General features: G+C 44.3%; 2 protein-coding genes across 3 annotated transcripts; both read right to left on the bottom strand.

Annotated features, from left to right (window-relative positions):
* Window positions 1-12,862: 12,862 nt before the first annotated feature.
* INHA (inhibin subunit alpha) lies at window positions 12,863-16,553 on the bottom strand. Its single transcript, XM_066577365.1, has 2 exons — window positions 16,334-16,553; window positions 12,863-14,080 (listed from the first exon to the last, which is right to left on the bottom strand). Exons 1-2 carry the CDS (start codon window positions 16,551-16,553, stop codon window positions 13,182-13,184), a joined length of 1,119 nt encoding a protein of 372 aa, XP_066433462.1. The 3' UTR covers window positions 12,863-13,181.
* A 12,525-nt stretch (window positions 16,554-29,078) lies between these two features.
* On the bottom strand, window positions 29,079-127,849 carry OBSL1 (obscurin like cytoskeletal adaptor 1). 2 transcript variants are annotated; one of them, XM_066575529.1, is made up of 28 exons: window positions 127,706-127,849; window positions 123,885-124,993; window positions 114,902-115,168; window positions 112,662-112,922; window positions 103,090-103,365; window positions 102,464-102,736; window positions 87,232-87,504; window positions 84,319-84,591; window positions 81,312-81,584; window positions 79,295-79,561; window positions 78,738-79,010; window positions 77,646-77,918; window positions 67,348-67,620; window positions 66,875-67,147; window positions 65,213-65,485; window positions 57,173-57,448; window positions 53,547-53,822; window positions 50,783-51,058; window positions 42,990-43,265; window positions 42,594-42,863; window positions 39,662-39,928; window positions 39,200-39,579; window positions 38,861-39,014; window positions 38,274-38,435; window positions 37,601-37,705; window positions 32,839-33,105; window positions 32,207-32,476; window positions 29,079-31,147 (listed from the first exon to the last, which is right to left on the bottom strand). In XM_066575529.1, the coding sequence occupies exons 2-28, from the start codon at window positions 124,987-124,989 to the stop codon at window positions 31,137-31,139; spliced, it is 7,623 nt and encodes a 2,540-aa protein (XP_066431626.1). In that variant the 5' UTR covers window positions 124,990-124,993; window positions 127,706-127,849; the 3' UTR covers window positions 29,079-31,136. The 2 variants fall into 2 exon arrangements, with proteins under 2 accessions (XP_066431626.1, XP_066431628.1); XM_066575531.1 differs by lacking the exon at window positions 50,783-51,058 and having other exon boundaries at window positions 127,706-127,848.
* Window positions 127,850-144,179: the final 16,330 nt, after the last annotated feature.

The following is a 144,179-nucleotide window of genomic DNA, read 5'->3' as shown; positions in this document are numbered from 1 at the left end:
ACAAGAATATAACTACTATAATACTGCCCCCTATGTACAAGAATATAACTACTATAATACTGCCCCCTATGTACAAGAATATAACTACTATAATACTGCCCCCTATGTACAAGAATATAACTACTATAATAGTGCCTCCTATGTACAAGAATATAACTACTATAATACTGCCCCCTATGTACAAGTACATAACTACTATAATACTGCCCCCTATGTACAAGTACATAACTACTATAATACTGCCCCCTATGTACAAGTACATAACTACTATAATACTGCCCCCTATGTACAAGTACATAACTACTATACTACTGCCCCATATGTACAAGTACATAACTACTATAATACTGCCCCCTATGTAGAAGTACATAACTACTATAATACTGCCCCCTATGTACAAGAATATAACTACTATAATACAGCCTCCTATGTACAAGAATATAACTACTATAATACTGCCCCCTATGTACAAGAATATAACTACTATAATACTGCTCATATGTACAAGAATATAACTACTATAATACTGCCTCTTATGTACAAAAATGTAACTACTATAATACTGCCCCTAGGTACAAGAATATAACTACTATAATACTGCCCCCTATAAACAAGAATATAACTACTATAATACTGCTCATATGTACAAGAATATAACTACTATAATACTGCCCTATGTACAAGAATAGAACTACTATAATACTGCCCCCTATGTACTAAAATATAACTACTATCGTACTGCTCCCTATCTAGAAGAATATATCTACTATAATACTGCCCTCTTTGTACAAGAATATAACTTATATAATACTTACCCCTATGTAAAAGAATAGAACTACTATAATACTGCCCCCTATGTACAAGAATATAACTACTATAATACTGCCTCCTATATAGAAGAATATAACTACTATAATACTGCCCTATGTACAAGAATATAACTGCTATAATACTGCCTCCTATGTACAGGAATATAACTACTATAATACTGCTCCTATGTACAAGAATATAACTACTATAATACTGCTTCCTATGTACAGGAATATAACTACTATAATACTGCACCCTATGTACAAGAATATAACTACTATAATACTGCCCTATGTACAAGAATATAACTACTATAATACTGCTCATATGTACAAGAATATAACTACTATAATACTGCCCCTTATGTACAAAAATGTAACTACTATAATACTGCCCCATAGGTACAAGAATATAACTACTATAATACTGCCCCCTATGTACAAGAATATAACTACTATAATACTGCTCATATGTACAAGAATATAACTACTATAATACTGCCCTATGTGCAAGAATAGAACTACTATAATACTGCCCCCTATGTACAAAAATATAACTACTATCGTACTGCTCCCTATCTAGAAGAATATATCTACTATAATACTGCCCTCTTTGTACAAGAATATAACTAATATAATACTTACCCCTATGTAAAAGAATAGAACTACTATAATACTGCCCCCTATGTACAAGAATATAACTACTATAATACTGCCCCCTATGTGCAAGAATATAACTACTATCATACTGCCTCCTATGTACAAGAATATAACTACTATAATACTGAACCCTATGTACAAGAATATAAGTACTATAATACGGCCCCTATGTACAAGAATATAACTACTATAATACTGCCTTCTATGTACAAGAATATAACTACTATAATACTGCCCCCTATGTACAAGAATATAACTACTATAATACTGCCCCCTATGTGCAAGAATATAACTACTATAATACTGCTCCCTATGTACAAGAGTATAACTACTGTAATACTGCCTCCTATGTACAAGAATATAACTTCTATAATACTACCTCCTATATACAAGAATATAACTACTATAATACTACCCCTATGTACAAAAATATAACTACTATAATACTGCCCCTATGTACAAGAATATAACTACTATAATACTGCTCCCTGTGTACAAAAATATGACTACTATAATACTGCCCCCTATGTAAAAGAATATAACTACTATAATAATGCCCCCTATGTACAAGAATATAACTACTATAATACTGCCTCCTATGTACAAGAATATAACTACTATAATACTGCCTCCTATGTACAACAATATAACTACTTTAATACTGCCCCCTATGTACAAGAGTATAACTACTATAATACTGCCCCCTATTTACAAGAATATAACTACTATAATACTACCCCTATGTACAAAAATATAACTACTATAATACTGCCCCTATGTACAAGAATATAACTACTATAATACTACCCCTATGTACAAAAATATAACTACTATAATACTGCCCCTATGTACAAGAATATAACTACTATAATACTGCTCCCTATGTACAAAAATATAACTACTATAATACTGCCCCCTATGTACAAGAATATAACTACTATAATACTGCCCCCTATGTACAAGAATATAACTACTATAATACTGCCCCCTATGTACAAGAATATAACTACTATAATACAGCCTCCTATGTACAAGAATATAACTACTATAATACTGCCCCCTATGTACAAGAATATAACTACTATAATACTGCTCATATGTACAAGAATATAACTACTATAATACTGCCCCTTATGTACAAAAATGTAACTACTATAATACTGCCCCTAGGTACAAGAATATAACTACTATAATACTGCCCCCTATGTACAAGAATATAACTACTATAATACTGCTCATATGTACAAGAATATAACTACTGTAATAATGCCCCCTATGTACAAGAATATAACTACTATAATACTGCCTCCTATGTACAAGAATATAACTACTATAATACTGCCTCCTATGAACAACAATATAACTACTTTAATACTGCCCCCTATGTACAAGAGTATAACTACTATAATACTGCCCCCTATTTACAAGAATATAACTACTATAATACTACCCCTATGTACAAAAATATAACTACTATAATACTGCCCCTATGTACAAGAATATAACTACTATAATACTACCCCTATGTACAAAAATATAACTACTATAATACTGCCCCTATGTACAAGAATATAACTACTATAATACTGCTCCCTATGTACAAAAATATAACTACTATAATACTGCCCCCTATGTACAAGAATATAACTACTATAATACTGCCCCCTAAGTACAAGAATATAACTACTATAATACTGCCCCCTATGTACAAGAATATAACTACTATAATACAGCCTCCTATGTATAAGAATATAACTACTATAATACTGCCCCCTATGTACAAGAATATAACTACTATAATACTGCTCATATGTACAAGAATATAACTACTATAATACTGCCCCTTATGTACAAAAATGTAACTACTATAATACTGCCCCTAGGTACAAGAATATAACTACTATAATACTGCCCCCTATGTACAAGAATATAACTACTATAATACTGCTCATATGTACAAGAATATAACTACTATAATACTGCCCTATGTACAAGAATAGAACTACTATAATACTGCCCCCTATGTACAAAAATATAACTACTATCGTACTGCTCCCTATCTAGAAGAATATATCTACTATAATACTGCCCTCTTTGTACAAGAATATAACTAATATAATACTTACCCCTATGTAAAAGAATAGAACTACTATAATACTGCCCCCTATGTACAAGAATATAACTACTATAATACTGCCCCCTATGTGCAAGAATATAACTACTATCATACTGCCTCCTATGTACAAGAATATAACTACTATAATACTGACCCCTATGTACAAGAATATAAGTACTATAATACGGCCCCCTATGTACAAGAATATAACTACTATAATACTGCTCCTATGTACAAGAATATAACTACTATAATACTGCCTTCTATGTACAAGAATATAACTACTATAATACTGCCCCCTATGTACAAGAATATAACTACTATAATACTGCCCCCTATGTACAAGAATATAACTACTATAATACTGCTCCCTATGTACAAGAGTATAACTACTGTAATACTGCCTCCTATGTACAAGAATATAACTTCTATAATACTACCTCCTATATAGAAGAATATAACTACTATAATACTACCCCTATGTACAAAAATATAACTACTATAATACTGCCCCTATGTACAAGAATATAACTACTATAATACTGCTCCCTGTGTACAAAAATATGACTACTATAATACTGCCCCCTATGTACAAGAATATAACTACTATAATAATGCCCCCTATGTACAAGAATATAACTACTATAATACTGCCTCCTATGTACAAGAATATAACTACTATAATACTGCCTCCTATGTACAACAATATAACTACTTTAATACTGCCCCCTATGTACAAGAGTATAACTACTATAATACTGCCCCCTATTTACAAGAATATAACTACTATAATACTACCCCTATGTACAAAAATATAACTACTATAATACTGCCCCTATGTACAAGAATATAACTACTATAATACTACCCCTATGTACAAAAATATAACTACTATAATACTGCCCCTATGTACAAGAATATAACTACTATAATACTGCTCCCTATGTACAAAAATATAACTACTATAATACTGCCCCCTATGTACAAGAATATAACTACTATAATACTGCCCCCTATGTACAAGAATATAACAACTATAATACTGCCCCCTATGTACAAGAATATAACTACTATAATACTGCCCCCTATGTACAAGCATATAGTAGTAATAATCTTGTACACAGGAACAGTATTCTAACTAATACAATGCTAGTCATATATACAGTTGCTTGTTACTCTATTCATCTTGTTATCTGCCGTCCATGCCTTTCATTGTATCTTGATGATGACACTGCCAAAACATGGAGCGGCGACCCTCTGCCCAGCATGCCCCTCACTTTAGCTGCCAACCTTTGAATGCTTGAGGGGTCCAAGGAGTGGAGAAGTGAGGCAACACATGTGAAATACTTTAGTAAGGGTCACTGGTACAGTTAGGGTGTCATTAAGGGGCACGATTTCCTTAAGAGAGTCAGTAATGGGCACTATTATTGTGAAGTGTACAATGGGATTGGTTTAATGTTTCTGTCCACATGCTGGGGAGCAGCATAAATGTGGAGAAATAGACAGAAAGCGTGATAATCAGGGCCAAAGAGAGATTGCAAGGGCCCTTATGACCAGGGGGCCAAAGGTGTACTGCGATAGAGCCCTGATGACTGAGGGCTGAAGGAAAGATGAGGATCGCTGTGGCCCTGATGATAGGATGTTTGTCCGGACTTTTGTGGGACAGTGGGAGGCGTCCCCTGTGCCGCAAGGACACGAGTGCCGCCCAGCCTCGTTAGATACTGGTTTGTACACCTAGATGGACGGTGGCAGGCCTGCTGGTGGGGATGGTGATAATGCCACAGACAGTGGGTTAGGAGCGCTCACGGTATTTTATTAGTTATTACAGTAGGATAGGTTCCCAAATGATGTTTATGTGATATTTACCAAAGTTATGTTGCAGGAAGACGCTGGATATGAAAAGAGAACTAAAATACAGTTGTGAGACCTCGAGCAGTAGTGTTAGGTCTCTGATGTTGTGTAGTGAAATGATGGGGCTGCTACGGGACATAAGAGGTTGGTATATGGTAAGAGGTTAGGGGCTGGGAATGGTAATGATAACGGGCGCAAGTTTGTAAAGGCCCAAAGTATGGATTTCTTGCTGCCACTGTAAGTGAACCGTAAATGTGATGCACCAAAGGTTAATTGCGATATGTCGTATGTTGTACGTGCGGTCGCAACAAGCACCCAGTGAGGTAGTGTGATGTAGCAGGGATAGACCGTAAGTAAACCGGTAATGTGATATCTACAATGTTAGGGGTCTTTCGTGAAAAGACGCATCTTAGAGGCGTAGTTAACCCCTTTTAGCAATGAACGATTGTTCTATCTTTATCGATTGTTCTATCTTAATCCATTTAGTTGGGACCGACTCCCAGACAGTTTATGGATTGGCCCTCCCCACGTGGTTCTGTTTTGTGCTGCTTCTTTCAGTTTGATCATCTGCATCTTGGTTTTGGCTTTGGTAATCTCAAGCCAACGGGTTGTTTGGCAGCTGCAGTCTTCTTTTGCCATTGACCATTCCAAGCATTATCGATGTTTCTAATAAGTTAGCTCACATTACAATGGCTGAAGTATGAAGAGTCTCTGTTTCGTAATTTTGCCCTTCAATGAAAACTTTGGCCTGATGCGGTCTAGGACTGTTTTCTTCGTGATCTTGGTGGTCCAAGCAATTTTGTTGGAATTTCCTCTAGAGTGATTGTTATCAAAATACTAATGACCACCTGTCTGTGAGTGATGAGTGAGTTATATGTGAGGATGTCACCATCATGTGATCAGTCAGGGGGACTCTGAACTCCGCCCCTGATCACATGACAGTGACGTCATCAAAGGTCCTTCATCCCTGTGTACTGAATGAGGGATTATGGGTGGACTATATTCCCCACAAACCCCTGTGGCTTCAGTTGCTATGGCTGGAGATGCATATTCAGCAACAACATTGCATCATAGTCCTTCCTCACTATCTTCACATCTCCTGAACGAGATATTATGTCATCTCAAGTGCTAATGCAGATATACAAAGTTTATCTTAACGTCTAACTCACTGTGTTAATAATGTAGTGTATTGCCGTCCAGTACTGGCGTCATATGTCTCCACCAGAATAATAAACCATATATAAGGGACAGTGCTCCAGTACCATAAACAATCAATCGGGTTTTTTCCTACAAGAGTGCCGAGCCTTTTTCTCTTTTCTCCACCAGAATAATGGGTGGAGACATGCTTTGGCGGTCCTAAGTATAAGGAAATACCCCAGCGCCTGATTGGCTGCTGCAGACATGCCCTCCTGAGTTGGCCTCCTGCCTCATCCTCCCGTCCCCCACAAACACATGCTGCTGGAAGCAGCGCCGGCACTGAAGCTGCGGCCGCTACTGCTGCTGGATGCCCAGCTACTCCAGCAACCCCTCAAGCCTCCCGCCCGCCCCCCACGAACAGTGCTGAAAGCTGCATGTGTACTACTGCACAGCGGCAGCCAATCTATAGCTGGAGGCGTGACCTGGCCATTCTCTGTCACTGAGCCCGGCCAACCCATGTCTCCACCCATTGTTCCGATGGAGACATAATGCACCAGTACCTTGAGGTGCTTCATGCCATTTGTGTATCACAGTCATTTTAATAGTGTATATAAATGATACTCTATACAAATGGCGTAGGCCTGCTATGTTGTGATGTAGTGCACCACAGCGGTTAAACGTTTGTACTTTTGACGTGTATATTTTATACTTTTGCTAGTTTTGTTCATTTTCTGCTTATTCGCTGGTCTTAAACTCTCATTTTTCCATGTACAATATTTATCCGTTTCAGTGAGTCTTCCAGTCTTTCCACACTATTGGTTGCGATGTGACATTTCGCTGGTCACTGACTATTCCTAGATGGTTCTTTTCATGACGTCTTTATTCAGAATGACAGCATGGTATAAAATGACTGTATTCATTGTCTTTGCATGCATCAAAGCGATGCGAATGAACTTTTCACCCAGTTTACCCAAATCTCTTAATCTCATAATTCAGGCGAATTTGTTTCGCCTCAGGGTCATTTCATGGTGCAGAACCACCTGCAAACTTGTATTTATCACTTACGATACTGTAGATGCCATAACATCCAATGACAGTTCTTCAATAGTTTACTTCTCAGTCATCTCCTTCTTAAAGTACAACTAAACTTTTAAAAAAACTTCTGCAGTATCACACTAACATGTCTGAGACCTCCACTGGTTGCTAAAATGAATGGGCAGAAGCACTGATTTGAGTACTGCGCCGGTACAGCTGTCATCGTGAGTGGTGTACTGTCTCCACAGACTTTCTATTGCAGTCCATACATTGCTCTGAGCAGTAATGGAAACAGACGAACATCAGCAGCTCCGAGATCAACACTTCTGCCCATTTGTTTTAGCGATCGTTTGGGATCTCGGGGACCTGGACCCCAATTGATTAAAACTTCTGATGTGTCATTATGTTTCAGAAGTTTTTAAAAAGTTTAGTTACCCTTTAAACAACCACTTGGCACAAAACTGATACATTGGGCCCCTTTTATTTAATCAATATTGCATAAAACTAAAGCTAGCCTTGTTGCCCATGACAACTAATTCATTAGAGTTCTTTAATTTCATATTTTTCACTTTAAAAATGAGAGCTGCACTGTGATTGGTTGATATGGGCAACAAAAAAAGTTTATTGTTTAGATGATAAAACACCACAGAGAAGGGGTGAACAACACGCGGCCCACAATGCCATTCTGTGTGGCCTCAATCATCTGGGCTCAGAAATATCTATGTGTGGCTGCTCACATGTAACTTCCATGTCGGAGTGAAGAGGAGAAGCACATAGAAGGGCAGCAGGGACAGACAAATACTAAGGATGCACTGTGTAGCTTTGTCTGGGTCCCCTCTATATTAGGACAAGTACTAAGGGTGCCCTGTGTAGCCATGTGTGGTCCCCTATATATTAGGACAAGTACTAAGGGTGCACTGTGTAGCCATGTCTGGGTCCCCTATATATTAGGACAAGTAGTAAGGGTGCCCTGTGTAGCCATGTGTGGTCCCCTATATATTAGGACAAGTAGTATCGATGCACTGTGCAGTCATGTCTGGGTTCCCTATATATTAGGACAAGTACTAAGGGTGCCCTGTGTAGCCATGTGTGGTCCCCTATATATTAGGACAAGTAGTATCGATGCACTGTGCAGTCATGTCTGGGTTCCCTATATATTGGGACAAGTACTAAGGGTGCACTGTGTAGCCATGTCTGGATCCCCCTATATATTAGGACAAGTACTAAGGGTATACTGTGTAACCATGTGTGGTCCCCTATATATTAGGACAAGTACTAAGGGTGCACTGTGTAGCCATGTCTGGATCCCCCTATATATTAGGACAAGTACTAAGGGTATACTGTGTAACCATGTGTGGTCCCCTATATATTAGGACAAGTACTAAGGGTATACTGTGTAACCATGTGTGGTCCCCTATATATTAGGACAAGTACTAAGGGTGCACTGTGTAGCCATGTGTGGATCCCCCTATATATTAGGACAAGTACTAAGGGTATACTGTGTAACCATGTGTGGTCCCCTATATATTAGGACAAGTACTAAGGGTATACTGTGTAACCATGTGTGGTCCCCTATATATTAGGACAAGTACTAAGGGTGCACTGTGTAGCCATGTGTGGATCCCCCTATATATTAGGACAAGTACTAAGGGTATACTGTGTAACCATGTGTGGTCCCCTATATATTAGGACAAGTACTAAGGGTGCACTGTGTAGCCATGTGTTGATCCCTCTATATATTAGGACAAGTACTAAGGGTATACTGTGTAACCATGTGTGGTCCCCTATATATTAGGACAAGTACTAAGGGTGCACTGTGTAGCCATGTCTGGATCCCCCTATATATTAGGACAAGTACTAAGGGTATACTGTGTAACCATGTGTGGTCCCCTATATATTAGGACAAGTACTAAGGGTATACTGTGTAACCATGTGTGGTCCCCTATATATTAGGACAAGTACTAAGGGTGAACTGTGTAGCCATGTGTGGATCCCCCTATATATTAGGACAAGTACTAAGGGTATACTGTGTAACCATGTGTGGTCCCCTATATATTAGGACAAGTACTAAGGGTGCACTGTGTAGCCATGTGTTGATCCCTCTATATATTAGGACAAGTACTAAGGGTATACTGTGTAACCATGTGTGGTCCCCTATATATTAGGACAAGTACTGAGGGTGCATTGTGTAGCCATGTCTGGGTCCCCCTATATATTAGAATAAGTACTAAGGGTGCACTGTGTAACCATGTGTGGTCCCAGTAGTAATAGTGACTCCCACGGTGGCCTTAGTAATAATAGTGACCCCCTACAGTGGCCTCAGTATTAATAGAGTCCCCTATATCAGCCCCAGTAGTAATAGTGACCTGCACAGGGCACCAGTATTAATAAAGTGACTTATATCGACAGCAGTAGTGATAGTGACCCACACACTGGTCTCAGTAGTAATAGTTGCCCCCTATATTGGCCCAGGTAGTAATAGTGACCCCCACAGTGGCCTCGGTAGTAATAGTGTCCCCTATATTGGCCCTAGTAGTAATAGTGACCCCCACAGTGGCCTCAGTAGTAATAGTCACCCCAATAGTGGCCTTAGTAGTAATAGTGACCCCCACAATGGCCTCAGTAGTACGGTAATAGAGTCCCCTATATTGGCCTCAGTAGTAATAGTGACCCCCATAGTGGCCTCAGTAGTAATAGTGACCCCCAGAGTAGCTCCAATAGTAACAGCGGCCACCTGAAAATAACATACCTCCTCCTGGTCTTCAAAGCGCTGCTGCTCCTCTGTTCTGCGCTGCAGCAGGCAGAAGTGTATGCGCCTGGATGCCTCCTCGCTTCTTCTCTCCTCTTTTGAAAGCAGGATCTTAGGTGCATCCTGCAGCAGCACAACTGAATGATTACCAGCCAGAGAGACACGGCACGCCAGCTGGTAATCAATTTCATGGTGACCCGACATCCCGAAAGCGGGACACAGGGTCCCAAAGTGGGACTGTCCCGCCTAAATTGGGACGTCTGCTCACCTTACTTGTTGTTCAACTTCACAGTCGTTGAAGTGCACACCTACCTGCAAAGTTACTGGCTAGTCATTGAAAGACAAACGATTGCCTTCTACACCAGACGATAACTAACTAGTGACCACTCTTTAAATGAGCTGCAACACTGCGACAAGTGAAAGAATTATCACTCATCACCCTGTTGGTGGCCATGTTGTTTGCTCGGAACAACTCTTACATTTGCTTCCTTGAACGACAATTTGGACTATAGTTGTCCCGTGTCATGTTTAGGCATTTATGGCACATCCTGTGAATATGTCACAAATACTTCATACCCCGTAACGCTCCATAACATACAGTTATATCATGGAGGTTTGGTGTTTGTATGGAGGGGGCTCAGGAGCCGATCCTGCTGCATATAATGCGGGTGCTGGCTGTATCTCACAGCTGACACCCTACCGCAACAGCTGCACTCCTGCTGTTATGTCTTTAAATGCCCCAATTGGAGTTTGGGGGGTCTGAAATAGCCCCCTGCAATGAGATTGCATGGTGCTATTTAATTGCCATGGCAGCCAGAGGCCTTCTGAAAGTCCCCTGTGCTGCCATTGCTGATTGCCTATCACATTGCGGTGTAATGTTACGGTATTACATGATACTGCTGGAGTGATCAAATCATCAAAAACTGTACCATTAGAAACTACAGGACATCCCACAAAAAAACGAGTCGTCATACAACTACATTGACAGAAAAATAAAGTTATGGCGGTCAGAAGTTGGCGGCAGAAAGTAATTGTATTTTTTTCAAAATATATATTAAATTTTTTTAAAGTAGTACAGCAAAAAAAAAACAAAAAAACGCAAAACCTCTATAAACTTAGTATCGTAGTAATCGCGCCGGCCCCCAGAATAAAGTCATCATGTCATTTTTGCTGCAGTGGGTACGTCATTGAAAAAAAAATGCGCGAAGATGGCGAAATTTCCTTTTTTTCTCCATTTCACTCCACTTAGAATGTTTCAAAAGTTTTCCAGTACATTTTATGGTACGTTACATAGTAGCATTGAGAAATACAACCAGTCCAGCAAAAAACATCTATGTTGATGGATAAATAAAAGTTTTGCTTTTTAAAAAATTGGGGAAGAACCTCCCCCCGCCCCCCCCCCCAAAAAAAAAAAAATGGCCGCATCCTTGAGGGGTTAAAGGGCTATTCTATTGTAAACAAACGTTTCATTACACAGTAAAGTCTGTAAGATGGGCGGGCCCCTTTTACGTCTTATGGTCGTATTTTAAATAGTTAATCGCAGAAAATTAGACCGGGACAAAACTTTTATTCTAAATGTTTGCAAAAAGCCAGAAAGTAAAGAAACAGATGAGCCGACGCAGATTTTATGCAAATCAATCACAGGAAGAAACAATGACTTTCCGCATGCATCAGCAATTTTACTGCAGTCCATCCATTAGTAAAAGCCCCCTTGTATCGCGCCAGGGCTGCCTGCAGGCTTATTACATTGTAGTTGCAGCGTGTCTTTGGGGATTTAAAGGGAAACTCCAGCTAAAAGTGAATATCATCTTCCACGGTGTGTATATATGTTCCGTCACTTACATTGTAAAGGCTCTGTTCTCGCTGCATCTGCTGTTGCAGTATGGTTTCTACGCTGTAGTAGCTCCAGGCTATTATGTCTATGACACACATAGTCTCATGTCCACGGGGAAAATCAGGCCCGCTACGGATTCTCCATGGAGAATCTGTAGCGGGTCCCTCCTGCCCCGCGGACATGAGGGCTGAAAATAAGAATTAACTTACCTCTTGCCCGCTCCGGATCTTCCCTTCGCCGCGGCTTCATCTTCTCTCCGTCGCGGCCGGATCTTCTTTCTTCGGCCCGGCGGATGCGCAGGGCACGTCGGTTGCGTGCCCCGCGCATGCGCCGGCCCGAAGAAAAAAGGTCTGGCCGCGACGGAGAGAAGATGAAGCCGCGGCGAAGGGAACAGGTGAGTATATTCTTATTTTAGGTCTCCCGCGGATCCGGACGGCTTCCATAGGCTTCAATAGAAGCCCGCAAGAAAATGGAGCATGGTCCAGATTTTTTCATGCTCCATTTTTTTAAAAATCCCTTTTATTGACCATCCGCGGGTATTTATCTACCCCGCGGGTGGTCAATGCATCCCTATGGGATGCGGATCCGCAGGCAGGAGAAGAGTTAAAATCAGCTGCGGATTTTAATTCTTCTTTTGCCCGTGGACATGAGGCCTTAGGACTGTTCACATTATGTTTTTAATATATATAACTGCATTAGCAAACAAGGGGATTGGAATTGGCCAAAGGGTCATGGAGGGGAAGAAAAACACCATACCATTCTGTCTTGGGTTTATAGGTACCATAATGAGGGGCCATGGGGGCATTTTTGTATTTGCCATGTATCCGCCTTTTTTCTATGTACACCACTAACTACAATAAACATTGTATGATTAATACATTTTCATGCTCCAATTATTAAGTTCAATCATCAATGATGAGCTTGGGTTTCATCGGTAAAATATTATGTGAGCAGTGGGAGTTCTCTTTAAGCTATTTTCGAGATTCCGATTTAGCTACAGGCACAATCTTGGGTCAGCAGGTTTGGCACCGTTTCGTATCGGAAGGAGAACCCACCATCTGTGGTCGTGGTGACTCTCAAAGGCTTCATGGTGCTGGGTAGTGCAGCACAACAGTTCCCCCAGTGGAGTCTTAGGCCATGGTTTGGGGAACAGGTTCCATGGCAGTAGTGGAACTGGAAGCTTCCAGGGTGGACAATCCATTGGTTCCAACCCAGCTCTTCAAACGTTATGTTGAGGGAACCACGATGACATTGTGTACTTTCAGTACCGGGAGCTGGAGGCCTCTGCAGAAATTCTAGAACAGATGGAGACCATGGAATTCTTGACCTCCGACTACGTGGGCTAGGTTGGGTACTGTACATGAGGAAGGGTGTATGTTCAGGCTGCTCAGAGCAAGGACAGGTGGGACAATGCACCAACAGAACAAAGAGACCACTTGTAACATAATTCAAAAAAGCAGGAGCCAGGTGAAAGATGGTCCAGTCCTCCATTTTCTCCACTTTGGAAGTAGCCACAGTGACAGGTTTCTTCTGTGCTAGCACCTGTATGTCCACCGCGTGATGTAGAGTCTCCTCTTGAGTGATAATATTCCCAGTTGACATAGATTCGTCATTGATCTTGTCATCGCCTAGGGTCGGAGACTCATGCAGTGATAGTTCTGTCACAAGAGATTGAATAGGTGGCTCAGAACTCAGGGCACTTAGATTTTCAGTGGACAAATTCTGGTACCATGTAAAGTTTTCCATCGGAGACTCTCCAGTGAAAAACCAAAACTGAACGGATGTAACTCGACGACTCAGGATGTGAGGCGATGGACGGAATATGTAGGTGAAACTGTTGCCTTCTTCTGACTTGGGCTCATCAAGTGATGGAGTCTCACACAGGATATCTGCAAGAAAGTCATATGTGAGGTACCCAGACCAAGACAGTCATGAAATATACATAATGAAGTAGCCTAAGACCATCCGAAATCCCAGAGAGCAGGAAAATGAAGGGAATGAAAGTCAGCAAGTATAAAATCCAACACCTTCATGTTATAAAGGTGTGAATTCACCAGTGAGATCCACAACCTATGCTGTACCTCTGTGTACCTCCAATTGCATTTATGGCGGTTCCATATGAATCCATAAGAAAAGAAATTGTGGCATGTTCAGTCACATGTCGTATTATGGATGTATTCTCTCCATGAGGCATTGCTCTAAGGAGAAAATATGATATTGTATGGAGGCACAATATGGTGACACATACATGTCTATAGGTCTGCAGACATAAGGACTTTGTAGTTATACAGTTTCTGTGGCCTTGGCTTTGCTATGTATGAGACCTGCAACACTTCTTTGTAGTTTATGTACAGCACGTATGGTAGAGAAAAAGCGACATCTACCGACAATTGGGAAGAACTACACTCAAAACACACGTTCCACCACACTGAGACAATATTAGCTGTTGTGTCAGTGTCAGGTTGCAGCAAATTCCAAAATGTCCTATAAAACCTCGAGTTGACGTGGAAGGTCTAGATGTGCAGCTCCATCATCTTACAGACCATTACAGGCACACATATCAGAGAACTGCAATACCTGCAATTTGGTGATACACCCTATATATTAGCAGAAATACTCCTGCAACCATAGGGAGAAATCTGAAGCTGGGAAGCCATGGGGGTAAGCATATCCCTCTTAATGGCCTCAATAGCCCTCGGAGAAGTATATAGGTTAGCCATGGACCCGCCTAACCTGTAATCAACAGTTGGCTGACAGATTCCATGGCGACCACAATGAATTTGACTTGTCCATGACCAACCTTCTCTCACTTCATAAGAAGATACTAATAAGACACAATTGTAGCTAGACTTTCTTTCACCTGGGCCAAACATTCAGTTCACAGAGTGGCTTGCTGATGTCACCCTCTGGCACCCAGCATCCTTGGCCCATGTCCTATTAGCTACCCTCAGCTTCTCACATGAATAAGTGTATTAGGAAATTGAAGATGATCCCTAAAACTTACAGGGAACCTGTCATCACCTGTAAGCACCATAAACTAAGTTATGATGCTTATAGGCAGTGTTGAGTGAACCGAACCTATTTTGGGTCGAACTTTGCTGAAAGTTCAGTAGGGTACGAACCCAAACCGAGGTTTTAGCAGAGTTCTACTCAAAACAGGATTCTATTGGTTCGGTTCACTCAACACTAGTCCTGAACATTAGTGTATAGCACTGTCTACAGGCCATAAAAGCCTTGTATAACACTATCAGCGAGCCATACAGTGTGCATATGGCTTTTAGACAGTGCTATACTCCAGATTTATGGTTTTTGGTGAACTTACGGTTCAAACTGAACTTTTTGCAAAAGTTTGGCAAACCAGCCGAGCTGAACTTTTTAAGAGTTTGCTCATCACTACTCATAGGCTAGGTCCTGAAATGTCCAGGGATGAACTTTTTATACTCCCCCACTTTCATTGTTTCTATACTGTCACCCCTGAAAATTGCTGCAAGGACAGTGCAGTGAACTCATCTCTGCAGGCTATACGTGCACATACCCATAGAGAACAATGGGAGTGCTCACTTACAGCATGTAGAGATGAGTCCACTGCACTGCCCACATGCTTATTTTCAGGGTAACAGTGCAGGAAATGGGGACCTGGGAGAATATAAAAAGCACATCTCCGGACTCCTCGGGAGCCGGCCAATGAGCACCATAACTTATTTTATGGTGGTCATTGGCTGTGACAGGTTTCCTTTTAGCATTCAGGAGTGACACAATACATCCTTCTGCCAGAAGTTGAGGAAGCTGAGCTATAGTTGTCCCAATGCCTGTCACTCGGAGATTTCCTTACCTCAACAAGAAATCTACAGTTGACTACTTGACCATGAAGAACTTCTATTATGTTAGAAAATAGAACATAGCATTAGCAATAACCCTCAGAAAACTCAAGTATGCGCTACATTCATAGTTACGAAGGTGGTCTGGGCACCTGGACAATAATGGTCATGGGCATCTCGCCAGTAACCATGGTTATAAGACACTTGAGTTGCATTTGAGAAGGAAGGGTTGACTTGAAACTCAAATGTATCTGATTCATAGAGCCATAGGAATTCAGACACTTTTCCAATGTCCGAAAGGCCAATCCAACCCCATTTACTCACCTGATGATGGGAACAATATGACCTGAGACGTATCCTTCAGAGCATGTTCTCTCCTTTGGCTGTGCCTCTTACGCAGAATTCTCTCCTCAAACTTGATGGGTCTATTAAAGTTTGGGGATGGAGTTGGAGATGCAGCAGTGGATGGTGGTGGAGAGCCCAATGCCTCCACAATCCTTGTCTTCACCTTGTCTAGGATAAACTGGCGGTCCGCCTCGGGCATCTCACAGCATTGGCCTGTCTTGGTGAACATCACAGCAAAGAACACGAAAAACATGAGCGCAATTGATGACATTTTCAAGTCAACCGTGAAGCCAGTGTTATCAAGTAAGATGTTTTCTTAATGTTCACTCTTATATATCTCTTGTGTTATAGGAGACATCATTCGGACTGTCCCAGCTGTCCTTAGTAGCGTCTGTCTCTTCTATTTCAGTTCTGCCTCGGCATTGTGTATGGAGTCTCTCTCGACGTCTCGCAGATTTCCTTGCATGTACTTCTATTTCTTAGTCATATGAAAGACTGTATTCCATGGACTGTAGCTGTCTGTCTCATGACGTCTCTCTGCCCTGTGGATGTCTCAGAATGCTTTGTCCTTCTGCAGACTTTTTATGTTATCAAAGTTGGCACAGAGGACGTCCTGGGTACAGAGAAAACTGTAGCAGACGGCTGGAATGTATTGTTTGCCCCAGAGATAATCTCATCAGACCACCCTGACCAGCTGTTTTGCATGGGAACAGCCCCCGCCTCTTTAGAAAAGACCTTGAGCTCAGTAACAGATCGACAATTGCCTTTGTTTTTGTATTATTATTTTAGATTTATGTATTATGATGGGAAATCGTCTATATCCAATGAAAGATTGGCAATTTGTAGTGTGGCCCCCTCTATTGGTGAGGGTAATTATAACTCATATTAGGAAGTAGTCAAAGGCAGGCAAACAAAAGGGGGAAGCTTAAATTCTGAACTGCATTGTGTTTTCTGCTCAGGTATAAAATTAAATGGGGTATTTCCATCTGAGGCACTTATGGCGTATCAGCAGAAGGTGGAACCGGTGACACCCATTTGCTGATTACTAAACGCTGCATTCTCCATACGCTTTAATGGTTGCTGGAATCTTGTTCTCCCGACAGATGAAGGTCCTAGAAGTTGAACCTGCACCTGTCTGGCATTTATGGCATATTCTGTGGATACGGGGTGTAAATATCCTAAATACCTAGGATAGGAATACCCCTTTAATTGAAAACGTGATATCCACCCTAATATATGGTTAGTGGCTGTAGTTTAGATACAGTGCCTGCAAAGACAGTAAGGTAGTCTGAAATCAGCTACTTGTGTCATCCAAGACTCAGATTGCTGTTCTGCCCCATGCTTTACATTGCAGCTGTGCTTGTTAAGGCCTATTTACAAGCAAAGACAATCTTTCAAACGATTGAAAGATTGACAGTTTTAGCGATCACTTTGCATAAAGTGTTAATGGACACTAATGTCCATTAGCACTTTATAATCTTCATTTGCATGTAAAAGGGCCTCCAGCAGCTGTTTGCGGATCCCAGCATGTGGTCTGAGTTCTGCACACAGCTGCTTTGTTCTCGCAGGGGCTGTGGGAAGAATACAATGTAATCTCTGACCCCCATGCAGAACACAGTATGCGGTCCCTGTTATCTCACTCCGGCTGAGTGATGGATTTTAAGCTCACCGATAATCGTTTGCGTGTAAATGGGCCTTTAAGCTGGTGTATAAGTACAAGCTTAAAAAGAAATCGCTAAATATACAGTAGTTAATTATGATTGCAGCATATGATAATTACACTGTATAATACACACAACTAATATACCAGTGAAGTAGGATGATTATCAGGTAACTGCTACACACAGACTGAGGAGGTAAGTCTCAAATAAAGGTGTTTCTAGACGTTGTTCTTATATATTTTCACCATATTTGATATACATGTATACAGTATATACAATACCTTTGGAAAGTCTTCACAACCTTTTTTTTTACATTTTGTTATGTTTTGGCCTTGCGTAAATTTTTTAAAAATTTCAAGTTTTTTCCCATCGTTCTGCACTCAATACTCCATAATAACAAAGTGATAACAGAATGCTAAAAAAATCTTTGTAATTAAAAAAAAATGAAATCTAACATTTTGCATTGACATAAGTATTGACACCCTTTGATAAGACACTTGAAATTTAGCTCTGGCTGCCTCCCATTGCTCTTGATCATCTTTGAGATGATTTGGAGTCCACTTGGGGTAAATTCACTTGACTGGACATCATATAAGGTCTTACAGCTCACAATGCATATCAGAGCCAAAACCAAGCCATAAGGCGGAAAGAACTGCCTGTAGAGCTCTGAGACAGGATTGTGTGGAGGCACAGATCTGGAGAAGCCTACAAAAAAAATTCTGCTGCACTGAAAGTTTCCAAGAGCCCAGTGGTCTCCATATTTTTTTACATGGAAGACGTTTGGAACAACCAGGACTCTTCCTAGGGCCGCCGACCCACCAAACTAAGTAATCGTGGAAGAAGGGCCTTGGTAAGAGAGGAGACCAAAAACCCAATGATCACCCTGGCTGAGCTCCAAAGATCCTGTGCGTATGATCAACAACCGGAAACTGAAAGTTGAGCAGAGTAAACATGACCTCTAAGAGGTATGAATGTGGTCTTACACAGGGTAACTCCGCAAAGCAGTTTGCATGTACACTGCACGAGTAGCTCGAATACCTTCATGACATATACTCACAGTCTGAGATATACTGCTATGCTGAAGACCTATTTCCAAGAGATCAGTACCATGCCCAAGAAAGGCTCATTACCATCCCTACAATCCCTACAGTGAAGCATGGATGTGGCAGTATCATGCTGTGAGGCGGGGGGGGGGGGGGGGGCAGGGAGACCGGTCAGGGTTGATGGAAAGCTTAATGAGGCAAAGTACAGAGATATTCTTAATGAAAACATGATGCAGAGCACAAGGGACCTCAGACCAGGCAGAAGGTTCCCCTTCCAATAAGACATTGACCCTAAGACCCCAGCTAAGACAACACATGAGGACTTAGGGACAACTCTGTGAATGTCCTTGGGTGGCCCAAGCAGAGCCCTGACTTGTACCCAATTGAACATCTCTGGGAAGACCTGATAATGGCTCCACAGATGGCCCCCTTCCAACCTGATAGAGCTGGAAAGAATCTGCAGAGATGAATGGTGGAAAATCCCCAAATCCAGGTGTGCAAACCTTGTGGCATTATACCAAGAAGACTGGAGGCTGTGATCACTGCCAAAGGTGCTTCACCCAAGTGCTGGGTACCAGGTGTGAATACTTATGTCAGTGCACAATGGTAATTTTTCTTTTTTTTTTAATTTACAAAGATGTCTAACCTTTTGTTATCACTTTGTCATTATGGGGTATTGAGAGCAGAATGATGGGGAAAAACAAAGCCACAACATAACAAAATGTAAAAAATGTGAAAGGGTCTGAAGACCTTTCAAATGCACTGTATAGAGGACAGGGTGTCATAGCAAAGATGGAAAGTTAGAATTAGACCCCTTTCAGGAGCCTCCTAAAACCAGTGTTTTCCAAGCAATCCAAGAGGGGTTTCATGGGTCCCCTCTCTCTTTGGATGCTCTATGGTAAGCAGCGGTGTAGATAGAAAAGAGGGAACCCATACCAAAGATCAAAACTGACCCCGTAATATTGTGCTGCATTTTCCTCTCCACTTCTTTTGCATGATCCTTAAAGCATCCCCATGGACCTGGGCAAACAAAGATGGCCGTACAAGCTTCTCTGACTAGCTGATGCACACTGTGTATTAGTATGTATTATTAGTCTAAAGGCCCATTTACATGCAAAGATGATCACTCAAAATTTGATCAAAAGATAGGATGATTGACATTTTGAGCGATCATTTTGCATAAGCTGCTAAAAGGCACTAATGACGATTAGCAGCTTATTACCTTCATTTGCATGTAAATGAGCCACCGGAGCTGTATGCAAAGAACAGCAGAGAACATGCAGTTCCTTTGGTCTGCCACTGGGCTGCAAGCTGAATACAATGTAATCGGTGCTCCCCGGGGAGAACACAGCATGCGGTCTGTGTTATCTTTTCTCCAGCTGAATGATGGATTTTATGCTCACTTAAAAATCATCATTCAGCCAAAGAGTGAGAAAGATGGGAGCATTTACATACGATTATCACTCAAATGATAGCTTTTGAGCAAATTTTGAGTGATAATCATTGTGTTTAACCCCTTCATGACATGGCCTATTTTGGGCTTAAGGACGCAACAATTTTTGCCGGATTTTCTTCTCCGTTTATCAAAAGTCATAACTTTTTTAATTTTCCGTCGACGCGGCCGTATGAGGGCTTGTTTGTTTGCGTGGCGAACTGTAGTTTTTATCGGTGCCACTTTTGGGTACATAGACTATATTGCAAAACTTTTTTTTTTTTTTTTATGATAGCAGGGAGAGAAAACGCATCAATTCTGCCATAGATTTTTTTTTTACAGCGTTAATCATGCAGCATAAATGAGCCATTCCATTTTTTCTGCGGGTCGGTACGGTTACAACAATACCAAAATTCTTACATTTGTTTTTAGGTTTTCCCACTTTTCTGCAATAAAAACCCTTTTTTAAAAAAATCTTTTTTTTATTCTAAATTGCTGCATTCAAAGTCCTGTAACTTTTTTATTTTTCGATGTACGAAGCTCTATGAGGGCTTATTTTTTGTGAGACGAGCTGTAGTTTTTACTGGTACCATTTTGGGGTACATACGGCTTTTCTGATCACTTTTATTGTGTTTTAAGTGAGGCAAAATGCTAAAAATTAGCATTTTGCCTCAGTTTTTTAGCGGTTTTTTTTAGCGTTTTTTTCCGTGCACAGTCAAAAGCATGTGCAACTTATTGTACGTGTCGTTACGGACGCGACAATACCAAATATGTGGGGTTTTATTTTTTCTTTACCTTTTTTTATGCTAATCTGAGAAAAAACATAAAAAATGGCTTTTTTACTCTTTTTTAAAATTTTTTTAAGTTCATTTTTTTAATCTTTGTTTTTTTTACACTGTTTGTGTCCCTCTGAGGGACTTTAACCACTGCCCTGATGATCGCTCTCATAAGGCATGGCAGAGCTACTGCTCTGCCATGCCTTATCGCTTATACAGCGATTATAGGCATAGGCAATACAGGACGCCAGTGTCTGGCATCCTGTTGCCATGGTGACAGGCCGGGCTCTCGCGCTGACATCACGAGTTCCGGCCGGAGACACAGAGGGAGTCTGCTGGGAAGGGGTTAACAGCGGGGGGGGGGGGGGGGGCATCTCTGATGTGACTGACAGCCGGCTCCAACTGCGGGTTAGCACGGGATCATATGTTGCGGGAAGTACCAGGCTGCCAGGACGTAAACATACGCCCTGCAGCGGGAACGGGTTAAATGGGGCTTAAGATACTACACCTGCTTTGATTGACTAGTGGTGCCCACATGAGCAGTTCTGGTCAGTCAAAGCAGCATGTAGTGTCTTAGACTACTAATGCATGCTATGCACAATATGCAACAGGTAGTCGGAGAAGCGGTTTGGTCATCTTTGTTTGTCCAGGCCTGGAGGGTCACTTTAAGACTTTTCCCAACCCTCTTATTTTTGAACAATTCAGTTCCTCTGGAGAGGGAAGTCCTGCATTGGTTCCAACCAACCAGTAGAAAACAGGGTAGAACCAAACTTCAATGGGCCCCCTCTCTCCACGGACCCCATACCAATCACATGGTCTGCCTCTATTGTGCTCAAACGCTTGATGACAGCAATATAGTACCTAGTAAGTAACCAATATTTCTATGAGGTTTAAGGCGTCTGTTTGTGGCTTCTGTCTAGATAACATTGTGTTATACCCACGACCTTGATAATGTAGCTGAAAGAAAGTTTCCTGTGGGATTGTGCCGCTCAGAGATTTATTTATGAATTCTTCCTCTGGTAAATTGTGGCATGCTTTGTTTTAGTTCACTTTTTTATTAACAACAGTTTAGTAGAACTGCACATTTATTAAAACTTTCCCAAAATGAAGAATCATGAGTACAGCTCTGAAGAATAGCATAAGATGTAACTCAGGATCACTACAGGATAAGTAATGTATGTACACAATGACTCCATCAGTAGAATAATGAGTGCAGCTCTGGAGTATAATACAGGATGTAATTTAGGATCAGTACAGGATAAGTAATGTATGTACACAGTGACTCCACCAGCAGAATAGTGAGTGCAGCTCTGGAGTATAATACAGGATGTAACTCAGGATCAGTACAGGATAAGTAATGTATGTACACAGTGACTCCACCAGCAGAATAGTGAGTGCAGCTCTGGAGAATAATACAGGATGTAACTCAGGATCAGTACAGGATAAGTAATGTATGTACACAGTGACTCCACCAGCAGAATAGTGAGTGCAGCTCTGGAGTATAATACAGGATGTAACTCAGGATCAGTACAGGATAAGTAATGTATGTACACAGTGACTCCACCAGCAGAATAGTGAGTGCAGCTCTGGAGAATAATACAGGATGTAACTCAGGATCAGTACAGGATAAGTAATGTATGCACACAGTGACTCCATCAGCAGAATAGTGAGTGCAGCTCTGGAGTAACATAGTAACATAGTATGTAAGGCCGAATGAAGACAATGTCTATCTAGTCCAGCCTGTCTATCCTACTGTGTTGATCCAGAGGAAGGCAAAAAACCCCAAGGCCAGAAGCCAATTAGCCCTTTTGGGGGAAAAATTCCTTCCCGACTCCCTAATGGCAATCAGACTGTTCCCTGGATCAACCCCTAATAGTTCCTACCTGCCTATATACCAGGATTGACACTTAACCTAATATTTATATCCTGTAATATCCTTCTTATATCCTGTAATATCCTTCTTCTCCAGAAAGACATCAAGTCCCCTTTTAAACTCCTCTATGGATTTTGCCATCACCACTTCCTCCGGTAGAGAGTTCCACAGTCTAACTGCTCTTACAGTAAAGAACCCCTTTCTGTGTTGGTGATGAAACCTACTTTCCTCTAATCGTAGCGGATGCCCTCTTGTTACCGTTGCAGTCCTGGGTGTAAACAGATCCTGGGAGAGATCCTTGTATTGTCCCCTCATGTACTTATACATAGTTATTTGATCACCCCTTAGCCGTCTTTTTTCTAGAGTAAATAGTCCCAATTTTGATGCCTCTCTGGGTATTCCAGTCCTCCCATTCCATGTATTAGTTTAGTTGCCCTTCTTTGAATCCCCTCCAATACCGTAACATCTTTCCTGAGCACCAGTGACCAGAACTGTACGCAGTATTCCATGTGAGGCCTGACTAGTGCCTTATATAATGGAAGGATAATGTTCTCGTCCTTCGCCCCTATACCTCTTTTAATGCATCCCAAGACTTTATTTGCCTTTGCAGCAGCTGACTGGCATTGGTTACTCCAGTTTAGTCTACTATCCACTAATACCCCCAGATCCTTTTCCATATCACTTTTTCCTAGCGGTACCCCATTAATCGAATATTGGTGACATCCGTTCCTCCTGCCCATGTGCATAGTCTTACATTTTTCAGCATTGAACTTCATTTGCCATTTTTCTGCCCAAGCCCCCAGCTTATCCAGGTCTGTTTGTAGCCGTACATTGTCCTCCGTTTCATTAATTATATTGTATAATTTTGTGTCATCTGCAAATATTGATATTTTGCTGTGCAGCCCCTCTATCAGGTCATTGATAAATATGTTGAACAGAGTGGGGCCTAATACTGAACCCTGTGGCACCCCGCTAGCGACTGTGGTCCAATCAGAGTACGAACCATTTATTACCACCCTCTGCTTTCTATCATTGAGCCAATTTTTTACTCACTTACACACGTTTTCGCCCAGTCCGAGCTGTCTCATTTTGTATATTAGCCTATTATGTGGCACGGTGTCAAAGGCTTTAGAGAAGTCCAGATATACAAGATCAATAGATTCTCCCTGGTTCAGCTTAGAGCTTACTTCATCGTAGAAACTGATCAGATTTGTCTGACATGAGCGACCCTTCATGAATCCATGCTGGTGAGGAGTTATTCCCTTGTTCTCCTTGAGGTGCTCATCAATGGCGTCTCTCAGAATCCCCTCGAAAATTTTTCCCGTTACTGAAGTGAGACTTACTGGCCTGTAGTTACCAGGCTCACTTTTGCTCCCTTTTTTGTAAATTGGAACCACGTTGGCAATGCGCCAATCCAATGGTACTACTCCGGTCTTGATAATGTCTAGAAATATTAGATATAGCGGCCTAGCTATCTCGTCACTTAGTTCCCTTAGTATCCTTGGGTGTAATCCATCTGGGCCCGGCGATTTATCAATTTTAGTCTTCTTTAGTCGCTTCCGCACCTCCTCCTGCGTTAGGTATGAGATATTTTGTGATGGGTTCATTTTATTCCCCTGCATCTCATGTGGCATTTCCTTTTTGTTTGTGAATACACTTGAAAAGAAACTGTTTAGTAGATTTGCTTTCCCTTCGTCATCATCAATGATTTCTCCTGCATTGTTTTTTAAAGGGCCAGCGCTCTCGCTGCAAATCCTTTTGCTGTTAATGTAGTTGAAAAATAGCTTCGGGTTGTTTTTGCTCTCTTTTGCGATCCGTCTTTCTGCTTCCTCCTTGGCAGTTTTGATCGTATCTTTGCATATTTTGTTTTTTTCCCTGTATGATTTTAGCGCTTCTTCGCTGCCTTGTTGCTTTAGTAGTTTGAACGCTTTCTTCTTTTCGTTTATTGCCCCTCTTACCGTCTTGTCGAGCCACATTGGTTTCCTTTTAGTTGAGTTTCTTTTATTTTTAAAGGGAATGAACTGCTCACATGAGGCGATTAGAATCCTTTTGAACTTTTCCCATTTTTCCTCCGTACTGATATTTTTGAGGATGTTGTCCCAATTAATGTTACCGATAGTAGTTCTAAGCTCATCAAATTTTGCTTTACTAAAGTTTAGTTTCTTTGTCACTCCCTGATATGGCTTCCTATTGATTGACAGCTAGAAGTTGATTATATTGTGGTCACTGTTCCCCAAGTGCCCCTCAACCTGCACCCCCTTTATATGTTACGGTTTGTTGGTTAGTACTAGGTCCAGAATGGCCCTCCCTCTTGTTGGTTCCTGCACAAGTTGGTTCAGGTAATTGTCTTTAATTACTCTCAAGAACTTATCACCCCTGTGAGATTTGCAGGTTTCGTTCTCCCATGTTATATCTGGGTAATTAAAGTCCCCCATGATAATTACTTCGTTGCGGTTTGACACCTCTTCTATCTGCCTTAGTAGTAAGTTTTCAGTTTCTTCTGTTGCTTTTGGTGGTCTATAGAAGACCCCTATCAGGATTTTGTTATTTTTTCCTCCCTGTATTTCTACCCACAGAGATTCCACCTGTTCGTCTCCTACCCCTATATCCTCCCGTAGCCTCGGCTTCAAGTTCGATTTGACGTACAGACATACCCCTCCCCCTTTCTGGTTCCTTCGGTCTCTTCTGAAGAGATTGTACACCTGCAAATTCACCGCCCAATCGCACTTATCATCAAGCCATGTTTCAGTAATTCCGACTATATCATAGTTTTCATCAGTCATTCTCGCTTCAAGCTTGCCCACTTTACCGATCAGACTTCGTGCATTCGTGGTCATACAATTTATATCATTTTTTTTTTTTTATTTGTTTTGTTGCTATTCGTACTTATGGCTGATCTATCAGTTCTAACTGTACTAACCCCACCCCCTGCTCGACCCCCATTCCCTTTGCTTGGACCCGGATCGCTAGTTACACTGGCTACCCCACTATTTCTCATTTTACCCTCCCCCCCAGTCCCTAGTTTAAACACTCCTCCAGCCTTCTAGCCATCTTTTCCCCCAGCACAGCTGCACCCTCCCCATTAAGATGCAGCCCGTTCCTACGGTAGAGCCTGTAGCCGACAGCAAAGTCAGCCCAGTTCTCCAGGAACCCAAATCCCTCCTTCTTACACCAACTCCGGAGCCACTTGTTTACTTCCCTAAGATCCTGCTGCCTTTCTAGTGTGGCTTTAGGTACAGGTAGTATTTCCGAGAAAACTACCCTGGAGGTCCTTGCCCTGAGCTTGGACCCTAAGTCCCTGAAATCATTTTTGAGGGCCCTCCATTGACCTCTAACTTGTTCATTGGTGCCAACGTGCACCATGACCGCTGGATCCTCACCAGCCCCTCCCAGTAATCTGTCAATCCGATCCGCGATGTGTCGAACTCGAGCGCCAGGAAGACAACACACCGTTCGACGATCCCGGTCTTTATGGCAGATTGCCCTCTCTGTCCCCCTAATAATTGAGTCCCCCACCACTAGAACCTGTCTAGCCTGCCCTGTGCTCCCCGTCCCCATCTCACTGGAGCAGTCATCCCCCTGGCGTTCAGAGGGCATGTCGTGCTGCAGCGGTGCTGGCTCTGTAATGGCATTGCCCTCATCTGCCAACGTTGCAGACATGTTGGGTTGTGCCAGTTCAGGACCAGCCTCCCTGAATCTATTCCCTCTACGCCTCCTTCTATCTGTCACCCAGCTTCTTGCCTGCTCCCCCTGCTCTTCCGTACTACCATCCGCCCCTGCCTCTACCCCGGCGAGTGTCTGCTCAGTGAGCAGCAAACTCCTTTCCATGTTGTCAATGGCTCTCAGTGTTGCCAGTTGCTCATTTAGATCCAGAATTTGGGCTTCTAAATGTGCGACGTGCACGCATCTTGCGCAACAGTATGCACCCTCGATCGGCTGATTAAGGACCGCATACATTGCACAAGTAGCACACTGGATGACACATAATAATACAAGATGTAACTCAGGATCAGTACAAGTAATGTACGTACACAGTGACTTCACCAGCAGAATAGTGAGTGCAGTTCTGGAGTATAATACAGGATGTAACTCAGGATCAGTACAGGATAAGTAATGTTTGTACACAGTGACTCCACCAGCAGAATAGTGAGTGCAGCTCTAGAGTACAATACAAGATGTAACTCGGGATCCGTACAGGATAAGTAATGTCTGTACACAGTGACTCCACCAGCAGAGTAGTGAGTGCAGCTCTGGAGTACAATACAGGATGTAACTCGGGATGCATACAGGATAAGTAATGTATGTACACAGTGACTCCACCCGCAGAATAGTGAGTGCAGCTCTGGAGTATATAAAGGATATAACTAAGGTTCAATACAGGATACGCAATGTATATACACAATGACTCCACCAGCAGAATAGTGAGTGCAGCTCTGGAGTATAGTACAGGATGTAACTCAGGATCAGTACAGGATAAGTAATGTATGTACACAGTGACTCCACCAGCAGAATAGTGAGTGCAGCTCTGGAGTATATAAAGGATGTAACTAAGGTTCAATACAGGATAAGTAATGTATGTACACAATGACTCCACCAGCAGAATAGTGAGTGCAGCTCTGGAGTATATACAGGATGTAACTAAGGATCAGTACAGGATATGTAATGTATGTACACAATGACTCCACCAGCAGAATAGTGAGTGCAGCTCTGGAGTATATAAAGGATGTAACTAAGGTTCAATACAGGATAAGTAATGTATGTACACAATGACTCCACCAGCAGAATAGTGAGTGCAGCTCTGGAGTATATAAAGGATGTAACTAAGGATCAGTACAGGATAAGTAAGGTATGTACACAGTGACTCCACCAGCAGAATAGCGAGTGCAGCTCTGGAGTATAATTCAGGATGTAACTAAAGATCAATACACGATAAGTAATGTAATACAGAAATACTTGAGATAGCAGCTCACCAAACCAGTACTGCAGTCTCTCAGCCAGGAGTGCATTGACAGCTGTTGGCAATCAGCTTGAGGATTATAGTAAACGAGGAAATTCAGCACCTCCACGGTAAAAATTCATTTCTTCTTTATTCCACATTTAAAAGTAGTACAATAAAAAGTCCAAACAATAATATGTATTCCTACACGTTTCGAGGCGCCATGACTCTTGTTGTGAACAACAGCTATGGTGGCCTCGAAACAAGTAGCCATACACACTGTAGACGCACCTCAATAGTAAGTTGGCCATACAAAATAGTTGCCGATTGTCCAAACTTGCTAAACACCTAACGTGTATGGGGGCTTCCTGACTCTACCCTGACATCTTCCATCAGGCGGCATAAGGCTGGGGTAGTTAAGATCTTGTCAGTGACCCCCAAATACATGCATGCTAGGCCAAGAGAGCGGTCGGCCAAACGAGTGTTCAATCAACAGCTATTTAAAATGTATGGGCAGCTTTATATGGTGGATATAATGAGTAGACAGTTCAGCTGTCGCTGGTTTAATAACACAGACAACCTGCATCATCTCACTTATCAAGGCCATTTAACTGTAACCCGTCCTATATGGGCAAAAGCCAATGGCAGATTCCCAAACCCTCACCCAAATATTCGGAAGGAACATTTCAGCCACATTTTATACAAACAGATGACAGCTTGCCAACAAAGAGCTGATAATATTTCCACTCTCCACATGCATTGAATGATCGCTTTAGACGGCATACACTGCGAAATGTTGTGTGCTGAGACTCTACGAAGCAACATATGAGTAATTTAGCAGACTAAGAATGCAGAGCTAATTGTGTATTGACTTGTATGGACTTTAGGTAGGTACTATGACCGTGTAGGACATTTTAGTAAACCCCCGTAACCCATGGCAGCTATCTCTATGGCAAGTATGCCACTAAACTAACTGTAAAATTCAGAGAAAAAAAAGACAAGGTCAGACGGAGAGATTTATTAGCAAAAGCCAAAAATGGAGAGTAAACAGGTGGAGTGACATGTAGAGACAGTCACACGTCTTCTGGAGAACAAAAGTCCCAAGAGCGTGGTAATAAATCAACTCACAACAATCAGTCCACAAAATACACAGTACATAACTCGATCCTACGTCTGTTTTCACTTCCCTGTCCATGAGTGCAATATTGCTTTTCAGTTTTCAAAATTTTTGGAATTTCTGTAAAACAATCATTATAACCCTCCGTTAAAGGGATTCTCCAATTGTAAACTACTTATGGCCTATCCTTAGAATAGGCCATCAATAGTAGACCTGTGAATAGCTGATCGTCAGGGATCCTCGGCAGTAGACCCCTGCTGATCTAGCTATTGATGGCCTATTCTGCACATAGGCCATCAACGGTTTACAGCTGGACAACCCCTTTAAAGAGGATCCGTCACATATTCATGTTAGTGGCGCTGGCTGCAAAATTTTGTAGCCATGCTCTCACTGACACTATCTCCGCTCTTCTTTTTTCCCTACTCGCCCCCTTTAAACGTATCAGGTGGGCGGTCCCCACTACTCGCTGTCAATCGGTGACGCAAGATAATAATTGACACATGACATATTTACAGCTCTAAGGGACAAATATAAAGATAGTCCATACAGGGCTGAGTAGGAAGAATAGTGGTGATAGAGCCTGTAGGGCCATGATTTCAAACCTGCACAGTCAGGCCCCACCGGCATGAGGACGTGATACCTAGGTCTTCTTTAAGGAACACGTCTTAATGTAATATTCTGGTGTTATAGTTTCTGAGGGTTTTTTTCAAATGGGAAGTCCAGCCAAATGTATCTGCTGGTAGGCCATACATACATGTAAGATTGAATTAGTGAAGCCTGTGGTCTCAGCCCCCATTGATAGTTTTATAAAGCATTCAAACTATTAGGGCGCAGCTCAGAGGTTTCTCTTATTGGAACTCTATCACAACGTTCTAAGTCAAGAGCCATGCCTGAGGGGCTGGAGTGCCCTTTAGGATCCTATCATCCAGTGGTGGTCTCATGTCACAGACTTTACCATTTTGACTTTCACAACTACAAGCATTCTAAAGATCATTGTGACTTGGGGTTCTCCTTTTAAGAAGAGATTCTCGAAAATCCAAAAATAAGCCATAAATGAGACCAACACCAGTGAATGTGTCCAGGTCATTATGATGCAGTTTGTATAGGTCTGTTTTCCTAAAACCTAAAACAAATCTTGGGATCTGTGCCCTCAAACCTAAATGCTAGCCATCATTCTATCAATTTGAAGGTCTTCCACAGTGGAATGTGACTACAAAGTCTTGCAGTGGACCCTTTACCTATAAACCATAGATGTGACTGATAGGCCTTGGTGGCACTAGCTCTTCTAAGGACAATGGTTGGCTTGTGAGATTTATACATTTGTGACCAAACTCTAGTTCTACAGTTATTAAATATGCCAGCTACAACGTAGACCTTCTTAGATCCATCTCCAACCTGTGGCTCTCCAGCCGTTATGACATAGCCGAAGAGCCACAGGTTGGAGAGCACTGATCTCAAAGAAGAACCTTGAATTACTTCTGAGTTTCAGTTTTGGTAAAACACACCTATATTCAATGAGCACATCGTACAAAAAAATGCATTGGTTGACTACTTCTCCTCTTTATCATCCATGCTCCTGTATTCCTGTGTCTTCTTGCGGCATTCTCATAGCCCCATCTTGTGCATGTCGTCCCTTCTCTCCATGCAATCAGTCACTCTGCTGGTCTATATATACCCTTCCACTTATCTCACTGTCTTCCGGATGGGAGGGATGGGTGGAAAGGTTTAGAATTTAAATAAATTAAGAAGTGCTAGGAACACAAGGGTCTACAACCCATTCTTAACGACTTTAGAAAAGCTTGGCTTCAGCTAAGCCTTGGCACTCGGCATTGGTATGAGCACTGCTCTACCTAATCAGGGGCTGGGAAGAGAGGAACACAGGCTCGGAAATAGTGCTAGCACTTATGCAAGAGACAATGTAGGCTGATATACAGGCACATCTTCCTATTGTTTTGCTGAAAGACAAAAGCAAAAAAGATAGTTTAACTTTGGAGATATTGGTAAATGAAATGGGGAAGAGGTTTGGGGAGCATTCATGGAGCTAGAGGGGTGATGTTCCCTTCTATTGTTGCATTTATAACCAGAAGGGAAATGTCCATAATGGTGAACTTCAAAAATTCAGCATGGCAGACCACCCCTTTAACAGGGTCGGACTGAACCATGAGAGTACCAGAGGATCCTCTAGTGGGCCCATGCTCTGACAATAATGAGGCCCAAAGTTAAAGCAGCAGACAGCCACATTTTGAGCAATCATTTACCATTAGGGTTCTATATAGCTAAGACTATGTTTACACCTACGTCAGGGGATTCTGTTTTCCTGCTTCAATATGATAGCAGGAAAGGGGAATTCCCTGGCCAAACATATTTGTTTTATGATGGAATCGAACATCGCCGAATGGACTCCACTGATTATAATGGGGCCCGTTCGGTTTGTGTTCAACCGTCCGGCATTTAAGCAGATGAAAGAGTCTTTTTCTTCTGGCATTTCATGCAGGATCTACGATGGAGCCCTTGGACATAGCCTGGATGCACAAGGGTGGATCGCAGAATGAAGATGGGCCCAAGGAACCTTATTATTTAATTACCTCTAAACCCAAGTAAAATTCACCTTCGATCGGGAAACAAGCCATGGAAGGGAATATGGTATGAGGATCCATTAAGCCACTATGGGTAAAAGCATGTCAAAGAAGAGTGCAAGTAACTACGGAAGATGTGGTGCCTCCTAGCCATCGATGGGAAGTTCACATTGACTCTTCCCATTATATGTAACCTTTTTTCTATTTTCTTTTCTTTCAAGTCATGGGCTTTGACTATATCACTAATATTGTACTGACTATGACTGACTGATTGTATGTTGTGCACAAGGGCTGTACATGGAGCTCATGTTACTGTATATGACTTCTAATAGAATGTGTACAGTGAGGCTTATGTAATCTGGCTGATATTCAGGATATATACTCAGATATTGATGGATTGTATTGACTGGCTGGGTGGTGTGAGCTGTATACTGTTACCTTGTATAATCAGCTGTGCTTCCGCACGTGTTTTCCCAGCCGCAAACCTCACGGTTCCTGACATCGTGGGATATGTGTTCTGCAGGGTAAGCTTGTGCCGATTCCCTCTAGCCTCGATAACAATGTCACCTCCATTGTACAGCATAACCCCATTTAGACTCCACTGTGGAGGTCTGGACAGAGGAAGGGACACCTCGCAGTCAAAACAGGCATTATCGGGGGCGGTCACCGTTACATCTCTCAGGTTTTTATAGAGTTGGATGGACAGACCTGAAACAGACCAGTTTAAAGATTTAGAGACAATAAGCTTCTTTTTTCTGGCTTTTGTTCTTTATCAACGCTTGAAGGCCAATAACTGAAACTCTCCAACTACTATGTCCCGTGACAGGACTTCCTGTTCTCTGCCCTGTCAAACCACAGTGTCATCATAGGGACATTGTGTAAATCCAAATCACCATCAATATCCAAATACATACACAAATGTCGATACACATTAGATAAATGTTGGCCAAACCTGCCGATTTGGACTATCAAATGTGTAAGCAGGGTGTCTCGACCCTCCATTGACAGTAGATGTCGGGTGATAGTAGAATTGGCATATGTTGGAATTCAAATGTTCTTTTAGGACTCACCCTCCACTAGTAACCGGGCAGAGGTCTGGCCTCCTGTGGTCTTCATAGTATAGACATCTTCATCTACCGGGCTCACATCATTGATGAACAGTGTACGATAAGCATCCTCACTGGTGATCTGGTACTTGTCAGAAGGAAGTATGACTTGATTGCCTTTCAACCAAGTGACTGGAGCTCGGGCCGGACTGACTTTGCATTCAAATATCACACGGTGACCTTGTAGAGCCGTCTTGTCCCTCAGTGATTTTACAATGCGGACAGGTAACTCTAGAGACAAGAAGAGAGGAACCGATATCAAAGCTCAATGGAAAGTAAAGACAGTACAGAGGATCCTATATGAGCACCAAAGTGATGTCACCTCTATGCTGGTAAATAGTGTTAAAAGAAATCTGTGCCAACCATAGGGAGATAAATTAATTAACACCCGCTTTAAGTGTTCTGTCTTTATCAGCATGCTAAGTGCCAATTCCAAAAGGCCTCTAGTGCAAGAGTTTACTTTACAATACTACATAGCGGTTATATTTTATTTACATGCGGGGGGGGGGGGGGGGGGGGGGCAGTATTATAGTAGTTATATTCTTGTACATAGGGTGCAGTATTATAGTAGTTATATTCTTGTACATAGGAGGCAGTATTATAGTAGTTATATTCTTGTACATAGGGGGCAGTATTATAGTAGTTATATTCTTGTACATAGGGGGCAGTATTATAGTAGTTATATTCTTGTACATGGGGGGCAGTATTATGGTAATTATATTCTTGTACATAGGGGGCAGTATTATAGTAGTTATATTCTTGTACATAGGGGGCAGTATTATAGTAGTGATATTCTTGTACATAGGAGCAGTATTATAGTAGTTATATTATTGTACAGAGGGGGCAGTATTATAGTAGTTATATTCTTGTACATAGGAGGCAGTATTATAGTAGTTATATTCTTGTACACAGCGGGCAGTATTATAGTAGTTATATTCTTGTACATAGGGGGCAGTATTATAGTAGTTATATTCTTGTACATAGGAGGCAGTATTATAGTAGTTATATTCTTGTACATAGGGGGCAGTATTATAGTAGTTATATTCTTGTACATGGGGGGCAGTATTATGGTAATTATATTCTTGTACATAGGGGGCAGTATTATAGTAGTTATATTCTTGTACATAGGGGGCAGTATTATAGTAGTGATATTCTTGTACATAGGAGCAGTATTATAGTAGTTATATTATTGTACAGAGGGGGCAGTATTATAGTAGTTATATTCTTGTACATAGGAGGCAGTATTATAGTAGTTATATTCTTGTACACAGCGGGCAGTATTATAGTAGTTATATTCTTGTACATAGGGGGCAGTATTATAGTAGTTATATTCTTGTACATAGGAGGCAGTATTATAGTAGTTATATTCTTGTACATAGGGGGCAGTATTATAGTAGTTATATTCTTGTACATAGGGAGCAGTATTATAGTAGTTATATTCTTGTACATAGGGAGCAGTATTATAGTAATTATATTCTTGTACATAGGGAGCAGTATTATAGTAATTATAGTCTTGTACACATAGAAGCAGTATTATAGTAGTTATATTCTTGTACATAACAGGCATTATTATAGTAGTTATGTTCTTGTACATAGGGGGCGGTATTATAGTAGTTATGTTCTTGTACATAGGGGGCGGTATTATAGTAGTTATATTCTTGTACATAGGAGGCATTATTATAGTAGTTATGTTCTTGTACATAGGGGGCAGTATTATGGTCGTTATATTCTTGTACATAGGGGACAATATTACAGTAGTTATGTTCTTGTACATAGGGGCACTAATAAAATAGTTATATTCTTGTACATAGGGGGCAGTATTATAGTAGTTATATTCTTGTACATAGCAGGACAGTATTATAGTAGTTATATTTTTGTACATAGAGAGCAGTATTATAGTAGTTGTATTCTTGTGCATAGGGGGCAGTATTATAGTAGTTATATTCTTGTACATAGGATGCACTATTATAGTAGTTATATTCTTGTACATAGGGGGCAGTATTATAGTAGTTATATTCTTGTACATAGGGGGCAGTATTATAGTAGTTATATTCTTGTACACAGAGGGCAGTATTATAGTAGTTATATTCTTGTACATAGGGGGCAGTATTATAGTAGTTATATTCTTGTACATAGGGGGCAGTATTATAGTAGTTATATTCTTATACATAGAGGGCAGTATTATAGTAGTTATATTCTTGTACATAGGGGGCAGTATTATAGTAGTTATATTCTTGTACATAGGAGGCAGTATTATAGTAGTTATATTCTTGTACATAAGGGGCAGTATTATAGTAGTTATATTCTTGTACATAGAAGGCAGTATTATAGCAGTTATATTCTTGTACATAGGAGGCAGTATTATAGTAGTTATATTCTTGTACATAGGAGGCAGTATTATAGTAGTTATATTCTTGTACATAGGGGGCAGTATTATAGTAGTTATATTCTTATACATAGAGGGCAGTATTATAGTAGTTATATTCTTGTACATAAGGGGCAGTATTATAGTAGTTATATTCTTGTACATAGGAGGCAGTATTATAGTAGTTATATTCTTGTACATAAGGGGCAGTATTATAGCAGTTATATTCTTGTACATACGGGGCAGTATTATAGTAATTATATTCTTGTACATAGGGGGCAGTATTATAGTAATTATATTCTTGTACAAAGTGGGCAGTATTATAGTAGTTATATTCTTGTACATAGGAGGCAGTATTATAGTAGTTATATTCTTGTACATAGGAGGCAGTATTATAGTAGTTATATTCTTGTACATAGCGGGCAGTATTATAGTAGTTATATTCTTGTACATAGGGGGCAGTATTATAGTAATTATATGCTTGTACATAGTGGGCAGTATTATAGTAGTTATATTCTTGTACATAGGGGGCAGTAATATAGTAGTTATATTCTTGTACATAAGGGGCAGTATTATAGCAGTTATAGTCTTGTACATAGGTGGCAGTATTACAGTAGTTATATTCTTGTACATAGGAGGCATTATTATAGTAGTTATGTTCTTGTACATAGGGGGCAGTATTATGGTAGTTATATTCTTGTACATAGGGGACAGTATTATAGTAGTTATGTTCTTGTACATAAGGGCACTAATAAAACAGTTATATTCTTGTACATAGGGGGCAGTATTATAGTAGTTATATTCTTGTACATAGCAGAACAGTATTATAGTAGTTCTATTTTTGTACATAGAGAGCAGTATTATAGTAGTTGTATTCTTGTGCATAGGGGGCAGTATTATAGTAGTTATATTCTTGTACATAGGAGGCACTATTATAGTAGTTATATTCTCGTACATAGGGGGCAGTATTATAGTAGTTATATTCTTGTACATAGGAGGCAGTATTATAGTAGTTATATTCTTGTACATAGGGGGCAGTATTATAGTAGTTATATTCTTGTACATAGGGGCAGTATTATAGTAGTTATATTCTTATACATAGAGGGCAGTGTTATAGTAGTTATATTCTTGTACATAAGGGGCAGTATTATAGTAGTTATATTCTTGTACATAGGAGGCAGTATTATAGTAGTTATATTCTTGTACATAAGGGGCAGTATTATAGTAGTTATATTCTTGTAAATAGAAGGCAGTATTATAGCAGTTATATTCCTGTACATAGGAGGCAGTATTATAGTAGTTATATTCTTATACATAGAGGGCAGTATTATAGTAGTTATATTCTTGTACATAAGGGGCAGTATTATAGTAGTTATATTCTTGTACATAGGAGGCAGTATTATAGTAGTTATATTCTTGTACATAAGGGCAGTATTATAGTAGTTATATTCTTGTACATAGGAGGCAGTATTATAGTAGTTATATTCTTGTACATAAGGGGCAGTATTATAGCAGTTATATTCTTGTACATAGGGGGCAGTATTATAGTAGTTATATTCTTGTACATAGGGGCAGTATTATAGTAGTTATATTCATGTACATAGGGGCAGTATTATAGTAGTTATATTCTTGTACATAGGAGGCAGTATTATAGTAGTTATATTCTTGTACATAGGGGCAGTATTATAGTAGTTATATTCTTGTACATAGGGGCAGTATTATAGTAGTTATATTCATGTACATAGGGGCAGTATTATAGTAGTTATATTCTTGTACATAGGTGGCAGTATTATAATAGTTATATTCTTGTACATAGCGGGCAGTATTATAGTAATTATATTTTTGTACATAGGGGCAGTATTATAGGAGTTATATTCTTGTACATAGGGGGCAGTATTATAGTAGTTATATTCTTGTACATAGGGGGCAGTATTATAGTAGTTATATTCTTGTACATAGGGGGCAGTATTATAGTAGTTATATTCTTGTACATAGGAGGCAGTATTATAGAAGTTATGTCCTTGTACATAGGAGGGAGTATTACAGAAGCTATTTTTTGTGCATAGGGAGGTAGTATTACAGTAGTTACACGTTTGTACTAGAAATTCACAGTAGTTGTCACTTCCCTTACTTCACTCTTTGTAGCAGTTCATAAGAAAATCATTACCAAACAAGCAAAAGCCCTTTATAAGAAAACTTTACTAAGTCACATGGTAAAGGGATTTAGAAATCTAGGTTCTAGTAAAGGTTAAAGCTCTTGTCGTGTTATTGTGCCCGCAGTTAGCTTTACAGATATTGCTGAATTATTTGATTTAGGAAACAAACTGACATACAGAAGAGAGAGAGGATTTTGTCTCTTACCTTTGACCGTGAGTTTTGCTCTTGACTCTACTCTTCTGGCTCTAAAGAGAATTTCTCCAGAGTCTTCACACTGAGCCCCACAAATAAGAAGAAAATGTCTCCTTCCTGGAGAAACATGAAATGAGTTGTAATTTTAGCATGAGGGGTAAATTTCTTGGGCTGTGAATGAGATCCGTTAGATTCTATTGTAGAAGTTCAGTCTTTTGAACAAGTTAGATAAAAGCTAAGTTAAAGCTCGGGGTTCTTTTGTATGTAAAAAATTGTCAGTTACAGTGGTGAAATGTGACACTGCAAGGCAAAAATATATCTAAATTGTAGTAAAAATAAATCCACTGTCAGATATAGTTGGGCAGATATAAAATAAACCATTCCCAATAGATGGCACACATGCCCTTTAATTCAGTAGTACATGGATAATAGTGATAATAGGGTCAGGAATTTTGCAATCACTCCTATATGCCATTGAAAAAAATCATAGTCGGCTTCCTTCTAGCCTGAACTAGCTGACAACAGAAAACAATAGATTACAGCAAACAGAGATATGATACACTTTAGGTGTAATGTCCCTACAAGTCATAACAAAAGACATATCCAGTAATGGCCCATATACTGTATAACAGTATAGTAAATAATTAAACACTGAGTAAATGGTTTTTCTGATAAGAATAAATACCTTCTTGGCGGATCTTTGTGGTGGTCGTTATTTTAATTTTCTCTCCATTTTTAAACCATTCTCCCTTGGCCTGGGCACAGGATAATTCACAAATGAATGCCGCATTGTCATTTTCAACTATGTCAACATCTTGTAGGTCCTTAAGCACTTGTGGTTCTTGCTCTGTGGAATACAAAATTAGGACTCTCCAAAGCCTCTAAACAAATACAGATCTCCTAGACTTTCCCCTTTAATGCAGACCCCCAGACCAGACCCCACACCACCGTGCCCATAAATACAGACCCAAGACCAGACTTCCCCATAATACACACCCCAGACCAGACTGCCTTTTAATACAGACCTCAATCTAGACCCCTTCTTACTATGGAACCCAGACCAGATGTGCTGATGCTCTCCCTGTTTCTGTTCTTCACTCCCAGGTGCTGCCACAGACAATATCCTGGTGCCAGGGCTGGCAGGACCCAGGAGTGACCAAGGGTGTAGGGACTGGGAGAGATGAGTATATTTGGCACTTGAGAAATTTTTTCTGCCGTCTCCAAGACACTGTGAGAGAGTTGGCAAGTATACTTAAAACTAAGACGACGTACCAAGAACACGCAATGTGGCGGAGGCACTCATGTCACCCACATGACATGTGTAAGTCCCAGCATCTTGAGGCCCACACTGGCTAATATGAAGTATTCTCCGTCGCCCTACAGAGAACACACGGCATAATGCATTCGGGACCAATTCTTCCCCGTCCTGTAAGAGAAGCAGAACATTTCTGAGAATCATAGCTTAAGGTGTGTAAAAGAATGTTAAGAACAAACCGCTCAGATTGAAAGCCCAAAGGAAATGTTCTCCTTTCCTAATATCTACATGTACAAATCTATATTCTTTTCCCTAGGGGGCGGTATTATAGTAGAGAGAGGAACTGTTTGACTTACCTTGCTCCACGTCACAACAGCATCTTGTTTGGAGACCTCGCACTGGAATGTCGCTAACCCGGCTTCATGGATGACAAAGTCCTGTGGTGGTTGGGTGATGGTAAGTGGATGCTCTGTGACAGTCATCTGACACATGGTACGCAATGTGTCGGTGGTAAACGCGATCACTGAAGTATCGGGAAGTGTTAGGTCTAAAAGGCGCAAGAAATGCTGGCGCCCACTCGATCTGATGATACAACGGTCATCCGAGGTTAGACGGACGCCTCCTTTCCACCATTCTCCCTTTAAATCATCATGGGTCAGTTCCACCAAAAACTCGATTTCACTTCCCTCTTTGCATTGCACATCCTTTAACCCGTTCTTTACAGCAATACTTAGGGCTGTGGTGAAGAACAACAAATGGTGAACCAAGAATCAGTTGGAAAGGGAATTATGGTTTCCCAGAAAAACGCTGAGACTTACGTAGCACGTTCAGGCGCCAATCGATTCGGTCATGGAGACTCTCACAGCTGTACCGTCCTCGGTCAGATACCTGGACACCATGGATGGTAAGTGTATGGTTGTGCCCACAATCCTTAAGGGTAAACCTATCACTAGGCTGAATAATAACGCCCTGCTTCACCCAATGAATTTCCGCCTTCTCAGTGGTGACCCGGACCTCAAAGGTGACATTCTGCTCTTCTTCCACCTCCATGTCTTCTAGCCCCTGAATAAACATCACATGTGCCTCTGCAGGAAAAAAAAATCAGTCTTGTTAAAGGACGCACCCAATCAAACCCAAATATTTCTGGACTGCCAAAAATGTACCCATCACACCGAATGTAAATATAAGCAGCATCAAGAGAAGACTGGGCAACCTATATCTATTGTGACTATGGATGTAGACTCTCCCAAATTGAAAATGATGTTAACATATTAACATAAACCGAAGCCCTTTGTGGGCTCAAAGAATGATCAGCTGCTAAGAACAGCCGGGGATATAACTAAGTAGGAAGGAAGAGGGGTGGAGCATACCCAATGGTATCAGAGGCCTGGATGCCAGATAAATTTCTAGAGACCAAAAGCCGGCTGTGAAAATGAGATGAATTGTGGAGGTGCTACCAACCAGAAGAACCCACCAATGGTGGGCTGGCCAGATACGTGATTTTCACATACCAGGTATTCTGCATACAGCATTACTGCTGCATGGACCATTGTGATACGATTGAATATGACATTAATGGGCAAGGAAATTCTTATTGCATCTACTGCACTACTATTACCGCACTGTTACTAGACTGTATCTTGGAGTGAAAGGTTGCAAAAGGAAACAGAGTGGTGCGGCTGTTGTCAGGGGGTTGTTTGAAGATGGGTGAACTCGATGATATAAATCAAAAGGATGAACACTTTATTTAGGACCAGCAGATAACACGCCCAATGTACATAAACAACAACGACCATTGGTGGCCAGCTGTTTTCCACCCTTGTCCATCTACACTATACCGCTGGCCACCAAAAGGTCAGGATTGTTTTTATGCATTGGACCATGAGAAAATGATGTATGATGTCATATGTTCTATCCAACTGTCTGGTGAAGAGGTCTACATACCTCCAAAAGCATTACCTGCTGGTCCTAAATAAAGTGTTCCTCCTTTGATTTATGCCATTGGTTTCGCTCATTTTTAAACCGCCACCAGACAACAGGCCACACTGGAGACTTTGTTTCTTTTTACAACCGTTTACTCCATTGTTTTTCACGCTAACATCACTTGATTGTCCAGCTTACTAGGCTAGCAGCTATTTGCACTTTTTTGGGGGGGTACTCTGCTGGGAACTGAATCTACTTTTTATCAATCCAGCTAGTATAGATAGACAAATTTCATTATCCTAGTAACCATAGTTAGGCAGCCTATATCACTAGCTAGCTAGCCAACTCTTTTCCAGCCCAATTAGCTGGCTGCTTCTGGCCAAATATCTTCTGACCAGAGAATGCCTCCAGGGGACTTTTTACGCTTGGATGTTTAACCTACGCCAAGCAATGCTGAATATCATTATTTAATTGCGCAATGTAGGTTAAACTCTGACCAGTGAGTTTGACAAGACTGGGCTAAAGCAGATATTTTTGAGCTATAACAGATGGCCTGGTATATTCGATATGTCCTCTTTAGCTAGAAGGGTTGGCTGTTTATGATAGCTCCCCACAGCCATTAATAGATGGAGTATATTTGTTAGTCACACAAGGATAACTATCTTAATCTAAAATCTGTACACAAATATTTCTCACACAACTATCCTCATTTGTGTGAGTTGGCGGTGACTAAAACTATCACACACGTGAAATACTCCATCAAAAGGGCTCATCTAACATCCTGATGATCAGCTCAATCCGCGGAGAAATGCGTTGAAGTTGTATGAACTAAGCATTCAACTCTGATAGGCCTAGGTGCTATACCATCCTAGTTGGCACTTGGCATACCAGAGTACCCAGTGTATTTGTGCTCTGGCACTTACAACTGCGAGCCTCATCGATGTCCGTCATGGACTGTTCTCATCCATGGAACATATAGAAAGTAGCCTCCGTCTTTGGCTACTACCAAGTGACATCAAATTATACACACTGGGCTTTCCTGGGTCAAGGCTCAGGGCCAATGTCCTGACGTATATCTTTATGTCTGTATGTACATATAGCGGGCACCCCCAATTTACATAGGAGGCCTATATCCACTATTCTTTCTGTTAATGGCCTTTTCTGTGTGCCCCTATTTGTGCTTTGATTTTTAATCGAATAAAATAAAATGTAGTTTTATTATTCTTAGTCTACTCTGTGAAGGGTTTCTTTATAAAGACCCTTTAAAGCCAATCCATAGTTGTGCATTACTTTTGGTTCGCACTTTTTTGGCCTCGATTGATGCTCCACCCAGTTTTTCTTCTTGTATTCATTTAGAATGTATCTTGGATAAGTGGATTTACACTCCAAGAACTTTTAGCTACACATCAAAACCATATCAAGTGCATGCTACTACATTTCCCGGGAACCCCTGTGTGACTTGAGTTAGTAGGGTGTTAGGTCAAGCTTCATTTTGCTACAAGTGTTCATGGAGGGATTCTTTTGGGGTAGAAATGGGCAACCCTTTGATTGGAAATGCAAATTCACCGAACTGGAATAAATTTTAGTAGTAGAGATGACCAGGTTTCGACTATGTGCGTGTAGACGGTGCAATGTTTTCCATTCATGTTTGCAAAATTTTTCAGGTTTTTATTACATTCTCTTGCTACCACAAGGACGTGCACATTTTTTTGTTCTTAGACATTTAGGAAAAAGTCCAAGGGTCGTGAATACTTTTTTTAAAAAGCCATTGCAAAGTTGTGTATCTGTATAGAAACAAACTGATTCACACTCAACACATCGTCTTACCTTGAACTCTTAGTCTTGCCCGTGAAATGATCCCCTCAGCATTAGCAGTGACAGTTCCAGAGTCAGACAAGCGACAGCCATACAAAGTTAGAGAGTGGCAGAGTCCATTACTTGCCATGCTGGCTCTATGGTCCGAATTCAAAGGGGAGCCATTGAGTTCCCAGTGGAGAATCACATCCTCTGGAGATACAACACATTTGAAGGTGGCAGTGTCTCCTTCCAGGACTGTCACATTCTGTAGCGAAGTAATAAATTCCACTTGCCTTGGTGCTGAAAAGAGACAGCCAGCAAAAATATAAGACATCGCTACACATATTGGGCAATGGCATCATGATGGCAACTAAGACAAAAGTGCATAAGAAGAGAAGCTTTTTGCATTACCTAAGGGTCCCTTACCTTCTACATGGACTTCTGTATGTAACTGGTCCGTGCCGGCATCACACGTGTATGTGCCAGAGTCTGAAGGTCGCAGACTTTGTATGGTAAGTTGCCGGTGAACTCCTCGAGAAGTGATCTTTACCCGTCCTCCAGGCACCAGCTCCTCGCCATTTCTCAGCCAGCGTACCTTGAAATTTGGCCGTGACAGCTCACAAGAAAGAACCAGGTCATCCCCGGTGATCAAAGTATGGTGCTCTGGAGTCCCTGTGTTGCCCACAATGGTGACCGGAGGAGCTAAGAAAGAGGAAAGCAAGTGAGGGCCAAAAAATAGAGTACTTGCTATCACTACAAATTGACTAGCAAGCAAATGGAAGTGCAGCCCTTCTCAGCCGAAACAGCAAACGAAACGTCACTACGGGCAATGTCATCTGAGAATAGGCACTGACAGGAGGCATTGCAAGCATGGGCATGGGAGTTACCAGGTTTTGCAGAGACATAGCACAGTATAATGGAGGCATGACAGGAGGAGGAAGGAGGCAGTGCAAGGACACAGAAGGGCGGAGGAGGCTAATTAAAGGGGGCCTGTGGAAATTTATGAAAAGTGATTAGCTTGACTACAAACAAGCAACGTGGATTAGACTAAGAAAATCTGTTAATATATTTGATTTATGAAAATGAGCACATCAGCCTTTGTAATGTGGGTGATAAATGTAATAGAAAGAGCGCAGGGTGTCATTATACATGGAAGGATGGAAACTGCACCCAACAACGTCTTTGGAATAATAGCCTTTAAATGATATAGAAAGTATTCTCCAATATGGTGACACCACCTCACCTATCCCTGCAAGTGTACAACACCAGAGTCATTCCAGTCTAATATGAACACTGTATTCTTGTATATAGGAGGGCAGTTATATACCGTGTTTCCCCGAAAATAAGACAGTGTCTTATATTAATTTCTATTGAAAAAGGTTTAACTTTTTTACATGTATAGCTGCCTGGACACTATTTAAATTGACTTTTTTAATTAACTGTTAGCAGGGCTTAATTTTGGAGTAGGGCTTATATTTCAAGCATCCTCAAAAAGCCTGAAAAATCATTTTACATCCTCAATAATTCTGGAAAATAATGCTATGTCTTATTTTCAGGTTATGTCTTATTTTCAAGGAAACAGGGTAATAGTTATATTCTTGTATATTAGGAGCAGTATTATAGTAGTTATATTCATGTATATACGGCCAGTATTATAGTAGTTATATTCTTGTACATAGGGGCAGAATTATAGTAGTTACATTCTTGTACATAGGGGACAGTATTATAGTAGTTATATTCATGTATATACGGGGCAGTATTATAGTAGTTATATTCTTGTACATAGGAGGCAGTATTATAGTAGTTATATTCTTGTACATAGGGGGCAGTATTATAGTAGTTATATTCTTGTACATAGGAGCAGTATTATAGTAGTTATATTCTTGTACATAGGAGGTAGTATTATAGTAGTTATATTCTTGTACATAGGAGCAGTATTGTAGTAGTTATATTCTTGTACATAGGGGAAAGTATTATAGTAGTTATATTCTTGTACATAGGGGCCCAGTATTATAGTAGTTATATTCTTGTACATAGGAGGCAGTATTATAGTAGTTATATTCTTGTACATGGAGGGCAGTATTATATTAGATATATTCTTGTACATAGGGAGCAGTATTATAGTAGTTATATTCTTGTACATAGGGAGCAGTATTATAGTAGTTATATTCTTGTACATAGGGAGCAGTATTATAGTAGTTATATTCTTGTACATAGGAGGTAGTATTATAGTAGTTATATTCTTGTACATAGGAGCAGTATTGTAGTAGTTATATTCTTGTACATAGGGGGCAGTATTATAGTAGTTATATTCTTGTACATAGGGAGCAGTATTATAGTAGTTATATTCTTGTACATAGGAGGTAGTATTATAGTAGTTATATTCTTGTACATAGGAGCAGTATTGCAGTAGTTATATTCTTGTACATAGGGGAAAGTATTATAGTAGTTATATTCTTGTACATAGGGGTCCAGTATTATAGTAGTTATATTCTTGTACATAGGAGGCAGTATTATTGTAGTTATATTCTTGTACATAGGGAGCAGTATTATAGTAGTTATATTCTTGTACATAGGGAGCAGTATTATAGTAGTTATATTCTTGTACATAGGGAGCAGTATTATAGTAGTTATATTCTTGTACATAGGAGGTAATATTATAGTAGTTATATTCTTGTACATAGGGAGCAGTATTATAGTAGTTATATTCTTGTACATAGGGAGCAGTATTATAGTAGTTATATTCTTGTACATAGGGAGCAGTATTATAGTAGTTATATTCTTGTACATAGGAGGTAGTATTATAGTAGTTATATTCTTGTACATAGGAGCAGTATTGTAGTAGTTATATTCTTGTACATAGGGGAAAGTATTATAGTAGTTATATTCTTGTACATAGGGGCCCAGTATTATAGTAGTTATATTCTTGTACATAGGAGGCAGTATTATTGTAGTTATATTCTTGTACATGGAGGGCAGTATTATATTAGTTATATTCTTGTACATAGGGGGCAGTATTATAGTAGTTATATTCTTGTACATAGGAGGCAGTATTATAGTAGTTATATTCTTGTACATGGAGGGCAGTGTTTTATTAGTTATATTATTGTACATGGAGGGCAGTATTATAGTAGTTATATTCTTGTACATGGAGGGCAGTATTACATTAGTTATATTCTTGTACATGGAGGGCAGTATTATAGTAGTTATATTCTTGTACATAGGAGGCAGTATTATAGTAGTTATATTTGTGTACATAGGGGGCAGTATTATAGTAGTTATATTCTTGTACATAGGAGGCAGTATTATAGTAGTTATATTCTTGTACATGGAGGGCAGTATTTTATTAGTTATATTCTTGTACATGGAGGGCATTATTATAGTAGTTATATTCTTGTACATGGAGGGCAGTATTACATTAGTTATATTCTTGTACATGGAGGGCAGTATTACATTAGTTATATTCTTGTACATAGGGGGCAGTATTATAGTAGTTATATTCTTGTACATAGGAGGCAGTATTATAGTAGTTATATTCTTGTACATAGGGGTAGTATTATAGTAGTTATATTCTTGTACATAGGAGCAGTATTATAGTATTTATATTCTTGTACATAGGAGGCAGTGTTATAGTAGTTATGTTCATGTACATAGGAGCAGTATTGTAGTAGGTATATTCTTGTACATAGGGGGCAGTGTTATAGTAGTTATATTCTTGTACATAGGAGCAGTATTATAGTAGATATATTCTTGTACATAGAAGGCAGTGTTATAGTAGTTGTATTCTTGTACATCAGAGCAGTATTATAGTAGTTATGTTCATGTACATAGGGGGCAGTATTATAGTAGGTATAGTCTTGTACATAGGGAGCAGTATTATAGTAGTTATATTTTTCTTCATAGGGGGCAGTATTATAGTAGTTATAATCTTGTACATAGGAGGCAGTATTATAGTAGTTATATTCTTGTACATAAGAGCCAGTATTATAGTAGTTATATTCTTGTACATAGGGGGCAGCATTATAGTAGTTATATTCTTGTACATGGAGGGCATTATTATAGTAGTTATATTCTTGTACATGGAGGGCAGTATTACATTAGTTATATTCTTGTACATGGAGGGCAGTATTATAGTAGTTATATTCTTGTACATAGGAGGCAGTATTATAGTAGTTATATTCTTATTCATAGGGGTAGTATTATAGTAGTTATATTCTTGTACATAGGAGCAGTATTATAGTAGTTATATTCTTGTACATAGGAGGCTGTGTTATAGTAGTTATGTTCATGTACATAGGAGCAGTATTGTAGTAGGCATTTTCTTGTACATAGGGGGCAGTGTTATAGTAGTTATATTCTTGTACATAGGAGCAGTATTATAGTAGATATATTCTTGTACATAGGAGGCAGTGTTATAGTAGTTGTATTCTTGTACATCGGAGCAGTATTATAGTAGTTATGTTCATGTACATAGGGGGCAGTATTATAGTAGGTATAGTCTTGTACATAGGGAGCAGTATTATAGTAGTTATATTTTTCTACATAGGGGGCAGTATTATAGTAGTTATAATCTTGTACATAGGAGGCAGTATTATAGTAGTTATATTCTTGTACATAAGAGCCAGTATTATAGTAGTTAGATTCTTGTACATAGGAGGCAGTATTATAGTAGTTATATTCTTGTACATAGGGGGCAGTATTATAGTAGTTATATTCCTGTACATAGGAGGCAGTATTATATTAGCTATATTCTTGTACATAGGGAGCAGTATTATAGTAGTTATATTTTTCTACATAGGGGGCAGTATTATAGTAGTTATAATCTTGTACATAGGAGGCAGTATTATAGTAGTTATATTCTTGTACATAAGAGCCAGTATTATAGTAGTTAGATTCTTGTACATAGGGGGCAGTATTATAGTAGTTATATTCTTGTACATGGAGGGCATTATTATAGTAGTTATATTCTTGTACATGGAGGGCAGTATTACATTAGTTATATTCTTGTACATGGAGGGCAGTATTATAGTAGTTATATTCTTGTACATAGGAGGCAGTATTATAGTAGTTATATTCTTGTACATAGGGGTAGTATTATAGTAGTTATATTCTTGTACATAGGAGCAGTATTATAGTAGTTATATTCTTGTACATAGGAGGCAGTGTTATAGTAGTCATATTCTTGTACATAGGGGTAGTATTATAGTAGTTATATTCTTGTACATAGGAGCAGTATTATAGTAGTTATATTCTTGTACATAGGAGGCAGTATTATAGTAGTTATAATCTTGTACATAGGAGGCAGTATTATAGTAGTTATATTCTTGTACATAAGAGCCAGTATTATAGTAGTTAGATTCTTGTACATAGGAGGCAGTATTATAGTAGTTATATTCTTGTACATAGGGGGCAGTATTATAGTAGTTATATTCCTGTACATAGGAGGCAGTATTATATTAGCTATATTCTTGTACATAGAGGGCAGTATTATAGTAGTTATATTTTTGTACATAGGGGGGCAGTATTACAGTAGTTATATTCTTCTACATAGGGGCAGTATTATAGTAGTTGTATTATTGTACATAGAGGGCAGTATTATAGTAGTTATATTCTTGTACATAGGGAGCAGTATTATAGTAGTTATATTCTTGTACATAGGGGCAGTATTATAGTAGTTATATTTTTGTACATAGGGGGCAGTATTATAGTAGTTACATTCTTGTACATAGGGGGCAGTATTATAGTAGTTATATTCTTGTACATAGGGGGCAGTATTATAGTAGTTACATTCTGGTACATAGGGGCAGTATTATAGTAGTTATATTCTTGTACATAGGGGCAGTATTATAGTAGTTATATTTTTGTACATGGGGGCAGTATTATAGTAGTTACATTCATGTACATAGGGGGCAGTATTATAATAGTTATATTCTTGTACATGGAGGGCAGTATTTTATTAGTTATATTCTTGTACATGGAGGGCATTATTATAGTAGTTATATTCTTGTACATGGAGGGCAGTATTACATTAGTTATATTCTTGTACATGGAGGGCAGTATTATAGTAGTTATATTCTTGTACATAGGAGGCAGTATTATAGTAGTTATATTCTTGTACATAGGGGTAGTATTATAGTAGTTATATTCTTGTACATAGGAGGCAGTGTTATAGTAGTTTTGTTCATGTACATAGGAGCAGTATTGTAGTAGGTATATTCTTGTACATAGGGGGCAGTGTTATATTAGTTATATTCTTGTACATAGGAGCAGTATTATAGTAGATATATTCTTGTACATAGAAGGCAGTGTTATAGTAGTTGTATTCTTGTACATCAGAGCAGTATTATAGTAGTTATGTTCATGTACATAGGGGGCAGTATTATAGTAGGTATAGTCTTGTACATAGGGGCAGTATTATAGTAGTTATATTTTTGTACATAGGGGGCAGTATTATAGTAGTTACATTCTTGTACATAGGGGGCAGTATTATAGTAGTTATATTCTTGTACATGGAGGGCATTATTATAGTAGTTATATTCTTGTACATGGAGGGCAGTATTACATTAGTTATATTCTTGTACATGGAGGGCAGTATTATAGTAGTTATATTCTTGTACATAGGAGGCAGTATTATAGTAGTTATATTCTTGTACATAGGGGTAGTATTATAGTAGTTATATTCTTGTACATAGGAGCAGTATTATAGTAGTTATATTCTTGTACATAGGAGGCAGTGTTATAGTAGTTATGTTCATGTACATAGGAGCAGTATTGTAGTAGGTATATTCTTGTACATAGGTGGCAGTGTTATAGTAGTTATATTCTTGTACATAGGAGCAGTATTATAGTAGATATATTCTTGTACATAGAAGGCAGTGTTATAGTAGTTGTATTCTTGTACATCAGAGCAGTATTATAGTAGTTATGTTCATGTACATAGGGGGCAGTATTATAGTAGGTATAGTCTTGTACATAGGGAGCAGTATTATAGTAGTTATATTTTTCTACATAGGGGGCAGTATTATAGTAGTTATAATCTTGTACATAGGAGGCAGTATTATAGTAGTTATATTCTTGTACATAAGAGCCAGTATTATAGTAGTTAGATTCTTGTACATAGGGGGCAGTATTATAGTAGTTATATTCTTGTACATGGAGGGCATTATTATAGTAGTTATATTCTTGTACATGGAGGGCAGTATTACATTAGTTATATTCTTGTACATGGAGGGCAGTATTATAGTAGTTATATTCTTGTACATAGGAGGCAGTATTATAGTAGTTATATTCTTGTACATAGGGGTAGTATTATAGTAGTTATATTCTTGTACATAGGAGCAGTATTATAGTAGTTATATTCTTGTACATAGGGGTAGTATTATAGTAGTTATATTCTTGTACATAGGAGCAGTATTATAGTAGTTACATTCTTGTACATAGGGAGCAGTATTATAGTAGTTATATTCTTGTACATAGGGGGGAGTACTGTAGTAGCTATATTCTTGTACATAGGGGTCAGATTATAGTAGTTATATTCTGGTACATAGGGGGCAGTATTATAGTACTTATATTCTTGCACATAGAGGGCAGTATTATAGTAGTTATATTCTTGTACATAGGAGGCAGTATTATAGTAGTTATATTCTTGTACATAGCTGTAGTATTAAGTAGTTGTATTCTTGTACATAGGAGGCAGTATTATAGTTGTTATATTCTTGCACACAGAGGGCAGTATTATAGTAGTTACTTTACTTTCTAGTACACAGGGGAAGCCCTTATAGTAGTTATGTTTCGTAGAGATTTTGGCAAATAGCAGAAAATTAGAAATTAGGGTGATGAAAGTCTGGTATCTATTTTTCATCATGAAGCCTGATATAATTTACATTTTGAATCATCCAGGCTATTTTTTAATGATTTTGGCATGTAACACGGGAATATTTCTTGCAGCGCTGTTGTTAATATGAACAGCGCCTGGAATTGCCTACTCTGACAGAAAGAAATTAATGGCTTTAATTTTTTTCCTGCCATTAATCTCTTTTAAAGGTAATTATAACCAATAGACTTTGTTGGGTGAAGCTGAAATGTTAAGATGTCAGAAGGATGCAATTTAGGGGTCTCACAGCATAGGCTCAGAGAAGGAGGGTTGCAGGGTCGTGGGTGTTAGGGGTACAGGATGCAGGAGGGTGTTGGTTGCAGTGCCTCTTCGTCACTCCTGTTACCTCCCACAGTGACATAAAAGCTGAAGCTGTCGTTTCGGGCATCGCACAGATATTCCCCTGCGTCATCACGCAGTGCTCCAAGGATGGTCAGTGAGCGTTCTGCTCCCCTCTCCTCCATTAGTATGTGCGGACTGTCCTGTAGTCGCTCGCCGTCCTTGTACCATCTCACTTCAGCATTAGATCGGGACAGAGAGAGTGCCAGCCTAAGGTCATCAGACACAGTGCACACCCTCCGCGGCATGATCTGGTCACTCTCTAAGACCACCACTACAGCCTCTTCCAAGAACCAAACACCGAAAGGAATTAAGAGTCCCAGTTGATAATGGAGGGAAGATAGAATCTAACTGCAGTTTTAATCCCTCTTTCAATTAGGTTGCAAACACAAATGCATTTACAAGAATAATAAAAGGCAATGATCAAACAACAGACGCAGCAGACAGTCACAGTAGACATTTACCATCAAGGTGGGCAATGCTGGTATAAAATAGACTCTCCTCCTGAACTTCAAGAAAAATCTGATTACTAATGCAAGTTGAGATGAGTCATGAGAAAGGCTGGTTGGTAAGGAACTACAGATTTACATGTGGCTCAGTGTAGTCTGGGCTTCAGCCAACAGAGGGCAGAAAAGATCCCGGGCTTAGATTCTCCTTTACTGGCTTTATTAATCAGATTTTTGTAAATATAAATTTAGGTAGAGAATCCTTTAAGAAAAAAATCTTCCACACAAATTTAATTTCTTTCTGCCTTTAATTTTTTTGGAGATGGTTTAATAGCAATTGTCAACTTTTCATCTTATATCTTTTGTCTATATCATTTTTTTAAAGGGCTTTTCCAGGGTTAGAAAATCATGGCTTCTTTCTTCCAGCGTCGCACTTATTCATTGGTTGTGTCTAGTATTGCAGCTCAGTTCCCATTCACTTCAATGGAGCGGAGCTGTAATATCACACACAACCTTATGGACAAAGGTGGCACTGTGTTTGGAAGAAAGCAGTCATGTTTTCTAACCCTGGACAACCCCTTTAGGTAGCAGGAACTTTGATGTTCCTTAGAGTATACTTAGTCTGGTTTAGGATGCTTAATGTGGAGGCAGACAGAGCAGTCAACATATCTGACCCAGAATATGACACCAGCGGAGAATTATAGAAGGCTTTGCCCTCCCTCACATTCACGTTCTTTGAGATAAGGTTAAGACTGACCTTAGTTGTGCAAGAGCTTAAATATTTTTAAGGGTGTTCTGCATCAGAGTTGGGAATCACCAGGGTAGGTCATTTAATGGTTTGACTACTCTAACAGTAAAAAATCCTTTCCTGCATAGTTGCCTAAATTGTGTTTCCTCACTACATAAATAATGTCTCCTTCTTTGGAAAGTGCTTGCAAAAAATAATTTATATGCCAGCTGCCTTTATTGCCCGCACATATATCTGAACATGTAAGGGCTCATTCACACTGATGTTCTGACACTCCATTGTTCGGCTGTGTCCTAGGAGCCTAACAATGGTAAGAGTGGAAGGGCCGGATGGGGCACATGCTGCATGGAACCCATTGGCTACAATGGGTACTGTCCAACTGCTGTTATGTACTCTGGCATTTTTCTGGCCAAACTAGCGCTATATGCAGCACTATTTTATTTGGCGTTCTTGTGGAAATCCGTCACGGAGGCTCTAAATTGGGCCTCTGATGCAGATGTGAGGAAGGGCAAAATTAGATCACCTCTGAAGCATCTCTTTTCCAAGCTGAACAAACAAAAATGAAAATAGTGCAGATATTCACTTTGAATGGGTTTTCTGGGCATTTACTATTGATAACCTACCTTCAGGATAGGTGATCAATGGTTGATCTGCAGGGGTCTGCCACTTGGAATCCCAGTCGATCAGCTGATCCACTGGCCCTCTTAGTGAAGTGGGGACCGGACGCTTGTATTGTTGGTCAGGGGAAGAAGTCCAATAGGCAGCTTCACTCCCATTGATATGAATGGGAGAAATGTCTTCCCTTACACTTCTGTCTCTGATTGCAATAAGGAAGTGTAATACATGGCATTGCTCCTATTGATTTCAATGGGAGTGAAACCACCTACTACACTTCCAGACATGACCTTTGATGTAGACGTTGAGCCCCACTGCACTGACAGTGAGTTGAAGGACCAGCTAATCAAAGGAGATCCCGAGTAGCAGATTCCTGCAGATCAACTATTGATGCCCTATCCTGAGGATGGTTCCTGTCTTCAGTGGACCTCAAAATGTAATGTATCTCACACTAGGGCTCATCACTCATATTGTAGGAAGCCAGTGGACCTAGTAGGATGTATTTGGATTGAGTACTGGACGAGCACCCATTGAGTGGCCAGCTTTTTAATGTACATGGTTGTCATATACTACTGATCCTGTGCTATGTATAAGAAGATTAAAAATCGGATTGTGAAATAAGTGGTGGAGTGAGAATTATCAGTGGAACTTGTTATTCTATCATTGCTCCAATTATACAGTGTATACTGCATCCATATGACATACAGACGGTACATACACATCCTGTCCAGTAAAGTGCACAAATTACACTATACTGCACAAACAACATACAGCTTGAATCCACCTAGTGGTAGCAACTGGTATTTACAAACATATTTGGTCATGCATTTATTTTTCACTGATCAGGCACATCCCAATATAATAAAAAATAAATTAAAAACTAAAACAGTGAAATACAATAAAAATGCTACTAGAGTGTTTGATCGATACACATCCACATGTCTTTATACACTCTTACTTACCATCAACCTGAACTTGGAAAGTTCGAGAATCGGTTCCAATGTTGCACTCATACTGTCCGGCGTGTTCTGGCTGTGTGCAGGCTACACTTAGAGCGCACTTTTCACCCTCATCGTCCATAGTCAGATTCCCATCTGGTGTCATTTCCGTCCCATTCTTAAACCAATGAATAACATCCGGCGTGCGCGACAGCTCACACTGTATGGACAGGGGGTCGCCCTCAGTCACGTGCAGTGCAGAAGGGGAGCAGCCACTGCTTACAAACCTGGCAGGAGGCTCTATGAAATATATAGATAAAGACATAATTACACCATTTGTGGGGGGTAAGATTGTTTCCGTGGTGTTCATGGTGCATTAAAAATGACGTTATCTTTATTCTGCGCGGCGTCAGTATGATTGCAGCATTACCAAATTTATATAGATTTTTATGTAGCACTACTTAAAAAAATAAAATAAAATAGCAATTTATAAAAACATTTTTTTTAAAAAAAGGTCTCTGTCGCCATCTTTTGACTCCCATGACCTCTAGTTTTTCCTTCAGTAGGGCTGCATGAGGACTCGTTTTCTTTGTGGGGCGACCTGTAGTTTATTTTTAGACACAACTATGACTTTTTAATCGCTTTTTATTACATTTTTTTCTTGGATTTGGAGTGACCAAAAAAACGCAATTCTGGCATTGTGCATTCTTTTCTTGCTGATGAAGTTTAACCTGCAGGATTCATAACATGATATTTTTAAAAATTGGACCTTTATGGATGTAGGGATACCGATTTTTCCTTCATTTTTTTTCTTTGGATGCAACAACTGGGAAAAGTTTTTTTTTTTACTTAAAATATTTATTTTTGTATTATTTAATTACAAAAGTCTTAATTTTACTTACGTTTACTTTTTAGCCCCCATTGTGAAGTTGAACTTGTATTCGCTGTACTATGTATGGTACAGTGCCGGACTGGAGTGTCTAGGGCCCACCAGTAAAATTCTTCTGGGGGCTTCACTGTACAGGTACAGTACATGCAAATATTATCTGATTCACGGCCCTGTCGCCACCTAATTCTATAGAGATTGCATTGGGCAGGAATTGGTGGACTCCTGTTCACATGATAGAAAAACTCCAGCATCAGCCCGGACTTCATTAAAACTTCTTTCTTTATTGATGCATGGTTAAAATCCCGATCATACACTTCTCAATAGAGTGAATTGCTTTCCTTCCTCATAGCATACCCTCCATGAGACCCACACTCTTCTTAAACATATTACTCCAATCACATGTTAAAAAACATCCAATCACAGATTAATAATGGCAAGGCACATTCATTAACCCTTACGGCACCATTTCTTAGTCCACATGTAGACTTAAATCTTGTATAATATTCAATCCATTCCGAACTCTACTTTGTTACTCAAAAATGCGTTTTGCTTCTCAGAAGCTTCTTGCGATGACCGCCTCCTCTAATTGGTTTCCTACCTTTTTCCTCTCCCTTGAGAAAAACATCCATTGGTACAATCTCCAAATGTTTAGAGACAGCCAATCTCCGCACCATCTCCCGATTAGTCGTGTCAGACAAATGCAAACCTTTAATGCTCCCGTTGTACAACCAGCATACTTTAAATTGCATAGAGGATCAAATATACCACAAAAGTGGAAGTGCCATTTATGTATGATCTGATATTACATTTCTTACCAGTAATAACGGAGCAAAAACTGTTTGATTTGTGGGCAAATTAACACGTTTTACAAATTTTGTGGCGACATTAGAAAAACCATACACTGTCAACCAATTTCTTTGTTCCTGAGCATCTTCAATAAAAAGACTCGGAGAATAGGACTGCTGGCAGAAGGAGGGCTGTGTCGGAAGGCATGGAGAGGTTTGGTGTAGTAAAAAAAAGTTGCTTGTGCAACCGTAAGTGGGTCCTGCATCTTCCAGGTCAGGTAGAGCTGGTGCGCGGGATTGGTGCGGCCAGGTTAGACAGCAGAGAGCACTAAGAACCCTTGCAGAATGACAGACTGAGGCACATTTAGTAATATTGTCTATAAGGGGCATTTAGAAACAAGCATGATCTCTCAAAAGATGGCTTTTGAACGATCATTTTGCATAATCTACTAATTGGTACTAATGCCTATTAGTACCAATTAGTAGCGTATGAGCCTCCAAGAGCTGAATTTATTCAGAGGACCACCCGCTGTTTGCTGAATAAATTCTCTATGTTCGATGAGCAATGGCATAAAGAAAACTGCACAATGTAAGTGCAGTTACGCCAACGATTATCACTCAAAAGACTGCTTTTGAGCGAATTTTGAGCGATAATCATTGTGTCTAAATGGACCTTTAGACAGTGCAAACTAAGACAGACAGCGAGCTAGATGCCTGGCAGCTGGATGGTAAATCTGTCAAATGTTCAAACTTTTTAGTCTAAGTTTATACCAACTACTAGTTGCCTTAGTTTACGTCAAAAATCACACCACAATTTTGGTGCAATTTTCCAAAATTTGGCACAATTTTTGGTTCAATTTAGGCCATGCCCCTTTTTCGAATGAGTTGGAAAAATATCTGAAAGTATCTAAAAACATAAACTGTTGTATTTTGAATAGTAAATCTGCCCGACTGTCTGGTTACTTATGCACAGTAGGTGCGAGGAGCCATGCCAGGCCTGAACTGTGTGCTGTAAAATACTGCTTCCTGATCCTCGTCAGCTGCAACATTGTATTACTATTCAGTTGTATAAGAATACCTGGTACTTGTCAGCAACACATATCCCATCTCTCCTTCCACGAATTGGGTAATACCCCCAGATTGGCTTGGCAGTATTTAGACTCCGCATTTCTAAATCTCTTACTGTCGTTATTAATCAGATTTTTGTAACAACCTCTTTTGAGCAAAATATAAAAGTGCAGTTAGTAGTGCTGCTCTCCCCAACAGGCTCTACTAACACCAGTAGAGATATGGGACCATCTTCTTCAATATGTGGCCTGGCTTAGCTCCCTTCTCCATGGCACCAGGGCAGGTCGCAGGCAATAGTCATCGGGCTCTGCTCATCTCTTGATACTGGAGAGTGAACTGCCAAGTCAGTCTGCATGAAGAGGATATATCTTCACAAAAGGGGCCCCATGACCAGTAAGGAGGGTAGGGTGGAAAGTGTAGTCCAAGAGACTTTCCAACTTGTTGGTAAGTATTAGAGATGAGCGAGCATACTCGTCCGAGCTTGATGCTCGTTCGAGTATTAGGGTGCTCGAGATGCTCGTTACTCGAGACGAGCACCACGCGGTGCTCGTCTCGATTAAACGAGCAGTGACCATTGAATTCAATGGAGCCGGCAATACAGCCGGCTCCATTGAAAGCAATGGGCTGCCGGCTAGCGTGGGATGAATTTTCGGGAAGGGTTAAAAATATAAGCCCTTACCTGAAAATCATCCTAAAATGTGTAAAAAGTAAAAAAAAATATATACTCACCTTGTCCCGGCAGAACGATGTTAGCCCATTGAATTCAATGGAGCCGGCAATACAGCCGGCTCCATTGAAAGCAATGGGCTGCCGGCGATCGCACAATGAAAGTTCGACTCGAGTAACAAGCACTCGAGCATTTTGGTGCTCGCTCATCTCTAGTAAGTATGTATTTTGAATTTCCTTACCAGATATCTTGACATCAAATGTGATAGAGTCGCTGTCTGTGTCACAAATATATTCCCCGGAGTCATCCACATTGGCTCTTGACAAGATTAGACAGCGACGAGTTCCCTTTGAGATCACCTGCAGATTCTCATCCTCATCTACTTCCAGTCCATCTTTAAACCACCGGACAATACCATTGCTTCGTGACACTTCCAGTGCCAGCTCCACCCTGGATCCTACAGTATACTCCAGTTCTTGTGAGCGGACGCCCAGAGACACAATCTTTGTAGGAGGCTCTATAAACACAACAATAATAATATAATCTGTCAATGATCATTACTAGAGATGAGCGAACACCAAAATGTTCGGGTGTTCGTTATTCGTAACGAACTTCCCGTGATGCTCGAGGGTTCGTTTCGAACAACGAACCCCATTGAAGTCAATGGGCGACCGGAACATTTTTGTATTTCGCCGATGCTCGCTAAGGTTTTCATGTGTGAAAATCTGGGCAATTCAGGAAAGTGATGGGAATGACACAGTGACGGATAGGGCAGGCGAGGGGCTACATGGTGGGCTGCATCTCAAGTTCACAGGTCCCACTATTAAGCCACAATAGCGGCAAGAGTGCCCCCCCCCCCCCCCCACTGTCAGCATAAAGATCGTCCTCCTCTGGCACAGCTGTAACAGCTGTAGCAGAGAAGAACGATGTTTGCCCATTGAATTCAATGGAACCGGCAATACAGCCGACTCCACTGAATGCAATGGGCTGCCGGCGATCGCAGGATGAATGGTCGGAAAGGGGTTAAATATATAACCCCTTTCCTGCAATTCATCCAGAAATGTGTTACACTAAAAATATATACCGGCGTATAAGGCGACCGGGCGTATAAGACGACCCCCCAACTGTCACCTTATACGCCGGTAATACAGTGGAGAAAAGAATAAAAAGCATTACTTACGTTTTTAGATGATCTGCGGCGCTCCTGCAGGCTGTCACTCCCTCCTGGTCCACGGCAGACAAGCTTTCTCCACGAAAGACTTTAAATCCCTGCCTCCAGAAGCACATGTGCCTTCAGCCAATCACAGCCAATGACAATGATGTCATTGAATGGCTGTGATTGGCTGTGTTTCTGGAGGCGGGGATTTCAAGCCTTGAAATCCCCGCCTCCAGAAACACAGCCAATCACAGCCATTCAATGACATCATTGTCATTGGCTGTGATTGGCTGAAGGCACGTGTCTTTCTGGAGGCAGGGATTTAAAGTCTTTCGTGGAGAAAGCAATACTCTGCCGTGGACCAGGAGGGAGTGACAGCCTGCAGGAGCGCCGCAGATCATCTAAAAACGTAAGTAATGCTTTTTATTCTTTTCTCCACTGTATTACCGGCGTATAAGGTGACAGTTGGGGGGTCGTCTTATACGCCCGGTCGCCTTATACGCCGGTATATATTTTTAGTGTAACACATTTCTGGATGAATTGCAGGAAAGGGGTTATATATTTAACCCCTTTCCGACCATTCATCCTGCGATCGCCGGCAGCCCATTGCATTCAGTGGAGTCGGCTGTATTGCCGGTTCCATTGAATTCAATGGGCAAACATCGTTCTTCTCTGCTACAGCTGTTACAGCTGTGCCAGAGAAGAAGGATTTGTCTTCTATATGTTCTCAATGGGGTCAGCGCTGCTGCCGCTGGCCCCATTGAGCGCATATAGAATGCATCCATAGCGAGCAGCGGGAGGGGCAGACTTTCATATCAGGCGGACACCTTATCTCCCCAGCCACTCACAGCAGGGGGGTGGTATAGGGCTTAAACGTTGCAGGGGGAAGTTGTAATGCCTTCCCTGTCTTTATATTGGCCAAAAAAAAGCGCTAACGTCTCAGGGAAGAAAGTTTAATTTACCAGAACACCGCATGGTGTTCGTTACGAATAACGAACATCCCGAACACCCTAATATTCGCACGAATAGCAAGCTCGGACGAACGCGTTCGCTCATCTCTAATCATTACGGCAAGTGGAAAGAAACACAAAGTATTCATGAGAGTAACTCAGAAAGCAAACTAGACATTGGGTCTCATAGTTTTATGATCAGGGAATCGTGGAGTAATAATGATCTTGAAGGAGACTGCAGTGATGATTGGAGGAGGGAGTTCTAATATGGAAGAATAGCTGAACGATGACCCAATGGAAAGAGGGCAGAGTTTGACAAAATGGATAGAAGGTGGAATTCGACAATATAAAAAGGAGGTGGAATTTGGCAATTTGGAAATAATCTGACATTATAGAAAGGGAGCGGAGTTTGAAAATTTGAAAAGAAGGTGGAGTTTGATAATATGGAAAGAAGGTGGAATTTGACAATAAGGAAAGAAGGTGGAGTTTTGTTGACATTTGAGGAGAGTGAAACAAGTATATGGAGGGAGAATGGAGTTCTGATATCTGGGTGCACATATGATCATTCTGGAGCTCAGTGGAATGATATGGCGGGACAATGGAGTTGTGAAAATATGAAAGAATGATTGTGTTATGATAAAATTGCAGGGAAGTGGAGAGGTTCTGGGAGGAGGGCAGAAGATGGTGGAGTAATGATTTTATAGGGGAAGAGAGCAGTGGATCACGCATAAGTAGAGACACTTGTAACAGGAAGTGACGTCAGACGCCAGGAGCAGCACGCCGAGACAGAGGCACGAGCGGGGGGCTGAAGGGGACATCGGAGCAGTGCAGGAGCCGATACCGGCGCTGAAGCAGGTGCGGGGGCAGTAAGGTAAGACCGGAGTGGAGCAGAGAAGTAGCCGGCGCCAAGAGGCCACCAGGAGTCCAGCGCCAGCAGCAGCGGAGGGGACCAGAACGGAGCAGCAGAGCAGCTGAGACAGGAGTGCAGAAGGGCAGAGTGAGCGGCCGCTGGGAGAGCAGGTGACATCACCAGGAGGAGTGGAGGAGCCGCAGGAGCCGATAAGTATCTTCTGTGTGTGTTTGTGAGCTAAGAGTGTGTCTTCTGTGTATCTGGTGTGCCCTAGTTGTGTCTTCTGTGTATCTGGTGTGCCCTAGTTGTGTCTTCTGTGTGTGTCTGTGTCTGTGGGTCTAAGTGTTTGTGAGGGAAAAAAAAAAAAGTTTTTTGTGTGTGAACAGTTGCGCATAAGTGTCAGCGGGTGAGCGGTTGCACAGAGGCAGCAGCGTGTGAGCAGTTGCGCGAGAGCGGCAGCGTGTGAGCGGAGGCGGCAGCGTGTGAGCGGAGGCGGCAGCGCGTGAGCAGAGTCAGCAGCGTGTGAGCAGAGGCAGCAGCGTGTGAGTGGTTGCAGCAGCGTGTGAGCGGTTGCGCGGAGGTAGCAGCGTGTGAGCGGTTGCGCGGAGGCAGCAGTTGCAGCAGCGTGTGAGCGGTTGAGCGGTTTCAGCAGCATGTGAGCGGTTGAGCGGTTGCAGCAGCGTGTGAGCGGTTGAGCGGAGGCGGCAGCGTGTGAGCGGAGTGTGAACAAGTCTATCTTCACTACTTCCAGAAGTAAATTGTAGATCCCCATTAGGATAAGCTTCATGCCTGGCAATGCCATCCAGTGTGCTACTTGTGCAATGTATGCGGTCCTTGATCAGCCGATCGAGGGTGCATACCGTTGCGCAAGATGCGTGCACGTCGAACATTTAGAAGCCCAAATTCTGGATCTAAATGAGCAACTGGCAACACTGAGAGCCATTGACAACATGGAAAGGAGTTTGCTGCTCACTGAGCAGACACTCGCTGGGGTAGATGTTGGGGCAGATGGTGCTACGGAAGAGCAGGGGGAGCAGGCAAGAAGCTGGGTGACAGATAGAAGGAGGCGTAGAGGGAATAGATCCAGGGAGGCTGGTCCTGAACTGGCACAACCCAACATGTCTGCAACGTTGGCAGATGAGGGCGATGCGATTACAGAGCCAGCACCGCTGCAGCACGACAGGCCCTCTGAACGCCAGGGGGATGACTGCTCCGGTGAGACGAGGACGGGGAGTGCAGGGCAGGCTAGACAGGTTCTAGTGGTGGGGGACTCAATTATAAGGGGGATAGATAGGGCAATCTGCCATAAAGACCGGGATCGTCGAACAGTGTGTTATCTTCCTGGCGCTCGAGTTCGACACATCGCGGATCGGATTGACAGATTACTGGGAGGGGCTGGTGAAGATCCAGCGGTCATGGTGCACGTTGGCACCAATGAACAAGTTAGAGGTCAATGGAGGGCCCTCAAAAATGATTTCAGGGACCTAGGGTCCAAGCTCAGGGCGAGGACCTCCAGGGTAGTTTTCTCGGAAATACTACCTGTACCTAAAGCCACACTAGAAAGGCAGCAGGATCTTAGGGGGGTAAACAAGTGGCTCCGGAGTTGGTGTAAGAAGGAGGGATTTGGGTTCTTGGAGAACTGGGCTGACTTTGCTGTCGGCTACAGACTCTACCGTAGGGACGGGCTGCATCTTAATGGGGAGGGTGCAGCTGTGCTGGGGGATAAGATGGCTAGAAGGCTGGAGGAGTGTTTAAACTAGAGACTGGGGGGAGGGTAAAATGAGAAATAGTGGGGTAGCCAGTGTAACTTGCGACCCGGGTCCAAGCAAAGGGAATGGGGGTCGAGCAGGGGGTGGGGTTAGTACAGTTAGAACTAATAGATCAGCCATAAGTACGAATAGCAACAAAACAAATTTAAAAAAAAAAAAAAAAAACGATATAAATTGTATGACCACGAATGCAAGAAGTCTGATCGGTAAAGTGGGTGAGCTTGAAGTGAGAATGACTGATGAAAATTATGATATAGTCGGAATTACGGAAACATGGCTGGATGATAAGTGCGATTGGGCGGTGAATTTGCAGGGGTACAATCTCTTCAGAAGAGACCGAAGGAACCAGAAAGGGGGAGGGGTATGTCTGTACGTCAAATCAAACTTGAAGCCGAGGCTACAGGAGGATATAGGGGTAGGAGAAGAACAGGTGGAATCTCTGTGGGTAGAAATACAGGGAGGAAAAAATAACAAAATCCTGATAGGGGTCTTCTATAGACCACCAAAGCAATAGAAGAAACTGATAACTTACTATTAAGGCAGATAGAAGAGGTGTCAAACCACAACGAAGTAATTATCATGGGGGACTTTAATTATCCGGATATAACATGGGAGAACGAAACCTGCAAATCTCACAGGGGTGATAAGTTCTTAAGAGTAATTAAAGAGAATTACCTGAACCAACTTGTGCAGGAACCAACAAGAGGGAGAGCCATTCTGGACCTAGTACTAACCAACAAACCGGAACGTATAAAGGGGGTGCAGGTTGAGGGGCACTTGGGGAACAGTGACCACAATATAATCAATTTCCAGCTGTCATTCAATAGGAAGCCTTATCAGGGAGCGACAAACAAACTAAACTTTAGTAAAGCAAAATTTGATGAGCTTAGAACTACTATCGGTAACATTAAATGGGACAACATCCTCAAAAATAACAGTACAGAGGACAAATGGGAAAAGTTCAAAAGGATCCTAATCACCTCATGTGAGCAGTTCATTCCCTTTAAAAATAAAAGAAACTCAACTAAAAGGAAACCAATGTGGCTCGACAAGACGGTACGAGGGGCAATAAACGAAAAGAAGAAAGCGTTCAAACTACTAAAGCAACAAGGCAGCGAAGAAGCGCTAAAATCATACAGGGAAAAAAACAAAATATGCAAAGATACGATCAAAACTGCCAAGGAGTAAGCAGAAAAACTGATCGCCAAAGAGAGCAAAAACAACCCGAAACTATTTTTCAACTATATTAACAGCAAAAGGATTTGCAGGGAAAGCACTGGCCCTTTAAAAAACAATGCAGGAGAAATCATTGATGATGACGAAGGGAAAGGAAATCTACTAAACAGTTTCTTTTCAAGTGTATTCACAAACAAAAAGGAAATGCCACATGTGATGCAGGGGAATAAAATGAACCCATCACAAAATATCTCATACCTAACGCAGGAGGAGGTGCGGAAGCGACTAAAGAAGACTAAAATTGATAAATCGCCGGGCCCAGATGGATTACACCCAAGGATACTAAGGGAACTAAGTGACGAGATAGCTAGGCCGCTATATCTAATATTTCTAGACATTATCAAGACCGGAGTAGTACCATTGGATTGGCGCATTGCCAACGTGGTTCCAATTTACAAAAAAGGGAGCAAAAGTGAGCCTGGTAACTACAGGCCAGTAAGTCTCACTTCAGTAACGGGAAAAATTTTCGAGGGGATTCTGAGAGACGCCATTGATGAGCACCTCAAGGAGAACAAGGGAATAACTCCTCACCAGCATGGATTCATGAAGGGTCGCTCATGTCAGACAAATCTGATCAGTTTCTACGATGAAGTAAGCTCTAAGCTGAACCAGGGAGAATCTATTGATCTCGTATATCTGGACTTCTCTAAAGCCTTTGACACCGTGCCACATAATAGGCTAATATACAAAATGAGACAGCTCGGACTGGGTGAAAACGTGTGTAAGTGAGTAAAAAATTGGCTGAATGATAGAAAGCAGAGGGTGGTAATAAATGGTTCGTACTCTGATTGGACCACAGTCGCTAGCGGGGTGCCACAGGGTTCAGTATTAGGCCCCACTCTGTTCAACATATTTATCAATGACCTGATAGAGGGGCTGCACAGCAAAATATCAATATTTGCAGATGACACAAAATTATACAATATAATTAATGAAACGGAGGACAAGGTACGGCTACAAACAGACCTGGATAAGCTGGGGGCTTGGGCAGAAAAATGGCAAATGAAGTTCAATGCTGAAAAATGTAAGACTATGCACATGGGCAGGAGAAACGGATGTCACCAATATTCGATTAATGGGGTACCGCTAGGAAAAAGTGATATGGAAAAGGATCTGGGGGTATTAGTGGATAGTAGACTAAACTGGAGTAACCAATGCCAGTCAGCTGCTGCAAAGGCAAATAAAGTCTTGGGATGCATTAAAAGAGGTATAGGGGCGAAGGACGAGAACATTATCCTTCCATTATATAAGGCACTAGTCAGGCCTCACATGGAATACTGCGTACAGTTCTGGTCACTGGTGCTCAGGAAAGATGTTACGGTATTGGAGGGGATTCAAAGAAGGGCAACTAAACTAATACATGGAATGGGAGGACTGGAATACCCAGAGAGGCATCAAAATTGGGACTATTTACTCTAGAAAAAAGACGGCTAAGGGGTGATTAAATAACTATGTATAAATACATGAGGGGACAATACAAGGATCTCTCCCAGGATCTGTTTACACCCAGGACTGTGACGGTAACAAGAAGACATCCGCTACGATTAGAGGAAAGTAGGTTTCATCACCAACATAGAAGGGGATTCTTTACTGTAAGAGCAGTTAGACTGTGGAACTCTCTGCCGGAGGAAGCGGTGATGGCAAAATCCACAGAGGAGTTTAAAAGGGGACTTGATGTCTTTCTGGAGAGGAAGGACATTATAGGATATAAATCTTAGGTTAATTGTCAATCCGGGTATACAGGCAGGTAGGAACTATTAGGGGTTGGTCCAGGGAACAGTCTGATTGCCATAAGGGAGTCGGGAAGGAATTTTTCCCCCAAAAGGGCTAATTGGCTTCTGGCCTTGGTTTTTTTTCCCCTTCCTCTGGATCAACACAGTAGGATAGACACGCTGGACTAGATGGACATTGTCTTCATTCAGCCTTACATACTATGTTACTATGTAAGTTGATATCATATAAAATGGTACATTTGTAGGGTGGGACTATGTTTATCCATAGGAAAATGCTATAATTTAAGGGGAGGACAAATAAATACATGGGAGGAGGGTGGAGGCATGGTGACAATGAAGGATGGAGTGATGTAGATGTAAAAGTGAGTTCTAATGCTATATGAAACACTGGTATGGTGGTTGAGGAGATTACGGAAGATATAAGCACATTATAGATTTTGGACAGAACATAAAGTTAATTTAGTAGGAGATTTTAGGTTTTTGTGCTCCACTCTGTGATCCACTTTAGGTTCTTTCAGCAAATTCTCTGATGATCAATCAAGTGGTAGCATAACATGTCGCTTACATGACCCCATGTTCTGTCTTACCTGTCACTAATACACTGTAGAATACAGCATCATCTCTTGCGTCACAGACATACTCTCCCGAATCCTGTGCCTGTGCCGAGTCTACAACTAGTCTGCGCATTGGGCCGGCAGACTCTATCCTGATATTCTCGCTCTCTTCCACATCCACCCCATCCTTGTACCAGCGCACTTGGGCATTCTCCCTTGACACCTCACAGCTTAATACAAAAGGCTCCCCGGTCACACATGACAACTCTGTGTCTTCACTTGTGTTGATAAACTTCACTGGTGGCTCTAGGAAACCATAGAAAAAAAGTTAAAACAATATCCTGACACTAATACAGTATTACACCCTTGTTATAGTATCACACCAGTGGATGTAGTCATACCCGGGTGCTGGAGACTTAGGGGAACATAAGGTCTCTCTTCCCCATATAATGACACCAGCGCTATAAATGAAGCATTATAGCCGAGGACCCTGTTACAGATTTTGCATTAGAGCCTAGCAGCTTCAAGTTATGCTTCTATATCACACAATGGTAACATCCTGAGATATTAAGCCAAAACCAGTATAATTTTCAGCCATAAATTGCTCATTTTTAAGTCTGACCCAAAAAACTTTGATTCAATGGAACTAATTGTGACAATGTCTAATTTGTATTGAAAAGGTAATTTTTGATAGGCGGAATTTCACATATTTCCATTTTAATTTCTATACTCAGTGGCATACATAGAAGACGGGGTGGTGTTTGTGTGTTGTATACCAATGATAAAAATTAGGCTGCTTTGAGGGGCTGCTTGACACCAGTACACTCCTACTGTCTGTTAAAGGGAGCCTGTCTTCAACCATAAGCACCATAAACTAAGTTATGGTGCTTATAGTTTAGGTGATGTAGAGTCCGGCGAGCCTCTTTTCATACTCACCTGGTCCCCCGTTTCTGCAGTGTCCCCCAATGAAGTCAGTGCATTCAAAGCCAGCTTGACTCTTTCCAGAAGGTTGTGCACATGTATTCCCGTTCACCTCTATGCAAGTGCATTCACACAGCCATCTAAAAAGAGTCAGGCTGGTGTGTGTGCATTGACTTCGCAGACAGGACAGCAATGGGGGACTGGATGAGTATGAAAAGAGGCTCTCTGGATGTCACATCACCCAAATTCTAAGCACCAAAACCTAGTTTAAAGTGCTTATAGTTGATGACAGGTTTTAAGGAAGTCCTGATGCCTCCATACTATTTCCATGACTACATTAGCCTTTTCAGTATTTGCTAATGTTAAGGCACTGATGGAAACCGTATCCCAATGCAGATTCTCACCTATTAAAGTGATGGCTATACCAATTTGGAATAGGTCTCTGTGCCCGGGGTCCATTGAAACTGCATGGACTCCCTCTGTGGACCCAATGTCCTAGGCTGTAGACAAGTAAATAGATATATGCAAATTGATTTACTGAGTTGTGAATTAATTCCTAATCCACCAGGATGCATTTCACGTGTTTTTTGTTGAACTTGTGAACATACCCCATATTGTAAGCAAATTTGCAGATTAGGGCAAACTGGGTGGAGCCTCTTAACGTTAGTCAGTTCACAAGGTCATCGCTTACAACCACCACAAGAGAAGTCCTTAGAATGAAATTCCACCATCAACACTGTAGACCACATATAGGGTTGAAGAGCTCTTGCTTACCGGTAACTTTTACATAGTAACAGATGGAGTCATCTCCAGCGTCACAAATATACTCTCCTGAGTGTTGAGTTTGGGCAGATGGAATAATAAGTCCACGATGCTTCCCGTCTGATTGCAGCGTTATGTCTTCCATCTCTTCCACCTCATCTCCATCCTTGTACCATCGTACAGAGGCGTTTACTCTCGAAACCTCACAGCTCAGCTCCACTTGCTCCCCAGACAGATACATCAGTTCTGTGTCATCACTGGTGTTCACCAACTTCACTGGAGGTTCTGGAAAACAAGAGATTAATGCATCATCACCACTGAATTAATTAGAAATGGATCATCGAGGAGATGCATCCAATCTCCAACTGGAAGTTGTAGGATCACAACCTAAGTTACATCCTGGAATGCTCAAAGAACACATTTTAAGGGAAACCTTCCTTTCTGAATTTAATATACTAGTGGAGGAGATACAGAGGACCACGGACCTGATACCAGAACAGTATAGAAGACACAGTCATCTCTGACGTCACAGACAAACTCTCCCGAGTCTTGCACTTGCGCGTTATGGATGATGAGTCTCCGATGCTTTCCGTCTGACTCCAAGACCAGATCCTCACTTTCCTCTATCTCTACTCCGTCCTTGTACCAACATACTTTGGCATTATCCCTGGACACTTCACAGCTCAGTATCACTTGTCCTCCACTTAGACACTTGTTTTCTACATTATTGCTTGTGTTCACAATTCTTACAGGAGGATCTGAAAAAAAAAAGACCAAAACAGGTTTATTAGCCATTTTCATGGGAACACAAGCAGGAAGTGTTGTTACTGTTGTTCTGTACCATTGCTCTGGATTGATATTGAGTAGAGATGAGCGAGCACCAAAATGCTCGGGTGCTCGTTACTCGAGACAAACTTTTCGCGATGCTCGAGGGTTCGTTTCGAATAACGAACCCCATTGAAGTCAATGGGCGACCCGAGCATTTTTGTATATCGCCGATGCTCGCTAAGGTTTTCATTTGTGAAAATCTGCAAAACCCAAGAAAGTGATGGAAACGACACAGCAACGGATAGGGCAGGCGAGGGGCTACATGTTGGGCTGCATCTCAAGTTCACAGGTCCCACTATTAAGCCACAATAGCGGCAAGAGAGGGCCCGGTCCCCCAACAACTTTTACATCTGAAAAGCCCTCATTAGCAATGCATACCTTAGCTAAGCACCACACTACCTCCAACAAAGCACAATCACTGCCTGCATGACACTCCGCTGCCACTTCTCCTGTGTTACATGCTGCCCAACCCCCCCCCACGACCCAGTGTCCACAGCGCACACCAAACTGTCCCTGCCCAGCCTTCAGCTGCCCTCATGCCACGCCACCCTCATGTCTATTTATAAGTGCGTCTGCCAGAGGAAAAGCAGGCACACACTGCAGAGGGTTGGCACGGCTAGGCAGCGACCCTCTTTAAAAGGGGCGGGGCGATAGTCCACAATGCTGTACAGAAGCAACGAGAAATGCAATCCTGTGCCACCTCCATCTGGAGCTGCACACGTGGGCATAGCAATGGGGAACCTATGTGCCACACACTATTCATTCTGTCAAGGTGTCTGCATGCCCCAGTCAGACCGCGGTTTTTTATAACTAGTCACAGGCAGGTACAACTCAGCAATGGGAATTCCGTGTGCACCCACAGCATGGGTGGCTCCCTGGAACCCACCGGCGGTACATAAATATATCCCATTGCATTGCCCATCACAGCTGAGGTAATAATGTCATGTTTAATGCAGGTGGGCTTCGGCCCACACTGCATGCCCCAGTCAGACCGGGGTTCTTTAGAAGTGGACAGATGCATTTACAACTCCCTGTGGACCCATAGCATGGGTGGCTCCCTGGAACCCACCGGCGGTACATAAATATATCCCATTGCAGTGCCCAACACAGCTGATGTTACGTCAGCTGTAATGCAGGTGGGCCAAAAATTAATTGGATTACACTGTAGGCGAGGGCCCCAAAAAATTGGTGTACCAACAGTACTAATGTACCTGAGAAAAATTGCCCATGCCCAACCAAGAGGGCAGGTGAAACCCATTAATCGCTTTGGTTAATGTGGCTTAATTGGTAACTAGGCCTGGAGGCAGCCCAGTAAAAATAAAAATTGGTTCAGGTGAAAGTTTCAACGCTTTAATGAGCATTGAACGTATAAAAATTGTTTAGAAAAATTATATGACTGAGCCTTGTGGGCCTAAGAAAAATTGCCCGTTCGGCGTGATTATGTGAGGTTTCAGGAGGAGGAGCAGGAGGAGGAGGAGGAATATTATACACAGATTGATGAAGCTAAAAGGTCCCCGTTTTTGATGGGGATAGAGAACGATGCTTCCATCCGCGGGTGCAGCCTACGTATTGCTTAGGTTTCGCTGCTGTCCGCTGGTGGAGAAGAGAAGTCTGGGGAAATCCAGGCTTTGTTCATCTTGATGAGTATAAGCCTGTCGGCACTGTCGGTTGACAGGCGGGTACGCTTATCTGTGATGATTCCCCCAGCTGCGCTAAACACCCTCTCTGACAAGACGCTAGCCGCAGGACAAGCAAGCACCTCCAGGGCATACAGCGCGAGTCAGGCCACGTGTCCAGCTTCGACACCCAGTAGTTGTAGGGGGCAGAGGCGTCATGGAGGATGGTCGTGCGATCGGCTACGTACTCCCTCACCATCCTTTTACAGTGCTCCCGCCGACTCAACCGTGACTGGGGAGCGGTGACACAGTCTTGCTGGGGAGCCATAAAGCTGTCAAGGGCCTTAAAGAGTGTTGCCCTGCCTGTGCTGTACATGCTGCCTGATCTCCGCGCCTCCCCTGCTACCTGGCCCTCGGAACTGTGCCTTCGGCCACTAGCGCTGTCGTATGGGAATTTCACCATCAGTTTGTCCGCCAGGGTCCTGTGGTATAGCAACACTCTCGAACCCCTTTCCTCTTCGGGTATGAGAGTGGAAAGGTTCTCCTTATACCGTGGGTCAAGCAGTGTGTACACCCAGTAATCCGTAGTGGCCAGAATGCATGTAACGCGAGGGTCACGAGAAAGGCATCCTAACATGAAGTCAGCCATGTGTGCCAGGGTACCTGTACGCAACACATGGCTGTCCTCACTAGAAAGATCACTTTCAGGATCCTCCTCCTCCTCCTCAGGCCATACACGCTGAAAGGATGACAGGCAAGCAGCATGTGTACCCTCAGCAGTGGGCCAAGCTGTCTCTTCCCCCTCCTCCTCATCTTCCTCCTCTTCCTCCTCATCACCGCGCTGAGATATAGACAGGAGAGTGCTCTGACGATCCAGCAACATACTGTCTTCCCCCGGCTCTGTTTCCGAGCGCAAAGCGTCTGCCTTTATGCTTTGCAGGGAACTTCTCAAGAGGCATAGCAGAGGAATGGTGACGCTAATGATTGCAGCATCGCCGCTCACCACCTGGGTAGACTCCTCAAATTTTCCAAGGACCTGGCAAATGTCTGCCAACCAGGGCCACTCTTCTGAAAAGAATTGAGGAGGCTGACTCCCACTGCGCCGCCCATGTTGGAGTTGGTATTCCACTATAGCTCTACGCTGCTCATAGAGCCTGGCCAACATGTGGAGCGTAGAGTTCCACCGTGTGGGCACGTCGCACAGCAGTCGGTGCACTGGCAGATTAAACCGATGTTGCAGGGTGCGCAGGGTAGCAGCGTCCGTGTGGGACTTGCGGAAATGTGCGCAGAGCCGGCGCACCATTCCGAGCAGGTCTGACAAGCGTGGGTAGCTTTTCAGAAAGCGCTGAACCACCAAATTAAAGACGTGGGCCAGGCATGGCACGTGCGTGAGGCTGCCGAGCTGCAGAGCCACCACCAGGTTACGGCCGTTGTCACACACGACCATGCCCGGTTGGAGGCTCAGTGGCGCAAGCCAGCGGTCGGTCTGCTCTGTCAAACCCTGCAGCAGTTCGTGGGCCATGTGCCTCTTATCTCCTAAGCTGAGTAGTTTCAGCACAGCCTGCTGACGCTTGCCCACCGCTGTGCTGCCACGCCGCGCGACACCGACTGCTGGCGACGTGCTGCTGCTGACACATCTTGATTGCGAGACAGAGGTTGCGTTGGAGGAGGAGGGTGCTTTAGTGGAGGAAGCATACACCGCTGCAGATACCACCACCGAGTTGGGGCCCGCAATTCTGGGGGTGGGTAGGACGTGAGCGGTCCCAGGCTCTGACTCTGTCCCAGCCTCCACTAAATTCACCCAATGTGCCGTCAGGGAGATATAGTGGCCCTGCCCGCCTGTGCTTGTCCACATGTCCGTTGTTAAGTGGACCTTGGCAGTAACCGCGTTGGTGAGGGCGCGTACAATGTTGCGGGAGACGTGGTCGTGCAGGGCTGGGACGGCACATCGGGAAAAATAGTGGTGACTGGGAACTGAGTAGCGTGGGGCCGCCGCCATCATACTTTTGAAGGACTCCGTTTCCACAACCCTATACGGCAGCATCTCCAGGCTGATAAATTTGGCTACGTGCACGTTTAACGCTTGAGCGTGCGGGTGCGTGGCGGCGTACTTGCGCTTGCGCTCAAACACTTGCGCTAGCGACGGCTGGACGCTGCGCTGACAGACATTGCTGGATGGGGCCGAGGACAGCGGAGGTGAGGGTGTGGGTGCAGGCCAGGAGACGGTAGTGCCTGTGTCCTCAGAGCGGGTTTGATCTCAGTGGCAGGTTGGGGCACAGGGGGAGAGGCAGCGGTGCAAACCGGAGGCGGTGAACGGCCTTTGTCCCACCTTGTGGGGTGCTTGGCCATCATATGTCTGCGCATGCTGGTGGTGGTGGCTCCCCGGCTGATCTTGGCGCGACAAAGGTTGCACACCACTGTTCGTCGGTCGTCTGCACTCTCAGTGAAAAACTGCCAGACCTTTGAGCACCTCGGCCTCTGCAGGGTGGCATGGCGCGAGGGGGCGCTTTGGGAAACAGTTGGTGGATTATTCGGTCTGGCCCTGCCTCTACCCCTGGACATCGCACTGCCTCTTGCAACCTGCCCTGCTGCTGCCCTTGCCTCCCCCTCTGAAGACCTGTCCTCAGTAGGCGTAGCAAACCAGGTGGGGTCAGTCACCTCTTTGTCCTGCTGCTCTTCCTCTGAATCCTCTGTGCGCTCCTCCCTCGGACTTACTGGCCTTACTACTACCTCACTGATAGACAACTGTGTCTCATCGTCATCGTCCTCCTCACCCATTGAAAGGTCTTGAGACAGTTGCCGGAAGTCCCCAGCCTCATCCCCCGGACCCCGGGAACTTTCCAATGGTTGGGCATCAGTGACGATAAACTCCTCTGGTGGGAGAGGAACCACTGCTGCCCAATCTGAGCAGGGGCCAGAGAACAGTTCCTGGGAGTCTGCCCGCTCCTCAGAATGTCTCATTTTCATGGAGTGAGGAGGCTGGGAGGAAGGAGGAGCAGCAGCCAGAGGATTCTGAGTTGCAGCAGTGGACGGCGCAGAACTGTGGGTGGACGATAGATTGCTGGAAGCACTTTCTGCCATCCACGACAGGACCTGCTCACACTGCTCATTTTCTAATAAAGGTCTACCGCGTGGACCCATTAATTGTGCGATGAATGTGGGGACGCCAGAAACGTGCCTCTCTCCTAATCCCGCAGCAGTCGGCTGCGATACACCTGGATCAGGAGCTCGGCCTGTACCCACACCCTGACTTGGGCCTCCGCGTCCTCGGCCGCGTCCACGTCCTCTAGGCCTACCCCTACCCCTCAGCATGCTGTATTACCAGTAATGCAGAAACAGAACGCTGTAATTAAATGTGCCGCTTATTGGCCTGTGGTTGGAGGCTGACTTCGCTTACGGAACGCCAGGAAATAATTTGGCGCAAGCCTGCTGTAACACTTAGCTGGCTGCGTATGATTTTGTAGAACTACTACACCCAGCACAGTCAGACCCAGAACACTGAGCACAGTCACAGGCAGGCGAAATAGATTTTTTGACCAATATTTTTTAGAAAAGGCACACTGCCTATATTCAATGAATATGTCTTCTGTCCCTGCCTCCACACTTCTGGCCCTAGGGTATGTCACAGAACTGCAGAGTGTTGCACTGTCAACTGCAACACAGCGGTGATTTCAGAGCCCAGACAGAGCCAGGAAATAATTTGGCGCAAGCCTGCTGTAACACTTAGCTGGCTGCGTATGATTTTGTAGAACTACTACACCCAGCACACACAGACCCAGAACACTGAGCACAGTGACAGGCAGGCCAAATAGATTTTTTGCCCAAATTTTTTTAGCAAAGGCCCACTGCCTATATTCAATCAATAATATTAATATGTCTTCTGTCCCTGCCTAACCACCACTTCTGTCCCTGGAGTATTACTGCAGGGCGCAATGCTCTGCACGGCCGATATACCAAAAAAAAAAAAAAAAGTGCAACACTGCAAAAAGCAGCCTCCACAGTACTGCACACGGTTAGATGTGGCCCTAAGAAGGACCGTTGGGGTTCTTGAAGCCTAAAATACTCCTAACGCTCTCCCTGCCTAAGCACTTCTGTCCCTGGAGTATTACTGCAGGGCGCAATGCTCTGCATGGCCGATATACCAAAAAAAAATAAAAATGTGCACCACTGCAAAAAGCAGCCTCCACAGTACTGCACACGGTTAGATGTGGCCCTAAGAAGGACCGTTAGGGTTCTTGAAGCCTACAATAACTCCTAACACTCTCCCTATAGCAGCTCCAACACGATAGCACTTTCCCTCAGCTATGTCACAACGCATCTGTGGCGAGCCGCGGGTGACACCTGATCTCGCCAGCCACTCACTGCAGGGGGTGGTATAGGGCTTGAACGTCACAGGGGGAAGTTGTAATGCCTTCCCTGTCTTTCAATTGGCCAGAAAAGCGCGCTAACGTCTCAGAGATGAAAGTGAAAGTAACCCGAACATCGCGTGGTACTCGTTACGAGTAACGATCATCTCGAACACGCTAATACTCGAACGAGTATCAAGCTCGGACGAGTACGTTCGCTCATCTCTAATGTTGAGCAATATCCATTGTTCTCACATACCAAGTGTGGTCATTCCATGGTTTTGGGGTAGCAAGAGCATTGTGCCATAGTTTTAGATTCAGAGATCATGTATTCTTGTACAGGGTGGAGCGCGGTAATTTGCTAATTTGGGAGTGAAATTAAAAAATAATGAACTTGTAAAAACTTTATTTTATATTTTATTTACATTGAACAGTAGTGGAATTTACAAATTATTTGGTTTTAAATATTGTATCTGGCAAATGTTGACCTTCGCTACGAACATCGAACGAGTTAGAGCAGCAGTATTGCAATCTCCGAAACGCTCTGCTCGGAAGCAAGCACTTGCTCTTGGCATTTCAAGACGTTCTCTCCACCGGATTCTTCATAGTGAACTGAATTTTCACCCGTATAAAATGTGCGTGGTCCAACAATTGTCAGCACGGGATTATGTTACACGACGAACATCTGTATTGCAACCATCCCAACACCCTGGAAGACCTAAGGAACAATATTGACGCTGAGATTGCCAGAATACCAGTCGACATGCTTGAAAGAGTGCATGAGAACTTCAGAAAACGTATGCAGCAGTGTGTGGATAGCGAAGGTCAACATTTGCCAGATACAATATTTAAAACCAAACAATTTGTAAATTCCACTACTGTTCAATGTAAATAAAATATAAAATAAAGTTTTTACAAGTTCATTATTTTTTTATTTCACTCCCAAATTAGCAAATTACCGCGCTCCACCCTGTACATCAAACCCCATGTGCCAGTCAGGGCATAGTAGCCCTAAAGGTGGTCAGATGTCTTAGATAGCTGTTGGCCAAACATTTGTTTGGCCAATGGCTATTACTCCTGTCCTCACGATGTACATGTACATTCGGCTTGGCTGAAATGAGCAGATTTAGCTAATATTTGCCATAGGTGTTTGAGCACCACTGTGGTCCTTTTCAACGGGACGACAGTCGGTTAAATGACTTGTAGCAGTGCAGTACACAGAAGGGCCTGTAGAGGGCCAGAGACAGGACTTCTGGTGTGAGGGTTAACCAAGGGGTGGCGCAGGAATCAGATAAAAGCCGGTTCCTGCCAAAGACAGGGAGAGAGGACCAGCACAGCATAGGAAGGTGCTGCAAGCTGGTGGCCGGAAAAGGCAAGAATCCGACAGGGATGATGCCCCTCGACTTCCACCCAAGTTGGGTGCTTACTGATGTGATGTGCTGTGCTGTGCTGTGACGTGCTGTAAAATAAACGCTGGCAGGAGCCAGACAAAGAGATACGCTATCCATGAGCCATGTTTACCTTTGTGGTGCGCCATTTCTGGTAGGAGTGGTCAGCGATCCCCAGGCAAGAGTACCCCCCTTGCTACAGACTGCACAAACAATGATATCTCCGCTAAGGTCTTTAGCGCTTGTGCAGAGCGTTTAGACAGACGTCGCCGCTGGATCGCTGGCTTCTTGCTCGGCACTTCACCTTCTATACAGAAGCCAGCATTCCCTTTGATACTTTTTATGCTAACGGAAAGTCAGCAGTGACGACTTGCGAACAAATATTAAGCGTCTTTTGTTTTATTTACACTTCACAATTATTGCTCACATTTGTTTGTTTGAATGAATCTTGAGCAATAATTGTCCTGTGTAAATGGCCCATTAGTGTCAATCAGTGATTTTTTTTGAGCCCTATATGTCTGTGAATCATTGGTTTGGAGCTGCATATGTCATGCCCCAAGCGTTATTAAATCATTGTTCTTGAACCTCAAGTGTCATTGAGACATTATCTATAGTCCTAAGTGTTACTGAGTCACCGAACTCATTGTTCTGAAGCCTTAATTGCCACTGAGTCATTCTTCTAGAGCAGTGATGGTCAACCTTTTAGAAACCGAGTGCCCAAACTGCAACCCAAAACCAACTTCTTTATCGCAAAGTGCGAACACGTTAGGGGGCGGGGCTTATCACAACATATGATTTTTACCTCCGTCATTCTTAATAGGGCAAGGCTGTTTCAAAATAGACATGGGGCAGATTTTGACTGAGGACATTCTGCAGCATTTCCGCCTCGTCTAAACATATCCCAGCAGTGATAATGACCCCCAAGAGCAGCCCCAGCGGTAATAGTGACCGCCCAGAGCGGCCCCGGTGGTAATAGTGACCCCTTTAGAGTGGCCATAGCGGTAATAGTGACCCCCAGAGCAGCCCCAGTAGTAATAGGGACCCCAAGTGCGGCCCCAGTGTTAATAGTGACCCACCAGAGCAGCCCCAGTGGTATTATTGACCCCCCAAGAGCGACCCCAGCAGTAATAGTGACATCCCACAGAGCGGCCCCAGCGGTGATAGTGACGCCCCAATAGCAGCCCCAGCGGTAATAGTGACATCCCACAGAGCGGCCCCGGTGGTAATAGTGACCCCTTCAGAGTGGCCCTAGCGGTAATAGTGACCCCCCCCCTGAGCAGCCCCAGTGGTAATAGTGACCTCCAAGTGTGGCCCCAGCGGTGATAGTGACACACCCAGAGTGGCACCAGTGGTAATAGTGACCCCCCAGGACGGCCCCCAGCGGTAATAGTGACCCCCCAGAGCGGCCCCAGCAGTAATAGTGACCCCCCCCCAGAGCGGTCCCAGCGGTAATATTGACCCCCCAGAGCGGCCCCAGCGGTAATAGTGACCCCTCACAGCGGCCCCAGCGGTAATAGTGACTCCTCAGAGCGGCCCCAGCTGTAACAGTGACCCCCACAGTGGCTTCAGTGGTAATAGTGACATCCTATAGAGGCCCCAGTAGTAATAGCACCCCCTTCCTCAGAGGCCCATATACTTAACCCCACCTGCTATTCCTCCTCCGCCTCCTCTGCTCGGTGCTGCTGCTGGTGCTTAACTCAGGTGCACACTGTGACGTCAGTGTGCTGCCAGACGCCTCCTTCCCTGCTCCTGCGGAACCTCACCAGTCATTAAGCCATTGTTCTCAAGCTTCAAAGGTTCATTGAGCCATTTTTCTAGAATACCAAATGTTATTAAGCCGTTCTCCTTGAGCATCAAGTGTCATTTAACTTCTTGTTCTAGAACCTCACCTGCCATTAAACCATTGTTCTGAAGACCTAAGTGTCATTAAGCAATTGTTCTAGAACACCAAGTGTTATTCTTTTAGAGCCACACCTGTCATAGAGCCATTATTCTGGAGCCTGAAGTGTCACTGGGCCATTTTTGGAGAACGGCAAGTGTTGTAAAGTTCCAAGTAGGTTCAAGTAGGTCCTCAGAAAAGTGCAGTTTCAACTACTTTCCCTGAATATGTATGAATTTCTAAGCTCTTGGTTCTGTTATTTGGCACCTATGATAACGTTACTATCGATTTCCCTCCTTCAAAGAATAGGTGAGCAGTCCCTCTCTTGTTTTTTGCCTTGGGCACACCACATACTTTCATCTATCCCATAATGCGAAATCACAACTATATGACACATGCAATATCTGTACAAGTTGTGTCTTTGAGAATGGCAATGACTTTTTGGCAAACTACATCAAATTACACAATTGACACAAAAACAATGGATTGGTTCACATGTATGACATGTATGCCCTGACCTTACCTGACCTCTATTGCAAAAAAATTGCAGCCTTACGTTTAGCCTGTTTGTCCCCATTATACTTATGGGAACACATAGTGCAATTCCAAGAAAAAATTGATTATCCACTTGCAATACCGACTACCTGTAATCTTGCAGCATATTACACAAACTGCACGGACGTCCCTTTTGTACATGAGACCCCATGTGTTATAAAGCTTCCTGACCTGTCACAGTCACATTGTAGAATATTGAGTCATCTCCAGCATCACAGACAAACTCCCCCGAATCTTGTGTCTGTGCACAGAGGATGACCAGACGGCGATATCTGCCATCAGACTCCAGCCGGATTCTCTCACTCTCTTCCTTTCTCTCCCCGTCTTTATACCAGCGGACTGGGGCATTCTCCCGGGACACCTCGCAGCTCAATACCAGCTCTTCTCCGCTAAAGCACCTCTCATCTGTGTCATCATTCGCATTCAGGATCTTAACCGGAGGCTCTAGAAAAAAAACCATCCAATTTTTATTTACTCATAAGGTCAATGCTACAGAGAACTTTGCCCAGGAAAGGGAAGGGTTTGTAAGTGGCTGCTGCTTTGGAACATATGTAGCTGGCAGGTAACAACACTTGCCTCTCCATGTTCTGAAGTGAGGAACTAAGATGCAATTCCCATAGAAGTTGTTTTTGGGCACTGATATTGGAATAGTGTTGAGCGAACCAAAACAGTCAAACTCGAACCACAGACTGTTCATTTCGGCCAAACCCATTAAAATTTCTCCTCTTCTCCCTCCTTCCTCTCTTGTCTGGAGGAATAATGGTGGCACAGTGGTTAGCTCTAGCCCTTGCAGCAGTGGGGTTGTAGGTTTAAATCTGACCAAAGACAACATCTGCATGGAGTTTGTATGAATGTTTGTAGAAACCCTCACAAGCATACATGTAGATGTTGCCCTTGGTCAAATTGGAACCTAGAACCCCAGTGCTAACCACTGAGGCACATTCATTGAGGAGGAAGAGTTTTATGTCTCTTAGACAGTGTTACATACCAGCTTTAGAGGTATTGGTAAAGTTCCAGTTTGGTTCGAACTAATTCAGACGGTCCCAAACTTTTTGCTGCAGTTCAGTGAACCAGCAGAATCGAACTTTTCAAAAGTTTGCCCAACACTGCATGAGAACATGACTAAAGCACTATTGTGGTTTTTGTGCGGCTATTCTCCATGGTGGTGCCAGTCCCCATAATATAGCATGCGGCCATTCTTCAAGAAGTCAACAGAGACATTAAATATTTCTAGTAAATGTTATATTTACAGTTGTCACTGACCTGTCACCATCACACTGTAGAAGACCGAGTCATCTCCAGTGTCGCAGACATACTCCCCCGAGTCCTCCAGTTTGGTACACATCATAACCAATCTATGATGTCTCCCATCTGACTCCACTTTGATGTTCTCGCTCTCCACCACCTCCACCCCGTCCCGGTACCATCGCACATGGGCATTCTCTCTGGACAGCTCACAGCTCAGCACCACGGGTTCTCCGCTCACACATTTATGTTCTGTGTCATCATCTGTGTTTATGATCTTGACCGGAGGATCTAGACATAGAATGAGAAGTACCATGAGCTTAGTAAGGGTAATGACGTAAGACAGCTTTGTAGGTTAGGCCTCAACTTATAGCTGCTACATGGCTGCCCATTCCCAGACACATGATATTAGTTATTTTGGTGGGTAAAGTATGATGATTAGCACTGCAGCTTTGCTGCTTGCACCTTCTGTGCGACTTTAACCTTTGATGGTTTTGGAATAGAGTACTGGTTACCTGATGCCCAACCTGCAGATCCCTGACAGTACTATACTTATATATTTCTCGCAAACTGACCTGTTACAGTCACATTAAAGATGATGGAGTCATCAATTGCATTACAGACAAATTCACCGGAGTCCGCCGTCTGTACTGAGAGAATGACCAACCGGTGGAGACAACCATCTGCCTCCAGTATGACATTCTCACTTTCCTGTAACTCCTCGTCATCCTTATACCAGTAGACCTCGGCGTTTTCTCTTGACACCTCACAGCTCAGCTCCAGGCGCTCTCCACTGAGCAACTCCTTAGTGCCACTTGGGGTTATTATCTTGACAGGGGGGTCTACAGAGAAAAGGATCATTACATGATTACATGTGTTCAAGTACTAAGATATGACAGAAAACAGCTTAAATAAATTGGTGTTCATTGCAGACAGTAGTGTATGTGTGGGGGATGTGAAGAGAAAGCCTTCTCCCTAGTTATAGCTATTTGGGGGGTTCTAGCTTCAATCCATTAAAACTTTTAATTACTGTTTACTTGGAGCAGGTGCTGGTGCGGTCTGGGATGATATCAATGTGAATGAGTCTCTGTCCCAGTATGGTGATAACTTGAAGGTTAAAAGAACCGTTCACTGCATTTGGGGAAGATGAACACTTTTGGGGATGAATGGGAGCTGCTAGTCTGAACTAGGAAGGGTTCTGTGTGAGAGTATAAAAAGTGGGTGTTGGTGGCCCTAGATTCATTTAAAAGAGGTGTCTCCAACTGGTATGACTGCAAAAGGGTTATTCTCATGGTTACAAGACCGTACAGAGCTAAGCAGTGCCGACCTTAGGTTAGATAGCACCCTGTACCATCAGTACATTGGACCTCGCCAGACCTGAGTTGATTGATGTGGTAATCAGTACCTGATTTTCGGAGACATAATAAGGTCGTCCTGAGGGTGGACACCCACTGGCAATATATTCTCTCTTGCGCTGTGAGAGCGCGAGAAAACTCTCGCCTCGCAGCGCAAGAAAGATGCCGGTATAGGATCGGCATATCACTAGTGTTTTCAATGGGGCCAGCGACAGCAGCGCTAGCCCCATTGAAAACATAGGGAGAATGCCGCGGACTTCTGCTACAGCTGTGACAGCTGTGGCAGAAGTCCGCGGCATTCTAGCCCACTGCTTTCTGCCAAGCCCCGTGGAATGATTATCGGGGAAGGGCTTGAAATATAAGCCCTTCCCCGATAATCTGCCAAAAGTGTGAAATTTTTTTTTTTTTTAATTATACTCACCTCTCCTGCTCTCAGCCGCGTCCTCCTGCTGGCTCCCCGGCACTGCTATTAAGCTCTTTCAGCAGTCGGGGTTTTATAAAAAGCCCTTCCCCGATAATCTTACTGCGGGGGCTTGGCTGAAACCATTGCTTTCAATGGGATCAGCAGCAGTGCCGATGCTATTGAAAGCAATGGAATAGAATGCCGGGGACTTCTGCCACAGCTGTGACAGCTGTGGCAGAGAATTCCTTCATCCCCGCGGGGATGAAGGAAACTCCTGCCACAGCTGTGACAGCTGTGACAGCGGTGGCAGAAGTCCCCGGCATTCTCCATCTCTTTTCAATGGGACTAGCGCTGCTGCCGATGGCCTCATTGAAAGGACTGGCGATATGTCGGCATGATGCCGATTTTTTTTCTCGCACTGCGATGCGAGACTTTAACTTTAATCTCGCATCGCAGTGGAGAAAAAAACGCCAGTGGGTGTCCACCCTCACTGTTTGCAACTTAGCCGGTACTGAGGGACTGAATAAAGAGTTTGGTTCACTGCAACAGTTGTGCAGTGTTCTGCTTAATCAGTCTGCCGTATAACCCCAACAGTCAAGTAATATTATTGGAGTGGCACTGTGTAGACTGGTTATTGGGCACTGAATGGTGGTAATCGCTGTGTGACAATATTATTTAGACACTATATGGAATTCTACATGCAGGGCAGGGGTTCTTATAGAAGGTATCATACAGGATACACACCGCAGGTTAGTACGGCTAACCAATGATCCAATCACTCGTCAATGGCTATATGCAATGTACTAATAGAGTTATGAGTGGGAAGAGGCTGACCTTTCACAAATACATTGTAGAAAATAGAGTCATCTCCGGCATCGCACACAAACTCCCCTGAATCTTGGGTTCGAGCAGATCGGATGATCAGTCTACGGTGACAACCGTCCACCTCTATGGCGATGTTTTCGCTTTCTTCCAGCTCCTCGCCATCCTTATACCAGTGCACCAGAGCATTCACCCTTGACACTTCACAGCTCAGCTCCACACACTCTCCAGTAACATGGCGGTGTTCTGCGTCATCATCAGTGTTCACAATTTTCACTGGAGGATCTAACGGGACAGAAAATCCTGATAAATGTTGTGCAGGAGTTTTTGCTACTAACTTCAGGAGGGTGGGGCAAAATGGATGCCCCTTGGGATACATAAAGACTATATTGTTTTGCCTCCATTAGAACAAACTCACATGAACACATAACCAATCTGTGACTAGACTTGGACTTCTAGACTTGGACCCAGAGTAGTTAATGTATAAGAGGAGGTTTTGGTTGATATGCTTATTCCAAAAGTTTATGTTAATATTGCTTTAAATATCATGCAGCAGGTGATCCAGAGGTACCCAGAAGTGGAACTCAGGGAGGCGCTACGTAGAGTGACGCAGTTGTAGTGCTTGTAGCAGAAGCAGCAGAACATGAATGATGGTTGTCTATGAATATTGGTGTGGAAGGTGCAGCGGAGAATAGGCTACAAGTCTGGATCACTGCAGAGTCCAGTGTTCACAAAAGACTAAACGGATCAGCAAAAGAAGCCATGGTAGCAACGCTTCCTACCGCTACCACTGGATCACCTGCCATTCGTTGAGCGACTGAGACTGTGTAAGTAATATGCGGAGAGCCGTTGAGTCCTCATCATCTGTCCGATCCGCACAACACCGACCCTGTGGGCGAGCGCAATTCATGGCCTGTCAGCAGATGGTCTATCTGGTGAATCCGGTGAGGCGCACTGCGGCCTGCGCTCTGATAGCTGCATCCAGAAGAGCTGCAGCTCGTCCAGACAAAGGTAATCTGGGAATACCAGGAATATGGAGGAAACTGAGGAGAAGAAAGCCCTAACATAGGCCTATGGCGAGTCCCTCCAAAACCGACCCCAGACCCACATTGCAACAAATGTATGATTTCACACGGACACATAGATCTGCTGATAAAAAAAGGCAGCAAGCGCTATTTTGATCCGACTTGCAGGCGAGATTTGCCCATTCAAGTCAATTGCGATGCAAAAAAATGGTGACGTTGCCCGTGTGCTGTCTGTATTTCACGGATTCGTTGCTAAGAGATGCAAACAAATAGGGGCCTGTTTCAGTTTTTCTTGCAGATGATACAAACGAATGACATATGAAAGTAAAAAATGAGCACACGGACCACATACAGTTGCACTTGTATGAAAAAATGTCAATTTTTTGAGAATGCAACACAAATGAGTTTTCATTCGCTCGCGTGAAGTCAACCTTAGGGTGACAACCCACTACAGTTTTTTTTCACTGCGAAATTTGCAGCGTTTTTTTTTTTCTGCAGGGGTCTATGGGACTTGCAATATTAAAATCGCGATCGCGCAAAATCGCAATTCACCGTGAAATCGTAATTTTAACATTACAAGTTCCATAGACACCTGCAGAAAAAAAACGCTGCGAATTTCGCTGTGAAAAACAACTGTAGTGGGTAGTAACCCTTAGGCTAATTTCACAGAGGAGAGTGTGAAATTGGTCCATGTAGCACAGCCTGATATCGCGCTCGCCAACCTGCAATTTGCCCATTGATGCCAGGCGTTTTTGTATCAAAACCACCTTGCATCACTTTGGGGAAGTAGCGATCCTTTGGCGTAGCTGACAGCTGCAGCGGAGAATGGCGGAGTGTCTCCCATTGTTTCCAATGGGGAAACCTCGCATCGTACCACATGCACCTATCAACGTGTTATGCGATGCTGCCGCTGGCCCCATTGAACACAATGGGTGATGCGAGGGCACGCCCAAAGATAGGACTAGATAGTACACGGGGAATGCAAAGTGGGGAATAAAAACGCTCATAAGTATGACCCCATTCAAAACAATGGTGTTCATATTCATTTTCGCAACGCACAAATCCCGAATCTCGGTCGTGTGAAGCGGGCCTTCATTGTGCCGTATGATACAGAACAGTAAGGAGTTTTGTTTTTTTTTAAGTCCTCACGCTCTGCTCTGGTTCCAGTCTAGAACTTTCCATCACATAATGTATTCTGCGATGAAGAACTTTTTCCTAAAACTCTATGTACTCCGCATCCCTCAGAGCGCATAATTCTTCCTATTCTTCTGACATATTATAATGTTGGAGAATACATTCCCGGAGATAATCTCCAGCTAGAAGCCACACGGCGCAATCTGCAAAGGGAAAATGAACAAGTGATGTGACTTTGAGATGCCTTTCCGTCTGAAGATGGTCAGTGATTTATACAAAGCATTTCCCCATCCGGTATCATTGACACTTTCATGGCTACTGACTGACACTGTGCTGACACATTTAGATCCTTATCTTTTATCATAAAAAGGTCTCTAAAATCTGAATTCCACCGACTGACTATAAAACCACAAAAATCCCGGGCTTGCGAAAAGATGATACTGAATAATAGAACAGAAAGAAGATTTAGAATATCATCATACAAGAGTATAGCCTGAAGCTATTTAAAGGAACTGCAAATCTAAAGTCTATCTTATCTCCACTTGTTGTGCAATTGATGCTGCGTATTATTCCCTGCTAGCTGGGTTGAGACTGGTTGTAGCGTTTTCTATGGGAAGGCTTCTCTAGGGGGCCTTCTGTTTTTCTGACTTGATAAATGATATATTTCTGGCTGCACACAGCCACCACTAGGTGGAGCTAACTAGTATTGAACTCAGTGGAGTGGTATAATTCTGTATGTATTGAGCTCCCTCTAGTGGTAGCTGCAATGACACTGTCACATCAAGCAGTTCAGTGTCAGGTCCCCACTACCACAGATCCCATAGTCAGTTGTGTGACCTACCTCTATAGTAGGTACTAACCTGTCACAGTCACATGGTAAAAGATGGAATCTTGTCCAGCATCACATACAAACTCTCCAGAGTCTTCTGGTCTTGCAGCAGAAATAATTAACCTCCGTTCCCTTCCATGTGACTCCATTCGGATGTTGTTGCTCTCCTGTATCTCCACGCCATCTTTGTACCAATTCACAGGAGCATTCTCTCTGGAGACCTCACAGCTTAGGACCACGCTCTCACCACTCACAAATTTGTGCTCCACATCATCACTGGTGTTGACTATTTTCACAGCGGGTTCTAAGGAAGACAGACAAGACTAAGAGGGGGAAGGAGGACAACATCAGCAGAAGGAACAAGGGGTTCTAGTTTATGGCATGTATGGTGATAATAACTAGACTTTAGGCATAAGGATAGTTATTAGAGGGGTTGTCTGGTTTAGAAAACCCATTTTTACATACATTGTTAGGGGATTCATCGAGGGGGTCCCTGGTTTGGGACCTCAATCAAACAAAGAAAATCTCTCCTACTTTCTCTCTCTGAAGGACCGGGCCCTTCTGTAAATTATACAGGCAGTCTGTTAATTTCAGTGGTAATCATGTAATGCTTCATTTCTCCAGTGGTCAGGACTCAAACCTGAGAACTTTCGTGCTCCAGGCGGCAGCTCTACCTATTGAGCTGTTCAGCTTGCTGGACAGCCCCTCTGCTGAATCATAGCCTAATCCTTGCTCCAGTTAAATCCACTTCTTGCCTTCCTGTTTTGGCTCCGCCCTGCTCCTGATTGGACTTCCTATATATGCCTGGCCCTTCCATTGCAGCATTGCATGATTATTGTGCTCCCCACCGATAGTCTAGCTTCACTGCCTGCCTGATCCTCCATACTGCAAACCGATACTTCCAGTTAATGACCTCTGGCTTCCTCTGGCTATGCTACGTGCCTGCTCCTTTGTACTGCAAACTGATACTTTCCATTACCGACCTCTGGCTTCCTCTGACTATGCTACGTGCCTGCTTGGGTTACAATAAGAGACTCCGAACCTGCACCATATTGTTACACCAGTGGTGGCGCTGCATGGAAATTGAACACTTCCTGTTGGATTTCCCCAGATTACAGCTGCAGGACCATGCAGTTTGTTGAGTCAAGGTTGAATGCTCTCTTGGATAGGGTCAGTTAGAGAGGACCTGTCATGTCTTTAGATCAGCAAGACCAACTGCATAGCTTTGCAGTCGTTGCCCCACTGACTATCACACTTTTACTTTTCTTTTTTCACTAAGCTAGGAAAGACCCACTTGACAGATTCCAAGCACCAGGACTCAAAGCTAAAGGAAGTCGGTGTAGGGAGGCAATCTCTATGTATTAGAAAGGTCCCTTGACAATATGCTCATCACAATGTATTCCCCTCATGGGACCTCCAGCAATCATGTGTAATCTGTGGGAAACCTGCACTAAGTGTAAAATTTCCCTGCAGCACCTCCACAGGGAAAATGAAGTATTACACAGTATTCATTTGTACCAATGGGGGTATCTGTATAATACAAGACAAGACTACTGCTCCACAGGGAGAGACACTCTTTATAACTGTTCTCCACTCTGGCAAACAAATGTGTATCCTGAATAGAGGACCTTCCTGTATTAACTCAGAATTACCTAACAGGGTGTATAAAAGTGAATTTTCTAAACTGGGCACACCCTATAAGTGACTGTTACAATATCTTCCTTATTTTTGATATATAGTGAGGCCCAAGTGTTTGTTCATTTTTTTTACTGAACAAGCAGGGGATGCAGTAAAGTGATAACTCAGAAACCTGCTGAATTATGAATACAATTCTGGTTGAATATTTATGATCCATTCATTTTAATTAAAATGAACATGGATTTTAATTAAAGGGGCTCTCCTGGAAAAAACATTGATAACCTATCCGTGTGTGTGACCTGCGGAGCTATGACCACCAGGAAGCATCTATGATCTGCAGGATGAAGGTGCGATCTGAAAAAAAAATTAATGACAAATGTTCTTCAGGAAGGATCACATTACTTTTCAGGAAATGTAGGGGGTTCTGATGACTTCTAATTTAATGATACTTTTTGGAAATTTCTAATGGAAATGCTTTCAAAGGGGTTGTCCAATCTATGGGGGTCCAACCCTCGGGATCCCTACCGAACAACTGTTTAAAGAGGCTGCAGTGCTGAGTTGAGTGCTGCAGCCTCTTCTCAAGCTAGTGGCATCACATTCATTTGTCAAGTGAAAGCAATTGATCTGCAATACCAGTCACCGCCACTATGAAATGTACAGTGCTGTGCCTGATAAGCAGCAAAGAGGCCATGGCCCACCCCCGAGTACAACAGCCTCCTCAAACAGCTGATCACTGATGGTCCTGAGTGGCAGACCTCCACCGATCCGATATTGATGAGCTAACCTTAGGATTGGTCATCATTATTGGAGTCCCAGAAAACCCCTTTAATTAATCAAAATGATTCTTTATCATTATTGTAGAGATTGTTATGTCAAAATCTTTTTGAGAATGCTCTCGCTTACAACCTACAATCCCCACATGGTTCAGGTAGCCGGCTCAAGGTTGACTCAGCCTTCCATCCTTCCAAGGTCTGTAAAATGAGCACCCAGCTTGGTGGGGGGTAATAAATAAATTACTTGAAAGCGCTGCAGAATAGGTTGGTGCTATACAAATAACAAGATTTTTTTTTTTTATTCCACGATTCAGATGATAGGTTAATGGGGTAACTTGAGCTAGATCCAGTTGTCTTATCCTTCACCCTCTCAAGTTCTCTCCTCTTTTGTACTTATCTTAATACCTAATGGTTGGGCTGTTTGTATCAGGCACTATTTTTATCTTTGGTCTCCAGCCAAACTCATAGAGGCTGGAATTACTTCATTGTTTCAGGAAGACAGAGGTGTAAAGGCTCTGGAACTTGTCACTGACCTGTCACCGTCACATTGTAGAAGACTGAGTCATCTCCAGTGTCGCAGACATACTCTCCCGAGTCCTCTGGTTTGGCACATGTAATAACCAATCTATGATGTCTCCCATCTGATTCCAGCCTGATGTTCTCGCTCTCCTCCACCTTCACCCCGTCCCGGTACCAGCGCACTCGGGCGTTCTCTCTGGACAGCTCACAGTTCAGCACCACGGGTTCTCCACTCACACATTTATGTTCCGTGTCATCACTGGTGTTTATGATCTTCACTGGAGGCTCTGTGAGAAGTAGGATGGTAGAGTATAAATATACATATAGATACAGTAAAGAACATTGCACATGACTGATATGAACACTAATGGAAATATATATCAGCTGGCAGAGTCCACCCGCCAGCTAATGGCTATGGGTATTTTTACAATTGTACCTCCCAAGGGCAAAATGAGTGGTTGGGCATTCAGAGAGTGCCAGGCCCAACAGCTGGTGGGGTCAAAAAGCATTTTCCATTGCCACATGCAGATAATGGACTTAAAGTGCAGAAATCTAGTACAGGGCCCCTAGCATATGCCATTTATAATAGTTGTGTATTGTTATGTGGCAGAGGGGCGTTAGGGTCCCTTCAGTCACCACGACAGGGTGGGACTGCTACTTCTATACTGGTCACATAATTCAAGCTGTAAATCAAGACAAGATAATGAGTGCAGCTCTGGAGTATAATACAGGATGTAACTCAGGATCAGTACAGGATAAGTAATGTATATACACAGTGACTCCACCAGCAGAATAGTGAGTACAGCTCTGGAGTATAATACAGGATGTAACTCAGGATCAGTACAGGATAAGTAATATATGTACACAGTGACTCCACCAGCAGAATAGTGAGTGCAGCTCTGAAGTATAATACAGGATGTAACTCAGGGTCAGTTCAGGGTTAGTAATGTATGTACACAGTGACTGCACCAGCAGAATAGTGAGTGCAGCTCTGAAGTATAATACAGGATGTAACTCAGGATCAGTACAGGATAAGTAATGTATCTACACAGTGACTCCACCAGCAGAATAGTGGAGTGCAGCTCTGGAATATAATACAGGATGTAACTCAGGATCAGTACAGTATATGAAATGTAATATATTTATAATATGGCTCAACTTTTTCAGTACGTTATACTTATATATGTAGATAGTAAAGCTGTGTTTTTATTAATGCACATTAATATTATAATTTTTCATTGTGTTTCTAGCTAGACAGGTCCTAACTAGAGATGAGCGAACGTGTTCTTCCGAGCTTGATATTCGTGCGAATATTAGGGTGTTCGGGATGTTTGTTATTCGTAACGAACACCATGCGGTGTTCTGGTTACTTTCACTTCCTTCCCTGAGACGTTAGCGCGCTTTTCTGGCCAATTGAAAGACAGGGAAGGCATTACAACTTCCCCCTGTGACATTCAAGCCCTATACCACCCCCCTGCTGTGAGTGGCTGGGGAGATCAGGTGTCACCCGAACATAAAAGTCGGCCCCTCCCGCGGCTCGCCACAGATGCCGTGTGAGTTAGTGAGGGATAGTGCTGTTTGTACCGGAGCTGCTGTAGGGAAAGAATTGGTAGTTAGTGTAGGCTTCAAGACCCCCCAAAGGTCCTTATTAGGGCCACTGATAGCTGTGTGTTGGCTGCTGTTAGCAGTGGCAATTTTTTTTTTTTCTCAAAATCGGCTCTGCAGAGCGTTGCACCCGGCATTAGGGACAGAAGTGCTGCATAGGCAGGGAGAGTGTTAGGAGTGAGTGTAGCCTTCAAGAACCTCAACGGTCCTTTCTAGGGCCATATTTAACCGTGTGCAGTACTGTCCAGGCTGCTGTTAGCTGTGCTGCATTTTTTTTTGCTTCTCAAAATCGCCTTTGCAGAGCATTGCACCCTCCATTGATACTGCAGGGAAAGAATTGTATAGGCAGGGCCACAACACAGTTATTATTCATTGAATATACGCAGTGCTGCCTTTTGCTTGTAAAACAAGTGAAAATAATTCTATTTGTCCTGCCTCTGTCCGTCCTAAGGGCGGTGGACATGTGTCGGCTGCGTGTGCAACCTGTAAAAATCAGACGCACCCAGCTACGTTTTACTCCTGGCTTCGCCATTTGCTTTCCTTAATTGGAAAAAAAAATACCTGCTCTGCCACAGTTAATAACTCTGCTACCCTCACGTTCTGTGACACATTAGCAGGAAAACAGCACAGTTATTAAACTTCTCATGTTCATAGAATATACGCAGTGCTGCCTTTTGGTGCAAAAAAACGGAAAATAATTCTATTTGTCCTGCCTCTGTCCGTCCTAAGGGCGGTGGACACGTGTCGGCTGCGTGTGCAACCTGTAAAAATCAGACGCACCCAGCTACGTTTTACTCCTGGCTTCGCCATTTGCTTTCCTTAATTGGGAAAAAAAATACCTGCTCTGCCACAGTTAATAACTCTGCTACCCTCACGTTCTGTGACACATTAGCAGGAAAACAGCACAGTTATTAAACTTCTCATGTTCATAGAATATACGCAGTGCTGCCTTTTGGTGCAAAAAAACGGAAAATAATTCTATTTGTCCTGCCTCTGTCCGTCCTAAGGGCGGTGGACACGTGTCGGCTGCGTGTGCAACCTGTAAAAATCAGACGCACCCAGCTACGTTTTACTCCTGGCTTCGCCATTTGCTTTCCTTAATTGGGAAAAAAAATACCTGCTCTGCCACAGTTAATAACTCTGCTACCCTCACGTTCTGTGACACATTAGCAGGAAAACAGCACAGTTATTAAACTTCTCATGTTCATAGAATATACGCAGTGCTGCCTTTTGGTGCAAAAAAACGGAAAATAATTCTATTTGTCCTGCCTCTGTCCGTCCTAAGGGCGGTGGACACGTGTCGGCTGCGTGTGCAACCTGTAAAAATCAGACGCACCCAGCTACGTTTTACTCCTGGCTTTGCCATTTGCTTTCCTTAATTGGGAAAAAAAATACCTGCTCTGCCACAGTTAATAACTCTGCTACCCTCACGTTCTGTGACACATTAGCAGGAAAACAGCACAGTTATTAAACTTAGATTATACATTCACTAGAGGCAGTGGGGCCTTTCGTTTTCAAAAAAGGGAAAAAATTATATTTGGCCTGCAGTCTTGCGCCAATTTATTAGCTGCCTGTGAAATCAAATCACTGGTAATACAGCATGCTGAGGGGTAGGGGTAGGCCTAGAGGACGTGGACGCGGCCGAGGACGCGGAGGGCCAAGTCAGGGTGTGGGCACAGGCCGAGCTCCTGATCCAGGTGTGTCGCAGCCGACTGCTGCGCGATTAGGAGAGAGGCACGTTTCTGGTGTCCCCACATTCATCGCCCAATTAATGGGTCCACGCGGGTGACGGTTATTAGAAAATGAGCAGTGTGAGCAGGTCCTGTCCTGGATGGCAGAAAGTGCTTCGAGCAACCTATCGTCTACCCGCAGTTCTGCGCCGTCCACTGCTGCAAATCCGAATCCTCTGTCTGCTGCTCCTCCTTCCTCCCAGCCTCCTCACTCCACTACAATGACACCTGCTCAGGAGCGGGAACACTCCCAGGAACTGTTCTCGGGCCCCTGCTTAGATTGGGCAGCAGCGGTTCCTCTCCCACCAGAGGAGTTTATCGTCACTGATGCCCAACCATTCGAAAGTTCCTGGGGTCCGGGGGAAGAGGCTGGGGACTTCCGCCAACTGTCTCAACAACTTTCTGTGAGTGAGGAGAACGATGACGATGAGACACAGTTGTCTTGCAGTGAGGTAGTAGTAAGGGCAGTAAGTCCGAGGGAGCAGCGCACAGAGGATTCGGAGGAAGAGCAGCAGGACGATGAGGTGACTGACCCCACCTGGTGTGCAACGCTTACTCAGGAGGACAGGTCTTCAGAGGGGGAGTCAAGGGCATCAGCAGGGCAGGTTGCAAGAGGCAGTGCGGTGGCCAGGGGTAAAGGCAGGGCCAGACCGAATAATCCACCAAGTGTTTCCCAAAGCGCCCCCTCGCGCCATGCCACCCTGCAGAGGCCGAGGTGCTCTAAGGTCTGGCAGTTTTTCACAGAGACGCCTGACGACCGACGAACAGTGGTGTGCAACCTTTGTCGCGCAAAGCTCAGCCGGGGAGCCAACACCAACAGCCTCACCACCACCACCATGCGCAGACATATGATGGCCAAGCACTCCGCAAGGTGGGACGAAGGCCGTTCAGCGCCTCCGGTTTGCACCCCTGCCTCTCCCCCTGTGCCCCAACCTGCCACTGAGATGCAACCCCCCTCTCAGGACACAGGCACTACCGTCTCCTGGCCTGCACCCACACCCTCACCTCCGCTGTCCTCGGCCCCATCCAGCAGTGTAGTTCAGCGCACCGTCCAGCTGTCGCTTGCGCAACTGTTGGAGCGCAAGCGCAAGTACGCCGCCACGCACCCGCACGCTCAAACGTTAACCGTCCGCATAGCAAAATTCATCAGCCTTGAGATGCTGCCGTATAGGCTTGTGGAAACGGAGTCCTTCAAAAGTATCATGGAGGCGGCGGCCCCGCGCTACTCAGTTCCCAGTCGCCACTACTTTTCCCGATGTGCCGTCCCAGCCCTGCACGACCACGTCTCCCGCAACATTGTACGCGCCCTCACCAACGCGGTTACTGCCACGGTCCACTTAACTACGGACACGTGGACAAGCACAGACGGGCAGGGCCACTACATCTCCCTGACTGCACATTGGGTGAATTTAGTGGAGGCTGGGACAGAGTCAGAGCCTGGGACCGCTCATGTCCTACCCACCCCCAGAATTGCGGGCCCCAGCTCGGTGGTGGTATCTGCGGAGGTGTATGCTTCCTCCACTAAAGCACCCTCCTCCTCCTCCTCCTCTGTTTCGCAATCAAGATGTGTTAGCAGCAGCATGTCGCCAGCAGTCGGTGTCGCGCGGTGTGGCAGCACAACGGTGGGCAAGCGTCAGCAGGCCGTGCTGAAACTACTCAGCTTAGGCGATAAGAGGCACACGGCCCACGAACTGCTGCAGGGTCTGACACAGCAGACCGACCGCTGGCTTGCGCCGCTGAGCCTCCAACCGGGCATGGTCGTGTGTGACAACGGCCGTAACCTGGTGGCGGCTCTGCAGCTCGGCAGCCTCACGCACGTGCCATGCCTGGCCCACGTCTTTAATTTGGTGGTTCAGCGCTTTCTGAAAAGCTACCCACGCTTGTCAGACCTGCTCGTAAAGGCGCGCCGGCTCTGCGCACATTTTCGCAAGTCCCACACGGACGCTGCCACCCTGCGCACCCTGCAACATCACTTTAAGCTGCCAGTGCACCGACTGCTGTGCGACGTGCCCACACGGTGGAACTCTACGCTCCACATGTTGGCCAGGCTCTATGAACAACGTAGAGCTATAGTCGAATACCAACTCCAACATGGGCGGCGCAGTGGGAGTCAGCCTCCTCAATTCCTTTCAGAAGAGTGGGCCTGGTTGGCAGACATCTGCCATGTCCTTGGTAATTTTGAGGAGTCTACCCAGGTGGTGAGCGGCGATGCTACAATCATTAGCGTCACCATTCCTCTGCTATGCCTCTTGAGAAATTCCCTGCAAACCATAAAGGCAGCTGCTTTGCGCTCGGAAACGGGGGCGGGGGAAGACAGTATGCCGCTGGATAGTCAGGGCACCCTCCTGTCTATTTCTCAGCGCGTACAGGAGGAGGAGGAGGAGCATGAGGAGGATGAGGAGGAGGGGGAAGAGACAGCTTGGGCCGCTGCTGACGGTACACCGGCTGATTGCCTGTCATCCTTTCAGCGTGTATGGCCTGAGGAGGAGGAGGAGGAGGATCCTGAAAGTGATCTTCCTAGTGAAGACAGCCATGTGTTGCGTACAGGTACCCTGGCACACATGGCTGACTTCATGTTAGGGTGCCTTTCTCGTGACCCTCGCGTTGCACGCATTCTGGCCACGACGGATTACTGGGTGTACACACTGCTCGATCCACGGTATAAGGATAACCTGCCCACTCTGATTCCCGAAGAGGAAAGGGGTTCGAGAGTGTTGCTATACCACATGACCCGGGGAGGGCAGAACGCCCTTTTGCTGTAGCCATCTACCCCCCTTTCACCCCCAAAAATCACACATAGACTTATTTTGGCTAAATTGGCCACAGCAGCCAGTTTATTAACAAACAAATATATAACAAAAAACACACAAGATTATACCAACGCACGAGGGGGGAGTCCTTGGAGTTACCAACTCTGGTGCGACAATACCATAAAAAACAGAACTTCGCCCCACAGCCGGCATACAGGCTCAAGGGCAACAGGCCGCCCATTGGGTGGCTAACACTACCGTCACTTAAGGCGGAGGGAGTCTACTGCCCCCTCCACAGCCCAAGTAATCGCACCAGACACCATCTTACTACCTAAGGAGGGAGTCTAAACAGGTGAGCCCATGCCCACCCAACTCCCCCCCCACACGATTTCCAACTACTCCAAGGACCCCCCACCCGCCAAGCTGCCATGACAAACAAGATCCCCCACACCTTCACACCAAATCATACGGGCGGGAGGGTGGGACACGCAGATTTCTCTGGAAAAGATGGCGCTGCCTCTAACCCCCTACTTATATATCCCCCCCCTTCTACCCCCTCTACCAATCACTATCTTCCCCCCCTGATTCCAGAACATTCCACTATACTCCCTAACTTTCGTTAACCCTTACCTTACCTCCCAGAACATTCTACCAAACCCCCTAACTTTCATTAACCCTTACCTTCCCTTACTGCTCAAGTTGTCTGCCCCCCCGCGTCATGTGCGGCCTCCACTATATGGGGCCTCTGTCCCCAACGTTACTGCCTTAACCTTGACCCGGGGAGGGCAGAACGCCCTTTTGCTGTAGCCATCTACCCCCCTTTCACCCCCAAAAATCACACATAGACTTATTTTGGCTAAATTGGCCACAGCAGCCAGTTTATTAACAAACAAATATATAACAAAAAACACACAAGATTATACCAACGCACGAGGGGGGAGTCCTTGGAGTTACCAACTCTGGTGCGACAATACCATAAAAAACAGAACTTCGCCCCACAGCCGGCATACAGGCTCAAGGGCAACAGGCCGCCCATTGGGTGGCTAACACTACCGTCACTTAAGGCGGAGGGAGTCTACTGCCCCCTCCACAGCCCAAGTAATCGCACCAGACACCATCTTACTACCTAAGGAGGGAGTCTAAACAGGTGAGCCCATGCCCACCCAACTCCCCCCCCACACGATTTCCAACTACTCCAAGGACCCCCCACCCGCCAACGCAAGCACGACTTACACCTCAGTCTGCGCCGCCCCCAACAAGCCTAATGCCCTCTCTACACCTTCCTGAATGGCAACTGCCCACAGATCGGTCCCAATATCGTTAAGGTGGACCCCATCGGCTGCCCAGTAGTTTCCCTCACCTTTTTCCAAGTCGATGTGCCGAACGCTGACACCTCCATTCCTCACAACGAAAGCTGACACGTGCCTGTTCAACTTTACCCTGGCCCGGTTAATCCCTTCGATCGAGCGAACCCCTCTCCAGCTCCTCCTCGGAATAATCTCTGACCACACAATGATCATGCATGGAAAGAGGCAACGCAAACGAAGGAAGTCATGCGTAATGTCACGGCGCAACTCACGCGCCGGGCGACTCCCCAAGTCGTTGCCCCCAACATGCAGGACCAAAATGTCCGGGCTCCTGTCTAATCTCACATAGTTATCTACATCCCGCAACACCTGGCTCCACTTCATGCCCCTCACACCCAACCAACGCACTGATACTAACTCTTTCGCGAACCCTAACTGCCTCCCTGTCGGTCTCACGCTTGCCCTCTCTGCAGCCCAGTACACGAAAGAGTGTCCCATCAGCCAAAGCAACACTGGATACCTGGGACCTAAAATGGGACCTGAAATGGGATACAAAAACCACGAATCATACATAATCCAGTTATTCCCCCTCCGTATGACATATTACCACGGAAATTTTTTTTTTTTTTATTTTTTTATTTTTTTTTATTTTTTTTATGACAACACTCCAATCACTCTTACCACAACCGATTACACCGATTCAGGCCGAACATACAGCCGATATCTACTGGACTCCCATCTTCCAATCTTTTTTACCGCTTCTGCTGATAAGCCCCACTGCGCAGCCTCCGTTGCGGCCCCAATCCGAAAAGAATGAGACGAATATGCGGCTCCTGCCAACCCCAAAACCGACATAGTTTTTTGCAACACCGCGTTGAACTGATACTGCGACAAAAAAGACCCGTCCTTATGGCAAAACAACGGCCCCGTAACCTCTTCCCGCAAATGTACATACTCGTTAAAACAACGTACCGGGCACATCAATGCCCCAGGCACCTGCGACAAAGAAATTTCTTTGCCTTTGCACATTTGATCCGTTTTAGACCGCCGCAACCAGATTTGCAACCCGTTGCCGAACGCGACCACATCCGACCTAGCTAAACCCCCCTGAACTGCCTTACTGGGGGAGACTAATTCCCCCAATCTAAAGGCCCCGAAAAACGCGAACGCAAATGCACACCGAAATAGCCGCAACTCAAAAGCGTCTGTGCAAAAACTTCCCAACTCCACGCCCATCCTTTCCAACAATTCAAAAGTAATCGGCCTCCGCCTATCTTTTACTCGCTTATCCTTCCGAAAGCCTCTCAACGCCTGCCGCACCAAGAAGGCCTTTGTCAAATCTCGCTGCCCTCGAGACTTAAAACCAAAAGCCAACCCAGCCATAAAACGGTTGACCCTCGCCACTGACCACTCCATGAGGGACACATTACCCAACCACGCAAGTAACGCCGTCACCTGATCATCCTCAGACAGATCCCCTCTCAACCCACTCAACCATCCCTGCCACTGCTCCCACGCCGATAAATAAGCCGACCATGTACCCTGTGCCAACGAACCGATAATCAACTGCTCCGCCGCACGTCGACCACGGTCCATAGCTCCGGTGGACACCGCAGACCCTCCTGTTCCGCCTCCGGCGCCAATTCCCGAAAACGATCCCACTGGAAACGAGAAAGAGAATCCGCTATGTTGTTCTCCACCCCCGGAACATGGACCGCTACCACCCATGCATTCAAAGACAAACAAACCAAGACTAAATGCCGTAATAGATCCACTACTGGCGGCGACCGGGCCGACACACTATTAATCACCTGCACTACTCCCAAATTATCACAGTGGAACCGCACCTTCTTGTTCCTAAACCATTCACCCCAGACCGACACCGCTACTACAATTGGGAACAGTTCCAGCAATACTAAATTTTTTACGGCCCCGCATCGCCGCCATTCGTCCGGCCAATGACCTGCACACCATTGACCCCGAAAAAATGCTCCGAAACCAAACGCCCCAGCCGCATCTGTGAATAATTCACAATCAAAATTATCCACCGCCTGGTCAATAAACAGCGACCTCCCATTATACTTAACCAAAAAGGAGGACCAAACTGAAAGATCTGCACGGATCTCAGTAGAGATACGCACAAAATGATGACTTGCTTTAACACCGGCCGTCGCTCGCGCCATTTTTCTACAAAATACTCGCCCCATCGGTATTATTCGACTAGCAAAATTCAATTTACCGAGCAACGACTGCAAATCCCGTAAGGTAACCTTCTTTGCGTGAGCTACCCTCCCCAAATGCAAACGTAGCGCAATCAATTTTTCCTCCGGCAACCGGCATTCCATCTTCTCAGTATCAATTGTGATACCAAGAAAACTCAGGCAAGTAACTGGACCCTCCGTCTTTTCGGGTGCCAATGGAACCCCAAATTTTGTAGCAACCCACTGCACCGTAGACAAAAGGGAACTACACACGCTTGAACCTGCCGGACCTATACACAAAAAATCGTCCAAGTAATGCAAAATGGATTGCAAACCGGACACGTCCCTAACCACCCACTCTAAAAACGAACTAAATGCCTCAAAATAGGCGCAAGAAATCGAGCACCCCATGGGCAAACATTGATCTACAAAAAACTGACCCTCCCAAACACACCCCAGCAAATGAATACTGTCGGGGTGAACTGGCAACAAACGAAACGCCGATTCCACATCTGTCTTTGCCAATAGTGCCCCTTTACCGCATCGCTGCACCCATTTTGCCGCTGCATCAAATGACGTGTAGACCACTGAACAGAGTTCAGGATCTATCCCGTCATTCACCGACTCACCTTTTGGAAAAGACAGATGGTGAATAAGGCGAAACTTCCCTGGTTCCTTCTTAGGAACCACCCCCAATGGAGAAATCACCAGATTAGGAAGTGGGGGGGCCGAAAACGGCCCTGCCATACGTCCCAACTGGACTTCCTTCTCCAGCTTCTCCTTCACCACCGACGGAAATTGCAACGCCGAACGTAGGTTTTTTAGCGCGCAAGGAACCTGATGCAAAGGGGCCGGGATTCTAAAACCCTCGGAAAACCCCAATAATAGTAGCCGCCCTTTCTCCGCATCTGGATACCTACTTAGAAAGGGGGCCATCTCTAGAACCTTCACCGGCGTCCTCCCTCTTATTATCCGACCCTGCCGATTTTCCCTTTCCGCGCTTAAAACATTTTGACGCCCCATGGGACGTTCCGCTACACACGGAGCAGTTGTGTTTGAAACGACAACTGGCTCCAAATTTACACTGGCCTTCGTTAAATTGCCAGCAAAAACCCGCCTTCCGCACTCCTGATGCCCCGCCGCTCGCGGCAGAACTTCCTCCACTGCTTGTGCCGGAAGATCCGGCACTCCCAGGAAAGGACTGCCCATACCGTGTAGGGGCCATGACCTTGAGCCACAAACCAATATCCTTGTGATCCCACCGGATATTGGTGCGCACTGCTTTGCGTTGACGAAATTGCTCGTCATAACGCAACCACGCCTGACCCCCGTAAGTCCTATGTGCCTCACCTATGGAATCCATGTAGCAGAAAAGGGCCGAACAATTCTCTGGCGCCTTTTCCCCAATGACCCCGGCCAAAATAGCAAACGCCTGAAGCCAGTTCGCAAACGTTTGCGGAATCAGCCTCCAGCGTTTTTTCTCCTCCTCCTCTTTTTTGGTCTCCGTTCTCTTCCCTTTCTCTAAATTAAATTTTTCCAGAGGCAGCAATGAAAAGATCTCGACGTATTCGTCTTTCCAGATCTTTTCACGCACCTCCTTCTTTAAATGAGCCCCTAGCGGGCCCTCAAAGCATACATAGACCTCACCTTTTGCCCTGTCGTCAAGCCTTACTGCCTCCCCATCCTTCTCTGTCTGCACTGCTACCGTCACCCCCGCACCACGCTGAACCTCCGCCGGCACTAAAAAACCCGGGCCCTCCATGAGCCCCACTGCGCCTCTACCCCCGTGCGGAACCCATGCCGCCACCGGAGACGGGATTGGTAATGCCGTCCCCCTCTCCCTATCACACCGCTGCAAAAGCTCCCTAACGTTACCTAGCAACTCCCGTAATTCACCCCCAAACTCACCTCTCAAGTTACTAGCATTCACCCCCAAACTTTCACTCACTAACTCTCTATCACATAATGCATTTGACAAACATGACAATGAGCTATGCTCACCAGGCTGCATGGAAGCTGTGTCACCACCAGCCGGGTCCCGGGAAGTCGTCAGATCCTCGTCGCTCCCCGATTCTGCAAGCTCGCCGTCTTCCAGCCGCTGTCCTGCCAGCTCGGCCGTTGCGCTCTGACTGGTCCCCGCTCGTTGTTCCCGACCCGGAACCACCACGACCGACCGGACTCGCCCTGTGCCGCTGCCAGCAGCACCCTCCGAAATCTGTCGCCGACTATCCATCACAGGAGACTGCACAGTCGATCTGGTCTGTCTGGTCCGGCCCCTGGCCGGTACATCACCACGGGGGGCCGCCGTAGGGAATCTCCTCCTCCCACTGGTCCTGACGCTGCCACCAGCCCCTGCGGCCGTTCCTCTCGTTGCTGGACGCTTGCCAGAAGCTCCCCCGGCCGGTGCATCACCAGGGGAGGCTTCCGTTCCTCCTGCCTGCTGTGTGCCGACTGATGCTGCAGGCCCCGCCCCCTGACCGGAGCTAGAGCCCCTGCTCACCGTGCTCACCGGCAGCCTGCTTGGATTCCTCCTGGACCGCTGCTCCTCTCCCCGAGGCTTAGGAAGGGAACCGCTGCCCAAAGGGTCCCCGGAGGGGCTCCGGAGCCGCCGACGAGCTGGAGGGGTGACGTCATCATCTCGCAGCCGCGACGGAGGTCTAGCCCGCCGCGGCCTCCTCTCCTGCACTGCTGGAACTGCTTCTCCTCCACTGACACTGCCTAGCAGACCAGACACCTGGGCTTGCAGCCAGTCCTGGCCATGAACAGACGCCGCTGCCCTGAGCTCCTGCAACAACCTATCTATCTCAGCCATGGTAAGTCCTTTTCCCGTACTTTCTGACACGCAGATTTCTCTGGAAAAGATGGCGCTGCCTCTAACCCCCTACTTATATATCCCCCCCCTTCTACCCCCTCTACCAATCACTATCTTCCCCCCCTGATTCCAGAACATTCCACTATACTCCCTAACTTTCGTTAACCCTTACCTTACCTCCCAGAACATTCTACCAAACCCCCTAACTTTCATTAACCCTTACCTTCCCTTACTGCTCAAGTTGTCTGCCCCCCCGCGTCATGTGCGGCCTCCACTATATGGGGCCTCTGTCCCCAACGTTACTGCCTTAACCTGGACCCTTGCGGACAAGCTGATGGTAAAATTCCCAGCCGACAGCGCTAGTGGCAGAAGGCGCAGTACCGAGGGCAAGGTAGCAGGGGATGTGCGTAGATCGAGCAGCATGTACATCCCAGGCAGTGCAACAGTCTTTAAGGGCCTGGCCAGCTTTATGGCTCCCCACCAAGACTGTGTCACCGCTCCCCAGTCACGGCTGAGTCGGCGGGAGCACTGTAAAAGGATGGTGAGGGAGTACGTAGCGGATCGCACGACCATCCTTGGTGACGCCTCTGCCCCCTACAACTACTGGGTGTCGAAGCTGGACACGTGGCCTGAACTAGCGCTGTATGCCCTGGAGGTGCTTGCTTGTCCTGCGGCTAGCGTCTTGTCGGAGAGGGTGTTTAGTGCGGCTGGGGGAATCATCACAGATAAGCGTAGCCGCTTGTCAACCGACAGTGCCGACAGGCTAACACTCATCAAGATGAACAAAGGCTGTATTTCGCCAGACTTCTGTTCTTCACCAGCGGACAGCAGCGATACGTAAGCAATACGTAGGCTGCACCCGCGGATGGAAGCTACGTTCTCTCTCACCATCCAAAACGGGGACATTTCTGCTTCATCAATCTGTGTCTAATATTCCTCCTCCTCCTCCTCCTGCTCCTCCTCCTGAAACCTCAGGTAATCACGCTGAACGGGCAATTTTTCTTAGGGCCACAAGGCTCACTCAAATAATTTTTCTGAACAATTTTTATAAGTTTCAATGCGCTTAAAAGCGTTGGAACTTTAACTTGAACCAATTTTTCGTTACACTGGGCTGCCTCCAGGCCTAGTTACCACTTAAGCCACATTAACCAAAGCGATTAATGGGTTTCACCTGCCCTCTTGGCTGGCCATGGCCAATTTTTGGGATGTACATTAGTACTGTTGATACAGCAATTTTTGTGGGCCCTCGCCTACAGTGTAATCAAATTAATTTTTAGCCCACCTGCATTACAGCTGACGTTACCTCAGCTGTGTTGGGCAATGCAATGGGATATTTTTATGTACCGCCGGTGGGTTCCAGGGAGCCACCCATGCTGTAGGTGCACACGGAGTTTTTAATACATCTGTACACTTCTAAAGAACCCCAGTCTGACTGGGGCATGCAGTGTGGGCCGAAGCCCACCTGTATTACGCACGACATTACTACCTCAGCTGTGTTGGGCAATGCAATGGGATATTTCTATGTACCGCCGGTGGCTTCCTGGCACCCACCCAGGCAGTGGGTCCACAGGGAGTTTAACCTACATGTGTCCACTTCTAAAGAACCCCAGTCTGACTGGGGCATGCAGTGTGGGCCGAAGCCCACCTGCATTAAGCACGACATTACTACCTCAGCTGTGTTGGGCAATGCAATGGGATATTTTTATGTACCGCCGGTGGGTTCCAGGGAGCCACCCATGCTGTAGGTGCACACGGAGTGTAACCTACATGTGTCCACTTGTAAAGAACCCCGGTCAGACTGGGGCATGCAGTGTGGGCCGAAGCCCACCTGTATTACGCACGACATTACTACCTCAGCTGTGTTGGGCAATGCAATGGGATATTTCTATGTACCGCCGGTGGCTTCCTGGCACCCACCCATGCTGTGGGTCGACAGGGACTTCACAATAGGGAGTCGTACCTGCCTGTGTCTATGAATTAAAAAGCCCGGTCTAACTGGGGCATGCAGACACCTTGACAGAATGAATAGTGTGTGGCACATAGGTTCCCCATTGCTATGCCTACGTGTGCAGCTCCTGATGGCGGTGGCACAGGATTCTATTTCTCATTGCTTCTGTACAGCATTGTGGGCTATCGCCCCGCCCCTGTTAAAGAGGGCCGCTGCCTAGCCATGCCAACCCTCTGCAGTGTGTGCCTGCGGTTCCTCCTCATGGCAGACGCACTTCTAAATAGACATGAGTGTGGCGTGGCATGAGGGCAGCTGAAGGCTGCGCAGGGACACTTTGGTGTGCGCTGTGGGGGGGAGGGGGGGCGGTTGGTCAGCATGTAACCCAGGAGAAGTGGCAGCGGAGTGTCATCCAGGCAGTGATTGTGCTTTGTTGTAGCTAGTGTGGTGCTTAGCAAAGGTATGCCATGCTAATGAGGGCTTTTCAGAAGTAAAAGTTGTTGGGAGGGGGGGGGCCCACTCTTGCCGGTATTGTGGCTTAATAGTGGGACCTGTGAACTTGAGATGCAGCCCAACATGTAGCCCCTCGCCTGCCCTATCCGTTTCTGTGTCATTCCCATCACTTTCTTGAATTGCCCAGATTTTCACACATGAAAACCTTAGCGAGCATCGGCGAAATACAAAAATGCTCTGATCGCCCATTGACTTCAATGGAGTTCGTTGTTCGAAACGAACCCTCGAACATCGCGGGAAGTTCGTTCCGAATAACGAACACCCGAACATTTTGGTGTTCGCTCATCTCTAGTCCTAACATACAGTCCCACATCTCATATCACTGAATTTCTACAGCAGTAATATTATTTTCATGCCATATCATTGCCTTTTGTTTTACGTACCTGAAATGGACACATTGTAGAAGACCGAGTCTTCTCCGGCATTACAGACAAACTCTCCAGCATCTTCTGCTCTGGCACAGGTAATAATCAGCCTGCGATGTCTCCCGTCTGATTCCAACCTGATGTTCTCGCTCTCCTCCACCTCCACCCCGTCCCGGTACCAGCGCACATGGGCCTTTTCCCTGGACACCTCGCAGCTCAGCACTAGGGGTTCTCCGCTCACACATTTGTGCTCCGTGTTACTACTGGTGTTTATGATCTTCACCGGAGGCTCTAGAAAAATTAAAGGAACACTCTAACGGGCAAAACGGATATGACGAGCCGTCTATTATAGCAGGGCCTGTGGGGTGCAGCATGGCACTTCTCTTTGGTAGTTTTTAAACCCCTGTGTGCAGGCCCCGTCTCTACCATAAAGTGTGGGAATGGAAATTTGGGGGTATATCAATTTTTGCAATTAATTAGTTTCTAATAATACAGAAATAAAATGGGTTTTGGGTAAGTATAAGAGTTATATTAATGATCCAAAGGACAGTCTGTGGTCTTTATCATGGGGAAAATGGGCAAGTCTAAATGTCCCCCTCCCATAGAGGATATGTCATCAGAGGAAGGATTACAGATATTCTTACCGGGCACGGTGACGGTGAAGCTGGTGCTGTCATTACCCAGGTGACAGGTATAGGTCCCACTATCTAACGGGTCCAATGATGAGATAAGAAGCCTTCTCATTCTGCCATCTGACTGGAGGGAGAATCGTCCTCCTGCCTCCACTTCCTGGCCGTCCTTCATCCAGCGCACCTTGGTGCCTGAGCTGGGCACCTGGCAGCTGAGGCACACAGGTTGTCCGGCATCCAGGGTCCTGTTAGATGGTTCTCCAGAGGCAGGGGCAATGCTGGAGCCCTTAGCTGAAGAAAAGAGAAATTGTCATCTTCCAGATTGCTTCTGCACTCATAATACATTATGAGTCAATATAGAAGTGTATATAGGTAGAAATATACAAAAAGGGGCACCATGCTGTATAACACACACTACAGCTGCTGCAGAAGCTCTTTCAGAAGGGAAGATGGAGCATCACATCAATGAATCAGGAATTCACATGAAGCCTCTCTTTGTTCATATGTTCTGCAGGAAATAGGGTGTACATTTGCAATCCTTCCCCCTCAAGTGTTTAGAACATGTGAACAAAACATGGGGCTAAGGAACGGTTATTCTCTGGCTGAGAGACATTTTAGGACAACAGAAACTTCCACTCACTGCTCTATCTCTAACCTTCTGATGCGAGGAGATTCTACCTAAGTGCGGAGCACTCGCCCTGATGAGGGCAACCCCAAGTCCAGAACCTGGGAGGATCCTGATTTTCACAGGTATAGTGGCAAAGACAGATGATACTTATTGTATGATAAACCAAAAGCAATCAGGGAATGAGATGATCAAAACATCCCAGATATATCAGTAAATAACCAGCAGACTTAGCTTTACAGAAATATTGGCCAAGACCAGAAACACCTTCTGAAAAAAAGAATAACCGGCATCCTCTGTGAGGAGGAGTTAAACTAAATATATGCAAATGAGAGCTGATTGGCGGGCTAGGATTCAACTAATCAGTCCATAAACCAGCAGAGAAGTTCCCCACCGTCGTCTAGCGCCAAAGTCTCAGAGAGTGTGCAACGGCTTAGAATCATGTGGACCAGGGCTGAATCCATGATGTCACCTCAGCTCCAGTCCTCAGTCGCAGCAAACAAGAAACTAAATGATAATTGTTCAATTTAAACGCCGAACGAGAATCGCGCACTTCTTGTTCTTTGTTCAGTTTCAGTTTCAGCAAGACTAATCCCTGCGCTTTAGCTAAACTCTCCCCTTAGGCTGGGTTCTCACACGCCGGAATCCCTGCAGAAATTTTGCGGTTTGGCCGCAGTGAAGAAACGCAAGATTTCCGCTGGGAAAGCGCTGCTTCAAAACCTGTGGCACTTAGCCGTGGGTTCTGAAGCAGCCTGGCCGCTTGCTTTTCTGTTGCGGCCGGTGCTCCACACTCCACAATCTCGTCCATACGGCTGGCCAATCACGTGATTAGCGGCCGCAGGCGGACCTGCTGCGACGAGATCCCGGACGGAATTTCTGTGGCAAATCCGCCCTGTGTGAACCCAGCCTTATTGTTCCAGCTGATGATTGAGAGGACTAGCAGGTGACACCCCCACTACTTAGCCGCGGGTTTTAAAGCTGCTTGGCCGCACACCTTTCCTCTGCGGCTGGCGCTCCCATAGAGGAGATCACAACCGCAGTGGAAGAAAAAAAAAGTGAACATTCTGCGGCTGGCGAATCCGCGCTGCAGCGCCGGCTTCTGCCGGCTTTGCCGTGGTGGAATCGTCGTTCCGTGTGGACGAGATTTCTGAGAAATCTCAGCCACATGGCTGCTAATCCAGGGATTAGCGACGGCAGGCAGATTCACCGTGGCAAAATTCTGAACGGAATTTCCGTGGCAAATCCGCCCAGTGTGATCCCAGCCTTGGGGCTCCTTCACAAGGACAATCACGATGTTGCCTCAGGATATCGTGACTTTTTCCCCGCGATTCTTGAACGTCAGTGCTGCTTTTTCTCGCGAAAACACTGCTGCCACTTGTGATTTTCTCACGCGTTTTTTTGTGCGATTTTGCTTCGATTTTTTTTAGCGCAAAAGTTAATAGGAGTTTTTAATCTTAAAATTGCATTGCACGAAAATCGCAAGTTCATGCTTTGCGATATGATAAAAAGGAGGCTTCATAGGGAAACATAGAAGATAAAAAAATCCCCTGCAAAACGCAGAAAGATAGGACATGCTGCAATATTTCTTTCGCACAATTGCATGAGTGAAAACATCGCAGATGTGACGGAAACTATTAAAAATCATTGGTTTCATAATTCTGCGTTTTCACTCACTCTGACATCGCACGTAAATCGCATGATTTTATCGCCAATGTGAAGGCAGCCACAGGCTAATTTCCCACAGGGGCGATCACGATTTTGCCGCTGAAAAAAATCGCATCTTTATACATCGCGATTTGTGAGCATCAGCTATGCTTTTTTTTGAGAATAATCTCACATCACTGCCCGCAATAAAATCGCATGATTTTTTTTTATCACAAAAGTCAATGGGACTTTGTAATGTTAAAATCGCATCGCAACGCGCGTTTGTAGCGTTGCAATGTGATAAAAAGAAGCCCCCATAGGAATACATGGGAGATTTTATAAAAAGCCACATTTTTTTTAGCAACATTGCATGAGTGAAAACATCACAGATGTGAAGGAGACTATTGCAACACATAGGAAGGCTCCACAGAGAAACACGGGCTACAAAAAAAAGGAAATTGCGGCTGTATAAAGTATGCCGCGATTTTGTATTCTCGCAATGTCGCAGGCTACAAAACATCGCTCGTGTGGAGGAACCCATAGGAAACGATGGGCTCTACATACATGCGATTTAAAGCAATATCGCATTGCGGAAAAAAAAAAATTACACAAGAAAATGGCCCATGTGGAAGCGGCCTCAAAAAGAAGCTACTAGAGATGAGCGAGCATACTCGCTAAGGACAATTATTCGATCGAGCATTGTCCTTAGCGAGTATCTCCCCGCTTGGAAGAAAAGGTCCGGCTGCCGGCGGGGGGGGGGGGGGGGGGGGGGAGAGGTGAGCTGCGGCCATGAGCAGGGGGGAGCGAGAGGGGAGAGAGGGAGAGAGAGATCTCCCCTCCGTTCCTCCCCGCTCTCCCCCGCCACTCCCCGCCCGCCACCGAATCTTTTCTTCTGAGCGGGCAGTTACTCGCTAAGGACAATGCTCACTCGAGTAATTGCCCTTAGCGAGTATGCTCGCTCATCTCTAGAAGCTACCTTTCATAAGGGCTCCATCACACTGGCGATAAAATTGTGCGTTTTTTGAGCAATGAGAGAGTGTTTTCAAAAAGCAGAATTGTGAAATCAATGGTTTCATTCCCATTTGTGAGGTTTTCACTCATGCGATGTGGAGTGAAAAAAAAATTGCAGCATGTTCTATCTTTCTGCGGTTTGCTTTTTTTTATCTCCCGGGTTTCTCTATGGAGCCTCCTCTTTATTGCATCACAAAGCACAAACTTGCGATTTTCGGGCGATGCGTTTTTAAAATTAGAAACTCCCATTGTCTATCGCAAGAAAAACGTGCAATAAAAGTGGTAGAGTTGTTTTTGTAAGAAAAATGTGTATCCAAGCCTAGAATATGTGATACTGTCTGTTGGGCTGCAGTATCTAAAAATATCATGTGTGATACTATCTACTGAGCCTTGTATCTTAAGGCCCATTTATACACAACGATTATCGCTTAAAAGATGTGTCATTTACAGCGCAAGATGATCGCTCAAGATGAGCGATCACGTTGCGCTGCCAGCCGAGGATGCAGAAGACAAGCGGGGTGTCCTCGCTTGCCTTCTGCATCCAGCTGTTCCCCCGCTCCGAGCGCCCGGCTGTTATACAACTGAGCGGGGTGTCCCCGCTTGTCTTCTGCATACAGCTGTTCCCCCGCCTCAGCGCCCAGCTGTTATACAGCCAAGCGCTCGGAGCAGAGAATGCAGAAGATAAGCGGGGTGTCACCACTTGTCTTCTGCATCCAGGTGTTTTCTGCACGGAGCGCCCAGCTGTTATATAGCCGAGCGCTCCGTGCCGGTTATGGAGAACACAGCTGGACCGCTCTGTTCTTCATACTGAGACTGTTATCAGGGAGCGGGATACAGCTGAAACAATAGTATCATCTGTATCCCGCTGTGAATCTCTGATAAGGCTCATCCTTGTCTTTCAGCACGCTGAAAGACTACGATAAGCGACAGCTTAAAGGAAAACTGCATGATGTCAGTGCAGTTACACACAACGATTATGGCTCAAAAGACGGCTTTTGAGCGATAATCGTTATGTCTAAATGAGCCTTTAGGCTATCGTTTGATACTCTCCTACTGGGCTGGTCTATCTTAGATTACAATATAGACTGCATTTGGAAAGTCTTCAGACGCTTTAGGCCTCCTGCACACGGGCGGATTTGCATTGCGAAATCTGGAGTGGGATTCGGGAGAAGACGGTGGAGAGGTAAGCTGGGGTCACCTGGCGGGCACTGGGACAAACTCCACTGCGAGAATCCCGCAAAAGGTGGCCTAAATGTTTTTTGTACATCTTCTTATGTTGTGGCCTTGCTCTAAAGATCCTGTGTGCAGATGGGAAAAACTTCGAAAAGGTCAGCCATCACTGCAGCCTCCACCAATCTGGGCTTTACGGGTGGCCAGAAAGAAGCCTCTCCTGAGTAAAAGACACATGAAAGCCCTCCAGAATTGTCAAAAAGCCCCTAAAGACTCTCAGACTGTAAGATACAAGATTCTCTGCTCCCATGAAACTAAGGCCGTCTGCACCCGACCGGGTCAGATTCCGCATGCGGGATCCCACAGAGCAATCTGGCCCTCTGCCCAGCCGGCATCCGCGCGTACCTGTCTTTTCTTATTCTATTCTGTACTGCGAGCCATCGGGCTTGTGCAGTACAGTTTTTTTTTTTTTTTTAAAGTCCCAGCTTTTCCTGCGTCATTGTGGAAGGGCCGCGGGTCGGACATCTTCCATTGAGTTCAATGGAAGCCGTTCACACACAATCCACTTACAAATAGAGAATGTTGCGATTTTTTCCTCTGTGAACAGAAATCGCTATTGATTTCTGCTCGATTGTAGGAAAAAGCGTTTTCCCATTGCATGCCATTGGCGGAATTTGCTGCGAAATCCAGAGACAGATGCCTACTATGGATTCCGCAATGCAAATATGCCAGTGTGCAGCCGACCTATGGCTGCATTCCCTCGAACGTATATCAGCTCGGTTTTCACGCCGAGCCGATATACGTTGTCGTCGTGTGCGGGGGGGGGGGGGGGATGGAAGAGCAAGGAGCAGGAACTGAGCTCCCGCTCCCTCTCTGCATCCTCTCCGCCCCTCTGTACTATTTGCAATGGGAAGAGGCGGTACGCGGGCGGGGCTAATTCTCAGAACTGCAAATAGTGCAGAGCAGCGGAGAGGAGGCAGAGAGGGGGGCGGGAGCTCAGTTCCTGCTCCTGGCTCTTCCATCCTCCGCCCCCTGCAGATGAGGACGACGTATATCGGCTCGGCGTGAAAACCGAGCCGATATACGTTCGTCTGAATGCAGCCCTAGATAGAACTTTTTGGCCTGATTTATACGTTTTTATGTCTGGAGGAAAACCAGGCGCCGCTCATCACCTGCCCTATACCACCTACAGTGAAGCCTGGTGGTGGCGGCATCATGCTGGAGGGAGCAGGGAGACCGGTCAGGGGTAATAGAAAGCTGAATGGAGTAAAGTACAGAGATATTCTTAATGAAATCCTGATCCAGACCGCAACAGACCTCAGACTGGGAAGAAGGGTCACCTTCCAACAAGACAAAGACAACACAGGGGGCTTAGGGACAACTCTGTGAATGTCCTTGAGGGGCGCAGCCAGACCCTGACTTGTACCCAGTGGAACATCTCTGGAGAGACCTGATAATGGCTCCACAGTCGGCCCCCATCCAACCTGACAGAGCCGGAGAGGATCTGCAGGGGGAAAATGTCAGAAAATCCCCAAATCCAGGCGTGCAAACCTTGTGGCATCATCCAAGAAGACTGGAGGCCGTAGTCACTACCAGAGGGGCTTCACCCAAGTGCCGAGTACCGGGTGGGAATACTTGTGTCAGTGCTAAATAGTAGTTTTTCATTTTTTAAAATTGTACAAAGATTTCGAACATTCCTTTCTCACTTTGTCATTATGGGGTAGTGAGTACAGAACGATGGGGAGAAACTGGATTTTTTAGAATTTGCACAACATAACAAAATGTAAAAAAAATTGAAAGGGTCTGAAGAGTTTCCAAATGCTTTATATGACACAGTATCGGAGCACCCGGTAGCAGTACATATAACACGGGTGTCAAACTCGTTACGGTTGCCTTCAAAGGGCCAATTGTAAATAGAAAACTGTATTATAAAACATGTATTAAAAGGGTGTTACGGGGGAAGGGAGGGTGGGAGGAAAAGGACCAGAGCAGTACTGTAGTCCAGAAAATTTGAGGCACAAGTCCCCCAACACAGACGCTTGACTCTAAACCCATAACACAATGTCCTCCCTGATCTACTCAGCAGGCTCTCAGAGCATGGGCAGGCAGGTTGGAACAGACTGTCCTCTGCAGGATGCTAGCGAGGACCGGCCAGAATGTACAAGCCACCTTACAGTCTGAGCGCCAGCAAGCAGCGCTCTATTGCAGGATAGGCCCAGTAGGAGAAGCTGGCAGGGGAGCCCTGCAAAGCCTCCGGATGCTGCAGTAACAGCTACAGCACTTAGTCCACATGCAGCCAACGTCACAGTGTAGGACCAAGATGGTGGCCACAATCCCGGTACCCAGCAGCAGGCCGCAAAGTAGTCCACAGTGCACCAGAGGGTCTTCCCGGCACAGCTCAGGACCCTCCAGTCTAGAAGAAGCTCTTCTGTGTCCTGAGCTCATGGGCCACATAAAATGATATGTCAGGACGCATTTGGCCCATGGGCCTTGAGCCGGATCTGTGACAGAACCTCTGGCTGCAGGTTCCAACGAAGTTGTGAAACCGACCTAATTGCTCTATGCAAAATTTCCCAATATACAGGATGGGCCGTGGAGGCCGATACCACACTGTTTTGAAAGCTGTCTGAAAGATAATTTGGGTTGCCCATAACAACCAATCACAGCGCAGCTTTCATTTTACCTCAGTAGTATAAGAAATAGCAACCAATCACAGCGCAGCTTTCATTTTATCTTAGTAGTATAAGAAATAGCAGCCAATCACAGCGCAGCTTTCATTTTACCTCAGCAGTATAAGAAATAGCAGCCAATCACAGCGCAGCTTTCATTTTACCTCAGCAGTATAAGAAATAGCAGCCAATCACAGCGCAGCTTTCATTTTACCTCAGCAGTATAAGAAATAGCAACCAATCACAGTGCAGCTTTCATTTTACCTCAGCAGTACAAGAAATAGCAGCCAATCACAGCACAGCTTTCATTGTATCTCAGTGGTATAAGAAAAAGCAGCCAATCACAGCGCAGCTTTCATTTTACCTCAGCAGTATAAGAAAGACCAATCAATCACAGCGCAGCTTTCATTTTACCTCAGCAGTATAAGAAAGACCAACCAATCACAGTGCAGCTTTCATTTTACCTCAGCAGCACCTCAGCTTTTATTTCTTGTACTGCTGAGGTAAAATGAAAGCTGCACTGTGATTGGTTGGTCTTTCTTATACTGCTGAGGTAAAATGAAAGCTGCACTGTGATTGGTTGCTATGGACAACGAGGACAGGTTTCCTTTTAGATAGGCTTTCTAAGAGTGTGGCGCCGGCCTACGTCTCTGTGGCCCTCCCGGTAAAATTAATAGATCAAAATGTGACCCTGTGACTTTAAGAAAGAAACCGATCGGCCATAAGCACCTACAAAACAGATTGAGTCATTATGATTCAGAACGCTGAACAGAAGGAGAAGCATTTGGTTATCTCATTAGTGAGACATGTAACGTTACTGCGCCACGTGGGATTTCGTTAATCCAACAATATTCATAGAAGAGGTGTCTCAGCACTGCAAGACGTCTTCAATGCTCCCTCGGATTAACCTCTTAAATGCCGCAAGTTCCCACATAAAATAAATATCTGCATAGCAGACTGCCTTGGCTTGAGTTCTTCCAGTGACTCCCCATGTTATCACCGTTCTGTTTAGGATGAACACTCTGCGCTGATTAATGCCTTCATATATTTATAGCAACTGGAGCTTCATTTTCTTCTCCAAAGAAACAAATCCCCTACATAGACACAGAGTTATTGGTGCGGCCACCACCCTACTTTCATCTCATTACCACTGATCAGAAGTGTCAGACCCCCATAGATGACATCTTACACAGTACCATAGTATGTTAGGTGGAAGAAAGAGACATGTCCATCCAGTTCAGCCTATTATCCCCCAATGTTGATCCAGAATAACGCAAAAAAGCCCAATGAGGTAGAAGCCAATTATCCTTATTGAAGGAAATAGAATTCCTTCCCGACTCCATTCTGCCAATCAGAATAATCCCCGGATCACCAACCCTCCTGAGGTAATCAGTGAAATAACATGTAATATTGTAATGCTCAAGAAAGGCATCAGGGCCCCTTGTGTACTCTGTTATCGATTTCTCCATTACCATGTCCTCAGAGTTCCATAGTTTCACTGCTCTTACAGTAAAGAACACCCTTCTTTGTTGGTGTAGAAAACGTCTTTCCTCTAGCTGTAGAGGGCGCCGCTTGTTACAGTCGCAATCCTGGGTATAAATAGATGTTGGGAGAGATCTCTGTATTGTCCCCCGATATATCTGTACATGGTTATTAGGTCATCTCTCAGCTAAATAACCCCAGTTTTGATAACCCTATTCCATTTGCCTAAAACTAAAGTCGCCTGGTGCAAACACCGAGTCATGACTGACACCTCAGGTGAAGTGACATCGAGATGTTTTCGTCGCAGACTGTTTTCGTGGGGTGGTTTGCCCCAAAAGCAAGTTGGGTACTTATTTTACCAACCTTGGAAGGATGGAAGGCTGAGTCAACCCTGAGCTGGCTACCTGAACCACACACGGATTGAACCTGCAACCTTCAAGTCGTGAGCGAGAGCTTAGGACTGCATTTCTGCTGTCTTAACACTCTGCGCCACACGAGGCTCTCTTGAGTACCGGTGCCCAAAACTGTCCACAATATTCCATGCATGGTCTGACCAGTGGCTTGTAAAGAGGAAGAACAATGTTCTCATCATGCATCCCTAGATCTCTTTTGATGCACCCCATGATCCTATTTGCCTTGGCAGCAGCTACCTGACACTGGTTGCTCCAGTTAAGCTTACAGTTAGCTAAAACACCCAAGTCCTTTTCCATATCAGTGTTTCCTAGTGGTTTCCCATGTAGTGTGTAATGGTGACATGTACTTCCTTCCATGCAGAACCTTGACCTTGCCTAGGGATAGGTCATCAATAGTCACCGAAAGCCCCTCTAGTGCACATAGTCCAAGCCTAAATGTATAAGGAACTCAATGTAAGATCAATATTAGACAATCTGCATGAACCTTCCCTCGATCTCATGCCCCATTGATGTCAGTCACATATAATTGATATGGACACCCCATATTATAATTGTCTCTCTGGTGTTTCCTACCTTTCACCCGAAGATGACAAGAGGACTCAGAAAGCCCAGCGTGGAACTGTATGATACCCGCATCTTTTTGCGTGACCCCGACAATCACTAATACATGGGTCCTTCCAAAACTTTTCACAACCGTTCTGTGATCCTCAGAAAGGATGTGACCATCGTGGGTCCAGCCAATCTGTTCCACTTCACTCTCTGTCTCAGCGCAAAACGCTGCGTTTCCACCTTCGGCAACCTCCAGACGTCGGGGCAGCTTCTTCACAATGGGTCCTGAGAGGGAGAAACCATAGTCTGGGTATTAGTGGAAATAATGTCATTGTCAAGTGTATAGAAATAGTTGGGGAAATGGATATGCCACACAATGCACCAAAAGTGTCCATCTTTGATCGTCCAAAAAGTTGTGAGGTATGCACATCTACGCTACCGCTTATACATTTACACCACTTTTGAGCCTCTTTGAAAAATTTGCTGGCTGCCAAGACATGTGACCTAACAGCTTACTTTAGGAACACTGTTAGAAATATCTGGGCCCCATATATGCTAATGGTCAGGACCGTGGAGTTCCCTGCGATGCCCATCAACCTCCTTCTTGCACTGTAGTTCATTTGGTGGTACTTGATAAAGGCTTTATTTCTTCTCAAGCACAGCCGCTCAATGATTTTGGCAAGAAGATGAGTAATATGAACATTATGCAGCCACTTGTATATTCTGTTGTTCCATGGGGGAACAGAATACTAAATTAAGCCAATACATTACAATTATGTGCAATAAAGGGCACCATATTGGCAACCAGGTTTGCCTATTACTGACCCCTTAAGGATGCAGCCTTTTTTTCTTGATTTCCAGTTTCAATTTCCCACTTTCAAAAAAATTAAAAAACTTTTATTTTTCCAACAACGTAGCTGTCTGGGGAGTTGTTCTGTTGGCGGAAATTTTATTTTTCAGTGGCACTATTTAATGTATCATATAATATACTGACAAACTTAAAAGAATTTCTAAGTAGAATGAAATTGGAAAGAAAATCAAATTTTCCCATAGGGGATTGAACTTGCAATCGTTTGATCACTTATACAGTAAAATGTAATACCACAGTGTTATATTAATAATATATGTATTCTATTATATGCACATATATATCTATTTAATTTCTGTGATTGTTTCTCAAATCAGCCTAGGCTAATACGTATATACGTGTCTATATATATATATATATATATATATATATATAATGTGTGTAGTGGTATCGCCTCCTGTTATAATAATCAGCAGGTAAATAGCAGCACCTAAATGGTTAACTTGTCCAATATTATACACTAGTATGTATGAGATTCTTGTCCTCTATCTCTTATGCATGGCTCTCAGGTTCAGGCCGAGAGAGACCTACATTGTAATAAAAGAAGCTACTCACCACCCCCCACATTTGCATTTTTAGGATAATAAACACAGTAAAATTTCTTCTTGCTTCTTGGAAACACACACCTTAAGGCATTAACCTATGTCACTCATTAGAACCCAGAGAGTATTATGAGTACTTGTGACTTTAAGGGTATGTATTTCTATTGCTTCGTCATTTGGAGTATATATGTACTATGATGCTATTAATAAATCAGAAGTGTACTGGTTTTGATACAAGCATTGTGTCAGTCTCTGTTACTCTGTGTGACGCACTTCTCAATAACCAATTTGGCCCACACAGTGAAATCAGGGGAACCCATTTGGCTCAGATAACATCTTCTGATAACAACAGTATTACATTATACTGCATTTTGACAGGCAGTCTATCAAGATGTTTGACAGGCATTCATTCATAGCTGCTATGGCAACCAAGTAGCACCTCATGGTCTCATCACAGGGGGCCTCTCAGGACCCCCGGACTCTGATAGGGGCATTTAAAGGGTCAACAGCATGATCAGTGCTCACACTAAACGTGGCTGTTGCCGGTGGGTGTCAGCTGTGAGAAACAGCTAACATCGCTCCCAATCCATACAAACACCGAAGCTGGAGGGCGTACATGTATGCCCAAAAACGTCAAGGATTAAGAGATTGTATCAACATAGACTTTTATCATCTATCCAAACGATAAGTAGAAAAACTCTAGTCCCGTGTACCCCCTCTTTCTTACTGTGGGCTCGCTGCACCCCCCTGCAGTAAGAAGGAGATTGAATGAAGCAATGGCAGTGTATGCACGGCGCAGAGCCATTCATTTTAACTATGAAATTGATAAATTGTAAAAGTGGATGTGGCCTCACCTCTTACAGTGACTTCTGCAATACACTGAGCCCCTCTATGAGTCTGGCACACATAGACCCCATCATCATCCGTCCGGGCCCCTCGGATTATCAGTCGTCTGATGGGACCATGTTCCTCCATATGGTGTCGCTTTCCTGGATGAAGTCTCTGATCCTCCAAGTACCAAGATGTCCGGCTCCCTTCTGGAACTGCGCACTCCAAAATGGCGTCCTGCCCCTCCCTCACCGCAATGTCTCGTAAAGGATCTGGGAAGCGATCTCCCACTTCTGGAGAAAAGAGAGAGTGGAGTCATAATTGTCACAAAACACAGTACTGCACAGATTGCTTTTATCTTGCATCTGGTAATCCAAAAAGTCTGATAATCTGTTAAGGGCGAGATAATATGGAATCCCACAGGCCAAACGCAAGAGACCAGACAAATATTAGGGATTTGATAGCCATGTAGTAATTTACATTATTTTAGGCTGTATTGCTGGTAGTCCTCTACAATTATGGGTACTTTCACATGTACCTGAATATTTCCGCAACACGCAGTGGAAAAATCCGTCTAACATGCTGGTTTTGACATGGATTTGAAAATGGCTAAATTCTGCATCAAAATCCTAATTTAGCCCGGGGGATTTGGGTGTGGATTTCAATAACGGAATACTCTGCAGTAACATCCGGTTAGGGCTGCCACCTTTGTCAACCAAAAATACGGGGCAAGGTAAAAGTGGGTGTGGTTAGGGGTGTGACTTTACCTCTGTTATTCCAGTGGCCCCTGTAGTAATAGTGCCCTCTTTCAATGACCCCAGTGGTAATTGTGCCGCGTTCTCAGTAGCCTCTTTAGAAATAATGTCCCCTCTCAATGGCCCCTATGGTAATTGTGCCAACTCTCAGTGGCCTCTATATTAATAATACCCTCTCTCAATGGCCACTATAGTAAATATTGCCTCCATTCTGTAGACCCTATAGTAAGGCACCCCCTTTCAGTAGTTATAATAGTAATCATGCTCCCCTTAGTGGCCCCTATAGTAATAGTGCCCCCTTTAGTGGCCCTAGTAGTAATATTGACTCCCTTAATGACCCCAATAGTAATAGAACCCCCTTTTTGTGCCCTCCCCACCCGTGTAGCTCCGGCCAGGCAGCAACCACATTATGAAGTAGTGTAACTCCCTCTGTAGTTCTATGCCGGGGTGAGAGTCTTTGATTACATCAGCGGCTGTTGGACCTGAGCTAGAGAGTAAATCATACTACTTCATGCTGTGGTTGCTACCGGCTCAAAGCTAACAATTATTTTTTACCAGCCATTAATATATATTTGCACCGGCCTTTGGATTTTGTTACCGGCTAGGCTAGTAGCCTACCAGCTGAGTGGCAAGGGTAATTCCAGTACATGCGAAAGCACCCAAAAGGGGTATGTATACTTTTGCAACCCCTTTTTTTCTATTCCTCTAAAGCATTTAAAATAAAACAAAGCGACTTTGCAAATACTCTTGATTGAAAATCTTCTCGTTTTGTGTACACAGCTGCTATGCGAACCTATGTGTCACCAAGGTGACAATTCATGTGTAGTCTGATCCTCTAGTCCGCAGGTGTCAAACACAAGGCCCGCTGCCTCATTTTCTGTGGCCCGCCGGCTGTGCAGTAAGTTCCCTCACTCCTCCGTGCTGCTGTCAGTAGGCAATCTTCTATCGGCTTGTTCTGTCTAGTGCAGACAGTAATAGAGGAGTGCCGATAGCAGGCTGACAACGGCCGCAGAGGAGGGAAGGAGACTGCAGAGAGCGGCGCTGAGGAGGAGCAGCTGCAGGGTGGGATCCTTGTGTGTGTGTCTGCATGTGTAATGTAATATATATATATATATATATATATATATATATATGTGTGTGTGTGTGTGTCTGTGTATATATATATATATATATATATGTGTGTGTGTCTGTATATATATATATATATATATATATATATATATATATATATGTGTGTGTGTGTGTCTGTACGTATATGCGCAGAATCCTGTGCGTCTTTATGCGCAAAATGGCGGGTGCGTGTATGCGCAGAATGCTGTTCGTCTGTATGCGCAGAATGGCGGGCGTGTGTATGCGCAGAATGGCGGGCGCGTGTATGCGCAGAATGGCGGGTGTGTGTATGCGCAGAAGGGTGGACGTCTGTACGTGTGTATGCGCAGAAGGGTGGACGTCTGTGCGTGTGTATGCGCAGAAGGGTTGGCGTCTGTGCGTGTGTATGCGCAGAATGGCGTGCGTCTGTATGCGCAGAATAGCGGGCGTCTGTATGCGCAGAATGGTGGGCGTGTGTATGCGCAGAATGGCGGGCATCTGTATGCACAGAATGGCGGGCGTCTGTATACGCAGAATGGCGGTCGTCTGTATGCGCAGAAGGGTGGGCGTCTGTATGCGCAGAAGGGTGGGCGTCTGTATGCGCAGAATGTCGGGCGCGTGTATGCGCAGAATGGCGGGCGCGTGTATGCGCAGAATGGCGGGCGTCTGTATGCGCAGAATGACAGACGTCTGTATGCGCAGAATGGTGGGCGTCTGTATGCGCAGAATGGCGTGTGTGTGTATGCGCAGAAGGGTGGGCGTCTGTGCATGTGTATGCGCAGAAGGGTGGGCATCTGTGCGTGTGTATGCGCAGAATGGTTGGCGTCTGTGCGTGTGTATGCGCAGAATGGTGTGCGTCTGTATGTGCAGAATGGTGTGCGTCTGTATGCGCAGAATGGCAGGCGCGTGTATGCGCAGAATGGCGGGCGCGTGTATGCGCAGAATGGCGTACGTCTGTATGCACAGAATGGTGGGCGTCTGTATGCGCAGAATGGCGTGTGTGTGTATGCGCAGAAGGGTGGGCGTCTGTGCGTGTCTATGCGCAGAAGGGTGGGCGTCTGTGCGTGTGTATGCGCAGAATGGTTGGCGTCTGTGCGTGTGTATGCGCAGAATGGTGTGCGTCTGTATGTGCAGAATGGTGTGCGTCTGTATGCGCAGAATGGCAGGCGCGTGTATGCGCAGAATGGCGGGCGCGTGTATGCGCAGAATGGCGGGCGTCTGTATGCGCAGAATGGCGGTCGTCTGTATGCGCAGAATGGTGGGTGTCTGTATGCGCAGAATGGCGTGTGTGTATGCGCAGAAGGGTGGGCGTCTGTGCGTGTGTATGCGCAGAATGGTTGGCGTCTGTATGTGCAGAATGGTGTGCGTCTGTATGCGCAGAATGGCGTGTGTCTGTATGCGCAGAATGGCGTGCGTCTATGTGCAGAATGGTGGGCGTGCGTGTGTATGTGCAGAATGATGGGCGTCTGTGCGTGTGTATGCGCAGAATGGTGGTTGTCTGTGCGTGTGTATGCGCAGAATGGTGTGCGTCACTGGCCACTATGGGGGACCTTATTACCAATCGGGCCACTGTGGGGTTAACTTTTACTTTACTGTCTTACAATTAGAATCAGCCCTTTGAAGGCAACCATAAGGCTGATGTGGCCCTCGGAGAAAATGAGTTTGACACCCCTGCTCTAGTCATATGCTACTCCACTCCCTGTGTACCCCCAGAATGATCGGGTTACCGCCAGGTTCTGAGAAGTTAATTCAAGAGTGATAACTGATATGGTTGCGCTTAAAAAAAATGGCCGCCACAGCAGAACAGAAAAAATGCAAGTATCTCTGTAGGTAAGTATGATGATGACATATTAATAAGACATGCCATCAATATCTGAGTGCCAGGGTTCCGACTCATGGGACCCCCTGCTGACCACTAAGACAAAGTCGCAGTGGTGCCAGTAAAGAGTCGTTCCGATTACTCTCCTGACTGCATGGCCAGCCATTAATCCCCTTGTAATATGAGGCCTAAGACTCCCCCATCTAAGGGCGAGCACCCACTGGCGTTTTTTTACCTGCGTTTTGCGTTTTGCGTTTTTCCTGCACAGGCATAGAGATAACATGTGTTCCTGTCCACTGGCGTTTTTTTTGCATTGCGTTTGCGTTTTTAACATAGGAGCTGTCAGTTGCATATGTGTCCTTATTTTTCTCCATGGAAATTAATGGAAAAGCCGCGAAAACGCCGCGAAAACGCCGCGAAAAACGCCGCGGAAAACGGGCGGAAAAAACGCGGGGAACGCGGCGAAAACGCGGCGTTTTTTTCCCGCGGAAAACGCAAACGCCAGTGGGTGCTCGCACTAAAGGAGTTCTCTGGGACTTTAACATCAATGGCATCTCCTTGGGAGGATCTCTCTGGTGGAAGTAGATGTTGGACTATTAGAATTTCTGCACCATGATATAAGAAAATTCATTTTGTCTTCAGCTTTTCTCAGCGAACATCTTGGACTGGCTGAAGCACTGGCATCTATGTTTAGGTTTCACGGCCCTTCAAATAGAACTCAATGGTAAATGTTGAGCAACACTAAGTGGACACTTTGCAGGGTGACCGTGACATGACCGTCTGGTGCCATTTTTTGCATGACCCGGTGTCGCAGTTGCATTTACGTCACCCACATTACTGTGAATCCTACTATTATGTAAGTTTTGATTTCCACGTATTTAGTGTGACCCAAAAGACCAGAGAGATAATGAATGAGTAGCCCTATGGACAGCACAGAAACCAATTGCATAACTAAAGGCCCGTTTACACGCAAAGGCAATCTTTCAAACGATTTAAAGATTAAAAGTTTTAGCAATCATTTTGCATAAAATGTTAATGGGCACTAATGTCCTTTAACACTTTATCATCTTGATTTGCATGTAAAAGGGGCTCAAGGAGCTGTTTGGAGAGCACAGCATGTAGGCTGGGCTCTGCACACAGGTACGTTGTTCTCGCACGGGCTGCCGGCAGAGTACAATCTAATCTCTCGGCTCCTGCTGAGAACACAGTATGCAGTCTGTTAAGAGATGCTTTATCTCTCTGTGGCTGAACCAATGGATTTTAGGCTCGCCTTAAAGTCATTGTTCAGATAAAAAGTGCACGATGGCCGCGTTTACACGCAATGATTATTGCTCACCAGCAGTTATTTGAGTGAACTTTGAGTGATAATTGTTGCATGTAAATGGGCCTTTAGGGTCCTTTTACATAGGATGACGTGGCGCACACAGATGCTTTAAAACAGGAACGATCATTGCTCAGTGAATGCAGATGGAGCAGAACGGCAATTAATCTGGCCAACCTGCCTTCACTTACAGTAAACAGGCAGTCGTTCATAGATGAACGACTGCCTGTTTACACGGTCCAATTCATCATTCAGTTTTTAGGCATGCATATACTGAACGACTTACATGTTTTTACACTGCACAATGATCATTCAGATTCCCGTTGGTTGCAGGAATCTGAATGATTAGATGGCCCGTATAAAAGGGCCCTAAGGTGGTCAAAGGATTTAAAAAACACCCACGTCCTTGCACTGAGAGGACCTAAATGCCATCTGCTACTTGAATGGGGCCAATGCAGTGGGTAGCTGGGGTGCGGCTATGCAAGGGAAATACCAGGAAAGAGGAAGCAATGCTACAATCGGGCTACATCCCCTTTGTTCTTAGGATCGGTGGGGTCCCAGAAACTGGACCCTTGTGCCACAATGATCATATCACTAGGATATGCCATAAGTTTATACCCTCGATGTAGAAGTTGTTCAAAGTTCATGCCAACCTTTTCATACGATTTAAATGGGCAAAGCCCCAGACCCTGTGGGTGGTTTTACCAGATATGCAGATTCTATGTAAATGTGTAGGTAGGGCTGGTGTTTGATTGGTTGGTTTCCTGTGCAGTACTCTCTATAGACACCCCTTCTCTTGACTTATACCATACAGTCCCAAACAGTACAATCCTACAATGACAAAATAATATTGCTCGATCACGGAACCAGGGAATGTAGCTACATTTCCATGGGTTTGGACATCAAGTGTGGGACTGAGGGTGCCACCTCCACATGACCAAGCCATTAATGTCCATAGTATTCCGTTTAGCAGTGAAAGGTTATGAGCCCTATGCAACCACTCGTACACCTCTATTGCTGGCCCTTCTCTGAGGAACATAGGTTAACCTGTACTTACATATTAAGGAATTGAATATACTCTATCCTACCAAAAGTAACTGGAAATCTGAGCAAGAATCAAAAGTAGTATTTATTTCCAAATGTTAATATTAGTGGAGCCTCTCTTGGCCCTAATGACATCGGATACTCTCCATGGCACATGTTCTACTAACGTCTGTTACAGTTCAGCTGATATTTCCCTCCATTCATCCTGCAAATGACTGGTGAGTTCTCTCAAGCAAGGTACATTGGAATGGTGCAAGGAGCATTGTCATTGGACAGTTGAGCAATGTAAGAACATTCCATGGAGTGATGTGAAACACAATACTTCATCATTAGAGATGAGCAAGCACCTAAATGCTCGGGTGCTCGTTACTCGGGACGAAATTTTCGCGATGCTCGAGGGTTCGTTTCGAGTAACGAACCCCATTGAAGTCAATGGGCGACCCGAGCATTTTTGTATATCGCCGATGCTCGCTAAGGTTTTCATTTGTGAAAATCTGGGCAATTCAAGAAAGTGATAGGAACGACACAGCAACGGATAGGGCAGGCGAGGGGCTACATGTTGGGCTGCATCTCAAGTTCACAGGTCCCACTATTAAGCCACAATAGCGGCAAGAGTGCCCCCCCCCCTGCACTGTCAGCATAAAGATCGTTCTCCTCTGCCACAGCTGTAACAGCTGTGGCAGAGAAGAACGATGTTTGCCCGTTGAATTCAATGGAGCCGGCAATACAGCAGGTTCCACTGAAAGCAATGGGCTGCCGGCGATCGCGGGATGAATTGTCGGGAAGGGCTTAAATATATAAGCCCTTCCCTGCAATTCATCCAGAAATGTGTAAAAATAAAAAAAATATACCGTATATACCGGCGTATAAGGCGACGGGGCGTATAAGACAATCCCCCAACTGTCACCTTATACGCCGGGAATACAGCGGAGCAAAAAATAAAAATCATTACTCACTTCCCCCGGCGTTCTGCGGCGCTGCTGCAGGATGTCGCTCCCTCCTGGTCCCCGGCAGAGCATTGCTTTCTGGACGCAGGGCTTGAAATCCCCGCCTCCAGAAAACACACGTGCCTTCAGCCAATCACAGCCAATGACAATGATGTCATTGAATGGCTGTGATTGGCTGACGGCGTGTGTTAGCTAATCACAGTAGCTTTCTGGAGGCGGGGATTTCAAGCCCTGCGTCCAGAAAGCAATGCTCTGCCAGGGACCAGGAGGGAGCGACAGCCTGCAGCAGCGCCGCAGAACGCCGGGGGAGGTGAGTAATGAATTTTTTTTTTTGACACTTTCTTTTTTTTTGTATTACCGGCGTATAAGACGACACCCGACTTCAGAGCAGATTTTTCGGGATTCAAAAGTCGTCTTATACGCCAGTATATACGGTATATACTTACCTTGTCCCAGCAGACGGAGTTCAGCGCGGCCGGGCTACAGTGGGTGTGAAGGGGGTGTGAGTCAGACCTGCCCCCTGATTGGCTCAGCGCTGAGTCTGACTCACACCCCCTTCACACCCACTGCCGGCCGCCGCGGCTGAACTCCGTCTGCCGGGACAAGGTAAGTAATAGTATATATATATATGTATATTTTTATTTTAACACATTTCTGGATGAATTGCAGGGAAGGGCTTATATATTTAAGCCCTTCCCGACAATTCATCCCGCGCACGCCGGCAGCCCATTGCTTTCAGTGGAACCTGCTCTATTGCCGGCTCCATTGAATTCAATGGGCAAACATCGTTCTTCTCTGCCACAGCTGTTACAGCTGTGGCAGAGAAGAATGATTTGTCTTCTATATGTTCTCAATGGGGTCGGCGCTGCTGTCGCCAGCCCCATTGAGCGCATATAGAGAAGAGAACAGGAATCGCAGATCGCAGATAGGTGCGATCTGCGATTTCTATGGCCTAAGAAGGACCGTTGGGGTTCTTGAAGCCTAAAATCACTCCTAACGCTCTCCCTATAGCAGCTCCGGCATCAACAGCACTTTCCCTGAACTATGTCAGAATGCATCTGTGGCGAGCCGCGGGCAGGCAGATTTTAATACTCGGGTGACACCTGATCTCGCCAGCCACTCACTGCAGGGGGGTGGTATAGGGCTTGAACGTCACAGGGGGAAGTTGTAATGCCTTCCCTGTTTTTTTATTGGCCAGAAAAGCGCGCTAACGTCTCAGAGATGAAAGTGAAAGTAACCCGAACATCGCGTGGTACTCGTTACGAGTAACGAGCATCTCGAACACCCTAATACTCGAACGAGTATCAAGCTCGGACGAGTACGCTCGCTCATCTCTATTCATCATCAAATCAGATGGGCACACCTGGGTTTGGGGGATCCTGGGGAATGCCTTTTGCTTAAGTGTGTTATGCCAACAGTTAAGCACGGTGAAGGTTCTGTTATGGTCTGTGGATGTTTTTTGTGGAATGGTCTTGGTCTGTTGATTGTAGTGACAAGAACCACGAACACGGAGGTGTATCCTGACATTCTAGACAATGATGTGCTGCCGACAATGTGAGAATACTCTGGGAATGGTCGGCCATACTTCCAACAAGACAATACGCCTTGTCACACATCCAACGCTGTTTTACATTGGTTTGAGGAAGTGGATCTCCTAGGTTGGACCGGCAGCACAGTCCCGACCTAAACCCTTCTGAACATCTGCGGGACGAACTAGAATATTGGGTCAGCGTCCATCTTCTTTGAGAGAACTCATCAGACGTTTGCAGGATGAATGGCGGAAAATATCAGCTGAAGTGTATAAGACATTAGTGGAAAGTATGCCACTGAAGGTCGCCGATGCCATTAGGGCCAAAGGAGCCCACTAAGTATTAACATATGGAAATAACTACTACTTCTACTTCTTCCTGAGATGCCCAATTTCATTGGTAGAAAAGTGTATAATCATTCCCTTATACTCTACTAATATTGGAATCAAATTTTATAAGTATCTACTACAAATCAAAATTCCTTTTTGTGTTCCCCACTACCTACCTCTTACATGTAACATGACAGCACTGAGCGTGTTTCCAGCTGAGTTTGAGGCACCGCAAACATACAAGCCTCGGTCTTGTTGGCGACAGAACAACACTTTGAGTATAAAATGCCCATCACGGTCTTCATAAATGAGAGTTCGGCGACCAGGGCTGACCGCACGTCCATCTTTGCGCCAGACAATTTCAGGCCTTGGTTTACCAGTTACGAGACAACGAAGCTTGGCATGTTTCCCTTCATTGACTGTGAACACTTTCACTTGAGCTGGGGGGTCCCCTGGAACTGCTTCGGGACCTTGACGTGGGGTTGGATCCACCAACAGTACAGCTGCAGCCAAACATTGCCCAACAGAATTAGAGGCCCGACATACATAGACACCAGCGTCAGGGGGACGGACATGGAAAATACTTAACGTGTGACCCCCACAAGACAACTGGTAATGAGATCTATCAAAAATCTCTTCTAGACTCCTTCCATCTTTTTCCCAATGAATTGCAGGCTCTGGTTTTCCCGAAGCAATGCATGTGAACTCCCCATTTTGATCACGAGTCAACCTCTGCGACCTTGGAAGGAGCAGAAAAGTTGGAGGGAAGTTGGGGTCTTCGAGGTGTTGGTCATCACTATTGGTCATATCCAGTGGAGTTGGCTGTTGGATTGTTTCGGCAGAAGGCTCTGAGGTGGAAGAAGACATGTTGGACAACTTTGTGGATGGAAATACTTCATTGGATAGATCAATACGTGGCTCGATGACCTGAGTGCTATTGAGCGTCACAGTGAGCTTGGCACCGGCATAGCCTTCTCCTGACCAGTTACTAGCTCTGCACATATAATGGCCCGAATCCTCCAGCCGAAGGTCGCTGATGACCAGCTGATACCAGTCCCCATCTCTTTGAGCGTAGCATCTGTCCCCCAGCTGAAGACGGATATTTCCAACGCGTTCCCACAATACACTAGGTGGCGGATCTCCACTTATACGACATCTCAGTACAGCATGTGTGCCAATGGATGCTGTGACTGCACGAGGAAAAGATAGGAAGCGAGGAGCGCACCCTGGCATCTCTAAACCTACGTGTGAGCTCTGTGGCGGGAGGGACAAAGCCGCCATCTAACTGCAAAAAAGTAAAAAAAATTATCATGATCATTAAAACCAGAGCAATGAAAGTAAGTTATAATATACAGCAGAATCAGATAATTCCCATGTCTGTGGATTATTGGCATTTTACTGGATTCTCCAGTAAAGTCTGTAACTTTTTAGTATATCATGTGTATCAGTATTCTACAATTTACAATATATCTGCTTGCTGTTTGTGAATGGAAACATTCTAATTTACCTCTGGAGGCAAAGAACATATCTTGATTTAAAAGGCTTGTCTAGGACTTTTCCTATTGATGACCATTAGGGCGCCCACCCACTGGCGTTTGCGATTTTCGTGCGTGAAAAACGCAGCGTTTTCGCGGCTTTTCCATTAATTTCCATTGACTTTCATGGGTGCATTAGGAGAAAAATAAGGACACATATGCAACTGACAGTTCCTATATTAAAAAACGCAACGCAACACAAAAAAAAACGCCACTTGACAGGAGTACATTCAATTCTAATTGCTCTTGAGAAAAAACGCAAAACGCAAAGAAAAAAAAATCGCCGGTGGGTGGGCGCCCTTAGGGATCTGTTGCTGGGGGTACCCATTATTAGGCTGATTGCCAGTCCACTGTCAATGCGGACAGTGCTGGAAGCAGATAGCACTGTCAGCATTGCAGTGACCCAGTTTGGTACTACAGGCTCAGCTCCTACTAAATTCAATGCAATTCCAACCCTGGTTGCTGTAATGTGGACAGCGCTATCTGCTTGCAGTGCAGTCTGCAATACCAAACTTGGTCTCTGTTATATGGACAACGCTATGTGCTTCCAATGCTGTCTGCAATGGCAGTTGGCCTGGTAGTCAATTGATTGGTGGGGATCTTGTAGGGCAGACCCCTGCCAGTCAACTAGGGATGACTTATCTTGAGGATAGGTCATTGATAGTAAAAGTCCTGGAGAACCCCCTTTAATAGCTCTCATAGCTGAGAGTTTGCTACAATTGTATGAAGTCTGGAAATCTTCTGTCAGTTAGGCTTTATTTCCACGAGCGCATATACGGCACGTTTTCACGCCCAGGTGCATATATGGTACCCGTGTGGAGCATTGGTTTCCAATGCAGCCATTCACATGGGCGAATATACTGCACATAAATAGGCTGGCGCAATCACGTTGGGCCATATACATTGCATGTTCTACTCTCTTCCGTGATATGGGCGAAAATAGGTCACGCTGCAATTTTCCTAACATGGACCATGGACCACTTTATAAAAAGTTGTACAACACTTGGACAACTCCTTTAAAGAATAACTAAACTAGTGACTAAACTTTAAAAAAAACTTCTCACAGTTCATAGTGACATCTCAGAAGTATTAATCACTGGAGGTCCGAGGGCTGAGACCCTCACTGATCTCCTAAATGGATAGGTTGAAACTCTCAGCTGAGCGCTGTGCCCATTTGACTATTTCCATCCCTGCTCAGTGCAGCGTACAAGCTCTATACAGTCTATGGAATTCTTACACAGCTTGCTGATAACAGCGAATAGGCACAGTGCTCAGCTGAGAGCTACTGCCCATTCATTTTTGTGCTCCATTGGGGTCTCAGCACCCGGGCCCCACTGGTAAGTATTTCTGACATGTCACTGGAGCATGTCAAAAGTTTTTTTTCTTTAAAGTTTAGTTACCCTTTAAAGGGGTATTCCAGTTACTTCACGCTTTTTCAAATCTTCACCCATCCAGGTGATAGGTGAAAACTGAGAGATCGGTAGGGGTCTGACCGCTGGGACCCCCACAGATCCTGAGAACAGGGGTCCTGTTTTCTCCTCCATACTTGTGGGTGGCTTCTCCCACCCGCAATAAAATAAAGCACAGGTTGCGCATGTGCAGCCGCTGTTCCATTTGCTTTCAATGGGGCTCTCAAAACTGAGTGCTTTGTAATCCGCTATCTCCGACAGTCCTACTAAAAAGGGATGATGCTGCACTGTGCAAGCGCGACCATTGTTTCATTCAACATCCTCTTTACTGCAGATGCAGCAGCGAGGAGGACGGAGGAAACAGAACCCCCATTCCCCAGATCGGTGAGGGTCCCAGCGGTCGGTCCCCTGCTGATCTATCAGTTTTCATGCATCCAGTGGATAGGTAAAATTCTAGGAAGTAACCGAAATACCCCTTTAAGGCTGCCTCCACATGACCGGGTCGGATTCTGCATGTGGGATCCTGCAGCGGAATCTGACCCTGTGCCCGGCCAGTGATCCCATGTACCTGTCCGGATTCTTCATACTCTGTATTGCGGATGTGCCAGCCATCGTGCCATCGCACATGTGCAGTACAGATTATGCTGCGACATGGATCCCGCAACCTTTCCGCAAAGATGATCGGGTCGGACGGCTTCCATTGACTTCAATGGAAACCGTCCGCACGGAATCTGCCTAAAAATAGAGCATGCTCTGATTTTTCCCCTGCGAGTGGAAAATCGCAATTCATTTCCGCTCGTGGGCAGAAAAAAAACGCTTTTCCATAACATGCTATGGCAGGTATTTGTTGCGGAATCCGAAGAGTGGACACCCGCTTCGGATTCCGCAATGCAAATCCGGCCGTGTGCAGGCAGCCTAAATTAGTTACAGGATCAGTCTATCCACGAAAGATTACTACAGCCAGCCTGAAACAGCAGATAACAGGGAGCAATAGATTGCATTTAACATATCAACCGTGGAATCGCTTTAAGAAACTTTCCTTCTCATCGTTACCTTTGATAAGGATGAACTTTCCCAACTGCTCTGTAAAGTTGAGTTGGTCGCTTCTGTTGACTTTTTGGTTCTCGTGAAGGATTCTTCGTCCAGGGGTCCCGATGGTGTGTGGATCTGAGCTGCGGAGACGACTCCAGCTCCTCCTCACCCAGAAACAATCCTAATTTTAGTCCCCAGATAAAGTGTTCTGGCAGCTGATTCTGTCATAACCCGCAGAACACAGGAGAGAAGGAGCTGACGGCTGAGCAGAAAGGGCTGTAATGCAGAAACAGGTGGAAGCTGAGACCCGGACATAAACGCCTCCTGGTGGGATCTGTTTCATACCGAGGAGTTTGCGGTGACCAACGCCGTGATTGATTGGTACAGATAGGTATGCTGGGGCGTGTGACATAGATTTCTTTTGGGTATAAGATAACGTAATAGTTAGATGAATGTCAGCAATGCATTCCTCTCCTATCACTTCCGCCAGCTCTACTGGTCTGCGATCCATCACGATGGCTGCTGTAGGACAGTCCGACTCCCCCCACCCCAGACAAGAACAGGACAGACAGGGACACAAAAAGATATTCGGCGTGTGGCATGAGCCTGTCACAGCATGCCGCCTGGCACCGCTCGCATACCATCCCGTTAAAGTATCTCTACGCTGTTCTTATAATACACTGTATCGCTGATCCCACCCAAATCAAACACCCGGATCGTGTAACACGTAAACCTACAAGTCATCTCCTGTAACGGTTCAGATACCTGCTCTGTGCCACCACCCCATAACTTTTAGGTCAGCGGCTGGGGCCGCGACGCTTATCCCAGTGCCAGAAGTCTGATGGAATGATGCAGGGCGTCTATTACCGCTGCAATACTGGAGGTCGTCCCGCCGCCGTGAAATATTATACACATTGTATAGATCATGATAAAAATATATATATATCGCATTTGTATGCTGTTAAAAACACTCCATGAACTGGTTCTGACATTTACAGCTGCAAGAATAAGTAAGTGAACCCTTTAGAATGACGGATTTCTGCAATGATTACCAATAAAATGTGGTCTGATTGTTATGTGATCGCAATTATATACAAACATGATTTAAAGGGGTAGTAACTTTTCAGACATTTCATCTACTAGCTTGTGTTCGTCTCATCCTTTCTGTGATATATTTGCACTAAAGATGTTGTTTTACAATTGTAAATCACATTTGAAATGGCTGCCACTAGGGGTCTCCCTTCCAGCTTCTCTGCAATCCACTGTCTGTCATTAGGGACAGAGCTTCTGTAGAAAGAAGAACACAGAGATGTTTCCTTGGGGGAGTAGCTATGTTCCCAGGGGTGCTATTGTGCACTCAGAGGTTGCAGGCTGACAGATCGGCAGACACTGTGGTAACGATCTCCACAATCTCTTCCTCTCCTAGGGGTGTCTGTGTGTGTAGAGACATTATATTGGGTTTGCTCACCATTTAGTCAGAATGCCTGAATCATTAAAGGAAAGCAGAGGGGTGGGTATTCACATACCCTGCTGATTGGACCACAGACTGTACAATGTAGCAAAGGAAGTCAGGGCAAGGAAGGGCAGGACAGGGAACTACTGGCACAATTTTAGGCTTGTTACACGTTTCCTGCCTGAAAGTGGATTGCAAACAGCAGAGGAACAGAAAAATGGGGAAGAGCACCTGAAAGTCAGAACTTACAAACATGAAAGAAGGTGCAAACAGCAACAAACGAGCAGGTAAGGAGAACCTGGTGTGTTTTAGAAGATGTGTTGAAAATTCAGGTAACCTTTAACTAATATCACATAGACAGTGGATCCACGTGATAACCCCTTTAAGGGGTGTGTACAAGATTAGGGAGCTATGGTTGCTGTTTTCCAGAATCCATTTCACTTATTGTTGTGCCTTATATTTACTTGTATGGGGCTGAGCTGCAATACCAGACATAGCCTATCAAAAAGAATAATAGCAGACTCTTTTAATTAATTTCATACAATTCCTTTAAAACAAACCTCCATTTTCGGGACAAAATTCTGTTCCAGAATCTAAGGCTATATTACCTGCTGTCGTTCTTTTTTGCTGATGTCCCTCTGATCCAGAAGTTCAGGATCCTGTTTTTAGTCCTCCAACATGGCTACTGTAATTTTCTAGCTACCTAATACACACGGTGCACTGCACTCTGATTAGCCAGTGTTGATCACATGAGCAGCTCTGGCCAATCAGAGAGTAGATATAGTGCATTAGTAGTCTAAAACTACCAATGCACTGTGGGGATTGGTAGTCTGAAGATTGTGACAGCCTTCTTGGAGAGCTAAAAACAGAACCTGGAACCAGCGGATGAGAGGGACAGCAGCAATGGCAAGTAATAGAACTGCTCCCTCTGGCCTCAGGACAAAAGTTTGTCCGGAAATCAGAAAGGTCGCTTTACCATTAGCAGAACGAGAAAAAAGACCCTAAATTAAATGTCCGGCACTTCCTTTCACCCCCTGTTGGGTGATGAATTTTGTGTCAGCAGCCATGGGGAGTCAGGAATGTAAGCGACAACTGTTTGGAGCATATTCTGGTTCTGTGGTTGTCATGGGGTCTAAAACTGAAGGCTTATTGGTAGACTGGACCATCAAATGATTGATTGGTACAGACTGACCTCTGGGACCTTTCACACGGGACAAAATTACGCAGCAGGACGCAGCCAAATCCACAGGTCTAGCTGCAGATTTTGATGCGGCATTGCAAGCGTTTTAAGCCATTTTAAATTCCGCAGCAAAATCTGCAGGTAGCTGAACGAGCCAACGATGTACCTGCCTGCATAAACAGTCTGCGCCGGGAACTCTGACATTGTTCGCTCGTTCAAACAAGAAATTGGCAGGTCTAAATGGACCCTTAGGGCGGCTTCACACGAGCGTATTGCAAAATACGCTGGCTCCTGCGCAACTTTTTTGCACAGAGAACGAGTGCACTTTTTTTGTGCGTGTCTGTGTAAGTAATGGGTGTATTTGCGCAGGAACCACTAGTTCACATGGACAAAGGAATCGCCCCGTCCTGATTAGAGATGAGCGAGTATACTCGCTAAGGCACATTACTCGAGCGAGTAGTGCCTTCGTCGAGTATCTCCCCGCTCGTCTCTAAAGATTCGGGGGGCGGCGTGGGTGACAGGTGAGTTGCGGCGGGGGGGAGAGAGGGAGAGAGAGATCACCCCTCGTTCCTCCCCGCTCTCCCCCGCCGCTCCCCGCCTGCCCCGAATCTTTAGAGACGAGCGGGGAGATACTCGGCTAAGGCACTACTCGCTCGAGTAATGGGCCTTAGCGAGTATACTAGCTCATCTCTAGTCCTGATTTAAATGGCTATTAAGCCAAGCGAGGTGGCGGTGTATGCAGGTTTGTGCAGTGTTTTGCACATACCCACCTGTACATATGTGCGCACTTGCACATCTCTCATAGACCAAATGCGCACAACTTAGAGCAGGACATTTTTTTTTTGTGCCCATAAAAAACACATGCAAAAGAAGAAATGAGAATAAATCCAGTAACATCAATAAGTTCTATTCTCTGCGTTTTGCGAGCAGGATTTTTACTCGCGCAAAAATGCTTAAAAATATATCTGTGTGTCGCCGCCCTTACACTGAAACGTAGCAAACACTGAGGTGTAAAAAGGGACCAGGTCAGGAAACGAAAATGTGTTTCATTCACTGACAGGAAGCAGAGGTCTTGGAAATAAAGAAAGCTTGAAACACAAAGTTGCAGAACTTTTCGATCTACACTTATTATACCTCTGAACAGTCCCGTTATCCCGAGATGGCAACAGGTGGGGCTTATTTTGGATGTTGGGCGGTATGGCTGATTATACAATCCACTCAAATATATGGAAGCACAAAGGTGAACCCAGTTAACTCTAGCCAGCGGTCAGCAGGGTGTCCCGCCTGCAGGGTGGTGGTACCTGTGTGCTATGCAGAAGGCTACAGGGAAGGGGGTGGGGGTTGGAGGGTTGCAGCTGCCATTCCCAAAAATACCACAGTGATGACTCTGCCGCAAGAGAGGATCAGTCTGAATATCCAGAGCCTCAGCCCTATGTATAGATTCTCCTGCAGCCTGAAACGTGCCGATAAACCAAGAAATAAGCCGTGTAACCACTTAAGACACCAATGAAGTGATCCGACAGAGACCTCACTGCCACGGACTGCACCCGGGGCCCGAGCAGTCCACATGTGCATAGAGGTGAACCTATAAATACCCAGCCGGACCCCTGGAGAGCGCTCTACTGACTTCATGGAAATTCCCTATATAGCTTTCACAGAATCACGCTGCACTTCCCAGAGCTCCCGTATGGATCAGCAACGATGATGGTCAGATTACTGCCAATGTTACCCTATAGAGGCAATTCACTAGTTGTCCTATATAAGGCCCCCTGCACACGACCGGGTTTGAATTACAGAATACACGATCGCCTCCCGTGCGTACGATCTGCGGCATTCCGCACCAATTCAAACCAATGGAGCATCTGCATGTCTGCTTACACGAATAGACAGCGGCTGCGATTTTCCGCAAGCTGGATAAAAAAAATCGCAGCATGCTCCATTTTTAAGCGGATTCCACAAGGACTTCTATTGAAGTCACTGGAAGCCGTCCGACCCGTGGCCCTGTACTGCACATGTCTGACGGCAAGCCGTGCAGATGACCCGCAGTGCAGATGAAGAAAAGAAATGACAGGTACGCGTGTACGCCGCTGCTGCCAGGGTCGTATTCCGCTGCGGGCTCCCGAATGCAGTACCTGGCTTTGCCGTGTGCAGGTGGCCTTAGGGCCCATCAGCACTGTTAGATTTTCTGCCGATCAATGTTTTTGCAAGTCGATCATCACTTATTCAGCACCATTGTGCGGTGCAATCGGCACTACTGTATGTGACCGAATGAACATCAATGCGATTGCTCAGGTGCGTACAGATCCATTATAGTCTGCAGTATGTTGCTGTTTACATTGGGAGATGTGCTGCCAACAATCAAAGATTTTCCAGTTGAGAGCTGACAACTTCATTTAAAGGGGTCCCCCGATGGTGAGGTGGGGGTTACCCAAGCAGGATATGAGGTCTTACCTCAAGGGCTAGCGGCAGACACTCGGGTTTGACCACATGCTCCCCAGCCAGAGAACCTTCTCTTCTAGGTCGGATGCCATACCCATGGGTCCTGACCTAGTGTCGGTTAGAGGCCTGTAATAATGCCGCCATGTGCTTTCTACTGTACGGATGGAGGACATAAGGCATAGCTGCTGGAAGGCGTAAATGTGGTATTTAATAAACTAAAACAGCCATTTATTGCCCGTGTTATGGTTTCAATATACAAAAACAGGAAAGTCTACGGTGCGCTCACTAAGCGAGGGTACAGTCCGTAAAATGAATAATATTGCCAAACTATTCGCAGTTCTGTCTGTGGCTCTGAAGATCAATTACATTACCAGTGACCGCAAAAGTAGAGTTCGACGTTATGGCTACTTGCTCTACTGGATGGGCATAGCTGCCGCTCCCAGAGTGAGGGTTGTGATGGGGATCTCTTGAGACCCAGGACATCCAAGCATGGACACATTCTGCCGACCGGCCATAGGCCACGTATTCCAATGAAGGCCGTCGCAGTACTGAAGCTATAGCTACAAGTTGCAGTCTCCAGGGTTTACCGGAGGAGCGGTGACCGTATTCCTTTCCGGTATCCTTACTTTCCTCTCACTCAATAGTACAGCACACAAAAAAGGTGCGAAACGCCCATATATATATATATGTCCACCTTCAGGAGGATGTCCTACGTGACCACCACCACATGACCGCCACCCAACCTTACAAGCAACACAAAGGTGGAGCAAACTCAAGGTGGAGCGCCTGTTGTTTGTGCGCTCTTACACAGAGTGATCGTTGTTCACTTGTTCAATTTTGCAATCTCTGAACAAATTGTTGGAAGCATTTACACTGGCCGAAATATAATTATTCGTTGACTACCCTGTTTACCAAAAAATAAGACCTACACTGAAAATAAGCCCTACTCTGTTTTTTTGGAATTTAAGCCCTAGCTGCGTTAAATTTATAAAAAAAAGGAATACATTACCTAGCAGGCTCGATCCAGGTTCCTCCCGCTGCTTTTCGGTTCTCGGCCACCCACAGAAGATCACTTCCTGGTTACAGGATTCATAAATCCCACCTCCAAGAAGTGATGGCTCTGATTGGCTCTCAAGCGCTGCTCAGCCAATCAATGCAGTGCTCAATGAACCAATACGATGGCTATGATTGGTTCATCGAGCGCTCTATTGATTAGCTGAGTAGTGGTCGAAGAACCAATCACTGCTATCGCATTGTGGAGGTGGGATTTATCAATTGGCCAATCAATGCCGCGGCTCAGTCAATGCATAAATTATGCGTCCACAACGCGATGGCTGTGATCGGCTGAGCAGCGGACAAAGAACCAATCACAAACATTGCATTAGTTCAGCGAGCGCTGCATTGATTGACTGAGCCTGCTAGGTAAATATAATAAGACATCCCCTGAGAATAAGACCTAACATGAATGAATATAAGACAGGTTCTTATTTTGGGGGAAACACGGAAGTAAGGGGGCATTAAGTTCTTTGGTAAGCATACATTTGAAATTTTAATGGTCATTGGTTACCGGAGTCCATGGAGCGCACATAAATACGTGCAAGCAGTCTTCGAGTGAACACTCACTGCTGCAGTTGCTCATTGGACCAAAACCAGCCCGAAACGGCAGCAGCGACTGTTCTTTCATAGACCAGAAGAGACTGTTGAGTCGAGAATTAATTGCAAGTACTTATGTGTTTTTGAGAACCAGTGAGCGTTAAGCAGGAGGTGAAAATTTTCAAAAAAAAGGCAGAAGCCAATCAGTGTTCGGTGGGAGGTGCATACAAAATAAGTGACCGCCTCCCTGCAAAGTTATTGGCTGGTCATTGAAAGATAACGATTACCTGTTTTCACCAGGTGGCAATTAATCAACCAGTGACTATTTTTAGGTGAGCTGAAATGAAACGACTAGTGAACAAATCTCGCTTAAGGGTGCATTCACACGAGCGCATATATGGCGCGTTTTTGCGCCCAATCGTATATACGTGACCATCTGAGGCGTTGGTTTCGAATGTATTCGTTCGCACGGGCGATTTTACGGCGCGTAAAAACGGCAAGCCGAAAAAAAAACGGAACATATGCGACCGAAATACACGCCAACGCATATTTGATGGCCGAAAAGACCGTTTGCAAAGTAGGAACAAACAATAATGCGCTTTCTAGCTCTGGTCGTGATCGGCGAAAAACGTTCTTTCCGGCGATTATACGCTGCGGACGTGCGAACGTAAATACGCCTACACTCGTGTGAATGCACCCTTAGGGTATCACCTGGTTGTCAGCCATGTTTACACAGAACGACCGTCACTTATATTTGCTCTATTGAGTGATTATTCGGACGACAGTTGTCTTCTGTAAAGCCCCCCTAACTCAGTCTCTACTGCGGATATGTAGGTGACTGCCACAATCATGAGGGCATTCTGGCTGTCTGGCACTGTTATACTAACACCGTGGTTGGCATAATTATAAGGTATTTGGGCATAGGGGAGTAGAGCCACAGACGCCGAGGTTCTAACAGGTTTATACAATATCATGTTATAACAGCTTAGAACCCACTTCATCCTCTCCCTCCAACACAAGGAATCCAATGAATTCATGGCAAGACGAGGACAAAATTAGAAGTCAAGTGGTGCATTCATGAGCTATGTACCCTAGATAAGGGAAGACGAGGTCCTGCTTATAGCGCTGATGTAGAGATAATCAGGCCACGTCTTAGGGCCCTTATATACAGTAGGATCTGTCAGACGTAGATGCCCAACAGGCCGCTCCAGTGATGATCATTCGTGGTTTTAGACAGAAATGATTATTGCTAGTGAATGGAGGCAGAGGGGCTGATCTGTTAATGAATGGAGGCAGAGGGGCTGATCCGTTGTTCATGACGAACAAAAGGCGAACAAATTACTGTGCAACACTCAGTCGGGGCGTGGACTTACACTGAACGATAACGCGGTTTTTGTTCCTAGGTTTATAAATGTTTTTTCCTAATTGGTTCTATTATAAAAACATGGAAAAAGTTTATTAAATTGCAAAAACTTTGTTTTTGCGGTCTGCACATTGAAGGGTTAAAAATGGCATGTTTTCATTAAGAAAATTACAAACACTTTACTGACTTCTGGTACTCTGAAAATAGGAAAAAAATATTTATCGTTATTTATCGAACTGATGAAACAGACAGAAGTTTGTTTTCATATACTATTGTGTATTTAAGGGTGCATTCAGATGACCGTATATCGGCTGGGTTTTCACGCCCAGCCGATATACGGCGTCCCTCTCTGTAGGGGGAGGAAGCTGGAAGAGCCTCCTCTCCACCCCCTCTTCGTCCCTTGCCACTATTTGCAAGGGTGGGGTGGGATGGGGCAGAGCTCCGCCTCCTCCCATTGCAAATAGTGGCGAGGGGCGGAGAGGAGGCAGAGAGGGGGCGGGAGCTCAGTGCACTGCTCCCGACTCTTCCAGCTTCCTCCCCCTGCAGAGAGGGACGCCGTATTTCGGCTGGCGTGAAAACCCAGGCAATATACGATCGTCTGAATGCGCCCTTAGGCACATGAACAAAGAAATTCGAATATAGTGCGTAAATATTAGAATACATAAATATTATAAAATTATTGTGGCAGCCACAAAAACGAAGTTTCTGCAGTATTACAACTACTTTCATGGTAAGTACCGCACAATTAAACAGGAAATAACACTTTCAAAGCAGGAGCAGAAAGTTTTTCACATTCTTGCACAGTGTAATCATTCAGATTCCCGCTGGATGTTAATGATAAGTTCCTAAAATCATGGTTTTATTGGGTGAATTCCACAACTCCCCGGGATACCGGTCTCTGTCCGTTACCTAGATTGCAATCCTTTGTTCTAAGCGAATCCTTCAGACATTCCTTCTCATTTCCAGCTTGCTTGTATCTTTCTTCTGTCTCTTCGCCTCTCATCATCCCCCCCCCCCACTTCCAATCCCCCCACTTTTTCCTTTTCGCCTCTCTCCTTCCTTTCCTATCCCATTCCATCTTGCTATTGATTTTACAGAGGTCCGTTTTATTACACCAAATAACCAATCATTATTTCTGAACCTGTGCTGTTATTTCGGCAAGCGCTATATCTTTACTGTATTGGATAGCTTTTCGGTCCGCATACCGTATTCTGTGTTGTGCCACCCTAGTCACAGGACCAGTCCAGGCTGCCAAGGGGTAAGAAGAAGCTGTCAAGAGTGCTGGAAGGATTAGGGATTCCCAAATTATGTTTACAAATATGTCCTCAATATAGAATATAAACCACATTGTACCGTCAATAATGCTGAGAGAGGTGCTGCCATCTGGTGACCAGAGAGGACACTGCAGTTAAAAAAATGTAAAAAAACTGGTAATTGCTTAGACAATATTTATTTCATTTTATGGCTGAGATGGGAATACCTGCATCTGTGATCCAACCATCCCGCCGGAGACTAAAGAAAGTGCTAAGGTGGCAATCTTACACTGTTTCCGTAACCCGCGTTGAAGTGAATTGAAGTTATAGATAGCATGAATATGCTTGACTCATCTTGGCTGCCAGAGGCACACTGGACTCATTTCTGCCTCACAAGTTAACAATCAGGATTTCTGTCTAATGCAAAGGTAGTGAAATACAAAAAACTATTCTCACTTTGCCCTATGCACGTACAGTACTGTGGTATTGGCAGTTTGGATGCTTAAAGGGTCACTTTGAGAAAAACACATTTTTCCAGTCCTGCCCCCCCCCCACTCATATGATTGACTGTCAAGCTTGACAAGTCCCCTCTGTGTATTGCAGCCACTTCCATGCAGTGCAGCCTCCTGTCTGATGCTCACCACACACCATCTTAATGGGAAAAATCTTGGGTTTCGCTTTCACATCTATCCCATGATGCATTAGCATAGCATTAGCTAGAGGCTGTATCATTTCTGCCTGTTGGGTGGACAGTTTAATTATCATTACCTTCTATATTCACCTAAATGAACTACAGACCATGAGTATACTGTCAGGAGGATGAGCTGTGTTCTCCTCTGTTATATCTGTGTGATAGTAGCTGTGTTGTCATTATAAGTAACTGTTGTCAGGTTGTGCTCCTGGACTCTTAGTTGTATTTCAGGGTTCCAGGAGTACACTTTCACAGGTAGGGGTTACTTGATCTGGTTGGGTGTGGTTGTTCTGGTTAGCCAATCCCCTGGGTTTGGGGGTAGATATATACTCCAGCCCCCCTTCAAGAGGAAGCTGTATTTCCTCAGTCTTGTCTGCCTGTGTTTGTATCATGTCAGCTTGCAGCTTGCTGTGTGTGTAGTGTCTGGTCAGCTTGCAGCTTGCTGATTTTTTTGTGTCCTGTGCTGCCTGTTTTGTGTCTTGCTAGAGTAGGGACCGCAAGACACGAGGAGCCTTGATCACGGGCTTGCGGCTTAAGTTCATTGGCCAATGAACGACCTAATCTCTTGTTTTTATATTCAGCTTTATCATCTACTTTAGTGTGCAAGGTTGAGTGGTAAGTGTGTTTATCATCTGTCAGTTACCAGTTTGTGCATTGGGTTTGTCTGTACTTGTCCTGGTTTCATGTACCACCTATTCTGGGAGAGCCAGGGCCAAGGTTCCAGCGAGGGGCTGCCTTTATTGAGGCGATCACTCTGCTGTTAGGTAGGGCCTCATCATCTTCCCTTCAGCACAGGGTTAGTTTCCCTGTCCTCGGTCCCCACTCTGATTGGGGGTCACGTTCGTGTGGGCCTGGTGCTTAGTTGCCCACACGAACGTAACAACTGTGACAGGAATGTCTGTGTCCCCCTCTAGGCAGTGTCTGTGGTTGGGTCCATGTAATAGCATCACAGAGACTGAGAAATTGACTAGAAATGAAACACATAACCCCAAGTAGATCTGAGCTGGTCAGAATTGAGATCACATGACCATCTCAGGAAAAAGAGGCCGGGAGATTCAGAGAGAAAGAAATAACCAACCAAGCTAACACTAGTTCACTTATATACTGGGGGATTAGCTGCATAATGAATGAAAAAAAAATCATCGGAATGGCCTTTTAAAACTTGATGAGAGGTTCCCGTTAAAAAAAAAAATCATTCAATCAAGGAAATCACTATCCATATGGTATGTTAGAACTTTCAAGAGGACAGGACCAAAAATGTATAAGTGCGGTTTTCGTAGGTTTGAGAAAATTAAGCTTGAAAGTTTACATTCAGATGTAAAATCAGGCTGATGGAAATGTATTCAGCAGTTGTAATTACTTAGTTCATGACTTGCTTAAAGCGATGATTAAGTGTCTCAAAAATTCCATGAAATTTTTAAAACGCCGTAGACATCCAGTTTTGAATAATTTGCTTATCCAATTCTTCCTACCTCCCACCACTAGAGAATGCAATTACTCTAAAAAAGTCCTGCTGACGGCGGCTATTATGAAATGTATCTCGCACGTATCGACTTGTGCCTGCACAATACTTGACCAATGGTGCCATTAACTAATTTTTTTTACCAAAACTGCATTCATCCACTTCTGGCACCATGCCATTGATTTGGAAGTCATATGTGGGGGTCCTCACTCAGAATTTCCCTCTGCCCAAAGAAGTGGGACACTTTCAATCTGGCAGACGCAAACCGACCATTTACTTGGATGACTGCAATATAATACTATGACCACTGCCATATGTTGGGGGTCTCTGGACGTAGCCTTCCTATTAAAGGGGATGTCTAAGATGAGACAATTCCCTTAAAGGAAACCAGTTTTCCGCAGAATAAACCAATGTCAGCCAGTGGCATACATAGAATGGAGACCCATCTTTTTTACTTTCTGATGTTTCTATTGCATTTTCAACAGAGCTGTCACTGTTCCTTGTTGTTTACAAGCTTGAAGGATTTGTAATGAGATTATCCATTGATTTACCCTTACCTTTGTTGTAACCCCTCTGCCCCCTACCAAAACTGAAGAATAAAGAATATATATGAAAAAAGAAAAGATGGAGCCCCATAGCAAAAACTTAAAAGACAGTCCCCCATTATGGGGTCTGGAGGGCTTGGTCTTTCTTTCGCATTCCGTGCCTTCTAAAATGACCCTTGGTCATGTCATCAAAATGACCCAGATTGCTAACAGTTATTTGGAGGTCAGTCTATTTGGATATGTTCTCTCTACTCAGAGCAAAATGGATGGTGCAGTCAGAGCTGGAGCCCGCTCTTTCCAAGGGCGCCATAGCAGTCCCAAGGTTCACCTCTGTGGTCTGTATGCCCTTGATGGTAGCCAGATAATATATATATCTTGTTATTTGTACAGTTTTTTCTAATAATTTATTTATTACCCGCCACCAAGCTGGGTACTTATTTTACCGACCTCGGAAGAATGGAAGGCTGAGCCGCTTTTTAGATCGGCTCCTGAACCACATGGGGATTGAACCCACAACCTTTCTGCTGCCTTAGCACTCTGTGCCACACAAGGCTCTATAACATGGAAGTAAAAGAGCATTTCACATTAGTTTTTGTTATTGCGCACAATTACTTACCTTGTGAAAATAAGCTTTATTAATTCCCATGCCGTATGCTAAGACCACCCTTATGCGCTCACCCGCTGCATAACCCAACGCTTCTGTCGATGTTTGATATACATGATCTCCCCTATGTCATCTACACTCCAATCGATATTTGCGCATGCGCCATGCTTCCAAGGACCAGCACAACCGCACAGTTTATCACTATGGTGGGCCGAATCACCAGGGGCTGTAGGGGGTCTCACGCACTCACGTCTGTAGTCAACAGGGGATTAGGTTATGGAGCACACTGTGGGTGGCAGGAATGGTCGGAGCCCAAACACTGGACTGTGAGGGCACCATCAGCATGGGCACTGGCATCCTTTACAACCAAAGTAATGGTATAAATGAATGGGACAGATTTTACTATACCTCTTATCGCTCCCTTATTTCTACACACGTTCCAAAACTGTTGATGAAAGTGCAAAAAGTGTGTAAAAAGATGTAAAATGCATAATAAATGAGGGCACAAGCTCCATATTGCGAGCAGGGAGTCAAAAGAATAAATCCGATTGAAGTAGCTTAGGTTTTGACATAGTTTAGACAGACAATGGAAAACGCTGGCTGTGAACTGCAGACATTGTAGCTGTGTACAGGATGAATAGACCATACAGTGCGTGGTAGCATAATCATGCAGGGAGGCTGCGTAACTTATCAAGGTCATTGGTTTAACCCCATAATACACATTCAGAAGAGACTGGAGAATTCGCAGAGTCGCATTTATATATCCCATAAGTCACATTGACAAAATGCAACATGATGACTTATATATGACAAAGCAGACACAAGCAAATCTTACCCTGCCTACCTATAGCCTCCACTAGGGGGAGCTGCATACTAGTTATACACTTAACTCATTAAAGAAGACTATTAAGCTCCCCCTAGTGGTAGCAAAAATGTTGTGTTTTTAAAACAGCTATGCGTTGCAAGGCGGACATTCACTGTAAAGATCCTGACACCTGATGCATCTGATCCTCGGACTCCCAGAACTTTTGCTATCATTTATAATATTGTGTACTCTTATGAAGCAAAGGGCCTTCCTTTGACATCAAGACCAGAGAGGGTCTGCAGACTCTACATGGCTTATGACTTTTCCACTGCATTGTAGTACCTGATAGATGGTCTGACTGATGTTTTCTTGTCTAATCACCACAAGACGCTATTGATTAGTAAGATAACGAAGAGTAATTCCCTGTACAGTAATATTAGGAAGTGTTTTATATACTGGTGGAATGGGTCATGCGATTTACAGTATAACATGAGTTCTACTGGCAGCAGATATGGCGCATGTAAGAAATCTTAAAAGGTGGATGTATTAATTCTAAATAACTCACTCCGTCATGAAAATGTCCACATCTACAGGGTAGCCCACTTGGCAGAGAGAGACATTTCACCAGGACAAAACAAGTGTCATAGAGCTATTATGAGCCCAGCACTCCCTCAGCAAAATAAGAAATATTAATCACCATTGCATAAAGCAGACACCCAGTTCTGTCTCTAATGGTATTCTGTTTACTACAGGAGTAGCTTTATGCATTATAATACTGCCCCTATGTACAAAAATATAACTACTATAATACTGCCCCCTATGTATAACAATATAACTACTATCATACTGCCCCCTATGTATAACAATATAACTACTATAATACTGCCCCTATGTACAAGAATATAACTACTATAATACTGCCCCCTATGTACAAGTATATAACTAATATAATACAGCCCCCAATGTACAAGAATATAACTACTATAATACTGCCCACTATGTACAAGAATATAACTATTATAATACTGCCCCTATGTACAAGAATATAACTACTATAATACTGCTCCCTATGTACAAGAATATAACCACTGTAAAACTGCCTCCCTACGTACAAGAATATAACTACTATAATACTGCCCAATGTACAAGAATATAATTACTATAATACTGCCCCCTATGTACAAGAATATAACTACTATAATACTGCCCCCTATGTACAAGAATATAACTACTATAATACTGCCTCCTATGTACAAGAATATAACTACTATAATACTGCCCCCTATGTAAAAGAATATAACTACTATAACACTGCCCCCTATGTACAAGGATATAACTACTATAATACTGCTCCTATGTACAAAAATATAACTACTATAATACTGCCCCCTATGTACAAGAATATAACTACTATAATACTGCTCCTATGTACAAGAATATAACTACTATAATACTGCTCTCTTTGTACAAGAATATAACTACTATAATACTGCCCCCTATGTACAAGAATATAACTACTATAATACTGCCCACTATGTACAAGAATATAACTACTATAATACTGCTCCTATGTACAAAAATATAACTACTATAATACTGCCCACTATGTACAAGAATATAACTACTATAATACTGCCTCCTATGTACAAGAATATAACTACTATAATACTGCCCCCTAAGTACAGGAATATAACTACTATAATACTGCCCCCTATGTACAAGAATACAATTACTATAATACTGCTTCCTATGTACAAGAATATAACTATTATAATACTGCCTCCTATGTACAAGAATATAACTACTATAATACTGCCCCCTATGTACAAGAATATAACTACTATAATACTGCCCCTATGTACAAGAATATAACTACTATAATACTGCCCTCTATGTACAAGAATATAACTACTATAATACTGCCCCTTTGTACAAGAATATAACTACTACAATACTGCCCCCTATGTACAAGAATATAACTACTATAATACTGCCCCCTATGTACAAGAATATAACTACTATAATACTGCTCCTATGTACAAGAATATAACTACTATAATACTGCCTCCTATGTACAAGATTATAACTACTATAATACTGCCTCTATGTACAAGAATATAACTACTATAATACTGCCCCCTATGTACAAGAATATAACTACTATAATACTGCCCCCTATGTGCATGAATATAACTATTATAATACTGCCCCCTATGTACAAGAATATGACTACTATAATACTGCTCCCCTACGTACAAGAATATAACTACTATAATACTGCCCCCTATGTACAAGTATATAACTACAATAATACTGCCTCCTATGTACAAGAATATAAGTACTGTAATACTGCCCCCTATGTACAAGAATATAACTACTATAATACTGCCTCCTATGTACAAGAATATAACTACTATAATACTGCCCCCTATGTGCATGAATATAACTATTATAATTCTGCCCCCTATGTACAAGAATATGACTACTATAATACTGCTCCCCTACGTACAAGAATATAACTACTATAATACTGCCCCCTATGTACAAGAATATAACTACTATAATACTGCCTCCTATGTACAAGAATATAACTACTATAATACTGCTTCCTATGTGCATGAATATAACTACTATAATACTGCCCCCTATGTACAAGAATATAGCTACTATAATACTACCTCCTATGTACAAGAATATAACTACTATTATACTGCCCCCTATGTACAAGAATATAGCTACTATAATACTACCTCCTATGTACAAGAATATAACTACTATAATACTGCCCCCTATGTACAAGAATATAACTACTATAATACTGCCTCCTATGTACAAGAATATAACTACTATAATACTGCCCCCTAAGTGCATGAATATAACTATTATAATACTGCCCCCTATGTACAAGAATATGACTACTATAATATTGCTCCCCTACGTACAAGAATATAACTATTATAATACTGCCCCCTATGTACAAGAATATAACTACTATAATACTGCCTCCTATGTACAAGAATATAACTACTATAATACTGCCCCCTATGTACAAGAATATAGCTACTATAATACTACCTCCTATGTACAAGAATATAACTACTATTATA

The sequence above is a fragment of the Eleutherodactylus coqui genome, chromosome 8 (genome assembly GCF_035609145.1).
Source record: "Eleutherodactylus coqui strain aEleCoq1 chromosome 8, aEleCoq1.hap1, whole genome shotgun sequence".
Lineage (NCBI taxonomy): Eukaryota > Metazoa > Chordata > Amphibia > Anura > Eleutherodactylidae > Eleutherodactylus > Eleutherodactylus coqui.
The sequence above is the reverse complement of the archived record's forward strand: the minus strand, read 5'-3'. Positions and strand labels throughout refer to the sequence as shown.

Coding starts and splice junctions, on each gene's coding strand:
- INHA (XM_066577365.1), bottom strand. CDS start 16,553: ATGCCCGAGGCGGACCGCCAGTTTATCCTAGACAAGGTGAAGACAAGG. Junction 14,081..16,333: donor CATATTGTTCCCATCATCAG/GTGAGTAAATGG, acceptor ACTTTCTTGCAG/ATATCCTGTGTGAGACTCCA.
- OBSL1 (XM_066575529.1), bottom strand. CDS start 124,989: ATGGCGGCTTTGTCCCTCCCGCCACAGAGCTCACACGTAGGTTTAGAG. Junction 67,621..77,645: donor CTACAATGTGACTGTGACAG/GTCAGGAAGCTT, acceptor TTTTTTTTTCAG/ATCCTCCTGTAAGAATTGTG. Junction 39,929..42,593: donor GGCAAGACTAAGAGTTCAAG/GTAAGACGATGT, acceptor TTTTTCCTGCAG/AGGCACATGTGATGTTTATT.